This window comes from Heptranchias perlo, chromosome 32 (genome assembly GCF_035084215.1).
Source record: "Heptranchias perlo isolate sHepPer1 chromosome 32, sHepPer1.hap1, whole genome shotgun sequence".
NCBI lineage: Eukaryota > Metazoa > Chordata > Chondrichthyes > Hexanchiformes > Hexanchidae > Heptranchias > Heptranchias perlo.
Genome location: NC_090356.1, coordinates 16934508 through 17073815, shown reverse-complemented (window position 1 = coordinate 17073815; position 139308 = coordinate 16934508). Strand labels below are relative to the sequence as shown.

General features: G+C 41.6%; 5 protein-coding genes across 11 annotated transcripts; all 5 read left to right on the top strand.

The window, feature by feature from the left end:
- The first annotated feature begins 15913 nt into the window (after positions 1-15913).
- On the top strand, positions 15914-21663 carry LOC137300789 (ankyrin repeat domain-containing protein 65-like). The gene is made up of 3 exons (XM_067970049.1): positions 15914-16095; positions 19047-19596; positions 21235-21663. The coding sequence occupies exons 1-3, from the start codon at positions 15914-15916 to the stop codon at positions 21661-21663; spliced, it is 1161 nt and encodes a 386-aa protein (XP_067826150.1).
- A 3103-nt stretch (positions 21664-24766) lies between these two features.
- Positions 24767-29765, top strand: mrpl20 (mitochondrial ribosomal protein L20). The gene is made up of 4 exons (XM_067970493.1): positions 24767-25108; positions 25312-25422; positions 27716-27793; positions 29332-29765. The coding sequence occupies exons 1-4, from the start codon at positions 25022-25024 to the stop codon at positions 29503-29505; spliced, it is 450 nt and encodes a 149-aa protein (XP_067826594.1). The 5' UTR covers positions 24767-25021; the 3' UTR covers positions 29506-29765.
- A 4037-nt stretch (positions 29766-33802) lies between these two features.
- On the top strand, positions 33803-59491 carry ube2j2 (ubiquitin-conjugating enzyme E2, J2 (UBC6 homolog, yeast)). 2 transcript variants are annotated; one of them, XM_067970492.1, is made up of 8 exons: positions 33803-34008; positions 39125-39202; positions 43753-43883; positions 47683-47723; positions 49516-49618; positions 53008-53146; positions 57656-57736; positions 58822-59491. In XM_067970492.1, the coding sequence occupies exons 3-8, from the start codon at positions 43753-43755 to the stop codon at positions 59098-59100; spliced, it is 774 nt and encodes a 257-aa protein (XP_067826593.1). In that variant the 5' UTR covers positions 33803-34008; positions 39125-39202; the 3' UTR covers positions 59101-59491. The 2 variants fall into 2 exon arrangements, with proteins under 2 accessions (XP_067826593.1, XP_067826592.1); XM_067970491.1 differs by lacking the exon at positions 39125-39202.
- A 10394-nt stretch (positions 59492-69885) lies between these two features.
- On the top strand, positions 69886-92403 carry lactbl1b (lactamase, beta-like 1b). Of its 2 annotated transcripts, none has more exons than XM_067970490.1 (7): positions 69886-70300; positions 73776-73920; positions 75308-75417; positions 78308-78465; positions 83263-83510; positions 84253-84358; positions 86788-92403. In XM_067970490.1, exons 2-7 carry the CDS (start codon positions 73815-73817, stop codon positions 87758-87760), a joined length of 1701 nt encoding a protein of 566 aa, XP_067826591.1. In that variant the 5' UTR covers positions 69886-70300; positions 73776-73814; the 3' UTR covers positions 87761-92403. The 2 variants fall into 2 exon arrangements, with proteins under 2 accessions (XP_067826591.1, XP_067826590.1); XM_067970489.1 differs by having other exon boundaries at positions 69886-70343.
- A 2649-nt stretch (positions 92404-95052) lies between these two features.
- c1qtnf12 (C1q and TNF related 12) lies at positions 95053-139085 on the top strand. Of its 5 annotated transcripts, none has more exons than XR_010958225.1 (10): positions 95053-96117; positions 107237-107374; positions 110503-110619; positions 111465-111576; positions 114602-114783; positions 123412-123520; positions 128476-128566; positions 131913-131991; positions 133874-134001; positions 135338-135442. XR_010958225.1 is itself a non-coding variant. In XM_067970486.1 (10 exons), exons 2-10 carry the CDS (start codon positions 95977-95979, stop codon positions 138646-138648), a joined length of 1068 nt encoding a protein of 355 aa, XP_067826587.1. In that variant the 5' UTR covers positions 95058-95730; positions 95849-95976; the 3' UTR covers positions 138649-139085. The 5 variants fall into 5 exon arrangements, 4 of the variants coding, with proteins under 4 accessions (XP_067826588.1, XP_067826587.1, XP_067826586.1 ...); XM_067970486.1 differs by lacking the exons at positions 133874-134001; positions 135338-135442 and adding an exon at positions 138550-139085 and having other exon boundaries at positions 95058-95730; positions 95849-96117; XM_067970487.1 differs by lacking the exons at positions 133874-134001; positions 135338-135442 and adding an exon at positions 138550-139085 and having other exon boundaries at positions 95057-96117; positions 110503-110613.
- The last annotated feature ends 223 nt before the right edge of the window (positions 139086-139308 follow it).

Below are 139308 nucleotides of genomic sequence, written 5' to 3'. Positions count from 1 at the left end.
AATAATAAGTTCAAAAATAAAAGCAATACATTAACATAATACTGTCCCTGTCATCTGGGACAGATAAAAACCTAGGCAAAACCTAATTCTCCAGCATGCTTGAGCTCTTTGGATGCTTTGCAGTGTAATTACAATAAAACACAACATAAAATTTAAAGGGGTGTTTACGACTGGAATGGAAAAAAATAACATGGAATTGAGCTGCAAAGTGGTACAAACACTGTTAACTCTAACCTTGCCGATCAGCATCAAGCTCGACCAAATACAAAAATAAATTAGAGTTTTGACAATTGCCGCAGCTGCTCCTCCTGATAACACATCACTGCATCGCAACAAATTCAGAGCAGCCGCTAAAACCTCGATAACATCAATCAATCCACCCGATTCTTTCATGCCCTCTATCAGCATGTGTGCCTTATTGTCCACTTGGCACTTGAAGCTCGAAGCTTGTTTAAGTTACCCTATAAGCCAGTGGGGCTCAGCTCTTCTGTGCAGAAGAGGTAAGCCATGGTGGGCTGACTTCAAGGAGCTTGAGATCAACTGTTTTCCAGCACACACAGCAGATGGAAAATCTGACTGTCCACGTGAAAAGTGGCTGCGTGGCATGTATACATACCCCCCTTATTTTGTTCGTTCATGGGATGTGGGCGATGCTGGCAAGGCCAGCATTTATTGCCCATCCCTAATTGCCCTTGAGAAGGTGGTGGTGAGCCGCCTTCTTGAACCACTGCAGTCCGTGTGGTGAAGGTTCTCCCACAGTGCTGTTAGGTAGGGAGTTCCAGGATTTTGACCCAGCGACGATGAAGGAACAGCGATATATTTCCAAGTCGGGATGGTGTGTGACTTGGAGGGGAACGTGCAGGTGGTGTTGTTCCCATGTGCCTGCTGCCCTTGTCCTTCTAGGTGGTAGAGGTCACGGGTTTGGGAGGTGCTGTTGAAGAAGCCTTGGCGAGTTGCTGCAGTGCATCCTGTGGATGGTACACACTGCAGCCACTGTGCGCCGGTGGTGAAGGGAGTGAATGTTTAGGGTGGTGGATGGGGTGCCATTCAAACAGGCTGCTTTGTCCTGGATGGTGTCGAGCTTCTTGAGTGTTGGAGCTACACTCATCCAGGCAAGTGGAGAGTATTCCATCACACTCCTGACTTGTGCCTTGTAGATGGTGGAAAGGCTTTGGGGAGTCAGAAGGTGAGTCACTCGCCGCAGAATACCCAGCTTCTGACCTGCTGTAGCCATAGTATTTATGTGGCTGGTCCAGTTAAGTTTCTGGTCAATGGTGACCCTCAGGATGTTGATGGTGGGGGATTCGGTGATGGTAATGCCGTTGAATGTCAAGGAGAAGTGGTTAGACTCTAATATGGTATCATCAGCAAACCTTGATGTCATTCCCTTTGTACCGATGACCACACCATTTACATAAATGAGAAAGGTCACCCAGCACACATCCCTGGGGCACACCATACCCATATCCTGCCAATCCGATAAACATCCTTTTACCCCTACTCTCTGCTTTCTTTCCCCAGTCACCCCTCTATCCACGATATCACAGGTTGCTGTTGCAAATATGTGGATACTTCAGCCTGTTCCAGATTATTTTTTTGTTTAAAAAGGTAAGATAGAAAGTCTTGTCAGAAATGATAGTTTATTATTGTAGTAAAATCAAGGAAAGAGTCTGTGGGCTGGAACAACAGTGCTTCAAATGCAAGAGGAAAGCTAGCCAGTGGCATCAGATGCAATTCTAGGTATGGCACAGTTTTTGGTTTTACCTTATTTTCTTGTAAGATTTTACTACTAAACTGGTAAAATATCAATTTGCATTTTAATTTGTGTTGACATTTGAAGTGATGAACTGAATTTATGAAGAAAATTCAGCTGCGTGCTCATAAACACTGAATAAGAATTTGATTTTATTTCCTTACTCTTATCTATCATTTTGTCAAGTACCATTAGAAGCAACTTCAGAGTGAGCCCAGCTGTTCCTATGGTTACTATCCCAAAAAAAAGAGAGAAAATACATTTGTCCCTGGGCCTTATGAACTGACTTAAGAGGCCTGTTGCTCTTTAAATACTTAATATTTATTGACCCCATAAATCCTTGGCCATCCCAACATATTCCCTCTGTAACTTCAACATAAGTATGGTTATGTTGCAAGTGTGTTGGAACTGCTGGCTGCAAGGCTGGGACCCAGATATGGGTGGCCGCGATCCCAGTGTAAATGCTGGGCTCACTGGCCCGCCTCAGGGAACGTGCAAAGTTAACACTTTATCAAAATTAACCTGCCATAACTATTATCACCTGTTACCACAACAATTACCATAGGGTAGAAATTATGATTGACAATGTTCTTGCATAACAAGCTCCTTTCAAATTCCTTTATGCACCATTTTAATGGGGGGCATTATTATTAACTATTACTGATTGTTACGGTAACTAACTAATCATTTATCACAAAATATCAAAACTGTTAGTATAATTATTACCAACTGTTACCATAATTTAACTGTTACCACCACATTGGAATTCAGCACCTCAAACAGTTGCAAAGAAATGTCCATCACTTAGAACCATAGAGGTTTACAGCATAGGATGAGGCTATTTAGCCCATGTTTGTGCTGGCTCTTGCCAGAGCAACCCAAAAGAAATCCCATTGCCCCACTTTCTTCCCATTGGTCTGTATCTTCCTCTGCTTCAAATATTCACCTGGATGGGTGCAGTTGCAACAACACTGAAGAAACTCAACATCATCCGGGACAGAGCTGTTCACTTGATTGGTGCCTGTTGTGGGAAATTCAACAGTCCAAAATCCACACTAACAGTGCCCCACCACAGGACTCAAAATCCACCCCATCCACCACCAGTACACTTTGCCTGCAGTACGTACATCTTCCTCCCTTGCCATCTCTACCACCAAGAAGGACATGAGCAGCAATGTGTGGGAACACCATCACTTCCAAGTTCCCCATCAAGTCACGTACCATCCTGACTTGGACATATAATGCTGTTCCTTCATCATTGCTGGGCCAGAATCCTAGTATTCCATACCCAACACCATTGTGAGAGCACTATCATCACACGGACTACAGCAGTTCAAGGAGAAAGCCCATCGCCACCTTCTCAGCACAACTAGGAATGGGCAATAAATGTGGCCTTGCCAGCATCGTCCACATCCCAAGAACAAATAATAAAAGAACAGAAGCAATGCTGTCTGCCTCAACCGCTCGCTGTGGTAATGCATTCCATGCTTCAACAACCTGCTGCGTAAAGACATTTTTCTTAACCTTTCTCCTCCCTCTCTAAGTGACAGTTTCAAATGATGAGCCTTGTGGCTGACTCCCCAACCAGAGGAAATAGTCTTTCCCTATCAAAACCCTTTATAATTTTAAAAACCTCTATTAAATATCCTCTTATCCTTCTCTGCTTCAGTGGAAATGGTCCCAGTAACTCAAGTCTCTCCTTGTATCTAGAGTTTCTCACTCATGGCATCATTCTGGTGAACTAGCTGGACTACAACTCTCTATGGCTTTATTGTGCTTTCTATATGGTGCCCAAAACTGCATTTACTATTCTAACTGTGGCCTGTGGCCTCTTGTACAAATTTATCATTATGCTATTTTAAGTGAGGTACTAGTCCATTTAAAATAAGCACTAAAATAGCATTAGGGGATCGGGAGCCAATGAAGGTCAGCGAGGACAGGGATGATGGGCAGGCAGGACTTGGTGCAGGGTAGGATACGGGCAGCAGAGTTTTGGATGAGATGAAGTTTGCGGAGGGTGGAGGATGGGAGGCCAGCAAGGAGCACATCCACAATACTTGGGAAGATACAAGGAAATATTGTCTGATTTAAAGAAAAGTTGCAAAGTAAGAAGAATAACTGACTATAATCTCAGACTGGCCTGATTTGCAATGCTAGAAAGCTATATATGGTTATTGCACATTTTTGTCTTACATTGATATCAATGGCAATCCAAGGAATCATCTGTGGTTTAATGATTAGTTTCAGTATTGACAGTATTCTTAACCTGACTTCATCCTCTAACAAGGTGCAGCATCGAAGGCAGGTAATAAGGATACTACACACACTTGAGTGTTCCTAAGCTCTCTAATAGGGTGCATCCCTATAGATAGAGACCGTGCATTTGGTATCAGACAAACAGAAATCCTACATGTCTGGATTTCCAAACAGAGACTCTTAAACAATGGTAATGGGTTTCCATACATGCTTAACATGTCAAATCAGTGAGCAGCAGCAATAAATAAAGGAAATTAAATTATAAAATCATAATATGTTTCAACACAGAAATTGTAGCTGACCGCAGCTTCATCCCTAACTATCTGAAAGTAATCAATCTGTAACTGGCGAGATAGTTCACTATATAATTCACAACTTAATTACAAATGAGGAAGGCATCTTAGTTCAATTTCCTGGAACTAGCTGTATATACAATATGGTGCAGCATTCACTGTATAACTCCCTATTCCTAGCTGTATATACAATGTGGTGTAGCATTCACTGTATAATTACCTATTCCTAGCTATATAGACAATCAGGTGGCCATGGTTTTTCTCTGTAACATTTCTGCTTCTTTGCAGAAAAAGGTGGAATTGAACACCTGGTATCAACTGTTGGGGTTTGTGAAACATGAAACGTCTCACTCCTGATGTGGATGCCATAATGTAGGTAATCAGGTGGGAGATATTACGCGACCTGGGTTTGTGCCCTAACATTTAGGGTTTGTTCTATGTTAATTACATATATTAATTGTGTTAATGGTTCTCACTTGAATCATTCCAAATCGACTGGAAACCATTAAGATTAGATTACCAGAACTTCAAAGTAAAACTTGGTTGAGGATAAGCAATTAGTTGGAGGAAAGAAACATTGGCCAATGTTAGGGGGATGGTGTTAAAGGAAATGCTGAAAGGGTCTCTACTATTTTTAATCAACTATCTTGGATGACTAGGATTCAGAAACCAAATGCAAATTGGTTAAATTTGCAGATGATAATGAACTGGGAGCAGTTAGGACTGAGGAAGCAGCCAGGGGCCTATAAAAGGGGTAAGATATAATCTGTATACGAGCAGAACTGTGCCGTATAAAATGAATTGCAGACAAGTGCAAGATACTGCACTTTGGAAGGAAAAGTAGTGTGAGACGCATCTACGTTAGGAGTGAGAAGTTTCATGTTTCACAAACCCCAACAGTTGATACCAGGTGTTCGATGCTACCTTTTTCTGCAAAGAAGCAGAAATGTTACAGAGAAAAACCATGGCCACCTGATTGTCTATATAGCTGGGGATAGGTAATTATACAGTAATGGCTACACCACATTGTATATATGGTGGAGAAACAATGAAAGGTGAAGTGGAAAGCAAGCTGGAGTGACAGGAGACTCATTTCCCTCTAAGGTTTCTGTTCCTTTTTGGTATTAAAAGGTATTGTCCGTGGCAGACTAGGTAATCCGCTACCTGATTCAGGCAGGTTGGCAGTACTCCAGGGCACTGTTGGTGATTATTTGCCAGCCTGGCTCACTAATGGAACCTGAAGGGGTTGATCTGTCAGTGAGGTTAGGATTCTTCCCTATAAGCTCCAGATAACCATACACACCAATGCCCTAATAGCTGGGGTGGTCCTACCTGGATGAACAATGGCAAGCTTACCAATGTTCTGCACTGGTAAATTGCAGGACTTTATCTGGTTAAACCCTAGCAGTACCCACTTGCGAATCCATTGCCTCTACCAACCAGCACCTAAGTTCTCTAATGGGGTATATCCCCATAGAGTGAGAGTCTGCACTTAGTATCGGGCAAACAGCAACAACTTGCATTTATATAGCGCCTGTAACGTAGGAAAACATCCCAAGGCTCTTCACAGGGGCGTAATAAGAAATAAAAAGCAGAAGTTCCGCACGTGTGGAATTCTCAGCTACTTCAGCCAGGGACAATAAACATGGTTATGGGTTTCCATACATGTTAGATACCCTGCTGACAAAACAATAGTAGAGTTGACTCTTAACATCACATCGGTGAGGAGCAACAATAAATAAAACAAATAGAATTATAAAATCAAAGAATGTCCCAGCACAGAAGCAGACCATTTGGCCCATCAGGTCCGTGCCAGTGTTTTTCTCCACATGAGCCACCTGGTCTGAGGCCACTCTCATTCTCACTTCCATATCCTTTAATATTACAGCTTTTCAAGCATCTATCTAATTCCTTTTTAAAAGAATTTATGGACTCTGCTTCAACAGTGGTTTGTGACAGAGAGAATTCCATCATCTAACCACCCTCTATGTAAAGAAATCGATACTAATCTCCCCTCTAATTCTTTTTATGATTCTTTAAAATTTGTGTCCTTTGTTACTATCTTACTAACCAATGGAAATAATCTATGCAATTTACCCTATCAGAACCCATCATAAGTTTGAAGACTTCTATCAAGTCACCTTTTAAACTTCTCAGTTCTAATGAAAATAGCTCTAGATTCTCAAGTCTCTCTTCATAACTGTAACTCATCATCCTTGATAACGTTCCAGTGAATCCACACTGCACCTTTTTGCATTGCTTCTATATCCTTTCCAATACTTCAATGCTCCACATATGGCCTAAGGTTTTGTACAGGTTCAACATTATCTTCTATGCCTTTCTATGCCTTTAGACACAAACCAAGGATTCCATTTGCCTTTTGTTAAAGCCCTTAACTATTTGCACTGCCCCATTTGATGACCTGGGTCTCTGCACACTAAGATCCCTCTGCCCCTTGACTCCACTTAAAATCTTACCACTTTTAAGATATTAGAATTCTGAATTATATTGCTGCATCATTATTAATCACAGGGGGTTTTGGCTTTTGAGGGGAGAACTGAGGAGGGAAATTGTCCTGGAAGCCGTTCCACCAGCTTCCTGCTGGAACCCACCATTACCAGGAGTTTCCTTCGGCTTACGCCGGCCCAAATTTGGGCGTGTATATTGAAACACCATGTAAATGGAGGAGGTACGTTATCCAACGAGGTTTCCCTCATTTAGGCCCTGCCATCACTAGGCAGTTGGAACGATGTTGCGTTCTGGTGTCCAGTGCTACTAAGGAGACGGTGGAGGGAGTTTCAATGTATTCACTTTAAGCGGCCCCTGAGCACTCAGCTAACTTGCTGGAAATCCCACTGACAGCCCACCCAACAATATTTAAATTAGCTTACCCAAGGAAAATCAGTTTTAGTCACTAATATGTGAGGGAAACTTTCAAGCCATGGAGGTGTTGCAGAGAGGATTACGAGGCTGATCCATCGTGCAAGGATTGAGTGACAAGGAAAAATTGGAGAAATTGGGCTATTCATCCTTGAAAGGAGATGAGGGGACCTATAGAGATATACAAAATATTAAATGGGATGGATAAGATAAACCCAGAGCACTATGAATGAGAAAACAATTTAGGAGAGATGTGGGGAAGAATTTCTTCAGACAAAGAATGGTCAACACTTGGAATAATTTCTGGGTAGGATAGTGCAGGAAAAAACCTTAAGGTTCATTCCAGGTCTGGTTAGATGACATGATAGGAGGAGGGTGGGGGGTAGCTGCAATTTTTGGGGGCTGAAGAAGTTAAAATGGGCTGAATGACCTATAGTGCAAAATCTCACCGGACACAGGCTGGCAGTTGGAGATTGATAAAATACCATTGTGCAGATGCTCTGATTGTGATGCTTTGCCAGGTGGAATGTTACAAGATTACCTGTAGTGTTATTACAAAAAACAGTTTCAAAATACCCATAAAGTTAATTACAGAAGAGCAAGAAAGCCTGCAAGCTCAACCCTGAGGAGTACAACCTGCACCATCGTTCAGCGCATCACCCACTTTACTTGAAGCTTTGCCCGGAAACAGACACATTTCAACAGTGATTGATGAGCTTGAGGAGGGCACACAGGGTAAGTCACTGATTACACGCGAGAAACCAGAAGAGGTGGTGGTGTAGAAGGGCAGATTCTTGCGGAGTGGAGGTTAATTATGACTTTGGGCTCCCCCCCCAACCCAGAGTCACTCTTCTGATTCAGTCCTCACATGAAACATATGTTATTCCATTAGTAAGAGCAACTGAACCAGTCTCTTGCTTCTATGCAAGCTGGGATGGAAAGAGTTCAGGATTGTACCATACAGGTGGCCAATTCAGCTCAGTAAGTTATCTGCTTTGCAAACAATCATTGAACAGCTGGCACCATCTGCAGGGGAGACTTGGCTACGAAAGTGTAAGAGCAGCATCTTTCAGGAATATTCTCACTGAGACATAGGCTCAACCATTGATAAAATGGTGATAGGGACACCCCGGAGGCAGGACCCAAAAACATGTCCCATCCACACACATTGTAGAACAATGGTCCCTCCAACACATGCCTTTGCTTAATCTTGAACAAACTGTTATCTGATTCAGTGGTTCTTAAATTTTTTGGGGGCTGGGTCCCACCATAGAACTCTCAAATTTCACACCCCTCCAAGTAAGGATGCTATTAATGGTAAATCTGAGAAAAATAATCTTCCTCCATTTCTGTCTCAATCTCCTTCTTCAGCTCTCTTTATAATCTCCCTCTCTCCTCCTTCATTACTTTGTTCTTTCTTCTTCACTTCAGTTTTATCTTTGTTCTCTACATGTGTTTCTTGCTTTCTCCCTCACTTTCATCTCTCTCTCCACTTTCATTATTCCCTCCCTCAATTTTGTCTGTCTCCTCCCTCGTGTCTCTTTTTCTCTCCTTCAGTTTTCTTCTTTTTTGCCGCTTACTTTCTTGTTTATCTTTTTATCCTCTTCCGCCTTTTTGCTTCTTTATCGGTGTTCTTTTCACTCTAAGTCCTACAGCATTGGAGTCACCGTGTGGGGAACAGCACGGGGGGAGATGAGGAAGCCTGGTGGATCTCTCAATCAGCCAAGGAGTGCGGTTCAAAAAGAGCAGGGAGACAAGATTTGAAAAATAGTATCGGTGGTGGGACTTTTTTTAAAAAAGCAAGCAGAGCGCAGATTTTAATAAAGCAGAGGGAGGAGGATATTAGAATAAGCAGGGTTTCCAAAACACATGGGGAAAACAGGCTTAAAAAAAAACTGGGGGAATGGGACCTCAAAAAAAGGTGGGGGGGGGGGGAAGTGGGGCTTCAAAAACACTGGGGAGCAGGAATTGACAAGCCAGTTTCTGCTAAATGTTAGTCAGGGTTGTCCCAAACACTCTAGGCGTTGGTTGCGCCAGTGTATTGAGGCCCACTCTCCATGCCACAGTCACCTGAGCCTTGAGAGGGTCTAAGAGACCTGACAAATAAATCAGTCTATGCTCTCATAAACCAGTGGGCAACCCCCATCAGTGGCACGCACTGAAACACAGTAACAGGCAGGTACCTTTGAGTCCTTTACCAGCACCTACACCTGGATAAAGGACAGAAGAAGCAGCAGCAAGCAATGCAGGCCTCCGTGGTCAGGAGAAAAGGCTCATAGGCAGTAGCTGGGCAGTGGAATTGTAACCACGGTTTTGAAACGACTCTCAGGAATCCACTACCCCCACTCCTTCCATCAGAAGGTCACATGGAAATAGAGCAGCAAACACAACCAAGGGACATAGTACAGATGATGATTTACACAGCTGAGAACAGACTGCTAAATGGTCAGCAGTGCCACCTGTTGCCATTTAGTGGTACTGCAGCTGTATGTGATTTGAACACAATTAATCTCGGTTCCAGATTTTAAAAAAACGCATCTCAAGTTGTCTGTAATAATTGTCTGGCTTCTTCGACAGCACCTCTCAAACCCATGACCTCTACCACCTAGAAGGACAAGGGCAGCAGGCACATGGGAACAACACCACCTGCACGTTCCCCTCCAAGTCACACACCATCCCGACTTGGAAATATATATCGCTGTTCCTTCATCGTCACTGGGTCAAATTCCTGGAACTCCCTACCTAACAGCACTGTGTGAGAACCTTCACCACACGGACTGCAGTGGTTCAAGAAGGCGGCTCACCACCACCTTCTCAAGGGCAATTAGGGATGGGCAATAAATGCCGGCCTTGCCAGCGACGCCCACATCCCATGAACGAATAAAAAAAATCTATTAAACAGGTAACTACAGTGTACATACAACACACATTTTTTAAAAATTAATTCTTGAGATATGGGCATCGCTGGCAAGGCCGGCATTTAATGCCCATCCCTAGTTGTCCTTGAGAAGGTGGTGGTGGGCCTTCTTCTTGAAACCGCTGCAGTCCATGTGGTGAAGGTTCTCCCACAGTGCTGTTTGGTAGGGAATTCCAGGATTTTGACATACAAGATACATTAAAATAAAAGTCATATTTCCAGTCAGTGTAAGAGAGATCATTGACGTGAGCATTGCATGCGTTTACTATGGGAACTGTACAGTATTTTAACAGAAGTTGTACACTGGGTAATTATAGTGTTGTTATATAAGTCTATTATAAATTCGGGGGTGAGTTTTCCTGGGGTTTCTGGCGTAACTTTTCAGGAATAATTGTGGAGACCACAGAACAATGATATAAACGCCGTTTACGCCAGTTTTCTAGAGTTTCCATGCCTCTTCTGTCACGGTTATGGTAGACAAGTGGGAGAACCCCTCAGAAATTCACCCCTTAAATATCCCTGATCTTTGAGAAGGAAAAATCATACAGGGTTCCCACTTCTGATTTCTATTCAGTAGCTCCTACTGGACAGTATGCAGGTGGACATTGGATGAGAACAGGATCGGGTTCACTGTGATGCCAACCAAGGTGGAATAGCCTGGCAACACACTGCCTAGGCTCACTCATGAAGAGTGGTTACTTGGGTGACGAATCAGAGGACGCTAACAGTGAGAGTCAGCACCTTCAGGAGAGGAGGGCATAAAATTGAAAAGATAAGAAACGGAGGGCATTTTGTTATTATAGCAAGTAGAACAGGGTGCTTACTTTGGGGTGGTGCAGTTGTTGGATTTGGTCACTGAATTGTGTTTCTGGATGTTACCAGGGATGGCCTCCTCCTGTGGTGTATCATTCTATGATTCTATGAGGAGCTACAGTTCTGAAGAGAGACTAGAGCTGAGAGGTTAAAGGGCGACCTAATAGAGGTGTTCAAGATTATGAAGGGTTATGATAGGGTGATTAAAGATGGATTGTTTCCATTGGTCGGTGAGACAGTAACGAGAGGGAATCAGACCAAAGAGGATAGCCCCAAGTGAAGGTGGAGCCTTCATCAACTTCCTTATCAAATTACTTGGTTGCACTATCCTTAAAAACCTGGTGCTGCCTCCTGATAGCTAAGTTAGGAGCTGTTGAGCAAAGATGGTTGGCACAACTACTTGTCTTTGATTTAATGCTTAGAACCACCCAGGTGTGGCAATGCTGTGGGGGCAACCCGTTGACAGAGACTGAGGTTACAGACAGTGATGAGGACTGTATGGCCATCTGCCTGGTTGAGGTACACGTCTTGCACCAGTACCTCTGGGAATTGATAGCACCTTTCTTATACTGCCTGTCAGATACAGAGCTCAAAGGAAAGGGTCGAGCTGTTTGAAACCAAGGAACCAGTAGCACAGACCCCGCCAACTCCAACTCGAAAGAGGGACGCCTGCAGGAATGGCTCCTGAGTTATGGAGTCCTTAAATGGCTCCACTTTGATCAGGATCAGGAAGTCCAGGATGGTTCCTTATCATGGCGAAGGAAATGGACAGTGCGAGAAGTTTAATAGAACCACCCAAGACTTCTCCCAGACATGACCTCTAAAAGAGGCGGTGCTCTGAGTGTGTCCTGGAATGCTTAGAACCACCCAAATGTGGCAATGCTATGGTGGCACAGCTTACAATGTCACCTCTCATTCAGCTACAGGGTTTGCCCTTGTTCTTTCTATTATTTGGGCAAAGTCCTTGTCTACCTATAGGTGCCCTTTTCAATGCAAAGAACAGACAAGGAGCGAGTCAAATCAGTGAGTGGCTCTAGGCCCATCAAAAACAGTCTACAAGGGCATCAACTTTGGGGAGAGGAGAGTGTGGTCAGTTGGGAGCAGGAGCGAGGGATGTTTTCTACTGGTTCATGCAGTTGCTGAATTTGGCCACTGGATGATGCATACCCTGATCTAGTTGGGTTTCCTTATTTCCTGCCGAGAGAGAGATGAACTGGAGGCCATTTGTAGCTGTGCCAGAAAGCCCATTACAGGAATCTTAGGCCAACCCAGAAGGCCACCACCACCCTCTTTTCCTATTTGATTTGTTTGTTTAAATCTTAATAAAAACAGGACGTTCAAGCTTAAGCACACGTGGGAAATATTACTTTGGTAAAAAAAGTGGGCACACAGCCCAGTTATTAAAGTACTAAAGTATTAAAAGCAAAGGCCCCTGATGGGATGAGACTGGAGAAATCACTGTGGGAAAGGCTGCAGTTTCTGGCTGCTGGCCAGCCCCATTTTATTGCTGCGATGGCTCGACCATTTAATGCCCCATTACATGTTACATAGAATTTTACAGCACGGAAAAGGCCATTCGGCCCAACGGGTCTATGGCTGGTGTTTATGCTCCACAGAAGCCTCCTCCCACCTTACTTCATCTCAGTCTACCAGCACGAGATCTCTGTCTCATGACCCAGATAGCTATTTAAGGAGAAATCGCTGGGCCATTGCAGCTTCATTTATAATCTCAGTTCACATTGTTATTTCTCTATTTAGGTCCCGAAAGCTAATTTGTTTTAATATCATTATTAAAGAAAATGGAAAGGTTGAAAATACAAAATTGAAACAAAATAATCTTGAAAAGGAAGTGCTATTTTAAGCCTGCTACAAATAAATTGCACTTGTTACTAAATTAAGAAAATGCAATTTTGGGATATTTTCAAATCGATATATAATGTGCCAACTGAAGCAAAAAGAGAAGGATGGAAGTTAATTCTGTAACAATTAGTTGAGCTATTTGGAGATGATTCAATATGTAGCCAAACGAGGAGTAGATTTTCATCTTCACCACCTGGGCAGTAATCTGGCTGAGCAGAATGGCCGCCCTTTATAGAGCTCACCTGATTTTTGTTCCAGGTGTAATTTAGCAGAAACAAGGGTCAATGAGTTGCTGGCATACAGCTCTGGCTGTAGCTGGTGTTGCAGACCTCCCACTGCTGATGCATCCTCCGGCCCACTGGCTGACGGTCCTCTTCATCAGTCGCCAACAGTAGCTCTCCCCATTGCAGGGCAACGTAATGCAGGAGGCAGAACACCACCACTATCCTCGACACTCTGACTGGGCTGGATTGGAGGAAATTCCCAGACCAGTCAAGGCAGCGGAACCTTAGTATCAGACCTCCTATGGACTGCTTGATGACTGCTCTTATTTGGCCATGTCTGCTGATGGATCTGATCCTCCATTGGCATCCTTGGGTTTGGAGTGAGTCTATCAGGCAAGACTGCAGAGGATAGCCCTCATCTCCCGGCAACTAGCCAAAGGGAGGGAGAATGTTGGACAGCTGCAGGATGTAGGCATCTCCAGAGCTGCCTGGAAAGCAGACATACGCCTGCATGAACCAATGCCAGTGGTCACGGACCAGCTGGACATTAGTGGAGAGAAAGCCTTTGTGGTTCATGAGGTGCCAGGCTCGTTGGCAGGAACATTGATGGCTACACGTGTGCAGTCGATGGTACCCTGCACTTGTTGGAATCCTGCTGGTTCCTGGGGTGCATGAGGAAGGTGATGAAATGATTAGTGCCGGCAAACAGCGCATCTGTAACCTTCTTTATGGAGGAATGCACGGCAGTCTGACTGATGTCCCCTGTGACTCCAGCTGCAGCCTGAAATGACCCTGATCGATGCAAATTCAGGGCTGCGATGCCAAAGGCAATGCTGTACCAGGTGTGGTAAGTGGGCTGCAGCATTCTGCGGATATCTGCAATGACCCATCACGAGAAGACCAACCTCCTTCTACGCTGCTCCTCACCATGGTTCAAACAGCTCAGTCTGGGCCTGTAGACCCAATGTGCAGGGTAGACCGCCTGCAAGCAGCTCTCCTCCATCCTGGATTCCTTGCACGGCCATGCGCGACTCCCTGAAGCTCCCTCACATGTTGCTGCTGCTCCTGTTCCTCCTCTCCCTGTAGCCAATAAATGGTGACCAACATCATTCCCGTTTTAAAATGAGATCTGAATTGTGTCTGCACATAATTATTCCCCGCTCTCTAACTACTTTACCTAAAGACTACACATGGCCTTGACTCCCCTAGTACAACTAATTATAGATCAACTAATTATAAATTAAATTTTCTTTATCGTACACTTTTCAGTTCTACTTTATGAACTCCCTCTTTAATGGTTTTTGCAGATACGGTGAGGACGGATAGAGGTGTACCGTTTGAAAGTTGAATAGATGCTGAAAGAGTTAACAGTATCCAGTAAGCTCATAATGATCCGATCACGGACACATGTAGTAATTATAGGGTATCATTTTACAGAGACTCTCAGCAAGTTTCTACTTGTCGGGATTATGCGACAATGGAACTACACAATTGCCCCTTTGTTCGAGCATCACAGGAAAAGTTTCCGCGACCGCACCCGGCCACTTCAAACAAACTGAACTATTTACACACTCGCACAATAATGCAGCCAAAACATCAGTGATGGCTGTTCTACCAGATGATGGAAACGGAATAAATTGTTGACGTTTTTATATCCTTCACCAGGTATTGTTCTTACTTTAAACACATTTAATGATTTTATTCTAAAACTATGTGTTAAAGTTATGTAACTTTCTTTAAAAATGTGTCACAATAAGGAAAAGAGGATCACTTTTTACTTTGTTTCCTTGCATTTACCGGTTGAAACTCATTTGTTTTAGCAACTTTCACATTCACTTCACTCACACCAGATTGGAACCAATCATCGATTAACAGTATGGTGCCTTAATCAATAAATAATCCAATATTTACCCGTATCTTTCAGTATTAAAAAATGGCATAGACAGTTTTATTTCAGACCAATGCTCAGGACTGGAGATGAAACAATGACAGGGTAGATATAGGGGAGATTTTCCACCAGCAGCACATTACAGGTGTGGAGATGAAAGCGGGGAGCAGACTTGTGCCTGGTACTTTGCTGAGGTGTGTGAACCTCATTAAAGGGTCAAAAATGATGCAAATTAAGGTGGGCTTCTCTCTTACGTGTTTTGCTGATTTTCTCTTCCAACGCGACATGAAATAGCCGCACTTGCAAACGGACTTTCTGGCCTTTAGTCCCTAAAGCTGCAGGCTGGGATTTTCTGCGGTGTAGCTGCCAACCCTCTCGTCCGTTAAAATGAACGGTGTAAACGGCGAGCTGGTGAGTGCACACAAGGAAAACCCCCGCTCTAATGCCCCCTGCTTTTTGCAAGTGACAGTGAAGAAGTAGGTTTTTTTTGGACTTGTTGGATAGTTCCCGCTGCCTTTTTGTAGGTTTAACTGTTTCTTAAGCAATGTAACCGTTTTACTGGCAGTGGGGCCCAGTCGCAGTATTGGAGAGCATAGATTTGTGAAACTTTAAAAGAATTGCTACATTTCTAAGCCCCGCTCTTATAATTTTGAAATCCACTAATAGCCTTCGCAATGCAGGTCAGGGACTCACAGGCATCCCTTGCGCACGGTGTTGCTAGGGAAAAAATGGGGGGAATTATGTTGCATTATGCACCTGTCCCAAATTCGTTCAAAAACGTTGAGGTGCAAAAAGGACAGGGACCTGCCAAAACCAGATCTCACCCAATTTCCACCTGCTCAAATTCTGCTCCCTTTACAGCCTTAGGGTCGTGGAAATGTGATTTCATACAGTCCTTTATAAAAATACATTTTCATAATCAAACAAAAATTACCCCACAAAACACTCAAAGGGTTATTTTTAAGTTTTCAAGTTTTTATGGGTTTTTTTTAAGCTCACTGACTCTGGACACATGAAGAAGTAGCCAGAATGACAGCAGAGTCGTTGTGGAGACTGGTGGCTATCGGTGAAGAGGTCACTGAGGTGGAACATTACACAGCAGGAGGTGGCCTCCAGGTTGGCAAATGGACTGACCTTCATCAGGCAGCTTGTAATGGCAACATCCACCTAGTGAAGACACTGCTACAGCATGGTGCGTCCATAGATACCAGGTAAGAAGCTGTTATTGGCAGAAACAGCATTCAGCTGGAGCAGCAACATGAAATAACAGGACTTACACACCATACAAGTCAGTAGAATAGGATTATTCATAGAAGAGTTTGCAGACCGTTGTCTGGGCAAGAGGAATAACCCATCAAGCAAAATTGCTTCTTCTTCAAATCCTCCTGTTACTTCTAGATCATCCTGGATGGCAAGCATAACCCCAAGCTACTCTTCTCCACCACTAACTGCCTTCAGCAATCCCCTTCCACTTTCTCCTCCATCCTCTTTTTTGATGGCGGGTGTGAGGAACTCATGAATTTTCTTGTCTCCAAAATTTAGGCTATCCACTTGGTTGCCTCATCTTCTGAACTCAAGAGATGATGTTGCATCACATAAGCAAAAAGCATTAAATAACACCATTTAATAAACCATGGGAGGGGCTAAGTGATGCAATGACCTAACACACTGCCTTTCATCTCTGATCTCTGAACTCCATTCAAGGCCATATTAATGGGATGAAAGCCAACTATTAGCTGTAGTGGATACAGCATAAACCCTTTAGTGATATGTGTGAGCCCACAGGAGAAAACTGCTCAGTTTTGCCCAAATTAGAACTTAGGGGAAAAGATTCTGCTTCTGTTGTCTCAGCACATGCCAGAAGTGTGGATCGCAAAATTGTGCACAACATACTCCTAAACTGGCAATTATTAGTCAGTGAGGCACAGGATCATCAGTGTGGAAAATGAAAAACTCACACCTGGGCAGTAGGGGGCACCATGTCAGCTATTCTGGTCATGTGTATTTGTGTGCGTGTGTGTTGGGGGAGGGTCGGGTTACCCCTTCCGGCTGTGCAAGTACGTCCCATTGTTGGCATCACTAGCATGAGTTACTAGTCATTACTTTGGAGTATTGATTGAGCCAATTTTTTAAAAATCACCTTCTGAACAGATATCACACAAACTGGTTAAACTTTTGTAATTTATCAGTTGTACAGTAAGAAAATGACAAATAGAATCAGACAAATATCTGGTTAGAATGGAGACTGAGAGTTCTAAGGATTCGTACAGGTAGAGATAATTGAATGCTGTCTAGAATTGGATAGGTTCTGGGTGCTGGGACAATGGAAATGTCATGCCAAAGAAGGCAACAATCAGGGATGAATAATGTAACAGGTTAGGATTAAGGATCAATATGGCTGACGTTCTAAATGGATACCTTACATCTGTTTTCACTCTGGACTAATGGTCCAGTTAGTTTGACATTGGTTGTCGGAAAGATGCGGGGAGGCATTATAAGTAATAAGTTCAATTATCACCTAGAGAGGTCAGCAGTTATTAGAGAGTCCCAGCATGATTTTAAGAAATGGAGGTGCTGCATCACTAACCCGATTGGATTCTTTGAAGAAGTGACAAGGTTAGTGGACGATGGCACTCCGGTCGATGTTATATACTTTGACTTCCAGAAAGCCTTTGGGCAAAATTTAACTGTGTAGGACTGACAGTCAGATTTTATGCTGGAAAGGAAATTGGTTGCCATCTCATAGGCAGTGGGTTGTCAACAATGGGAGTAGATCTGCATGGGCCAAGTCATGAGTGAAATCCCACAGGGATCTGTGTTGGGACCATTGCTGTTCATCATCTTCATAAATGATTTGGAGGAGGGCATTAATAGAATCGTTCACAAGTTTGCAAATTATAGAAAAATGTGTGTGGGAGTTGGGGATTTAGATTGAATAAATATGATACAGGCTGATTTGGATTTGTTAGGGGAATGGGTACATGTGTGACAGATGTCCTTCAGTGTGGATAAATGCAGTGGATTTGGGAAAGTCCAGATATGTATGTACAATGCAGGGGTACCTGCTAAAGGTTGCAGAGTAGGAGAGGGAGCTGGGTGTCACAGCAGCTAATATTGAAGGTCCACATACAGCGTGAGGGGGACATTGGGAAAACAAATAGGACTCTGGGCGCCATTGCTGGCACAGTGCAATATAAAACTAAGAATATTATAATTAGGTTATACAAGGCTTTAGAACATTGGCAATAGGAGTATTGTGCCCACTTTTGGTCCCCAAAGTTTGGAGAAGATACAGAGGAGGGCAACAATAAAAACAATTTATATTTATATAGCGCCTTTAACATAGTAAAACGTCCCAGGGCGCTTCACAGGAGCGTTATCAAACAAAATTTGACACCGATCCACATGAGGAGAGATAAAGACAGGCAACCAAAATGATACCCTGTTTTGAAGCTCTTAGCTATCAAGATAAGCTCAAGGAAGTGTTTCTTGAAAAAGAAATGCAGGCTTAGATTAAGGTTTTCAAAATGAAGAAGGGATTACATTCCGTTCAGTTGGATAAGTTATTTGAAATAGATAGGGATGGGAAAATTAGTGGACATGAGTATGAACAACAGCAAGGAGTTAGGTTAGATGTTAGGAAGGAATTTTTTTCACACAAAGTCATCACCCTCTGGAACACATTGCCAAACCATGCTACGAATATGGATTCCCTACAGTCAAGAGGGAGTGGGATAAGTTCCCGAGAGAGGAGGACATTTCAAATTACAAAAGGTAGGTTTTGGGATAGATGGAAGTAATTACTATGGCCTCCTGCAGCTTGTTTGAAAGGATGTAGGAGAGTTTTTTCCCTAAATTTGCAATGGGTTGTTTTTGTCTCTTTCAGGAGATTATGTGACCTGTGGGAGTGGATCGCCGGTGTAGGGCCTGGCTTTTTTGAGCAGATGGTCTTTTCCTGTCCTTTCTTGAATGTTCGTGTGTTAGAGAGAGATTCTAGAATTTTACATGATTTACTTTTGGGTAATAGAGGAAAGGAATTTTGAAGAACCTTACCTCAGAAAATTAAATGTGTTGAGTAGAATCCATGACAGAGCACATTGCATAGTGTGTGGGAGGAGTCAGGCGTTTGGCCATTCTTACATTGTTATTTTATTATTTGCAGGGATGAATATGGCTGGACCGCACTGCATCATGCAGCATTTAATGGCTGTCACCTGCTCGTTAAACTTCTTGCTCACCGTGGGGCACCAATCGATGCCACAGACAAACATGGCTGGACTGCTCTCCATCGAGCCGCATGGAACGGACACACCCAGACTACTGAGTTTTTACTGTGTCGTGGAGCTTCAATTATTGCTTGTACTAGATGTGGGATGACAACATTGCACTGTGCGGCTGCACGTGGGCACACGCTAACCGTGCAGCAGCTTCTGAGCTACGGTGCAAGCACAGATGTGACCGATACAAGATGCTGGACACCACTGCACTGGGCAGCTGTGAGTGACCAGCCACATATAATAGAACTCTTACTCTCTAAAGGAGCTTCAATTCAGTGTACTACACGTGGCAACATGACACCCTTGCATTTAGCTGTGGAGGTTGGAAACAGAGAGGTAATTCAAATACTACTGGAAAACGGAGCCTGGGTCAATGCTGCAGATGATGTGGGAAGGACGGCATTATCAATTGCTGCGGCTAATGGCCACGAAGAGGTATGTCTGGATAATGAATTCCAGTTATAACATTTACATGAAGGTTACGTTAGACTAGGCTTGTATTCCTTTGAATATAGAAGTTTAAGGGATGATCCATTTGAAGTGTTTAAGATGATTATAGGAGTTGATAGGGTAGATAGAGAGAAACTATTTCCTCTGATGGGAGAGGCCAGAACAAAGGGGCATAACCTTAAAATTAGAGCTAGGTCGTTCAAAGGTGATGTTAGAAAGTCCTTCTTCACACAAAGGATTGTGGAAATCTGGAACTCTCTCCCCCAAAAAGCTGTTGAGGCTAGGTGAATTGAAAATTTCAAAACTGTGATTGATAGATTTTTGTCAGGCAAGGGTATTAAGGGTTATGTTTCCAAGGCAGGTAGATGGAGTTCAGATGCAGATAAGCCATGATCTAATTGAATGGTGGAACAGGTGCTAGAGGCTGAATGCCCTACTCATGTTCCTATGATGGCCGTGATACACTGGAACAGACAGACTGCATACAGGCTTGTCCTCCTTCGGTATGATGTGCCAGAACTTCAAGCTCACAGAGCAGCCTGTTTAAAATACCACAGCCAAGCTCACCAATAATTTGTACATAAGTAAGGAGCTAGAATGTGCTAAATATAAAACTCTAGCCCACTTAGATCACATGAACAAAGACTGCTTTTGAAAGTTGGGAATGGGCATGTGTTACAAATTCAGGCCTGCCATAGATACCTTTAAGGGTTCAGTGGATTCATTCACTCCTGGAAGAGGTCTGTGCATCTTACATTTATGGGAATTGACTCACGCTGCCCTTGTGAGAATACAGTCCAGAGATGTAACAATAGCATCTTCTTGTAATCTGGATTGGATACTCGTGTTATTTGCATGTGTGTTTCTTCAAACTCTACAAAGGTGGATTGAGTTAACATGAGATGAAGTGAAGTTTGGTTCAAATGATGAGCTGTTTTATTTCACAGTAAGCTGAAACTTATAGAGCATTACGTATCATCAGAGTCACTTAATTCATTTGATATAACTTATATTCACAAAAGAGTGTAAAATAAAGAACTCACAATGCTACCCCCACTTCAGTAGGGCGTCTTACTTAAACAAGAGGTTTTTTATCAAATTCTCCAACATTTCTGACCACCTCACCTCAGTGAAGGCCCTCACAGCATCTTCCTTAACAAAAGACTGACTGCCATTGTAACCCTGCTATTTCAAGAACTAGACTGTCTTTTTGGTGTCTTTATTTCACTTTTTAAAAGCCTGACTCCAGTAACAGATTTTAGTCAAAACTAATGTTACTCTTTTATCTGTCAATATATCTTGCAGATATCATATAATAAATACACAGACAGTCAACATGTTCTTTTTCCACTTTGGAGAGAACAGGAATATATGGTGGACATCCCATACATCTTTCCAGTGTGTCACTGAAGAAGAATATTTGTTAATCCTCTGGCACATTAACCCATTCACTCCAAGCATCAGATGTTTACGTTTCAGTTTTTTGGACGGCTGCCTATGGAAACTGCCTTGTTGCTATAAACACAAATAGAGTATTGGGAAAAGGCCAAAATGTAACACATCTCAATAAAGTATAGCGGAGACGCTGTGTAAAATTAATGTTTTGTTTTTTGTTTCCTACAGGTAGTGACAAATTTACTTGCTCGTGGGGCTGAGGACAGTAACAGAGCTTCTGCTATTCAGGCTGCAGCAACAATAGGCCATATCAGAATAATGGAGCTTCTGATACAACGAGGGACCAGTGTGGACATCAGAGATAGCTTGAACATGACTGCACTTCATCGAGCAGCAGAGAGAGGAGACACAGGAGTTGCAGAATACTTAATAGACCATGGAGCTGACATAGAGGCAAGAGGCTGGCTCAAGAAAACTCCACTCCACCTAGCCGTGGAGAAGGGCCATGAGCAGACCATCCACTTACTGCTGAACAAAGGTGCAAATGTATACGCCACGACCCAGTGGGATGAAACGCCTCTCGACATAGCATCAGCACGAGCCTTTGAAAATGCTTTTTGCTTATTTGAGAAAAACCTTTCTGAAATACAGAAATGACTCTACTTTCTGGCTTTAAACTGAAAACAATACTGCACCCTGTACAGCACCATAAATCATACACCACTGTACTTTGTACAGCACCATATCTTGTACAGCATCATGTGTACAGTACTGTACATTGTACAGTAGCATACCTTGCACACCAATATATCTTGTATAATACTATACCATGTACAGCAACATACCTTGAACACCACTGGACCTTATATCACATTTACCTTGGACAACACCATATCTCATCCTAAATACCCCAACCCTAGAACGTGGGCTGGGGTCAGAAATACAAAAAGAAAGAGGCAGTGGAAATCCCACTCCAAAGCAACCTGCTGCCATTGTGGCAGAGAGGAAATGGCTGACAAGCTCATCTCAAGAAGCAGGGCAATGGGATTAGTTTTGGATTGAACAAGGAGAGACTTGGCACAGTCACAATGGACCAAACAACCTCCTCCTGTGTTGTAAACTTCCATAGCTCAATGATCCTTACCCACTAACTAGCAACAGGAGCACTCCATGGTTACCCAGTGTCACTGTACTATTGCATTTCCTAACTTCCTTGATGGCAACCTGCAAGTTCCTGCACCTCTTCTGCTCCCACCACTTGCTTCTCCTCAGCTGTGCCCCACGACTCACCCAGTGCTACTTCCTCAAACTCATTAGCAACATCCTCTGAGCTATGTGGAGATGTGCTGATGCTTGGTTAGAGAGGGTGCATTGAGTTTCTGTCTTGCCCTGCCTCACTGGTAATGCTGGAAGGCTGCTGCTCCAGCCCTCCCACAACAGAAAAATCACTAAGCTTATAATTATATAATTTCTCAGAGGGTGGTGAACCTGTGGAATTCCCTACCACAGAAGGCAGTGGAGGCTAAGTCATTAAATATATTCAAGAAGGGGATAGATATATTTCTTAATGCTAAAGGGATATGGGGAAAAAGCGGGAACAGGGTACTGAGTTAGACGATCAGCCATGATCATTTTGAATGACGGAGGAGGCCCGAAGGGCCGAATGGCCTACTCTTGTTCCTATTTTCTATGTTTATAACCCATAGCTTGAGGGAGACTTGCAGTTTCACCTTCTCTGTGGGACCTTGGTGTGTGCAAATTGACAGCTTTGGGATGACCCTCCTCCGATTCACCACCTTTGTATTAGGTGGTGTTTTTACAAGCAGAAACGTGGTCTTGACATGTTGTAAGTTGAAGGAGCATATGGACAGTGACAGACATGTGCTGAAGCTTCAGCCCGTCATGAGTGTTATTAAGCAATCATGTATCATGAAGCGCAGTTGTTTTCCAGCATTTTGATATGTGAAATCCTTTCAAGGTGTTTAGTGTGCCAAGGCTTCTGATTTTAAATTAGTTATTCTGTAATATGTGCCCAATGGATATGCATGGCCAACAATAAAAAAGCTAAACGTTTGTGTGGTATAGGCTAGCAGTAAATGTTCAACGGACTGCCCGGCAACACTTTGTGGCTTGCCTAGGTGGGCCATGAACCTAGTAAATTTGACTGCCAGGTATTCTTACCTTGACCACTTTGTTATGGTATGCCATCTTCTTCCATGTTTTTTCTTAGTTCTGGTGGGTGCTAACAGCATTGAGCTTGGAGCCACCTCCTGTCAGTTTTGCTGCCCTGGTATCCTCTGGAAAGAGAGTCCTGGAGTGGCAAACAAAGCAATCCTTATCGCATCCACCTCCACTGTGCCAGCCATCAAATGGGGAACTCAAAAGCTGTGTTACTCCATCACATGCCTTCAGACTCAATTTCCTACTCCACATTTATTGTGTTAGACAGAGTTGTGCCAGCCACTTTTTGCACCAAACAGCCTATGGAAAGGCTGAAATATCTATTTAATATAATTGCAGCCTTTTAAAGGCTAATAGCAGTTTTTAAAGGGCTGCTCATATGATTTTCCCTCCCCCCCCCACCCCCAGTGACAAACAGGAGCCCAGAAGTTGCCTGTATAAATTAATATAAGAAAAATCATCCCATGAAGTTCACTTGTGAACAAAGTAATGAGCATAAACCTGACACACTCTGGTCTTACAGCTTTAGCATCGGAAACAGACAATTTACACTACGTAGAGTAATCAGAGGTGATACAATAATATGGAGATAATACTGTGGTTACTATGCATGTGTTTTTTGATTGGACAGCCCATTTTTTTGTGGCAGGCTGTTTTTAAATGTAAATTGGGAAGCAAAATTCCAATTTTTGTATATTTTCTAGGTCATATGGCTGTTTCAGGGTTTACAACTGGAACTCCTCCAGAGAATGAAGCACTAAATTCTTACTGTTACACTGGTTAATGACCTACTGAATAAAGTGTGAAACTCTTTCTTGGGTTCGACTGTGTTAATATACGAGAGATAAGATTTATTCGCATGTTTGGCCTTGCCAGTTGAGCCCCACCAGAGGTCCCTAGAATTTGAATCGTTTTCACTATTGTTCTTGCACTACTAAAGTAAATGCTCAGATTTTGTTAAACTAAGAAACTTTCTCACCTTGACTGTACCTTTGCAGTTGAAATATAATTGGAAAAGTAAAGCACTTCTATACCGCTAATCGTAAAGGAAACTTAGTAGAAACTTTAAGGCAGAATATTGTTTAAAACTGAAAGGAAAAGTTAAAATAGGAAATCAAAGCCTGATTTGTGTGCTTTAGATAGTGTAAAGGGTCCAGTGAATGTAGATTTGATTATATACATCAATGATTTTTACATAAACAGAATGCTTGCTTGATAGTTGTAGCTGATAGTGCTGGTCTGGCCTTAACGAAACCACCTCCATGCTAAATAAAAAGTTTTAACTGTACCTGGCTGACTTTCCGCCTAATTGTATGTGCGAGAGATAGACCTGACTGTCTACTTTTAAGACACCTGCCTGTACACTAAAAAAAAGTTCAAATAGCTACCTGTGCGCTAAAAAAATATTCAATGTGGAATCTCGTTGTAAAACTCTCGCCCGTCGCTTAAACTGTAGCAATAAACAGGCAGGAATTCCCAAAAAAATACACCACGTTCCAAATTCCATTTCGAACCCTCATACACCCTTAATTTGATACATTGATACAGTCCAGGCCCCGCCCACCTCGGGAGAGTGCAGTGCGCATGCGTCACCTGGGACTTGGCGCTCCAGAGTAGGGATAGAGGACAGCCTGGGTAGCGGGCATCGCCTGCTTCTCACGCCGCTGGTAACACGTAGCATCCCGGACTGGGCTTGTGATATACTCGGAAAGAACCCCCCCCCCCCCCCCCCCCAAGGGCCGAGCCTGTAACACGCCCCCAGTATCGAATATCGCCCGGAGGCGGGCCGGGCCTCCGACACACGCGGCGGGGATCGGAGCGCAATTCTACGCTGATGGTTTTCCTCTCGCTGTCCCACTGGATCCGGAGCCGCGGACCCGACCGCTACTGGCGGGTCCGGGAAATACTGCAACACGCACGGGTGAGAGGTGGGGGTTGAGACTTAAGGCCGGCGTGACCTTCACTGGCCGGAGCCTAGTATTGTGGGGTGGAGTGAGGAGAATCCGCGTTTAGTTAATGGGAGCGGATGAACTCCAGGCCTGTCCGCAGTCGGATCCCCGGGCTCGGTTGGGCCGCTCCCTGTGAGCAGGTTAATTCTCATTTGATTCTTTCTCGTTTTCGCAGCATTTTCGAGGGAGGAAGAACCGATGCTACAGCCTGGCGGTGCGGTCCGTGCGGAGAGCGTTCCTCTACTCCACCAAAGCCAAGAAAACCAAGAAGCGCAACATGAGGACGGTAAAAAAGGAACAACACCCCGACCGAACAGGATATCCCAACAGTAGCTGGGGTTATAAAGCGACGCGACCTAGACAGGATATCTAGTAATAGCTGGGGGTTATAGAGTGGCACAGACCAGGCAGGATACACAGCAATAGCTGGGGGTGAGAGTGGCACAGAGCAGGCAGGATACACAGCAATAGCTGGGGGTGAGAGTGGCACAGAGCAGGCAGGATACACAGCAATAGCTGGGGGTGAGAGTGGCACAGAGCAGGCAGGATACACAGCAATAGCTGGGGGTGAGAGTGGCACAGAGCAGGCAGGATACACAGCAATAGCTGGGGGTGAGAGTGGCACAGAGCAGGCAGGATACACAGCAATAGCTGGGGGTTATAGAGTAATGTGAGTTAGGCAGGATATTGAGCGGTAACTGCAAGCTTATAAAATGGTGCGAGTCGGGTAGGATATCCAGCAGTCGAGCTGAAAAGGAGGTCTAACGATTGTCAAGGTCGTGGAGTGAGGGAGGTAGACCGAGCAGCACACCCAGTGATTGTGGGGGCTGTAGGTTTATGGAGTGGTGCAACAGAGCAGGATATCCAATAATAGCCAAGGGTTATGGTGCAGTGTAGACTGGGTAGGAAAACCAGCAATAGGCTGTAGAATGGCATGGGCTAACCATTGTAATCCAACAATGGTGGTTGTTCTAGAGAGGGATAGCCAGTCAGGATAGCCAGGGATTGTTAAGCAACTGCAGAAAACAAAATGTTTAAACAGTAAAATGGGGCATCTTAATGAAAATGAGATTTTGTGCACATGTATTTTCTTTGTGATTTTAAGATGAAATGTGGCCAAAAATATAGGGTTGGTGCTCATGTAGTTAGTCCTTCAGGTTAGTGTTGTATATGTTCCCTGGAACTATACACACTACTGAAATACTGTTCATAAAATAACCAATACAAAAACAGTCGACTGATTGAAATTAGTGCTCCACGGTTGACATTTTTCCTAACCAAGTAGCTGTTAAACAGAGTTTCTGGTTATTCTGTCTGTTTCGAGAGTGCAGGTGATTTTGTGTCCTGGTGGTGGCAGTCAGCTGTGCCACTACTTAATGGCTAAGAAGATAAAGTGTCTTCTTTCAGTAACCACTGTCAGAAGATGTGGAGACAGTCCTGGAATGACTCCGCCATTCATTATTGTGCCTTAATTACCCTGGTATATGTATAATCTACTCTACATCTTCCGAGAGTGTTCAAGCAAGTTTTGTGTATCTCCTCAATCTGTGACACAAGGTGGCCTCATTAATCGCTTTATTCTGCATAAATATGTAGTAAATTCTGTATGTAACTGTCCAATTCTAACTTGTTTACTTTGGTGTTTACCAACCTGAACCACAAAATACCGACCCTGTATGAACCCAACCCCACATTAAGGATACACTGCATCTTAAATCATAAAGACAAGTACAGATGAGGGAGGTGATTCAACACACATCCTTCCATAGAAATCTACTTGCCCTAAACAGCCTGTGATTATAATAAAGGTCATGGTTGAAAGAAAAGGGGTACAGGAACGGAGAGATCTGGGGGTATTTGTGCACAAATCGTTGAAGGTGGCAGGGCAGGTTGAGAAAGCGGTTAAAAAAGCATACGAGATCCAGGGCTTTATAAATAGAGGCATAGAGTACAAAAGTATGGAAGTCGCGATGAACCTTTATAAAACACTGGTTTGGCCACAACTGGAGTATTGTGTCCAGTTCTGGGCACCGCACTTTAGAAAAGATGTGAAGGCCTTAGAGAGGGTGCAGAAGAGATTTACTAGAATGATTCCAGGGATGAGGGATTTTAGTTACGTGGATAGACTGGAGAAGCTGGGGTTGTTCTCCTTGGAACAGAGACGGTTGCGACGAGATTTGATAGAGGTATTCAAAATCATGAAGGATCTAGATAGAGAGAAACTGTTCCCATTTGCGGAAGGGTCAAGAACCAGAAAACATAGATTTAAGGTGATTGGCAAAAGAACCAAAGGTGACATGAGGAAAAACTTTTTTACACAGCGAGTGGTTAGGATCTGGAATGCACTGCCCGAGGGGTTGGTGGAGGCAGATTCAATCATGGCCTTCAAAAGGGAACTGGACAAATACTTGAAAGGAAAAAAATTTGCAGGGCTATGGGGATAGGGCGGGGGAGCGGGACTAGCTGGATTGCTCTCGCATAGAGCCGGCACGGACTCAATGGGCCGAATGGCCTCTTTCCGTGCTGTAACCTTTCTATGATTCTGTGAAAAACATGAAGAATGTTTTGTTTTGTTTCAGCTCTGGATAAGCAGGATAGCAGCCGCCTCCCGTGAGCATGGAATGAAGTATCCCATGCTGATCAGTAACCTGGTTAAGGTGAGGGTGCAATGTATAAATATTTCAATGGACTTGACTGCCTTTGTCAAATTAAATTACTGTCCAAAGAGCAAACTATTTTAGAGTTCACTATGTTGTGAGAGTTTCTCTCGGCCCGTGCGTTAAGTTTGGCTTAGTTGTCAGCGCTCTCCTCCGAGGCAGAAGGTGGTGGATTCAAGTCCCAATTCAGAACTTGAGCACGTAATTTAGGCTAACACTTGATTGAGGGAGTGTCAGAGGTGCTGTCTTACAGATGAGATGTTAAACTGAGGCCCCATCTGCCTGTACTGGCAGACATAAAAGATCCCATGACACTATCTGAAGAAGAACATGAGAGTTCTCCCAGTGTCCTAGCCAACATCCACCCTTCATACAACCCTGCTAAAACAGATAACTGGTCGTTTATCTAATTTGCTGTTTTGGGACCTTCCTTTTTGCAAATTGACTGCAATGGTTGCGTACATAACAGAGACTGCACTTCAAAAAAAGAAGTAATTATTTGGTCTGTGAAGTGCTTCAGGATGTATAGGCACTATGTAAATACAATGTCTGTTCCTAGTAGTTCATCTTCCTGTCACCTAGAATCAACAGGATGTAGGAAAATGAAAACTTTAAACTACAGATCAGGGAACCATCGCTTATTTTGTTTAGTCTTGTTTATTTCTGTAATAACCAAGGTCGCACTGGGCGCCATCAATGTTACAGATTTATAAAACCTGGTGCCGTAGAGGATGTGCGTATGAGAAATTCCCAGTCTCCGTTTTGAAATCAAGATTAAGATCTGGTCCACAGATGAATTATTTCAGCTCCCTCTCAGGCAGGTTATAGATGGCCTATTGCTAAAGCAATAAAAGTCAGAAGATCTAATACAGCACAAATTATAACAAAAAAGGGTAGACACAAATCAAAGAAAAATAAAATTAATGCAGCAATATAAAAGCATATAAAAAAAAAATCAATGGAATATTGAGCAGATGGGCTAACAGCCCTGTTGGGTGGGATATGCTGTGTGGCTTGTGGGGAGGAGGGAGGCTACAGATGAGTTAATGTAGGTGAATATAGATATATTAAGTTGCCTATGACATAGCCCACATAAAGTCCCGTGGAGGCCCAAAATGCAGCAAGCCATCTCCAGGTAATGTGAAGCTCATAGAAATCTTCAGTTGGGCGAGCTCTGGGACTCCAAGCGCCATTGGCAGCTTGGCTAGATTACGAGCAGGGTGGGAGTTGGGCTTTGACCATGCTTGACGTAGAAGTTTTCTATGCCTGTTTCGATAGATTGTAAACAATTTTACAACACCAAGTTATAGTCCAGCAAGCTTTCGGAGGCTTCCTCCTTCCTCAGATGAACGATGTCGAATGTTACAACCCACTCAACATGTTTATATATTAACTAATATCTTCCATTTTTTCTTTGACTGGAGGGCATATGAATCTCCATTTTAACAACATTTACGCCCTGAGACGAAAGTAAAAATTAGTTTTGGAAATTGTATTATGCTTTTTGTTTATTAAAAATGCTTGTTTGTATTTGATAGAGTCAAGTGGTGCTAAACAGGAAGGTTCTTGCAGATTTGGCTATTTACGAACCAAAGACATTCAAGTCCCTGGCAGCGCTAGCAAAGCGAAGGAGAGAAGAAGGCGTGCTGGATGCACTGGGTGATGGCAGAGAACCCACTGGAGTATTTTCACGCATCGTGCATTACGACTAAAGGAACGAACATAAATAATTGCTGTAAATAATTCTCATCTGTCTTGTAACTGACTGACTTCGCTGCCATTTTAACAAAAGGTTTACAACAAACCTTTTTTTTCAAGTCAGTTCATGAAAAGATTTTGGCACTGCTCTGTGTGGATTATGTCCCTGACATTTTATTTGACAAGACTTTTTCGTTATTGTGCATGCTTGACTCCTATGAAAGATATTGTGTGTGAAATTCTTCAATAAAGTTTTTGTAGTGAAATGCAATAACTTGCAAAATCTAGTACTGAGCAGCGGAGAGGAGGTTAGGGAGGAGCATCACTGGCTGGAGAAGTGTGTATATTTGGTGTCCCCCTAGGAACCTGGTCCATTCTCAGTAAATGGGGTTGAGCATGTGATTGATTTTCTTGTACTGTAGAAGAATTGATGAATATATTTCATCACATTTAAAAGGAACCATAATCGGTTCCACTCTATCACAAAAATAGCACAAAAGGGAATTATAGTTTCCTGCAAAGGGCAGCATAGCAACCATAGTACAGTAGAGTAGGGATTTAATGCGAAGCCGGTTTGTAAAATTACAGGTATCCGTGCCCAAGTCCTCACTACTGTTTACAGCTTAATGGACCAAAACTATCACTCGTACCTCACTAAGTATTTTCCCATGTATGATATGTCCTTTGGAAAACCACATTGTGTTAGATAGACCATGATATCTGTCGCACAATGCAATTGTTCGTCAGCTAAAACACTTCAGCAATGTGACGATGTTTGTGGTGATGGTGCACCATTATAGTTGGGGCTTTTCAAACTTGTTCAAATTACATAGAATGTACAGCACAGAAACAGGGCCAGGTCTATGCCGGAGTTGCTGTTCCACACGAGCTTCCTCCCACCCCTCTTCTAACCCTATCAGCATAACCTATTCCTTTCTCCCTCATACTTATCCAGCTTCCCCTTAAATGCATCTATTCTATATGCCTCAGCTACTCCTTGTGGTAGTGAGTTCCACATTCTAATCACTCTGGGTAAAGAAGTTTCATCTGAATTCTCTATTGGATTTATTAGTGACTATCTTATATTTATGGCTCCTACTTTTGGCATCCCCCACAAGTGGAAACATCTTCTCTACGTCTACCCTATCAAACCCTTCCATAATTTTAAAGACCTCTATCAGGTCACCCCTCAGCCTTCTCTCTTTCCAGAGATAAGGGCCCTAGTCTGTTCAATCTTTCCTGATACTTATAACCTCTCAGTTCTGGTATCATCCTTATAAATCTTTTTTGCACCTTCTCCAGTGCCTCTATATCTTTTTTACAATATGGAAAGAGCTTGGCAATAGTTTCTGTGAGGGAGCCATGATCCTTGCAATCTCAAGTAGTTCACTTTCTGCTGAACAGAGATAACTCAGCATAGCTCTAACAATTATCCATGATGGTGCTAACTTAATTACTGGAATTTGCAGAGATTGAAAACAGGAATCCTGTCAGATGGCTAAAAGTGTTGTACATTCTAAAACATCTCATACTCTTTCCTCTTCCTTCAAACACTCCCACCACTGGTGGGGATACTTGCTCTCTATCTCCCTTCATGGTCATGTGCGTCTTCTGTCCACCCAGAGTCCCACCCCTTGCGCTCGTGTGCATGCGCTCCTCTGTGTCTGCCTGCTGTTGCTGTTCTCTGTCGCTCCCCATCCGTGTCCCTTTCTCTCCCTTGGCCCTTTTTATTCCATTGTCCTCCTGCCTTGTCCCTTTTGTCCCTCCTCCTCTGCCTCTTTCTCCCCTCTTCTGTCCACCTTTTTTCCTCACTTTCTTCTGCACTCTTCTCGTTCCTTTCTCTTCACTCGCTCTTTCTGTCTTCCCCCCGCCATGGGATGTGCACCTGTTTGGAAATCCTCTTTCCCTCTGAGATCTGGAGGACAGGGAGGATTTCCAGACGATTCAACAGCGAAACAGCTGCCTGTACCTGAGGTAGGTGTGATGGACCCATCCTTGCTCAAAATAAGCTGATTTACTGATCCCTCGGGGCCTTAGGCATATCACAGGAGACTTGGAGGCTGCTTTTTTGGCTGAAGGTGGCATCTGGTTATCGTAGTTGCAAAGTTGTCTTGAGGTTGGAAGTTGAAGAAGCACATGTACAATGAATGACATGCACAACCTGTACATCATCCTGGGTGTTAGTAAGTGGCTGTGCAGCATACAGCTAGGTTGTTCTAAAGTGACATGAGATGTGAGTGGTGAAGTTCCTGATTCCACATTGCAGATTGAAGGTGTGACATCCTGAGGTACAGGTTGTCATGAGATGCAGAGAACAAATGTAAGGTTGGGTGAGGGCTTGGCATTGGTGAGACGTAGCAAGCAACATTTGGGCTGTCCATGGTATTGTTGGATAATGTTTACGTGTCAGATTCCTTTGGGTTCTGACATCTGGTCCCAGGTTCTGCAGGCAATGTGTGCATGACGTTGAGCCTGCTGCTGCTCTGGTGCCAAATTGGGTAACCCTCCCCTCGCTCACTGCATGTTCGTTTAGCTGTCTCTGAAATGCTCATTAATTTGCCCACTGAATCAGTTTGTGCCTCCACAGTAGGTTTCCTTTCAGTTTATCTATGTCACTTCTTCCCCTTTCTCATCCTCACCTTGGCCAAAGTTCACATGTGACACTGATTTTGAACCTTGATAATGCCAAAATAAATATTTGTCAGCATATGCAGGCACTTACCTTTAAGTGCATATTCCCATTGATTTGAACTTGACCAGAAATTCCACTTACATCATTGGGTTGGTTCACTGCACATGGAAAAAGCTGCATTGGCAGCTATGCATAATTAGTGCAACAAGCTAGAGTGCAAATTCCAGGGCAGTCAGTGCACTTTTGCATTGGAAATGCAACACAAAAGACTTACCTTGATTGGGACTGCTCTTCCAGCCCCTAAACCATCTCATTTCTGAATTAGGAGCTGGCACTGCTCCCTGTTGCTTGTATTCTGTTCCCTGTTGTATCCATTTAATTCCCCTCCACAGTACCTGTTCTGTTATGCTTTTCATTATAAACAGGAGGGAACAGTGTTTTGGCAGATGTAGCTTCTGAGTACACAATGTGATGTTTGCACACGTTCGAGTACATACACCAAAACCTCTGGACTTGCTGCTTAATTTATTGTCAAGGTGCAGTGCTCAATTTGCTTACCGAGTTTCATCTAAAGTGCCCAGAATATGGGCAGGTGAATTGAAATGCTATACAAATGTCAGATGGTTTTTCCATCATTTGCATCAGTGCAACGCTGGAGGCAAGGATGCCTCTGTCCCTGGTGCAATGCGTTACTGCAGGTAGTAGAAGGGCCTTTAAAATTTAAATGAGCAAAAAGCTGCAATCGGTCACAGATTATAAAAGGTTTAAGCACATTTTTTTAAAAGATCAACTTTCTAATAAAATATGAAGACAGCACAGGCCTCTGTCTATGCTACACATCCTTGGCCAATCTCCACCTGCTCCCCCGGTGGATTCTCCCTGATTAAGGGCCCAGGTGAATAACTTGAGAGTTGTGGTCAGTGTTATTTGTCCATCTATCAGAGATCTGGAGAGCATGAGGTATCTCCTACTACATTCAGTGAGCATATCGAGAGCACAAAAAGTTTATTGTATGCTACATTATTAGATACTTTGTGCATATGGTTACCCTTCAGTTCATTGGAAGCAAGGGCTTACCTATGGAAGCTGATTCTTGCATTCAGCATAAGGAAGTAACTGGAGAATTCCCGAATCAACAACAAAAACTTGCATTTATACAGCGCCTTTAATGTAGTAAAATGTCCCAAGGCGCTTCACCAGAGCATTATCGGGCAAAATTTGACACCGAGCCACATAAGGAGATATTAGGACAGGTGACCAAATGCTTGGTCAAAGAGGTAGGTTTTAAGGAGAGTCTTAAAAGAGAGAGAGGTGGAGAGGTTTAGGAAGGGAATTCCAGAGCTAAGGGCCGAGAGAGCTGAAGGCACGGCCGCCAATGGTGGGGGTGAAGGAAATTCTAGCTCGCAGCGTCCCATTCCCCCATCGACCCTGTGCTCGCCGACCCACATTGGCGAAGGGGATGCACAAGAGGCCAGAATTGAAGGAACGCAGAGATGTTGTAGGATCTGGAGGAGGTTACAGAGATAGGGAGGGGCGAGGCCATGGAGAACACAAGGATGAGAACTGTAGATGGGAGGTACAGCTGGCCAGATTGAGAGGCGCCTGGTACAGTTGCCGTCATCTGGGGAGTGACTGAGCTGCTGGTGATAAGCTGGGAGCTGCCGCCAGAGGGAGCCGGTGAGCGCCGAGCCGGAAGTATTTGAGCGCTGCACCAGCTCGGCCCGCGGCCGCCATATTAGCGCCGCTTTGCTTCGCCGCCGTACCGGGTCTCGGTTCATTCACTCGGGGAGAGAGCGGTGGGGAAATCCCGGTGGGAACGTGGTTCAGCTGCTCATCCAGGATCCGGGGTCCCGTTCGGAAGGCGTTGGACGGGTTTCATGTCGAGGTAAATGCCGCGACCTCCCCGGGACTCGCTCGGTGACCGCGGAGCAGCGCCCGGGGCGCGGGGCTCAGGCCCTTGGGTTGCAGCCGGCCGGGCACTGGCTCCAGCCGCGCTTCTTAGCGGCCTTGGCCGGCGGCCCCGCTAAGCCGCGGGAGACGCTGTGAAAGGACCTGGGAGGGCGGGACTCTCGGGGAAGGAGTCCGGGTCAGGCTTTGGGGCCCCGGCCTCTGGGCGCTGAGGGTTCGGTCCTGGAAGGTGCTGAGAGACGAGGAATGTGCTGATGGGAGATCAGAGACTCGGGGAGCTCCCACTGGATTGGAAACAAGGCAACCTGGCACTTATTTTCAAGGAAGGGACAAAACAAACCCGGGCAATCACAGACCCATTAGCCTTACATCAGCAGCTGGCGACATTATGGGAGTGTTGACTGGGAACGAACTTCTGCAATTTATACACAATAACCCTGTAAGTGGCAGCCAGCCCTGAAGGGGCAAATCCTGACATCCCAACCCCCATGATCGTTTTGAGCAAGTGATGTCCCAAGTGGGTGTTGGAAAGCTCTTTGACATAGTGTTCCTAGACTGATTGATAGCCTTTGATAAAGTCCCACATTAACGATTGCTACACCAGCTTAAAACACTGAAATCCTAGGGTAACTTAGGTGTAGATAAGTTATTGGAAGCAGCAGCTACTAGTTAAGGGAGTGATGTTGGGCTGGAGCACTGAATGGAGTGCCTCAGGGATTGGTGCTGGGGCTCCTATGTTTCTGGTGTACATAACGTGGATTCAGAAACACAATGTATGTTAGGCCAATATGTAAATACCAAACTTGTGGGTGTTGAGGGAGGGGCTGGGCAGGCAGGAGAGCGAGCTTGGGATTTTAGGGGAAGACCTTGTTAAACCATCAGTGCAATGCGCTGCAGTGGTGATGAGGGCAAGTAGCGTTGTAGGATGTATAAAGAGAGAGAGGGCACAAGTCCAGGAAATGGAAATTTGCACACAGCACTGGTTCTCCTCCATGTTAAGTGTGCATTTCTGGGCACCATACCACAGACAAGGAGGAAGTACAAAGAAGGGCAACTAAGTTCATAAGTTGTGTCTGAGATATGAGAAAAACAAGGTGCTGCATTCATTGAAGAAAAGGTGGCTTAGGGATGATCATGAGATATTTAACATCTTAAAAGAGAATAAATAAATGTTTAAAGGTTGGTGTACAGAGTAAGTAAATAATTGCAAGTAATGCAGGTTGCTAGAGCTCGGTGACAGTTTTAACACCCCTAACTCATCTGATTGATTACCAAATTAAACAACCTGGTCTGTTTACCCAGACAAAACTGTCTCCAGCATTATCTTGTAAATAATAGTGTGATGCTTCTATCTGAGATTGCTGGTTCACAGTCATGCAGTTTTCTCAAATGTAAGGATGTGCATTTCACTCTTCCTCATAAAGGCACCTCATGCTGCAGTGGTGATAAAGGAAAACAGCTAACTCCCTCTCAGCAAGCAATTGCACAAAATCACTTTTAGTTTGTCCACTTAGATTGAGTTAAAATTTTAGATAAACGCACATGTCGGGTGACAGTGGCTGAAAACTTTTGTACTCTATGCCTCTTTATAAAACCTAGGATCCCATATGCCCTTCTTATACGCTTATCAAGTTGTCCACCTACTTTTAAAGATTTGTGTATCTGAACCCCTTAGTCTCTTTACCATTTAGTGCATGGGTCCATTATCTTCCCTCCAAATTGTATTACCTCACGTTCTCTGCATTAAATTTCAACCACCATCTATCTCCTCAATCTACTAACCTATCTATTTCCTTCTGAAATTGCTTACAGTCCTCTCTACAGTTAACTATGCTCCCTGTTTGAGTTGACTGTAAATATTGGTATTGTGGCCCCTGCACTGAGTCCAGATAATTTTTTGAGAGAAGAGCAGTGGCCCCAACATTGACCTTGGAGGCACACCACTGTTTACATCCCTCCTGCCTGAAAAACATGCATAAACCATACTCTGCATTTCCTTTATCAGTACACTATTATTTCTTCATATAACCTTATTAAATTTGTCAGACATGACTTGCCGTTTACAAATCCATACTGCTGTCCTTAACTGTTTTTCTTGATGAATATTAATTTTAAGCTTACTCACTACCAATGTTAAGCTGACTGATCTATAGTTATCTAATTTATCTCTTTCTTCGTTTTTGACTTAAGTGTTACATGTGCAACCCTCCAGTCCTGTGGCACAACTTCCATATCGAACGATGTTTGAGATATTGTGATGTGGAGATGCCAGTGATGGACTGGGGTTGACAATTGTAAACAATTTTACAACACCAAGTTATAGTCCAGCAATTTTATTTGAAATTTACAAGCTTTCGGAGGCTTCCTCCTTCCTCAGGTAAATGTCAGGAACTCCTCGAAGCCTACGCATTTATAAATCACAGAACAATACATGGTGATTACAGACAGTCTTTGCAACTGCCCGTTGCCAAGGCAATCACCGTGTTCAGACAGAGAGGTGTTACCTACAGAACCCCCGAATATACATTCAACAAAAAAAACAAACAAACAGGAAAAAAAAACAGAGAGAGAGGTGCAGAAACATCCGGAAGGCAGAGAAAGCCAGCAAATGACCCGTTATATTAAAAACAGATAGCTTTTGTTCGCTGGTGGGCTTACGTGTAGCGTGACATGAACCCAAGATCCCGGTTGAGGCCGTCCTCGTGGGTGCGGAACTTGGCTATCAATTTCTGCTCGACGATTTTGCGTTGTCGTGTGTCTCGAAGGCCGCCTTGGAGTACGCTTACCCGAAGGTCGGTGGCTGAATGTCCCTGACTGCTGAAGTGTTCCCCGACTGGGAGGGAACCCTCCTGTCTAGCGATTGTTGCGCGGTGTCCGTTCATCCGTTGTCGCAGTGTCTGCATGGTCTCGCCAATGTACCATGCTCTGGGGCATCCTTTCCTGCAACGTATGAGGTAGACAACGTTGGCCGAGTCACAGGAGTATGAACCATGCACCTGGAGATATTGTGGTCAGAGTCTCTAACTTCCCTCAGCATTCTAAGATGCATGCTATCAGGACTGGTGCCGTTTCCTTGTTTTTGAGTTACCCCAATTTTTTTTCAGTGCTGCTTCCTTATCGGTAGTTATCCTGTATGATTGTTCCAGCTTCTCCACTTGGACCCTTTAATTCCCACTGTCACACTGCTATGTGCAAACCAATAAACTACTTATTTTGTATCTCCACCAATCCTTCGTGCTCAATAAGATGCTTTCTTTGACTCTTATTTTACTTATCTGTTTTTGCAAAATCAATTGCCATTTCCTTTTATGTTCCCTGCCAGAATTTCTTCATATCTTCTCTTTGCCTTTCTAATCTTTTTTGCCTCCCCTCTATATTCTGGATTTTCTTTCATGTTAGCCCCAGATTTGTTGTCATATGCATTTTTAATTTGAATTTCTTTCCTCATCCAAGGAACTACCAGTTTTTGTTGCACCACCTTTACTTCTTGTGGGAATATGTCTTAATTGTCTCCCATTTGAAAATTTCGTATTCTTTGTACAAAGTCTTATCTGTTAACTTTCCAATTTATCTGTGGTTTTTATCTAATTGAAATTAGAATTTTTCCAGTCAAGTACCATTATCTTTGACTCTTTCCTTTTCAGTTTTTTTTTGTCCACTTTTATTAAATTCTGGTAGCTGTTTCCAGATGACTGCTACCCTTACGTTACTGACTGGCTCCATGTAATTTCCTAGAACTGGATCCAGCACAGTCACCTTCATTGTTGGACTAAAAAATAACTGATCTCGAAAGCAGTCCTGGATACAATGTAGAAACCCCTCTCTTATTTTGCCCTTTTCATTACTTTTACCTCACTCTGTCTTTAAATAATTAAAGTCACTTATTATTATGGCCCTGTTATTTCTGCTTTTTTCTCTAATTTGTCTAAGTATCTCCTGCTCTATTGCATTCGGCAGAATATAATAAACTCTCAATAGTGTAAGAATTCCCTTCATATTCCTTAAGTAACCAAATAGATTCAGGTTTTTCATTATCCTTATGCTCTAATACTGTAATGGAATCCTTAATTAATATTGCTGTCCCTTCTCTCTTTCCTACTGTAACCCTCCTAAATATTTTCTAACCAGGAATGTTTAGCTTCCTGTCCTGCCTTAGCTTAAGCCGCAGCTCTGTTAATGCTGTTGAGTGATTTTAAGTGTCCCAGATAGACTGGCATAAAAGTAATGCATGTGGTCAAAGTGGGGAATACTTTTTAGTATGTATCCAAGACCACTTCCTAGATCAGGATGTTTCTCGTCCAACAAGGATAGAAGCATTGTTTAATTTAATTGTGGGAAATGAAGTAAGGTAGGAGAGTAATTGGGAAATAATCACAACATTGGATGAAGTGTAAAACAGAAAAAGGACAATGAAGCCAGAGATAAAGTTGCTGGGTTGAAAAAGGCAAAGTTCGGTGATGTAAAATGGGATCTGTTTCAAATTAAGTGGCTAGAAAAGTTAGCGAACAGGATGTCTTGGGAAATCTTCAAATAAGAGACAGACCGATTCTTATAAGACAAATACATCAAAGAGTGGAGTTCAGTGGATAACTAAATTAAAAATAAACTGAAACTTAAAAGGTAAGTACGTGATAAAATTAGGGCTAACTATTAAAGAAAACGATAAGGAATATAGAAAGGGGAAGAGAAAGGAGAGATTAGAAGGGCTGAGAAGGAATATGAAAAAGACTAGCAGGTAACAGCAAAATAATGAGGGCTGTTATAAGCATGTTTAAAAGTAAAAGAACAGTTAGTGAAAGGACAGCAGCACTCAAGGATGAAGAGGGAAATCCAGTTTTGAAGATTGAAAGTATGGCAGAGCTGTTAAATATTTGGTGTCAGTTTTTACAAAGTAGAAATGAGATTGTCGATGTACCAGAGGAGGATGTGGAACAAATCTTAAGATAACCGCAGAAAAGGAATTGCTTCTGAAGAAGTTGGCAGACCTCAATGTGGACAAGTCACTGGGCACTGATAGCATGCCGCCAAGGCTGATGGAGGAGTCGGAGAGGCGATAGCAGAGGTTCTGACCACAATTTTTCGATCTTCCTTAGATATGCAAATTGTGCCGGTGGACTGAAGGGTAGCCAATATAACACCTCTGTTCAAGAAGGGAGAGGAGGATAAACCAGGTAATTATAGACCAGTTAGTCTAACGTTGGTTGTGGGCAAACTCTTTAGAATCCATAATTCAAAATAAAATTAGTGAGTGTTTAGAAATGTATGGGTTAATCAAGAGCAGCCAGCACGGATTTGTTAAAGCAAGTCATGTTTGACAAATTTAATAGTTTTCTGAAGACCTGATCGATTGGATTGATATAGGGAATGTAGTAGATGCAGTGTCTGGATTTTCAGAAGACATTTGATCAGGTTTCTCAGGTTTCAGGAGTATGGTATAAGAGAAGATGACAGACAATAAACAAAGGGTTAGTGTTAAGGGTATTGCTTGGATTGGAGAAGGGTTGGAAGTGGTGTACGCCAGGGGTCCGGTGCTGGGTGCCTTTTTGTTCCCTGTCTATATATAGATGATTGGGACTTGCGTATAGGGAAAATATTGAAATTTGGTGGTGACCCAAAGTAGCAGGTTTACAAACAGTGAGGAGGATTATAAAAGGTTTCAGGAGGAGGACACAGGCAGGTTAGCGGAATACACAGACTTGTAGCAGATATAATTTTAATGCAGATAAATGCGAGGTATATTTTGAGAGTTAAAAGAAGGAATGAAAATATACACTTAATGGAAAGATGCTGAAGGGTGTGGATGAACAGGGAGACCTAGGGGTTCAAATATATAATTACCTGAAAATGTGACTGCAGGTAGATAACACTTTTTTTAAAAAAAAGGCCAGTAGCATTTTTGGTTTTATAAAAGGAAATGTAGAGTACAAGGTTGAAGAAGTAATAAAGTTGTACAAGACAGTGGTTTGACTACAGTTAGCCTTGTGTACAGTTTTGGGCCTGCCATTATGGAAAGGATATTAAAGCCATAGAAAGCATACAATGTAGAGTTACCAGGATAACACCAGGGATGGAAAACTATAGTTATGAGGAGAGGCGTCAGATATTGGGACCACTTCCATTTAATCAGAGAAGGCCAAGAGGAGATTTAAGAGTTGTTTTAAAAATTATGAATGGTTTTGCTAGGGTGAATAAGGAAAGACTTCCTTCTGGTTGGGGAGTCATCAATTTGAACTGTCAGTGAGGAGCAGAGTTTGGAGAAATTTTAAATGTCAACCTGGCTTAGTGGTAGCACTCATGCCTGAGTCAGGAGGTCATGGGTTCAAGCCCCACTCAAAGGACCTGAGGTCAAAATCTAGGCTGACATTTCCTACAAAATAAGTGACAATACTTCAAAAGTAATTCATTGACTTTGAAGCACTTTGGGATGCCCTGTGGATGTGAAAGGCCCCATGCAAATATAAGTTCTTTTTCTTTACCCGCATGGAATGTTTTGCCACGGGGAGTGATTGAGGTAGAAATAATTGCACCTTTTTAAAGGAAAAGTGGATAAATATTTGAAGCAGAGCAAGATACTGGGCTTTGGGGAGAGTGCGGGGCGGTTTTGGATTGCTGTAGCAAAGAGTCGATACAGGCACAATGGGCTGAATACTTACATGGTTCCATTATGTCATGGTCCCCATAGCACTTTGTGCCTCCAGCTCACCAGTTTTATTCAAATACTTTTTCTTTTACATACATACAATTCAAACCTGTCTCTTTAGCCAACATTTTTAAAGATCCTTTTAATTCTTCTTTCCTCTGACCTGTTCTTTATTTCTCTCTCTTTCTCTCTCTACTGCACCCCTTGCAACTTTTGCTTTAATCTCTGCTCTTTGTCTTTTTGTTCCTTTCCCCTTGCAATATTAGTTTAAACCCTTCCCACAGAACTGGTTACTCCCTTAGGGAAGGCATTGCCCCCAGCCCCCACCTCCCAAACCCGTGACCTCTACCACCTAGAAAGACAAGAACAGCAGGCACATGGGAACAACACCACCTGCACGTTCCCCTCCAAGTCACATACCATCCCGACTTGGAAATATATCGCCGTTCCTTCATCGTCGCTGGGTCAAAATCCTGGAACACCCTTCCTAACAGCACTGTGGGAGAATCTTCACCACACGGACTGCAGCGGTTCAAGAAGGCGGCTCACCACCACCTTCTCAAGGGCAATTAGGGATGGGCAATAAATGCCAGCCTCGCCAGCGACGCCCACATTCCATGAACGAATAAAAAAAAAAGCTGTGTTCAGGTGGAGCCTATCCTTCCTGTACAGGCCACGCATGCCCCAGAACTGGTCCCAAATGTCTCCAAAATCTGAACGTGTCTCTGGTTGTGAGCCTGAGATTACTACCCTGGAGGTCCTGGTATTTACCCTATTTCCTAATTGCTGAAACCCCCTTTGCAGGACCCCAGTTCTACTTCTTCCAATGTCCTTGGTTCCAACCTGAGCCGTGACTTCTGGATGTTCTTCTTCCCGTTCCAAAATCTTTTGGACATGCTCAGTGATGTCCCTTTTCTTGGCACCTGGGTGGCAACATACCATTCAGGACCCTCAGTTGCGACTGCAAAAGTACCATTCTATTTCCTCTAACTATGGAATTCCCTACTTTATCCGTGGCAATTTCAACACCATTCACTGAGTATGTGTGTCACCCATTTCTCCTTCCTAGATGCAGTACTTTCCACTTTTCCACATTAAATTTTATCTACCATTGTTCTGCTTACCTACATATTTTGTCCATCCCATTCTATAATTTATAAGCTCCCTCAACTAAATCCACTTTCCTGCCTAATTTGACCAATTTACATGGAGTTTCTAAATTCCATTCATTGCTGTTAATCAGAAACGGTAGTGGTCCCAACATTGATCTCTGGGGCACCCTGCTCAATGTTTCCCTCTCTTCCCCCACCTTGACATAACTCCTCTTAACAATTACCTGTTGCTTTCTACCCGTCAGCCAGTTTCGTACCCTGAATCCTCACAGCTTTGAGCTTAACTAATAACCTTTTATGTGGAACTTCCATTTATTGGCTGCTGGTAATGAAACTCCAACCAACCACAAGGAAATGATCACATGTGGGAAGTGTCTCCAACTGCTTACACTTGAACTCGAAGTCTCTGAGTTTAAGGAGCAGCTGAGGGCACTTGCAACATTTGGGAGGCTGAAGGGTTCGTCAAGTGCACGTTCCTGATTTGTCACTGTGTAAGCACTGGAAAGGAAGTGGCTAACCATCCATCGGGATAGGAAGAAGAAACGAGAGGCATTGCAGGGATAAAAAGGTGACAGTGGCAACTATGAGCAATGCTGTGGCACTGGGGAGAGTAAAGTGCGAGATGCAGTAGTAATAGGGTCATTCCATGTCTGGGGAATACGTGGGTGCTTTAATAGTCACAACCAAAAATCCTGATTGTGTATTGCAACCTGGCTGCCAGGGTAAGGATATAACTGCGCTCGTGCACAAGAATTTGGATAGCGAAGAGAAACAGCAAAAAGGTGTGGTTCACATTGGAACCAGTAACGTAGGAAGGAATAGAATTGAGGTTCCGCAAAAGGGATTTTCAAGAATTGGGAGTTAGCTTAAAGAACAGGACCTCAACGATAGTAATCACCAGATTACTCGTGCAGATACTAGAAAGAAGGAACTTTAATTTATTTAATGCCATTTATATAGCACTTTATCATGTCCTCAAGAAATCTGTGTTTCACATCCAATTAATTTTTGAACTGTAGCTAATTGACATATGGAACTTACTGTTGTCTTCAGTCTGATCAATTCTTATGAAGACTATCACAGTCACCTTGTTTGGAACTGACCTTGTGTATATTCCTTAGAGAAACAGCCTGTGCAATCCTGTTTTAATCCCTCATGTGCTGATTCTAACAATACAAGATATGTTTAAAAAATTAAGCACAGACAAAAAAGTACATTTTTGTCACAACTGCAGTCATTAGTATAATTGAGACCTGTGCTGCTGCTGCGGGCAATGCATACTGCCAAGAGGTGCTTACAGCTGGTCATGATGTGGAGATGTACAGCTGGTGTGGCCGATAGTAACACAAAGTATCTTGCTGCTGGCAAGGTGAATGGCTAATGTAGTTTTGCAATCACTGTAGAGAATCAGCTGCTAAATAGTCTCAAAAAGCAACTTTAAAGTCACTGCAAGTGCAGAGTTTAAAGTGGAATCAGCTGCTGTAGAAGTTTCTGCGCAGTACAAGCAGCACTGTGAGCTGGGGTGTTGATAAGTCTTGGGAATGATTTCGCAGTCAGTTTAGTAGAGACACATATATTGGGAATGTTCAAAGTGAGGTTTAGTTGACTGAATTTTATCATTGCTGATGTATGTTATATTCTTGGGTATGAATGCGCTATTAGTTCTGCTTATCCGTTATTCAAACGTGGTAGTAGGTGAATAGCCCTTAGATTTTGTGTTAATCTTTTAACCATTTCTCACCAGTTTTTCCATCAGTTTTGCAACTGCATGTCTTGTTTAATTTTTAATTTTTTTACAGTATTTCTGGCTAGTTCTCATGATTTGATTTTAATTTTTGGTCCTACTTTTCATCATATATTTTTATATACCCATTTACTCTAAAAGACTGGCCAATTGATTTTGGCAGTAAGAGTACATCCCAACACCTTTTAAACTGCTTGATGAGAAAAGAAAATGTTACTTCCTTAGATGAGCAACAACAGTAACAAGCGAGCTCCAACAACAGCAACGCAGCGACTGAAACAGGACTATCTTCGAATAAAGAAAGATCCAGTGCCTTATATCTGCGCAGAACCTCTCCCATCTAATATTCTTGAATGGTAAGTATATTTAGCTTCAAAAGATTACTTAAACAATTGTGTGTGTATATAATCTCAATCACAGTGATTACAGATAAGGAAGCCCATTCAACCAATTTTAGTTCATCCGTCCAGAATGACCCTGAAATCCCTGCCCGTTGCAGCATCCAATTGGTTCGTAATTCATTCCTAGGTTTTTGCCTCCACTATTCTATCTGGGAGTCTATTCCATGTATTGAACACTTATGTGAAGTAATTCCAATACTAAATTTTCCATTTACTAATTTGAACGTGGGCTCCAAGTCCAACTGTTACAATGTAATTTAAAATATTTTTCCAGGTTTACCTTTTCATACCGGTTACTATCTTGTGAGTCTCCAAGATAACCTCCTTTCAAAGCTGGAAAGCACAAGTTTCTCCAGTCATTTCTAACACCAGGGATCAGCCATGTAGCTCTCCTCTTATTGCCTCCCTTGTGTCTTTGGGCACCAGAACAGGGCACAGTACTTGAGGTGCGGTCTGACTTCAGTACTATACAGTTTGCTGATGCTACCTCTAGACTTGAGGAAGTCAACAGCATGGATGAGGGTTACAGCAGCAGATGAGCTGAGGCACAGAACCGTATACCACCACAATCTGTAACCTCATGACTCACCGCATCCCTTACTCCTCCATCATCACCAAGCCGAGACACAAACCTGGTTGAATGAAGAGCGAAGAAGGGCAAGCCAGGAGTGGTGTCAGGCAGAACAAAAAACATTAAAAAAAAAATCTAGGCCAACAGCTTTATTTTGAACCTCAGATATTTAAATTGCTGCTCTGCATTGGCTAGACATACTGAGTGCCGAATCTAATGAGCTTTTTGGGTCTTTTTCAACTTCATCCTTAGCTAATTTAACTCCTTTTGTGGTTTCTTTAAGTTTGCACCCAAGTCAATTCCCTTTTGATACTTCATGAAAATGGTACATCTAGTGCAGTTTCTGTCATGCTGATGCCAACACACTGTCTATATGTGGATTTCTGTGACACACTTTCACTTGCTTTGCTCCAATTTTATACAAAGTAGTGAAAAATCAGAGCTCTGTAACCATGAGCACTGAGCAAAATCAACCACTAAGGAAAAATAAACCGAACCAATCATATAGCTTAAAAAAAACAATCCTTTTGGCTGCAATAGATCAGAACTGTAACTGAGAAGTGCTGAAATTCTATCAAACAAAAATAGATCCTGAACTGATCAAATTGCACAAAATGCCTTTTCAAAAACCTAACATCTGCCCCTTTCTCACATTTAAATATGAGGTTCAAAATAAAGCTGTTGGCCTAGTTTTTTAAAAATGTTTTTTGTTCTGCCTGACGCCACTCCTGGCTTGCCCTTCTTCGCTCTTCATTCAACCAGGTTTGTGTCTCGGCTTGGTGATGATGGAGGAGTAAGGGATGCGGTGAGTCATGAGGTCACGGATTGTGGTGATATACAGTTCTGTGCCTCAGCTCATCTGCTGCTGTAACCCTCATCCATGCCGTTGTTACCTTTAGACTTGACTATTCCAGTGCTCTCCTGGCCGGCCTCCCATCTTCCACCCTCCATAAACTTGAGCTCATCCAAAACTCTGGTGCCCGTATCCTAACTTGCACCAAGTCCAGTTCACCCATCACCCTTGTGCTCTCTGACCTATGTTGCCTCCTGGTCTGGGAACGCCTCAATTTTAAAATTCTCATCCTTGTTTTCAAATCCCTTCGCTGCCTTGCCCCTCCCTATCTCTGTAGCCTCCTACAACCTTCCGAGATCTCTGCGCTCCTCCAATTCTGGCCTCTTGCGCATCCCTGATTTTAATTGTTCCACCATTGGCGGCCATGCCTTCAGCTGCCTAGGTCCTAAGCTCTGAAATTCTCTGCCGAAAGCTCGCTGCCTCTCTACCTCCCTCGCCTCCTTTAAGATGCTCCTTTAAAACCTACCTCTTTGACCAAGCTTTTGGTCACGTATCCTAATATCTCCTTATGTGGCTCGGTGTCAAGTTTTGTTTGATAATTGCTCCTGTGAAGTGCCTTGGGACATTTAAGTTTGTTAATGGCGCTATATAAATGAAAGTAGTTGTTGCTGTTGATAAACCACAGTGCCTCATGGGTGCCCAGTTTTGGGCTGCTAGATTACAAAATTTACCCTCATTTATCGGAATGACACCTACCCAGCCTCCTACAGATCTTTGGCCTAAGAATGAGGGGTAAACTGCACACTTCTAATTATTGTGAACTAGAATGTCTACTGGAATCACTGTTTGGAATCAGACAATGTGCTTAACCCCATTGGGATTCTGCGGGATTTTCCACATGAATATTTTGTGAATTCATGCGGATGTGAGGGGCAGGCTAATGTGTGTTATGATGAGCTAATGGAAATGAAAAAGTCCCAATGATGAGAGACAACTCCCATGCCACAATCCCATTTTTAACCAGATGCAAAGGATATTAACATTCTGCCTACTTAGCCATCTGCAAAGATACTGCTTCTACATTAAAAGGGATCCAGTGTAAAAGTATTAGGTCAGTGATCATTTGTTATGGCCATGTGCTATTGTACATTTAGATGTACACAAAGCTCCTTAAACAGTGCTTATGTATTTATACCAGCGACTGTCTTTCAGGAGCAGCTGGAAGAACAACCAAATCTTTTAAACAATTCGCCCAGTTGTATGCAATATAAATTTCCAATTGTACTGTACAGTATTTCGCCCATGTTTCTATTTCTGTGAATCATTTTAATCATTAATCAGTATGTTACATCAGCGTGTACAAAGCAGTCTAGTATTGTGAATGTTTTCTGCCTTGCGGATCGACAGAAGGAACAGTGAGGATCCTGCGTCACTATAAGCAATTTGTTTAGTTTGAGGTCAATTGCTTTACCTAGGCCAGTGTTGTCCAATAGAAATGGCTGACTGGCACAAGCATGAATACATCGACACAGGATTAGCCACGTGCACAAATTCTAGTAGAAAGTGACGTACTCACATTACAGGTAAATGTGCTTCATGTGTATATTTACTCAACAAACAAGATTAAAGTGTACATGCTGTGCAAATATGAGTATTGAGATCACATGCCCAACAATGGAGTCTGTTACTCACTTTTTATTTACTGATAAAAATGCAATTAGCCACATGTGGCTAGTGGCTAACATATTGGACAACACCGACCAAGGCTCACTAACTCACTGCGGCAAAATGTAAAAGCTACACCTTTCAGTTTGTAAATGACATTGGTTTGACCGCAGTTTCCAGAAACAGACAATTACAAGAGGGAAAAAAATGTTGGAAAAAGTCACAACTATAAAACGGTGACAGTAATTTGTGACCCTTGATTTTGTGTAAAATAACTGACAGCATCCCATGTCATATCTGGCAAAGTTCTACGACTTGCAGCCAAGTCCTTCAATTTTCAGGAAAAATGCCAGTTTCTTAGTAGATCTAAACAATAATTGCTTGCTGTATTCCCCCCGCCCCCAATCCACTGGGGTAAAATTACTATAACAATGCTCCTTAAGAAGTTTTGCTCTTGTGTGATTTTATTCCCCACCATCACTATCGATTTCTTGTAATTTTATGTTAGGGTATAAAAATGTTAGTCAATGGTTGAAAAATGACAGTATTTCAAAGTTATAAAGGCTTCCCAAACACCATGGCATTGGACCAGAGTACAGCAAAATTATTATATTACTAGATTGCAAATGACCATTTCCTTGCAAAATTTAAGCACAGAACAGCCTTATTCAGGAAGCAGAAAATGGAAAATGTTGGTTTCCTTAACATTTACCTTCTCTTGCTAGGCATTACGTGGTACGAGGTCCTGAGAAAACACCTTACGAGGGTATGTATTAGCATTCCTGTAAATTCTGATTTGATAATTGATGGCTAGTGTATTAATGTCATTCTCCCTGATTTATCACATTCTTTAGTCGTGTTTATCGTTCCATAATAAATTGGTTGCTGCACAACATGTTAAATATATACCTTTCTGACTGACGTGCAGTTTTGACATTCCACAGTTGGGCAGTAATGGCAGAATTTAAATTTATATTTCTTAATGGTACTGCGTCAAAGTTTAAGTATTGTCATTTAATCATTCATCCTCTGAATATCAAATGCAATGTACAAGTTGTGTGATGTGCAATTTTCCATCAATAACATTTTACTGCACATTAAGATATAGACGAAGAACATTCTCAAGGTAACAATGCATTTTAATTTCCAATAGTGAATGGATTCATTGTTAAAAAGGAGTTTCATAAGTTCAAAATCTTGACTTCAGTTGAAAGTTTAATGGCAAAGTTACGTTGCCATCCTGCTGGATATAGATGAGGTAATGTGAGCTGATTGGCTTCTCCCAAGTTAAGGAGCAGAGGTTAGACAGTGAGTGGGAGCACAAGGTGGAAGCGGACAGGAAGCAAGTGGCAGGCAAGAGCAAAAGCCTGTCTCAAAATGTGAAACGTGGGGAGGGTGAATGCCCTGAGGGGAGAGTCGCAGGTTGGGAAGGTGGAGGGGCTGCCAGCGAGAGAGCAGTAAGGGCAGCTGCGGAGGTAAGTTAGGAATTTGAATTACCCTTTATTTATCTTTGCTGGGCTGTAAGCCGGGACCTGTCGTAGAGACTGAAAGGCAGCTAATTTTTTTTGTTAATGTCTGGTTATTTTTCACAGTAGGAGCAGTGAACCAATCAGAAAACTGGGACATGAGGCTTCATCACAAAAAAAAATAGACATACGATATAGAATTTACATTTTGAGTGATGTCTGATTTGAAATTAAACCTTTCTGGGGAATTTATTATTTGTAGACTAACTGCAGGAGCGACTTAACACTGTCACTATTAATTGATATTACTGGAGGCAAGGTAGATCCATAGGATAAGATAGATAGATATATATATCTATCGGTGGACTGACCAAATAAAGAGTTGGTCCTGATCGTGGTCCATGCTATGAATGTGATGTAATTTTTATCTCAAGTCTTCATAATGTATTCTTTTTATAGCATATTCAATTGTGAAGAAAGTGCTTCTAATATTCAAGAGTTCATGTGGAACTACATGCCTGCTTGCAGGTGGATACCAGTGAAAAAGCTATGCTTGTGGATAAATTTAAAGAGAGCACGAGTGGTAATTAGTTTGCTGCTGATATAGATTGAGGATGTTAACCTTAATGAATGTTCAAAAGGAAAGAATATTTAGAATATAGTTTGGTTTCTCCATTGAATATTTGGGATGGGGAGAAGAATGGGGTTGATGAGAGAGGAAACATGAGATTTGCTTCACAGCTTTTTTAAAAAAAAAGTTATTTTCAAAAGCTGCCACAATATAAACCAAGATTTACATTTGCAAACATTTTCTGAACTATTTACTCGAATTTCTAAACTAATTCTATAATGAGAAACTAATTCTATAATAAGAAATAAACAACAGTGTTCAAAATGTGAAAGTATTGCAGTGTTGACTCTGCCAGTCGTTTGCTTATTGTGCAATTTGCTGTCGCTTAAGTTAAAACTGTTACTGGTCCATTTTTCACATGATCAAAGGCTTTGTGCAATAAAGAATGGTATGTTTTAAATGTTTGCTAAATATATAAAAGTGAAATATATACATATTCTGATAGTGCTCTTGTTTTCTAGGTGGTCTTTATCATGGGAAGTTAGTTTTCCCCAGAGAATTCCCCTTCAAACCCCCTAGTATTTATATGATTACACCAAATGGAAGATTCAAATGCAATACCCGGTAAGAGGTTTTGTTTTTGATGTAAGGTTTTCATTAGTCACGTGAAAGTACAAAGCATAAGGATCTGCTGTCATCAGTTCTTCCCTTCCTACAGACTTCACAGGTTATTCACACTGATTATAGCATTTACATTTGCTGTGTTTATGCCAAAAGGAATCTAATGTTTCCAATTTCTGACACATACCTGTCCTCAAACCCTTCAAAATTGTGTGCGACAATTCAAATAATGGTTTCAAATTGGTACAAGTTCAAAAGCTCCGTCGGCTAAACTGCTTAACTGTCCCTAACCAATGATGCTAGAAATATATGCAAATTTTTTAACATTCTTTTGAATGACTAGAAGGTTATATAACACTTTTTGCCATGGCTCGCAATGAGCATGAAGAAGCCTTGCAAAAAAAAATTGTTTTCACTCATCATCAGCCACACAGTGTTACAATTCAGGCATTTTCCTGGCGCTCTATCCCCACCCTCAACACAAAAAGCCACTCCCATAAGCAAGCCCTCACTTCAAATGAACAGACGTTTCCTTACGTCGGAAGTATCTGATAATATAGCATGTTCGTGGTGACGAAAAACTCCTTTTGCTGCTGATAGGCTGACTGGAAATACTGCAAGATGCCTTATATTCTCCTGATCGTTCAGACTGACAAATAAATCTCTGGTGGACCATATTTCCTGGGCTATAAACTATAAATCAGGTTTATGAAGAAGTAAAATCAAGCCAGACGGAGCAAGAGCAAACAGCAGATTTTACTAGATCACAGTAAAATAACTTCGCTCTAGTACTGCAAGTATATTTCAAATTGTTAAATGTTTCACAACGTTAATAATGCTCATAAGTTAGAACACACATCTGTAACGAAATATACAATGTTCCACTAGCCCCGGCTTGTCAATGTTTGGCAAAGCAGAAATTCATTAAACAAACCTTGATTTGGGACCTGAAATAAGCCATCTCTTTATTTGGAAGTCTGAATTAAACCAAAGATCAATTGTCTTTCACAGTCAAACATGGATGTCAAATCACAAGTAGGTTTTAAAGCCACGCAGTTTGTCTGATGGGTTTTCCTAATAATGTGTACCTCATGAAACAAATCAAGTCTCCTACAGGGAGTGATAGTTTTTTCCTCAGTCAGCCAGCAATCTTGTAAACGATTAGCTGTCTGCTTCTCACAGCCGGTTGAACAATATTAACTGTTTCTAGCACCTTTGTCTACCATTCATTAGTCAGTTTATCTAGCCAGAGGTGACTCATTTGTCTCAAGTGATTTTCCAGCCAGCAATGTGAATTAATTATGCTTATAGACAAGCTGATCCCAACAAGCAGTAACCCAATTTAAAGTAGTCATCAGCTGGCTAGCTAAAATCCCATAAAGAACATTTTAAAAATCCTTTATTATTTGAAACCAGGTGGCTTTCCGATCTGTGATTGAACCCCAGTTGAGTCCTAACATAGGCCATTCCTAATCTCAGTTAAGTTATTGAGAGGTGCAGAGTGTAAATAAAGCTGTTTCCTTCCAGCTGGAGAGGACATGGGAGGGAAAGTCATCCCAAGGTGCTGTTGTGTAGATCACCTCCCAGTGGCAGAAATGCCAGGCCTGGGCTTGGGTTCATTGCTTCACTTTGGCTGGTGATAGGTGTGTGGATTAGGGGAGAGGCAGCTAAAAGTAGGGGAGAAAATATATTGGAAATAGGAAGAAGAAAGTAGAGAAGTGAAACAAGCTATAGAATTTGTTATGCTTTTCCACAATTGATGAGCTGGGGCCTGTGGAATGCACTGAATATCTGAGTTGACACAAGTTTTTCCTCACCGGTGTGAGTTCCAACTTATACGCATTATTAAAGTTTTGATCCATTTATCATTTTGAAATAGATTTGCAAAGAGGAAAGGTTTTTACACCCAACTGTGTTGTATCAGTTTGACTTTTTCAACATACTGAGTTTGCTTAAAAATTTGAACATCATAATTAGTGAGCAAATGTTTACACATTTTGTAATTGCTTTAATCAAGATTATAAGTTGCTTTCATTTTTGATCGATGCAAACAGAAATTATTATTCATGTGCTAATGTAAGAATGTTACCTGTTGTGAGTAGCATGTTGTATGCTGCTCTTTTTTAAAACAAAAACATAACCAAATAGTGGCAGACTTTCTGCTGTGAACTCTGATTGGTATACTTTGTGTTTTTTACAGTTATAATGCCATTTTCCAACAAAAAAAATTACAAGGCTCATTAGGTGGTTTATTTTGCAGATCCACTGGTTATTCATAAAATTCCTTGATCCACATTTGCATGTCCAGTGGAATCTTAATATTTTAAAGTCTTTTTGCCAGCCACTTAAACTTTGATATATTGAAATTCCATTGTTTCCCATTTTCCTCTTGTACCCATATCCATTCAGACACAATTTCTCTTGCTATTTTTGGAACATCTCTTGTAAATAGCTTGTTACAGAAATGGTAATTTATAATGTGATTGTTGATGCCTTTCGTCAGCAATTTGGTAATTCGTTTCCAGCCACTGAACTTTTGCAAAAATATTGTAAAACAATAACTAATAAGCTGAGATGGCACATATACTGTATGTCTTTGGACAGTCATCTGTATAACTGTTATATGTGTAAGTAGTGATTGTATGCGAGAGATGCACCGTAAATTTATAATCTGGAGTTCTACCTATTTTGCAAAGCATGCGTGAATTTAAGTATTTTCTCCTGAGCTCCCAGAAACAACACCAACATGAAATTTACCAAAACCTACACGTTGCTTAAAATCGTTTAATTAAAACTCCTATCCAAGTGCCTTTGTACAGTGTAAGAATCTTTAATGTGTTTATTTTGAGCTGACCTACTGGAAGTCTTAAATGAAGAATTTCTGTTGTGGCACAAGGAATTTCTAAAAGTTCCATCCATTATAATGTTACATTATTTATTTTCCATAGTTTTAGTTCCTATATCTTCCATTCTTTTCCTCCTCAAAATCCAGTACACCTTTCCTCAATCTAAGAGCTTTATAGTTGACCTTCCAGAACTTTGCTCCGTAACTGGTCACTAGGAGTTGCTGAAGGGATGTTCTCTTGCCCCCCTGTCCAGAGTTGCATCACTGCCTCTTTGAAGCCCTGCTTGAGATCAGGATCTCACTATGTGAGATATCATAGGCTGACATCCAGTCACTTTAAGTATTGCCTTAAAAATAATACCTTTTTAAATTGTAGAGATCGAGAGTCCCAAAGGAAAATACATTTTTGATAAATTGCCTAAAAGGAGTGAGAATGCTATTTACCAGTTCATTGATGTGGGATATCTGTGAGCTAAGTGATTTGAGGAGTTGCATAAACCTCATCGAATAAAGAACCATAATTTTAGTAAAGACCTTTTCCTTGCAGGTTATGTCTTTCAATCACTGATTTCCATCCAGATACCTGGAACCCAGCCTGGTCTGTCTCTACAATCCTGACGGGTCTCCTTAGCTTCATGGTAGAGAAAGGGCCTACATTGGGCAGTATTGAAACTTCAGAATATACAGTGAGTTCTTTCCATTCATTACTAAAGACAAGGCTTTCATTATCATCATGTTGTGGGTTTTTTGAGGTTTGAACTGAATGATGTAGCGTGCCCTTCAAATTGTATTTTTATCCTCTTCCACTTCACTTTTCTTTTCTTATAGTCTCCCATTCTCCTAAATCAGGAAGTTAGGTTGTCTGTCTAATTTCTCTTTGTCTGTATTGATCATAACTCTCCCCAGCCAGTGGGAGGTGCAGTTCAATTGGAGTGCCTTTTTTTGGTGATTTGGGCAAAAACTGACAACTCACTGTGAGTGAGTTTAGCTAACGGGCACTTCTGGAACTCTACCGTACTATTTTCTGATTTGAAAACACTAAAGTTAGTGCCCCTTGAAACCTTTTTTGTACGGAGCGAAGAAGGGTAAATAACGACGTCTCTTTCACTCCTTATTTTCCAGGTCTGTGTAATCTTTGTCATTTTTTTTATGCTCAAGGAACTTTGTTAAAAGGTGTGGTAATGCTTCTAAAATCATTTGATATCTTGTTTTGTATTAATTTTGATTCTTCCTTATTAATCAGTCTCAATTTACTGGGCTGATATGTAAGTGGGGGGAGGTACCCTAGGTGCTATTTTGAGTTTGGTACCATACAGGAGTTGTGTTGACCACATTGCCATGTTTTACTTCTGTATTTAGGGCCTCATTTTGAAAATGTAAATTCTTTGTCACTGGGAGCAGTTTGTTCTATTATCAGTACACTGGGAAAACAAGCTAATCTTCAGTGTTTGTATCTTAACACATTTGGTCATTTTAGTAGCCTTTACTTTTTGCAGTTTAATTGTAAAGGTTAACATTTTTCAATTTTCTGGTTTCAGAATATTTTATATCCATATTTAAGTTCATTAGTTGTGCTTTGTTTTGCTTCAGTTGATGTCGATGCTTGCTTTTAAAATCAGTTCATCTTGCCACATAGCCTTTCCAAAAATGTTGTCTGCCAACAGCACATGATCTGTATATGTGTGCAACATGTTTCAAGTTTTGCAGCAAGGCATATTGTGATCATTGAATGTGCTGGAAAGAGATCCTGCTAGCTTGGATGATTTCATTTAATAGATTCAGAGATGCTTCTGTCATTAGCTTGTCAAAGAAGTAGACCTCCAAATCATACAGAAAAATGGGTCCCAAGAATGCTCCAAAGTTGAGTTGTGTTCTGTATCAACTCAAAGCCAGGGAGGAGGCATTGGAGGTCCCCTCGGAGTTGGATAACCTGCTCCAATTCAAGCACTGAATTACGGTAACAAGTGTTGAAATTGATAAACTCTTGTTTCAAGAACATTGGCTGACTATCAGTCTCACTAGCTGTACTCTAGTGCTAGTTGATACTGAACCATTGGTAGAGTTTGAATATATTTCTTTCTCGCTTGCTGGAACAGTGAGTTTTCAGAATGCTATTCCCATAAGTGCCTGTTGATGACACAGTATCCTTCCTTGTGAAGTTTCTTAAATTTAAAGTTTTGACTCTCTTTCCACAGCTTTGCAAGATCTTTTTTGCTGCTGTTGGTACTGATGCAGATCAAGTCTTTAGCAAGGCAGTGGTCAGTGTTTCAACTGTTCAAACAGCATCATTAAAGTATCCTATTGTCACCAGGTACCAGCATTGATTGAGTGCACTAAGCCAAGGTCCAGTTATGTTAGTAAAAGCAGATGGCAGTTATGAATCAGAAATTTTTGAGGAAAGATATAAGTTTTTAGTTGGACAGCATGGGGAAATGTCCCGTTCCCTAGGTTCTTGGATCTTGTTGCATTTTAGTTGATGTTTAGATCTGCTCCCAAGTGTGTGTCTTTCTGTTCAAGAAGCTTTATCACAAGTGAGGACTCCACTCCTGGGCTTAGTGGATTTATCAACTAATTTTTGTTGTCTGGCCGCCAATGTAGACATACACTAAAAACTGTTTGGGAAAGCATATGTGCCATTGTATATGAAGTAGTCCCCAAACCACTCTACACACACTATTGTGTAAGGATATTGAATAAATAGAAGCTAGCAAATACCTTGATAGTCTTGAGACCAATATACTGAATAGATTGTAGCTACAAGCTCTTCCATGGTAACTAATGCTTGGACTAATGTACCACATTCAAGAAACGTTTATCCAAATGTGCATGTAAAAGGACACTGGTCTGGGCAGACAGCACTACTTGAGTGGTTTGTGTTGGACATGTCTCAACATCATGCAAAGGTGGCACTAATTATTAGCATACAACCATCTTCTTGCACAAAGCCTTGAGGGCTCAATGTCATAGCTGATAACCTGTACAGGACTATGGTCCAACCGTACAAGTGCACCATTTATCTGGAGACACCCCAGGTTATCTTTGAAACTTGGAGTTATCTATTGCAAGTTTTCAAAATAAGCGAATGCAGGCATCAAGATATTTATTGCGTGGAGAAATTCCCTTCTGCTGTGCTAGTTTTTCCTTTGCTGCCCATGATTAGTCACAAGATTCAAGCCGACCAAGCCATTACAGTAACTCCATCCACACTTATTGGTAGTATTTATAAACTCATTGTCTATCACCTGGCTTGTTAAAAGTTTATGTAACAGCCATTGCAGCATTTTACCCACCTCTGGTAGTGCATTTAGTTGGTGAACATTCACTGGTATCTAGTTACCTGAAAGCTATCAGGGACATAAAATTCCTGAGCCAGTAATGCCTACCTGGGGTCTGAATCATGTTTTCTACGTATGTGTCAAACCAATTTGAACCTAGGCTTCTCAACATCTTATAGCAGTTTTATCTTTAGTTGGGGTCTGTGTCTCAGGAGAGTGACATACATGCGCTGCTGCCCTGTGTTTACCAAATTAGCTAATTCTGACTTCTGTGTAGGGCAGATACGTAGTTCCCCTTTGCATCATGGCATCATGGCATCATGGTGGGAGATTAGGGGACCAGCTAAAAGGTAGACCTCTAGCCATTGGTCATGTAGAGGCAAGTAAGTTTATACTTGACTGTCATTGACTGCAGGAGACCTGAGCGCTGGGAATTGATGTCATCGCAGTAATGTAAGAGCACCTTTAGTTTCTTTTAAGTAAGTAGGGTAAGCTAATGCCCTTGAAACTGGGCACTAAACTGTATCTTTGTCTATTCGCTAGTTGTGATTCACCAGGAATAGAAAAAGCTTGTTCTACTCATGCTGTGGCACGTTTAGGGTCAATATATGAAAATGTCTCCATGCACTTTCTGCAAGGCTGCTGTATGGTGAAATTTCCATACTTTTACAAAACATTCACTTTTTCACCAGAGTATCCTCTTGGTTTTAATAATTTGAGTTAAAAGTCTAATTGTTGTAATATGCTCCAAACTGCCCTCTTACTCAGCTTTCCAGCTCTTTTTCTGTACTACTTCAGCATGACACATTTGTTTATGGAGTTTGAATGAGGAGAAATGTTGAATTACTTACTACAAGTATTGTCCTCCTAATTCTTTGGATGCAGTTCAGCTGCCATGTGCAACGCTCCCTCCCTACTTGCCTCTTTTTTTTAAACCTTGATGTACTTGGTGCTTTGTTTATTTGAGAAACCAGCTTCCATTACATGTTCTAAAATATCCCCAAAAACCTAATGTTGAATATTATATAAACATTAGGTGCACATAGGTAGTCAAGACCAAATTGAACTTTTCAGGTCAAAAAGGGTTAGAGGGGATGAGGAGGAGGCATGTCGGAAGGGAAGAGGGTAAGGAGGAGGGAGAAGACAGTGGCAGAGGACGGTGTTATGGGCCAAGATCTTGCTTAGTGGGGGCAATGGGATTTGAGGGTCACGGGGAGGGGGGGTGCAGGCTGAAAACAGATAGCTGCCGGAAGTAAGGGCTTAATATGCGCCCCGTGGTGGTGGGATATTGGAGGCTGAAATCTGGATCAATTTGTTGGGGGGGGGGGTTTGAGGGTCAAAATTTTGCTCAATGTTTGGAGGGAAATGAGAGCCAAAATTTTGCTGAGTGGGGGTTGTGGGCTGAAAACATGGACATTGGGTAGGTGGTTGAAGGGGAGAAAACTTGTCCAATGGGAGGGGTGGGGTTGAAGGCTAAAATTTGGCTCGGTGTGGGGGGACAGTTTTTATTCAAGAGATTGATTGTTCTGACTTCTGTTTGACTTTTCATTTGGGTGAGGGGCCATCACATGACATTAGGTTCAACCCTGTTGTAATCAATTGGTCATGGTTTGTTTTTGCTTGCACTGCCATCCACTGGGGCAATACCATTAGAATCTTGAGACCGCACATCATTTTTAATATTTAATAGATAATAGCTTGTGCTTAATAGTACATTCCAGAAGAAAAATTAACTTTTGATGTAAAGATTTTACTGCAATCTTTGAAAGGTTACTTGTGAATCTGTTTTAATAATAAATGTTGAAGTGTTTTCTTTTAATTGGCAAAATAATTCATAAAAATGAGTCTTGTGGAAGTTTGTACTGGTCCTTGAATGAACCAAAAGTAATGCTAATATTTTGAATCTTTACCTCTTGGCAGAAAAGACAACTTGCTGCCCAAAGCAGTGCTTTTAATCTAAAGGATAAAGTATTTTGTGAGCTCTTCCCAGATTTAGTGGAGGTAAGTGTTCATAAACATTCAGGATTAACAACATATTGAATGTATTGTCAATCTTGGGCACTTGCTATTTTATTTTCTAATGTATGAAAATGATCTGGCCAATTGTATTGTAAGCAAAATCTTGTGTCTGTAGATATCAAAATAGACAGCGGAAACAATGAAGCCAGATTCATTATTATTTAGATCCTTTAGTTGACTGGGCAAGTAGGAGCATGTTTCATTTACTGTGAATGGGTACAAAAGAATTTTTAGAATGGAAGTAAAAATCAGAAGAGAGAGTAGCTATTTAATAGACCATGTTGATCAGGAAAGAGATCTGGAGATCATCGTAGATGAATCTATGGAATCATCATCACAATGCTTGGCTTCAGTAAATAAAGGCAAATAAACGACAGGGTCGCTTTAATAGAAGGATAGAGCACACGTCATAAGAAATTATGTTGCTGTATATGATGTTGGTTAGTCCTGCATCGAGTTCCAGGGGGAAGTTCTGGTCACATAATTATACGAAGGGTATCATTGGGGAGGGTGAGCAGCTTTATCCAGTTTTCTACTGACCCTTATAAGGTTGGCATTGGTGAGCTGGCTCCTAATGTCTACGTTACTAAATGTGTTGTCCTTACCTCAGTGGCAGAATCGTAGACCTGTTTTTCTGCAGGCTATGATTCTGCCACCAGGATAAAGGAGTCAGATTTAGTAATGTAAATGCCAGGAGGTAACTCATGAATGCTGCACTCTTGGAATGTAATCTATGCAGGTGACAGTACAAAAGTGGTTAAAGGTGATTCCAAGTATGAGGAAATTAAGATGTCCTTAAGGGTTGAGGGCAGTCAGCAACATTGAAATCTTCAAATGCTCTTGAGCAGGAGTTTTATGTTAAAAGCAGAGTTCAGTTTGTTTTTGCATATCTTGCAACCAAAAGTTAGCACTTGCGTTCTGTGGCAATATTTTTCTGGGTTGAAGATTCATGATACATTTGAGAGTTTGGGATTGAAAGAACAGAATATAAGGGAAAGAAGAAGAAATTAGGAGGTTCCAAATTAAATAGATTTAATTACATTAGTTTTATTCTCTTATGCCTCTAGGAAATAAAAGAAAAGCAACGAGCTCAAGAAGAACTAAGTAACAGAGCTCAGGCCCTGCCTCTACCGGATGTTATCCCTGATGGTGAAGTGCACCAGAATGGTATGCCGCTTCTTAATGGCCATGCAATGCTACCGGCTGCCAACCACCAAGGCCTTCAACAGGCCAACCGAAACCATGGACTCCTAGGGGGAGCTTTAGCAAACTTGTTCGTCATTGTTGGTTTTGCAGCCTTTGCCTACACAGTGAAGTATGTGTTACGAAGCATAGCACAAGAATAAAACTGCTGGAGAGACCAAATCATTGCAACCTTGCAAACAAATCGGACTCCTTTTGGGGAAACGGTGCAGAAGGGGAAGAGTAAGACAGTGCGCTGGAGTGATGTAATTAAAATTACATTTGTATATGTACAAAAAGTGACCAACTAGAGCCTATGGTTTTCTTTCACAGATGTATGGATCAACGGAGCTAACAAATAGTTCAAGAATAGGCAGAAGGTTCAGATTTACTGTGCTGGTCATGCATATTTTACAGTGGGTGGCCAATATTATGCCTCTTAATTACGGTGAATCTGAAACTATTGCTATTTCTAAAAGGGGTGTGTTTTGCAGCAGCATTTTCAGATTTTAATTGTTTACTTCAGAATGATTAAAAATCTATACCCCAACAAAATGACTTTTTAATGTATTTATATTACTATTGTATTTCAAATATATTGGAAGCATTTCTGGAATAAAAATAAAAAACAAAAATTAAATGCTAAAGCAGGATAAAACTGGGTGTGGACTTAAAATAACTTTTAAAAAAAAAATACTTTTTATTTTAGCAAAATTGGGAAAAGTGAGACTGTCACATTGGTTGTCCAGTGTAAAATAAGTGACCGTATGAGAGATCAAGACCTTGTGCACATTCCTACAAACTAATTACAGGCTTTTCCTCAATAGGTTTTATGGGTAACCCTTTGGCAAAACAGTTACAGAAACCATAATTTATAAATGAGTTTTTTTGTAATTGATCTCCAAAAAGAAAAGATGCTCAAAATGCACCACTTGTATCGCTGGAAACAATACTTTAATGGATAATAATTTGCTGCTTAATCAGTTATTTCTGGAAGATGGTTATGTTTGTCTTTCCTCTTACACAATATCTTTAGAATTTTGCAATACATTTTTCCAAAAAAAACAACCTGTATAAAATTTTGATGGGCTTCGCAGTTAACACAATTGCAAACTGTTAATTTAACAGGAAGATCTTTGCAATGCATCATCCTTGTTTTATGGGTGGCATTCAATGTTAAAATAGGATATTTGGAATACTGTTAAATGTCATTTCTAACAAGCAATATAGTTAGATTAGATTTTCACTTGACTGAAGAACATATAGTCCCATTTTGCCATATTAAAGTAATTCCCTGAATACAGTTATACCTGTCCCACTCAGCTGTAAATCTGAAATGAGCATGTTGTGCGTAATAGCAATGACTGCTTTGTAAATTGACTACCAATAAAATTTACAGGATATATTAGTAATATCATCGCCTGTCTTTAACGTCATTGAAAAAAAACTAAAGATCTTCCAGAATATGTTGTTACTTATTTTCCATGAAGAGACTGCTGTTAAACATAAGCGTAAAGTCCACAATTTTATTCTGAAAGTATTGAGTAGGGAAATGTTTGTGGTTCATTAAGTTTCTACAGTTCTACTTTATAATGTACAAAATATTTGTCTAGCCTTTAGAAAGTGTGTTTCTTGAAAGCTGCATTGGAATTGAGAAATTGTTGGTGACTTTGTATTTTGGAATTATTGAAAACTGAACAGTGGAAAAACAATGCAAATTCATTAAACTGACTAGCATAAAAGTTATTGCTTTGTAAGGCCTCTCCACATCATCCACAAGATTATTAAAATTAAAGAATTTGTTTTTTTTCCTATTTATTAAAGTATGAGTAAAATCACAAACCTCAACGTAAATGATATAATCTGGAAACCATTAATGAATTTTTCCCGGAAAGACCTATTTTGAACTTTTAAAAAAAAAGTTGACTTCAATACAATATGTTTTGATCTGTGTTTCAGTTTTTAAAATTAATAAATTCTTTATCACACATGAAACTAGAAATGTAGCTGATCCTATTTGTACCAGATTTTCCTCCAATCTTTCCCCTCCTCATATCATCATTACCCTTTTTGAGGTTATGATGATGGTAGTGACAGGAAGCAGAGAGTAGGGATAGTTGAATGATATTTGAATTGGTGGAATGTGGGTAGTGGTGTTCCCCTGGGATCTGTGCTGCGAGCTCTTTTGTTTGCTATTTACATAAATAATTTGAACATGGGCACAAGAAGAATGAATTTGAAGTTTGCTGATGAAACCAAATTAGGAATATGGCAAATTGTGAGGAAGAATGAGTGAGATTGCAGGAGAAGATATGTCAAGTTAGTGTGGGCAGATTCAATAATTCAGTACAGAGAAATATATAGTAGAACATTTTGGAAGGGGAAAAACAGTAAAAATAAAGAAATATACCCTAACTGCTAAGATCTTTGAGAGTGGAGGAACAGAGGCTTTTTAAGGTTGGGAGTACAAGTAGAAAAGGTCATAAAACCCAAAATCCCATTTAGCTTTTTATGTTAAATTTGTAAAAATATTTAGGTCACAATCACTATTCTTAAGCAAGGATATTTGAGCCACGGAAACAGTACTGTGAATGTTCAGTACTGCGATTTTAGGTATGATGGTATCTGAAAAATTTGGACTTTTTCCCTGGAATACAGAAGGTTGAGAGGATCTAAAAGGCAATCAAAATAGTGAAAGATTGTTTTTTTAACTGTTTAGTGAATTTTGTTTCTCAGTTGTATCTGTGCAGGTTTCTCAGTCTGTCCCTAAGGAAGATTGCTGTACATGGTTGTGTCTCAGTCCCTTCTTCAGAGAGACATCTGTATGCCAAGTTAGTAATTCACAAGTAATTTTCATCTACTTTTATATTGTCCCAGGTCAGGTACAGCACAGATTAGGTGCCGAGTAAAGCTTGATCTGCATGTCCCTTCAAGCTTGTTGCTGTTTCTGTTGTTCCAGTTACTCACCTGTTTCGCCTTGTAGTCATGCTGTGTTTCTGGAGTGACTATAAATGAGCCGTTTCCTTTGCCGTCTCCTTGATCTTGGTTTCCTGTTTCTAGGGAGAACACCGTCTCGGGGGGAGCAAAATGTCAGCAGTAATTCTCACCTACACTGACACTGGTCAAGTACTGTAGGTTATTGTAGAGTAAAGCTCGCACTACACTGCCCCATCAAGCTCCAAGCTAAGCTTGTGTGCTTAGCCATGGTTCAGTGGTAGCAGTCTTGCCTCTGCATCAGAAGGTTGTGAGTTCAAGTCTCACTCCAGAGATTTGAGCACAAAATCTAGGCTGACACTCCAATGCAGTACTGAGGGAGTGCAGCCCTGTTGGAGGTGTTGTCTTTCAGATGAAACATTAAACCGAGGCTGCCTCAGCCCTCTTAGGTGGATGTAAAAGATCTCATAGTACTATTTCGAAGAAGAGCAAAGGTGTCCCTCAACCAACATCACTAAAAAAATAGAATATCTGGTCAATATCGCATTACTGTTTGTGGGACCTTGCTGTGTGCAAATTGGCTGTCACGTTTCCTATATTATAACACTGACCACACTTCAAACGTACTTCATCGGCTGTAAAAAGCTTTGGGACGTCCTACGGTCATGAAAAACCCTATATAAATGCAAATCTATCTTCAGGTCAGGTACAGCAGTTAGATACACGGTAAACTCCATCAACTTTGCTGCCCATGTACTCTCAAATGCTTTCAATCTCAGCCTTCTCACATGCTCTTGATTGCCACACTCGTATTCCTTAGATTTGCTGATGTCTCGCATGTGCTTTTCATTGCTTCCCTCACAGGTACTTGATTGCCACATTTGTACACACTTACTTGCTGCCCTCTCATACTTTCCATTGCCACTGGACCCATTCCTGTGCCATTTTTTTTCTTGCATTGCAGATTCTTCATCCTTATTAGTTCTTTTGGATGAGACGTTAAACCAAGGCCCTGGCTGCACTTTCAGGCGGATGTAAAAGATCCCATGCCACTATTTGAAGAGCAGGGACGTTCTCCTGGTGTCTTGGCCAATATTAATCATTAATTGCACATTATTAAGAGAAATTATTTGGTCATTTATCTCATTGCTGTTTGTTGGACCTTTCTGTGTGCAAATTGGCTACTGTTTGCCTACATTACAACAGTGACTGTAATTGGAAATCAATTCATTGGCTGTAAAGTGCTTTGGGATATCCTGAGGTCATGAAAGGTCCTATAGAAATGCAAGTTCTTCACTCTTCGTTTTGCTCATTTACTGATTCCTGTAATGGCAAGAATGCCATCGGGGCATTGTAAATAGGGTCAGGCACATGGGAGGGTGGGAGCTGATCCCAATCCTGTCCTTTATTTGACTTTCACACATGTGCACTTTCCAGCAGAAGTCACTGGAAGGTGACCAGGAGCATGTGTCCTGGCTGATTTTTGCCTTCTCCTTAACCCAGTGACACTGAAGCCACTTGTAGCACCCCTACTCTCACGCTACTGGAATCAACTGATAGCACAAACTGGGAACTGCAACTGAGACCTTCCTGGTCTGCATGGTTCAAAGCACCACACTGGGCGGTGCAGTTAGCAACTGGGTCTTGGTTTGGGCATGGGAGAGGGGGCTCAAAGGGGAAAAACAGTAAAAGTAAGTATACCCTAACTTTCATAAACTTTTCTGCAATGACAATGGCCCCTTTAAATACATAAAAATTAATTGGGCACATATTTCATCAAATTTTCATGTGAAGCTTGTTCCTCTTGGAAACCATTATAGTGCCTATTATGCCTGTAGGTGGCACTGTAATAGAAGCTTTCAATGTTAAGGGTGTTGACAATTTCATTCAATGGCGTCTCACAGTAGGTGCTATTTTATAGGGATTGTATGGTAAAAATACATTATCATATTAAAGTCGCTGAATGGTGCTAACATTCTACTTGTATTGTACCTATAATGTGGAGTGTCAAATCCACTATTCATCATAGCTACTCCAACACCACACTTGTATTGTGTGGGGGTGTAGGGTACTTTGTGAGGCTACATGCTGATGTGTGAGATGTCAGGACAGTGTGTGTGATTATGTACATGCTTTATGTGGTGTTCAGTAGCTGTGTGTGGTTCTATGCATAGGAGAGGACAGTATGATAATCAGCCAAAGGTCAAGCAAGAAATGGAATCACAATAGGAAGCTGAATATAGTAATCTTTGAACCTTATTTATAAAGAGCAAGCCACAGCAAAGTTCTTAGCTTGGTACAATATTTATTAAAGTATGTAATGAAAGAACATGTTTATATAGCACCTTTCATGTCCTCATGGCAGCCACTTTTTTATGCAAACATGGCAACCAATTTGCACAGAGCAAGGTCCCACAAACAGTGAAATCAATGGTAGTGTTGATCAAGCGATACTAGAAGAACTCCTTCAAATAGCATCATGGGATCTTTTACACCAACCTGAACAGGGGCGTTGGTTAAACATCTCACCCAGAGGACACCTCCAACAATAAGGAAATCTCTCAGTATTGCACTGCAGTGTCATCCTAGATTATATCCCTGGAATGGGAGTTGATTCCACCATCTCTGACTTTTAGATGAGCGTGGTACCACTGAGCCACATTAATAGTTAAAATCCATGACCTAATATGGCCTGCTATTTCTTTTTTCTGCATGCCTGAGAGAGAATATTGCCATTTATTGCAGTTTTCACAAGCAGATGTGGTTAGAGATAAGCTTGGATCAGGAGGTTGATGTTACCAGGATTAGTACATCAGCAACCAAAAATCATCAATATTAGTCGTAGGCCCAAAGCAAACATTGAGCATGTTGGTAAGGAACCGGATTTAAGAACTGGTTTACGATTTCCAAATTCTTATTTTTTAATTGTTCATAAAAATTTATGTTGAATTTCCTGGAGTAGGCAAGACTGGGCAGGTGATTTGTATAATTTACAAGGATATCCCATGGAAATATTTTGAGAGATGCTGTATTTTTATGGATGCAGTACAAGGATGGTAACCTTTTGTAAATGTACAGGATTAATCCAATTGATTTCATTGATATAGAATGAAATAAACCAAAGGCAGTCAGTGGAAAGTGATTGCTTTGTTAGATAGAGATTTTTCTTGCTAGGGATGGTACATTTTTCTAAGTTAACTTTCTCTTAATGGCAGACATCCCTAACTAATTAAAGCTCAAAAATGTTGTTAGGCTGTTGTGGCAAATTGGAATCATAGACAGTACCTCCAGAACCCAAATAAAGGATTACTAATTGGTCCCAAATAACACAAATGCAACCTCTTTGAACAGGCTCCACGTGGGTCTGAAGTAAAAATATCCCTCAAGTTTCTAATGCCAATATCCCAAGCCAGTGTTCTCATCAACTGCAATTCAGTTCTCTGTTTCAATCATGTCACTGGAAAGACAAGTTACCAATAGAAAAAATACTCGAGCCAGAGACATGTAGTTGTTGCATATCTGAACTGGAATTTTTGTCATCACAACTCTACAAAGCATGTTGCAATTCACATTGGTTCCTGTGCCTAATTGTACCTTGTGCAATTCAAGATAATATCACAAAGTATCTTAGTATTGCCACTAGCAGTGATGGTGTTAGTAACAAAAAATATTGAATTTTGTTAATCTCTTATTGCTGGGATTATTGCAATTGTTGGAAATTCATACATAACGTTTAATAAAAATTTGTTGAATTTTTGTTGTCAATTCTCTCCAACAAATACCTGTGCCATGGTTACTGGTGTGTGTTCAGGTGTTAAAACCTGATATGTAATGACAGTAGCTGGTATTACCTGTGACTGGTCAACACTGAGTACCATGTGGCTTTTAGCTAACCTGGCCACCTCCATAAAGTGCCAGCGGCTTCGGGCAGTTGAGTGCCTGGAGGAGGAAATCCCATCAAAAGGTAGATGAACGAACCCTTGAATTAGCGAACAGCATCCTCAAACTGCAAGCTGTGATGCTGCTGCAGTACATAATATATCAATGAAAGAGCCACCCTGGACAGTCCGAAACACAACCAAGTTGATAGGAAAGATATAAAGAAATCATTTCCTCTTGTCGGGGGGATAACCTTGAAATTAGAACTAGGCCATTCAGGGGTGATGGCAGGAAGCACTTCTTCACACCAAGGGTAGTGGAAATCTGGAACTTTCTTCCCCAGCAGGAAGAGGTAATTAATTCTAGAAGAGATCAATTACCTTGATCAGAAGTGCCGCTGGCTCCATTAGGAGCCAAAGGGAATAAAAATTACCTTTCACCGTTGGGTACTTCTCAGGTCTTCCACTTTTGGAACAGCATGGTGCTGCTCTAATTTTCTGGGGCTCCATCATGGTGCGCACCGCCGATACTCGCTTGCAGGCGTTGGTGGCCTACCCCAACTATACTAATGACCACATCTCCGCCATTTCGGGCAGTGTATCCAGCTTTGGGGATCAGCAAATCCAGGACCTGCTCCAACACACTTCTCACCGGTGGACCAGGCCAATTGGTATTTTGACCTCATAAACTTTGCCTCAATTGCCATTTATGGCAAAATATCCCATGTTCTAATAACCTTCTGTCTGAAGTAATTCTTAAAATTTCCCTCTTCATTCTTCTAGTAAACATTGAGTTTATTCCCTCTTTACAGTTAAATAACAATTTACCAACCAGTGGCAATATTTTACTCTTCACCTTCTTAAAAACCTGGTGCTACTGCTCAGAGACCACATTATTAGTCCCAGTATAACTGGATTGGAAGTTCACATCATCCAAGTACAACTTACTGTAATGAAAGACAATCTAAGAGTTCTGTCACTTATTGATCTGTGCAAAAACTATGTTCCATAAAGAGTATTTTAACCCCTTGTCAGATTCTACGTTTTTACTGTTTTTAATATTCTACTTTAAATAGCTGTCCTTTGCTGCTTCTATATATTCTATTTGTAAATAAATATGATTATTGGTTATGCCTATATATTTTAGTCAGTCAATGTGATATTTTTCGCCTATTGAGAAATCAGGAGAGCATGGTATGTATCCCATGGGATCTCCACTGCATTATAAACCAGAATTAGGAGTTAGTTATTAATCCTGTGACACACTATTTGACCTATGGCTTGCATAAAGGTACATGTTTTGGTTCATAGGAGACATGATGCTGGATTTTGCTCCTGGAATGTGCCTGTTCCCAGACAGTCCCATAGGGTTCAGAGGAAAATGGAGTAGGAAGGCCTAACTTTGAATCCCTGCTGACAATACTTCCTTTTCCCTCATCTCACTGGCATCAATGTTGACTGCCTGCCCCACAGCATGTAAATGATGGTGAGGGGCAGGCATAAGGACTCCCTCAATCCCTTCCTCTATACTGTTGATAGAGGGGAAGGTGCAACAAAAGAGTGGGGGGAGGAACTATGGCAATGGAAGATGGTTACCTCTCCCAATCTCAACCCCACCAAATGCCTGTTGCATGGCTGCTAGGTTCATTTAGCAATTCAAAATTGAATGCCAGTACATTCAGGAGACTTCTCCTTTAAATAGGTTTTGCCATTTCAGCTGTTGCAATGAAATGGTGCTGCAGCACCATGACTTTTTGATCCCTAGCACTGGCAGCCACCCTCTGAAGAGTGAAGATATGGCTGGGATTGCACCCCGAAAATAGGGCAGGGTCATGGCGGGGTCAAACTGGCAGGTGGATATCCTTCCCAACCCACCATCATCTCGCTGGTGGTGATACAGCCCTTAAGGAAAATGCCCCCCCATATCTGCTTATGAAGACACAAAGGTTATACTTATCCACATTGAGATGCACCTAGTGGATCTAAATCTTTCTAAATTTGATAGCATTACTTTGCCTTACCACCTATTTTCACATCAGCTAAAATCTTTTTACCAAAATAGAATGATTTTCCTTACAGGACCATGTCCTCATAATTAATATATATATTTTACTGCGTTTGTAGTTACTGTCTGACTGGGGTTCTGTTTGGCCTTTATTGATTGGTTCTGTCATGATTATAAAAGAGGCAAACAGAATCCTTCATTTTGAATCTAGAGGCATAGTTTACAAAAGAAGGGAGTGTTGAACTTGTATTTAAGCAATTTTTTTTTCTCTTGGATTGGGCTGCTCCAAACTGTTGAATTGCAATTGGCTTCATAGTTTTTTGCATTGATTCGGTAGGGCCAATTTCCTGATTTTGGCTCCAAGTGACCAACACTTCTGGGTGCACCCGCTTATTAATGAGGCTTCTCAATCCTACTGGATTATGCAGGGTCTGGTCATCTGTGTCAGCCTGAGTTGGATGGGGGGTGGCGGGGGGGGGGGGGGGCACGTGGAATTGGGAAGGTAGTAACTCTTAAAGGGCTGCTGCAGTTCTTAAAGCTGTTTTTGGGCGGAGGCTAAGTGATACTGCACAACATAGCTGGAGGGGCCCCCTGGAACTGCAGTCTTGACAGAGGATAGAGCGTAGGTTTTATGGGAGGAGATGGCCCTGAGGAAAGTGGCATATTTTTTGGGGCATAGAGAAAGCCTCCAATTAGAGTCAGTGTAGAGCACACATGGCAGGAGGTGATCAGTCATGTGAAGGCTATGCTCTGTGCCACACAAATGAGGAAAAGACTCTCTGGACAGAGGAAGAGCATCAAGTCAGGGAAGCCTAAAAGGTTCCCACTCAAAGCAAAGGGGTTGGCTGTACTAAGCATGCATCAAATGCTTAGCCCCGAGTATACAGGCATATCTGCAATGCCCTCTGCAAAGCATTGGCCTCATCTCTAACCTATTAGACCTCCTAAATACCATCTCTGAAGCTACATCTTCAACTTAGAGGCTTTCAAAAGGAAAGACTTTCTTTGACTCACACAACTCCAGCATGTTTTTGCATCAACTCACTATATGGCTTCTAGAACTATTTGCACATTATCTGCTCATTATTTCACACCAGTTTGTATTCACACTGCTCATTGGGTTGTTCCTTTTTTGACCTATTGCTGAAATAATCCTTCTGTTATGTTTTCAAAGGTGAAGGCTGTGCACCTCAGGAGCAGAGAGCCCGCACTGGTGGCCGAACCATCCTGCGACGCCTTATATACTATGAGAAGCAGACCCTCATAATTATTAGTTTGGAGACCATGAAGGGAATGGGTATGAGACAGCTTGGTGGCCTGTTGCCAGCCCATAAAGTAAGTCTTGTCTTTGGCTTCTTTTCACATAGGAACAGGGGTAGGCCATTCGGCCCTCGAGCCTGTTCCGCCAATCAATTAGATCATGGCTAATCTGTGCCGCAACTCCATTTACCCGCCTTTGTTCTATATCGCTTGAAACCATTACGCAACAAAAATATATCGACCTGAGTCTTGAAAATTTCAATTAACTCAGCAGCCACGGCCTTAAGGGGAGGTTTTCGTCACCCCTTAAGATCAGTCACTAATTAACAGGCACCCTACTGGCCATGCTACTGTGTGTGACCCCTTTTGACACATACACCATGCTAACACATCTTCCTTTCCTCTTTATGCAGGAGGCTCCCAAGATATCGTGGCTCGAACAAAGGAGGAGCAGGAAGATGGACCCTCGCACCAATACCCATCTGGTGTTTGTTCTTTAAATCTTCTTTAAATCCCACTCTGTTATTTGTTCTTTAAATCCCATTCTGGTATCTGTTTTTTAAATCTCACTCTGGTGTTTTTTTCCAAACTGTGCTCTGCTTTTATGTCAATATTTTATCCCCACTCTTGTGTTTTTTAAGGTACACTCTGGTGTCTGAGTGTTTTAAATCTTGCTCTGATGCTTGTTTCACTGTCACCACTTTTCCAAAAGTCCTCCTGCCCCTTCTCCTTTTTGAAGTCCCACTACCCCTGGTATCTTATAAAATTCTAAAACTTGCATGTTCTGTAAACGATAACTCTTAAAAGAAATTGAAATTTTGCAGCATTATGATGTTCAAAATGTGATGTTCTTGCACTGTGCAGACAGATTTGTGTCGCATGTATAGTTAGGAAGACACTAGGATTATCTATTCGTTTCTAGTATTAATTGGGGAGCCACAGGCAAAATGCATGATTTCACAAAACACTGAAAAGTATTATAATAAATGAAACATTAATATAATAATAGTAAACCAGTATATTACAGAGTTTTTTTTCTCTTGAGTGATATCTACTCAGGCAGAAGTAAATTAAATGGGATGATTAGAAACTTTGCTTCCCACTTGCAGGTTAAAGACATAAACCCAGGGATTATGACGTCAGGAAAGGAGAAATTGAGTTGAGAGCAGAGCTCTTTGGTAATTCGCCATGATCTGAATCTGCCAGAGCCAAATGCACTTACAACCTTTCATTACAAATAGCCTGTGATCTGAACCTCGAGGTGGATTCTACTACATCTTATTGAAGGTACATTCGCCTTATGTCACCGACGAGTAAAACACGACTTTGGGTGAGTTTCCTGTTGATAATGACAGGGAAAATTTGAAAAATAAAAGTTATTTTCTTATAGCAAGTTAATACTCTAAAAATTCAGCTGTTTGCCATGTCAGAAACTTCAGTCATTTGCATCTGAGCATTAAAAATATGGTAATACTTTGATGAGAAATGTAATTACAAAGCTAATAATATGCGATTAAACAGTGAGTTATGGAACTTACAAAATAACAGCAGGTTATAGGTTGGGTGAACAGCTGATGAACGTTAAGGCAAATTCTTTGGTGCTGCGCACATGATATTCACATGATTCATGAATTAAAAGCACAGCTTGTCCTGCTGTCCGGTATCAGCTCCTGTGCAGTTGGGGTGGAGGAGAGAAATAAATCCTACCCATTTTACAACACATGTGTAAGCCACTGACCTGTACATGAGCCATATGGTGGCAGATGTGAGTGGATGCTTAGTTTTTATCCAATGTATATAATAGGTTTATTTATAGTGCTAATGTTTGTAATACATTTTAAAACTGCTTCCTGACTTACCTCATATTGCCTTTACTCAGTGACCTGCGCAGTGGGCCTTCACTCTGCATCTTGGCTTCTCAATAATAAAAATAATATCTAGGTCGCAAGAAAAGTATTACTGCTAATTGATGTTGTATCTGCTACTGCAGCTGGTTAACATAAGCAGATGGAAATTTAATGGTGGTGCTTGGTCTAGTGTATTGTCTTGCAGTGCACTTTACTATATTTGGAACTAGGTTTGATGAAATCTGTTCTTAGCATCCATCTAGCAGTGTTCAGCTGAAGTTAATTGAATGGAAGATGGTGGGTGATAGTGAGGCTTTGAGAAGGATGCAGAGGAGGGCCACAAGATTAATTCCCAGTTTGAAGCATCTTGGCAATCAAGATAGGCTAAAAGAACTGGGACTCTATACCACCTACAGCATAAACTTAGGGGTGATTTGAACAAGGTTTATATGATGATGGAGGGAATAGTTTTTTCCAACTAAATAGGTTAAGGAGGACCAAGGGTCACCATCTCAAGTTATATAAGGCCAAAACCAGGTTAGATGTCAGGAGGTGGTTCTTTTCCCAGAGAATAGTGGATCTCTGGAACAGGCCACCAGCTCTTGTGGTGGACAGCGATTCACTGAATTCCTTCAAGCGAGAGCTGGACCTGTTTCTGGCTGGGGCCGAGATCACCTCGTACAAAAGGTAGGAGCTGCATGACATTAATCAGGGTCTGAGCGATCTTCTGGACTAGTTTCGATCGCCTAAGGAGGTCGGAGAGGAATTTCTTAGATTTTCTTTCCCCCAAGTCGGCCCGGGTTTTTATCTGTTTTCTTGCCTCTCCCGGGAGATCACATGGTTTTTGGGTGGGGTAGGGAGTGTATATATTGTGATGCACAAGGCATCGCAGTTGTGTGGGACAGGATGGATGGAAAAGAGTATCTTTTCCTGTCTGTTATTGTTCATACGTTCTCCACAGATGCTGTTACACGCAGCATAGGACAGCTAAATCAGGCTACTTGCTGGAAGGTAGGTCTTGTCATTGTGACTCAGAAGAGGGGACCCTTTATCACTGGTGCAATAATGTCCTCACAACAAGCAGTTATGTGCTCATATAAGTCGAACTAACCAAACAAAGGCATTACAGAACTTTGCAGTATATCAGATCCCTCAATTCACCTCACCAGCCACCTTAATAGATTGCGTTTTCACAGTAGATAAAGGAGTGTACGGTTTCCTGCCCAATATCTATGTCAACGACATTGAGACCCAAGGATCGTATCAGAGATCTCTTACATTCTAATAGCTGATGTACAAAGTATCACATGCCACCAAATGATTCTTCTCTCTTCGAAAGCAGATAGGATACATGCTATTACCAAACTGGGTCTTTGAACAGGTGGTTTTATTTTCATGAGACAGATGAGTGAACAGTAAATAAATAGTATAACACAATAAAATTTATATTTCTCTACCCTCCTTAATAAATTAAATAATGAAGACAACACACACTTTCTCTCTAAACATAGACCTTAAACAGAAATGTACTTACCATAGCCTCTATCTAAACTAATTCTCTTTCTAACGGCACAGAATTTTATAAAACATGTAGCTTTGTAGCTGTTGGCCGCAAGACTCAAAGACAAGCTGAGACTGACTAAAATAATTCTGTAATAGGAGATCTCTGACCACTGCATTACTCATCAAAGAGAACTCCAGCCAATCAATGATCCTGTCCCCTTCTGACAGGTCTCAAACCCAGTACCCCAGGCTGGAGTCTTTTCTTTGATCTTTATCAAAGTGGCTTGGGATTACCCCCATCCCCAGCTATCCTCAAACTAAAGCAGTAGTTCTCATTATATTAGATCAAACAGCTATTCATCAATACTGAATGCAGGCAATCATTGACAATGGCAAAAATGCTTGTGATTCAATGCAATGGGCCTGGGTTCACAGTACACTTCCAAATGCAGTAAAATGCATCAAAAATGTGCCAAAAATGAAACTTCTGAGGGCATGCTCTCAGAACCCCCAGGAAATAAAATTTGCACCTTCTAAGTCCACTCCTGCAAAAATTACACTTTTATGTACTTCAGTTTTCCCTATAATATAGATAATTGAGTATAGCTGCAGCTCAAGTCATGACAAGTTCATGATCCCACTGCACTCCCATTGTAACTACTTATTTTCCTATGTCATGCGTGAGGTCATTGAATTTGTTTTCACAGAAAAACAATTTGAATTGTGGAATGTGAAAACACTAATAAAAGTCGTGAAATCCAATGTAATAAAAAGGGATTTAACTTTTTCAGTCACCTTGAAATAGTGGCCTTTATTCAGGGATGTTTTTCATCTGTACATTGTTTTTTGAGTTGTCAGCTTTTTGGGGTGTGCAAATTGTTTTGAAGCTGTTCGTCAGCTTTTCCGAGTTTGTGGGTTGGCCTATATGAATCAATATTATTACTGGACACAGCCGAGCTTCAGCCTCCTGTTCATTGGTTTTGTGGGAATTCTTCATTTGCATAAGAATTGTACGCAGCTGTGCAATGTGCCAAATATGTGTACACTTGTCCAAATCAAAGAGAGGCTGACTTGACTGTTATTGATCATACACTGATTCAATAGCATGTCAATGGCATATAACATATTGACCCTTGCTAAACTGTGGATTCTTTATTTCTGCTACACAGCAATCTCAGCCAGCCTCTGCAGTTTCAACCAGCTTGTTCTGCGTATTAAGTGAAGCTAAAGACTGCTGTGACTTTTTGAACTCGTCAGTAGCAAGGAGTTCTGGAAAGCAAGTGCACATCCAGATCCTATAGGAGTTTTCTTTAGAATTTAGAAATAATAGGAATTTCATCATCTTAATGTAGTAGTTAGTGATGGAGGACACAATAGGACACATGTGTATAATCTGTGTTCTTGTTTTGCAGCAATGCGCTGATGGGCAAGGTGTGAGGAAAGCCCTCATTATGGATTTGAAATGGCCATATCTTGGAATGGCTTTCTTCGTAATCGTCTCTATCACCATGACCTGCTGCTTTGTGTGGCAGTACAAACTTCCAAAGAAAGGCACGAGTAAGTGAAAGGAGGTTTGTCATTTACTTGGAGCTGAGGTTTAGTATCGTCATTAGTGCCGTTATAAGCGTACAGTTAATAATCGAATTTTGTTACAGAAGCTGCATCCTGTTTGATGGTGCACTATTATAGTGGAGCTCCATTGTCCACCTTCCCAACTACTTGTCATAATTCTTTTGCGGGGCAAGAATGAGACAGAGAGACCATAGCCGGATGTAGGGCCGAAGAGAATTTGAATGAGGCGGGGTCAGTGGGAGTTGGGGCTGAATAGTATTCGGGTTGGGAGTGATGTCAGGATGGAAAGGAGGCATGATTCTGACATTTTTTGCTTATCGAGGAAAAAGGGGCGGAGAATTGGTGGGACACGGTCCCACCCCAAATTCCTTCCCCACTGGTGAAAGCTCCAGTATCAAACTGTCAGGCCCAGGGATTTTGGGGCCCATCTACCTACCTATCTATATATATCTTATTAAAAATCTTGGGGGAGAATTTAAATTCTCCAGATCTTCCTCTGTAACTCTGGCGGAAACCTTATAGAATCTATGTAATCAGCTGTTTATTCTGTTTCTCCAGGGTTTCCTCCAATCTTCTGTCGAAGTTACGGCAGGAGATTGAGAGAATGCTCATGAAAATTTTTAGGCCTTATGTCTGCGTGCATTTCCTGTCCAGGAAAATCTTACTTCCTGTTGTCATGCTTTTGTCACACTTCTTGTGTCAATTTTTTTCCATTATAAATTCCTATATCCAAATTTATAATGGAAATTGCCTATGTAAACTTGTCACTCTGTAGCACCTCAGTTTTGACTCTCCGAGCTCCTCAGTGTGTACTGCAGAGAAATTCGAAAGCTCCAACCAAATGCCACAAGTTTTGCTACTTAACTATAAATAACAAGATAGTTTGGGCTATAGGTAAAGGCTAATTCCCGATAGGTGCATAAAGGCTAAACCCACCGCCTTTTCAACTCCTTCAGATCTGGGACATTTAAAGAGATGAGGCTGGGCAGAAGTAAAAATAGCTTTGTACACAAGCATGCAAAATGAAAGGAACCAACAGGGCTTTATGGCCCGATAAAAGGACCTGTGGGTTTGATTTTGCCTGTTTGGACATCCCAACAATTTCCTGCCCACAGTTGTCTCAGACAGAAAGCCTGGGTAACTGCTGGGTGTCTTCCTTGATGCTACCTTCATTTGCTCCTCTTCGCTTGTGATCTGTCCTCCACCACTGCTCCGTCCTCCAGCTCAATACTTAAATGAATGAAATATTATGTTCACTGCTCAGTTAACAATGGTATTTTCTGGGAATGTGAGTCCTCCAAAGGAAAAGATTATTATGAATTTTGTCTAAAATTAAATCTTCTTAGCTCTGTTATTTTTCTGTTTATTTCAGGTGAATTTACTTTGTCTGAAGAGCCCAAACCAGTCCAAATGTGCCCCAGGCATCCCATACCTGTGCCACTGGTGCATCCCATGCCGATTCTAAAAGAAGCCCTAGAAAAGGTCAGTAAATTTTTAAAAAATAGTGCGGCTGGCATTAAAAGAAATTGGAAAATCTAGAATTAAGGGCAAGATTCTGGTCAACTTACTATTTTGCTCTAACTGCTCAGCTTTGGAAGGGTGCTAGTTTTTTTTTGGCAGAATAACACGAAATTGAAGGAATTGCCAGGAAGAAGCAAAAATAAAAATAGAATGAAAAATATGAGTACAATAACAGAACCAAATCTGACATTTTCCAATGGAAAACTAAAAATTCAATTTTAATTAGATGGGGATTTGTTAAACGTGGTAAGAGGTGACTTGAGCTTATGAATTTTTTTTTCTTACGCAAAACCTCAGAATTATAAAAAAAGACAGTAGGACCTGTTGCTTTGGCAATTGGCATCTTGTCAATTACTTTGTAGATTTATGTGTGGCTTGGATTAGAACTACAGTATTGCAGTGAATGTGGGGGCCACTGTTACTGATGTGACTCAGCACGCCCTACTGTTCTGCAATTGGAGCTAGTGGGCGGACTTTATTTTTTTATTTATTTGTTCTTAGGATGTGGGCCACACCAGCAAGGCAGCATTTCTGGCTCATCCCTAGTTGCCCTGAGGGCATCAAGATTCAACCACATAATGTAGGCCAGACCGGGGAAAGGTGGGTGTGCAGGTTCCCTACCCTGAAGGAAATGAATCAGGTTGGGCTTTCACAACAATCCAGCAGCTTTCATGATCATTTTCTTTCTGGTGTTAACTCACAAATTACAAAATTTATTGAATTCAATTTAACAATTTGCTACAATGGGATTGCTAGTCCAGAATCATGACCACTATGCCATCGTCCCTATAGAAGGCACTGTTCAATGAAGTTTGTATATGAAATTCCTAAGTCTATCTGCTCCTCTACTTTCAAAGTTTTACCGTTAAGTGTACATTTCTTCTTAATATTCCACCCAAAGTATATTAACTCACATTTTTCCACATTAAATTTAATCCAACATCTATCTGCCCAGTCAACGTACCCATTTATGTCTTCCAAAAGTCACATAAAATCCTCTTCTCAGTCAACCATGCCTTTTGTTTTTGTGTCTTCTGTAAATTTTGATATCCTATACCCAAGCCTAGACCATTTGTTTACACAGTGAGAAGAGCAACTGTGCCAATATTGATGTTTGGGGGACATCGCTGTTCACCGCCCTCCAGTCCATAAAGCATTCATTAACCACTACTCTCTATTTACTGTCCCTTAAAATTCCCATCCATGGTGTCACATTCCTCTTCATACTGTCTGTCTTAATTTTATCAAAAGCGCTCTTATGGAGCATCTTATAAAACGCCTTTCGAAAATCTATATACACATCAACTGCATTTCCTTCATCAGTACACTCTACCATTTCCACAAAGGGCTCCATTACATTTATCAGACACAACAAATGTATCCAATAAGTGACAGAGATCTTGTTTGCAAGGGGCAACATCACTTTCCCTGCGGAAAGGATGCACCAGAAGAACAGGGCACAGAACTTTCCCTGGGTAACGGAGTTCCCAAGAATGAAGAGCATTGTAGACAGCAGCCATGTATTATACCTACTGTTACATCTGGCCACTGCCTACTGCCAGACTATGTTGCACTGCTGTCCTATGGGGTGGCTGCCCTGCATTTCCAAACAGGGTAACCCTTCCCACCCCCACTACAAGCAGCAGCACCTCCATTTTGCCAGCCTTAAAACAGGAGGCCACGTTCATCACTTGCCCATAGACTTCATTTCATACCTACATATTGGGCTTCCTTCCCTTCATTTTAGCCTGGTATTTCTTCCCCTGTTTCCCCCCCCCCACCCCGCCAACCCCTTGTCATACAACCTTGGCAAGGCTGAGGAATATTTCAAACCCATTTTGTAGCTTTATAAAGACTAATACAATATTTGGCTGCCTATTAAGTCTTTAAGTGGGCACCTCCCATTAAATTTGAGTTGCTAGCCAGATTTACTGCCTGTTCATTAGGTTAGTTGCTGCTGCAAAGAGCTTATTCCAATTATTCAAATGACTTTAACCCACAAAATTACATGCAGTCAGCACAGTGTGCTGTGTGCTAGCGTTGCCATGGCACAGATTTTGTTGGGAGCACAAGATTGGGATTAATATTTGTGAATGAAAGGGAACTGTAATAATGCTGTTAAATTTGCCAATGACATGAAGCTATGTGAGTAGATAACAAATAAAACACAAGATTTATTATGTAGATGGTTGAGATACAGCAAATGGACTTTAATCTGGATAATACAGATAAAAGCAAATATAAGTAGAATATGAAAGGGTCCTGTTTTTAGTTAGGTTAATGGAACTTTGTGATTGAGATAATATGAAAAAGTCTGTACTGGCAAAGGCTGATAAATAAAAGGATTGGGGAATGTTTGTGACTCATCACTTGAAGCATTTAGTCAGTGTGAAGCAATCACTAAGGTAAATCGGGTGCAGAGTTACACCTGGAGAGTCAGAACAAGTTATACTGACCTTGTACAGATCAATACTGAGATGATTTCTGGGCATGACATGTAGTTTTGGTCATCCTATCTGTAAAAGGATTTATTAGAAAGAATTCAGAGAAAGGTGACCAGGAGGAAAGAAGTCTAAGGGGAGTTATGATATAAGCCTTTAAAATAATGAAAGGTAAACACTTGGCTGAGAACTTGCTTATATTTACGCTTTGACTTCAATGGAAATAAAAATTGGAAGAGATGCGAAATGGGCTGCCGACCCACTATCACCCGTTTTACACCATCGCACAAAGTCAAAATCTACCCCGTTCGCTCATGATTTATTACATTTTTCATAACATGTTATTACCAAAATTATATTTCTCTTTGTCTTTGAATATAAGTTAGGCAATATTGACTCTCTTTTTTCAGGTTGACTTTCTTTTACGTCATCAAATACATGCAATGAGTCTGCCATCCATTTCAGCTATTATAATATATAATGATACTGTGTTGTGGACTGGAAACTTTGGGAAAAGAAATGCATCAGACGAGTTTTCACCTCCACCAAATGAATATACTGCTTACAGGTAACTTTACACATCCAGCTGTGCCATCTGACACCTTAAGACCAATCTTACTTTCCATGACACATGATTCAGTGAAGAATTCTATATTGCTTATTTAAGGCACTTTTACCTGCAGCTGCGCCATAAGTGTAACATTTCATTTATTTACAAAAGGTTTTGTTATTTCACAAATCACTAGATAGTTTTGGATGAAGGAGGCCCTTCAGCCCATTGATCTCCAAGAACCCTACCATCTTCCCTCTGTAACACCAGCTGTTTCTTAAATGAAGACAATGAGATAGTCTAAACCATCCTTCGTGACAGTCCCTTGCAGCTGTTGATCACTCACTATGCAAAGAAATACTTCTTGACATTTATGCTAAACATGCCTTTCAGAATCCTGAACCTGTGCCCCCTTATCCTACCGCCTTGTCGAAGCTGAAAGTATTGTCCTGGGTTCACTGTCTCTGTTTGGTCAATTATCTGATATACAGTGTTCTGACCAGGACTCAAGTACAGCCTCACTATATTGTCCCCTTGGCGCCATTTCTTTTCGAGGCAAAACAGCCTTTATCTCATCAAGTCATTGTATTCGGTTCTGTTTTGTTTGTCTTTCCTCACATCGCTTGGAGGCAGTGATTGATAATCCCCCCGCACCTCCCCCCCCTCACCCCCCCCAGCCTTGACCCCCTGCCACATTCCACCTTTGCTTCAAATTTCCCATGGCAGGTTCTTTTCCACCCAAGGAGTCCACGTACTTTCCGTTTTTATATCGAAATGTATTGAACTTAATTTGCCATTGATCGGCTGAAGTTCGTACCCTGTGGAGCTCTGTTTAAGATCTTGGATTTTAGCTGCCTCCTTTGAGTCCACAATGCACCCTAGCTTGGTGTCATCTATGAATGTAATTAGCTTGAAGTGAAACATCACATCCAGGTCATTTCAGTATATGAGAGAGAGAAAATCATAGCAAAAGTCCCTGGGGAATCTCACTCAATATCTCCTTCCATTTCGACCCCCCCCCCCCCTCCCCTTACAAATACCCTCTGCTTCCTTTTCTTTAGGCAATTACCAATCTGCATCCATGTATTGCTGTTGATATCTGTGGTAAGTAATTTGTGAAGACATGTCATGTGGTGAAACTTTGCTTTTCCCTTCTTTTTTTTTCTACTTTGGGTTCCTTTTACCGCTCCCTCTGTGGCCAGGACCTGTTTTCTCCTCTAGGTGCATTCTCAGACTATTATGCACTGTGACTCATGTAGAAATTAGCAATATTATTCCCTGAGGTGCTGTAATTGCCATTCACATAACACTTATTACACTAAGTACAGTATCATTGTTTCCTGCGTGGTAATTTACTGCTGGTAAATGAAGATGAAAAATCTGAAAATGTTTGCAACAATTGTATTAATCATTCTAAAAAATTACTGTGGGGTAATTCTTGATGTTACAGTTGAAGATAAAATGGTTAACTGAAGCCATAGTATAACTGCTGAACTTGCATCGATTTGAAAGGAATAAGGACTTGGAGCTGTAAAACCTCCATATTTCTCAAAAGCACCTCAAAACATTTCACATATAATCAATTACTTTGAAGTGCAGTGACTGTTAAAAGAAAATTGTAAACAATTTTACAACACCAAGTTATAGTCCAACAATTTTATTTGAAATTCACAAGCTTTCAGAGGCTTCCTCCTTCCTCAGGTGAATGTTGTGGAAATGAAATCCTCGAACCCTTCGCATTTATAAATCACAGAACAATACCTGGTGATTACAGATAGTCTTTCCAACTGCCCGTTGCCAAGGCAATCACAGTGTGCAGACAGAGAGGTGTTACCTACAAGTCCACCGAATATACAAACCACCAAAAAAAAACAGAGAGAGAGGCAGAAACATAGAAAAGACAACAAATGACCCATTATATTAAAAACAGATAACATTTGTTCGCTGGTGGGGTTGCGTGTAGCGTGACGTGAACCCAAGATCCCGGTTGAGGCCGTCCTCATGGGTGCGGAACTTGGCTATCAATTTCTGCTCGACGATTTTGCGTTGTCGTGTGTCTCGAAGGCCGCCTTGGAGTATGCTTACCCGAAGGTCGGTGGCTGAATGTCCTTGACTGCTGAAGTGTTCCCCGACTGGTTGGGTGGCTGTTTAAAGGCGAGTAGTGGAGGTGTGGGGATGGCCATAGCGAGGTGTTCGTCGTCATTGATGACATGTTAAAGGCTGCGGAGAACATGGCGTAGTTTCTCCGCTCCGGGGAAGTACTGGACGACGAAGGGTACTCTGTTGGTTGCGTCCCGTGTTAGTCTTCGATGCGGTGGTCTATGCGATTTTTCTCTGTGGCCCGTCGGAACTGTCGATCGATGAGTCGAGCGTCATATCCCATTCTTACACCTCCACTACTCGCCTTTAAACAGCCACCCAACCTCAAACAGACCATCGTTCGCAGCAAATTACACAGCTTTCAGGAGAACAGCGTCCACGACACCACACAACCCTGCCACGGTAACCTTTGCAAGACATGCCAGATCATCGACACAGATACCACCATCACACGAGAGGACACCACCCACCAGGTGCATGGTTCATACTCCTGTGACTCGGCCAACGTTGTCTACCTCATACGTTGCAGGAAAGGATGCCCCAGAGCATGGTACATTGGCGAGACCATGCAGACACTGCGACAACGGATGAACGGACACCGCGCAACAATCACCAGACAGGAGGGTTCCCTCCCAGTCGGGGAACACTTCAGCAGTCAAGGACATTCAGCCACCGACCTTCGGGTAAGCATACTCCAAGGCGGCCTTCGAGACACACGACAACGCAAAATCGTCGAGCAGAAATTGATAGCCAAGTTCCGCACCCATGAGGACGGCCTCAACCGGGATCTTGGGTTCATGTCACGCTACACGTAACCCCACCAGCGAACAAATGTTATCTGTTTTTAATATAACGGGTCATTTGCTGTCTTTTCCATGTTTCTGCCTCTCTCTCTCTCTGTTTTTTTTTGGTGGATTGTATATTCGGTGGACTTGTAGGTAACACCTCTCTGTCTGCACACAGTGATTGCCTTGGCAACGGGCAGTTGGAAAGACTATCTGTAATCACCAGGTATTGTTCTGTGATTTATAAATGCAAAGGGTTCGAGGATTTCATTTCCACAACATTCACCTGAGGAAGGAGGAAGCCTCCGAAAGCTTGTGAATTTCAAATAAAATTGTTGGACTATAACTTGGTGTTGTTAAATTGTTTACAATTGTCAACCCCAGTCCATCACCGGCATCTCCACATCATGTTAAAAGAAAGAAAGAACTTTCATTTACATACAATAGCACTTTTCACAACCTCAGGCCATCCAAAAGTCAATGAAGTACTTTTGAAGTGTAGGTCACTGTTGTAATGTAAACGTAGCAGCCAATTTGCGCACACCAAGTCCTCAAACAGCAGTAAGATAAATGACCAGATCATCTGGGATTTTTTAGGTGTTGGTTGAGGGATAAATATTGGCCAGGACACTGGGAGATCTCCCCTGTTCATTTTTGAATAGGGCCGTGGCACCTTTTACATCCACTGGGAGGGCAGACATGGCCTCTGGCAGTACAGTACTCCCTCAGTACTGCACCGGAGTGCTAGTTTGGATTATGTGCTCAAGTCTCTGGAATGGGGTTTGAAGTCACGATCTGACTTACAGGCGTGAGTGCTGACACCTTAATTTAACTGTTCTATAATCCCATTCTATACTTTGCTGTATTTGGGAAGAAGGGAGTACGTCCAACAGGACAAGCCAATGGTAGAAGCTGACAACAAAATCCACAACATCTTTAGTACAATTTCCACTTGTAAGGGAATTTCTGGGCTTGAAGATATTTGGAAATGTGACTAGAATAAGAATATGTAACTGATCATGATAGTCTTAGGCAAGTAATGTTAAGGGATCAATTTCTGGAAGTGATTCCAGAAAGTCTATGGATATGATTGCTTGACCAGGAGCATAAGACTCTGAAGCAATTAGGTGAATGAACAGACCATTATGCCACATCAAAAGTATTGGGGTCCCAGCAACTGGATAGGAGACAGTTGGTTGCCCCAAAATCCAGGAGGTGCACCTGAGTAAGAACCCATGGGGTAAGATCTCAGGTACTCCAGCTGTTGTGTAATATGGCACAGTATGAACAATTGCTGGTCTAGGTGTTGGGCCAGATTCCAGTTAGGAAGGATGACTAACATCTAGAGAGTAGGCTGGCTCATGCTTGTGGTCTCATTGGGTCAGTTGGCCAAGGACTAATCAGAATACCATTCGTGATTGGGAATGAATGTAGGAGCATCTACACCTGTCCCAGTTGTAATTCTGCTGGGTACTGATTTGAATGATGGGCATGTTGTGGCTAATTTGGTTATAGAAGAGAAAGCTTGAGTGGTGACTTGGAGTCAGGCAAAGGCTATGGAGTCAGTACAGTGTGATCTCACGGGTTCCTTGCTTGCCAAGAGTCATTTAGGGAACAGTACATATTAACCATGATAGACTACACATCTGGGTATCCAGATGCAGTAGCTCTTGTGCCTATGGACGCAGATGCCATTTCTGATGCATTGCTAGAGATGTTTGCTTGTCTAAAGTCCAAATTAGGAGCGAATCCTTGTCCTCCTCATCGGAAGAAAAAGATGAAAAAAACAAAAGTTAATTCGAGTTCTTTTGCACACTTTCATTTTCAAAATATGTACTTACGATGAGATTCCTTCTCAAAACCAGTAAATGTGAAAAGTTTTGTGGTGTTGAATTCAGTGAAAGTCTTAATCAATTTCCTCTTGTTTCAGGATTGCAAGCATTTCCAAGATATTCCCTACTATAATGCTGTACAAACTGTGGCAGGAAGGAAAAATTACATCACTGGATGACCCACTAACAAAATATGTCAAAAACTTTACAGTTAAAAACCCACTGGGAAACTCAAAAGAATTAGAACGTACATATGAAGCAGATAGCCTGGTATTTCTTGGAAGAGGGAAATCCGCTGCCAAAGTATCATCCGTGACATTGAAAAGAATGGCCAGTCAGCTGTCAGGTGAGGAAAGTATTTTATACAATATATTCTTGAACAAAACATAGATTGAACTGACGCAGTAAATATTGTCTAGTTAATAATTTTAGAAAGTAACAATGTTATGTCAAGAAATACAATTAGCATGGAGTAAGCCAAAGAAAGAGGATGTGCACACCTGAGGTGATTATGAGTAGATTGTGTGGAATTTTACAAGCCAGGAGCATATATCAGGAATTCCCAGAATATCTTCCGTCCTGTGAAGCCCGCTGACCTATGGGCCCAAATTTGCTGTATGCTCTCTCAGTGAACTAAATACTAAACAAAGAATTTAGATAGTGTCACAAAACATTAAATTTTGTAACCCTCGTCTGCATACATGCCAACCCACAAACTTCAGAAAAGCCAACAAATAGCTTCAAAAAAGCTGACACAACCCCAGAAAGATGGCAATTCACAAACAACCCTCAATAAAAGCCTATGACCAAGGCCACTGTTCCAAGATGACCCGATGTATCCAGCGGGAGACAGTGAAACAGCCAAGTAAATTCGGCCCCATAATATTTAATCAATGTGAAGAAATCAAGTTTTTTTAAATAAAATTAGTTTCTTTGACCCGTCGCCTTTTCACATTCTCCAACTTCCCAATCATGCTTTAGTGTACCGTAAGGTTTTGATGGCTTTCAGTTTGAGATCATTCCCAAGGACTCGCGGTTGTTGGCTTTGGTTGGAGAAATATTTAAACGTTGTATGAAATAATTTGCAGGGTTACCCAGACGACTCAGGTCAACAAGTCTGCTTTGGAAAGGAAATACTGAGATGGCACTGAAGCTTCTGCAGGATGATTTACTTGTTGCTGACCCTGGCACAAGGTTTGAGTTCAGCTTTTATATCATTCTCCAATGCTGACAAAAAGTAGCATGGAATTTCAAACTTTTTAAAGAATTGCTGACCAATTAGAACTTCTATCTGTTCCTTGATTTTTTAATTTATATGTAATGGAACATGCTTACCCAGTTAAATATTCCAATATTTCTTTATTCTATACAAATAGTTGATGAAACCTTTCGTTAGAGTAGCACAAGGGGTCTGGCTCGAACCCACCCTAAACAGAACGGTGGGAAGATCTCTCATCTCACTGCAATAACAAGTATTGGGTAAAAGGGCAGTTTTAATCTGGTTTCCATCCCAAGCAGCAGTACAAAGACTGCCTCAAAATATATTTGATCAGTGTTTAACTGCCATTATAACTAATCTGCAAGGCTCCAGCATGATTATACTGACAAACAAATGTCTAGAGAGTGTGAGGCAGAGCGGGTATAATGCTTCTACAGTAGGGGTTGGATCTTTGATGGGATTTACGGAGCACCTTTAGATTAATAGTGCAACTAACCTACATCCGAGACAAATTGAGTGAAAGCAGAAGTACATTTTCCATTATCTGTGCTATTAGTCCTCTTTGTCATAAGAATTTTTCTAAGCATTCCTGGCAGCTATCGTGCATTATTCAGCATAATGTACAATGACTCATCTTACTGTAACAGAGCAACACCCAAGAAATGTTGTGAGGCCATGCTCGCAGCTCGAGGCCTCGCCATTGGCGGAAGCAGGTGGGGAAATCGGGAACAGAATTTTGTGCATCTGTTACTTAGCAGGTCCGATTTTATAATGTGCATTTGGGGGCTTGAAAATGAGGCTGTGCTACCAGCATGTGCAGGCTTCATTACCAGTGTTGTCCTTACCCATTAAAACTGGGCACTTAACTGCTCAGCAGGTAAGACCTGTCTAGTCAAGCTTCTTAAAGGGAGGCTGTGCTATTGCATTTAAAGTTTCATTTTTTGGGCTGGGAATACTTTGGTATATCTGCATAGTGCTGCCTTTTTGTTCAAGTCTTAGTTTTGCTGTGCTACACTCACGTTTACAGTGCCCCAATCCTGCTGCAGTACAAGTGATGCCTAAGAAGGTTGGGAGTATAGGACTCACTATATCAACGCCCATACTGTTCCATGATTTGGAGGAGGAGGACCGCTTCATGAAGGGACATTATCTGCAGGTGTAAAGACTCCCCAGGCAACATGAGGACTATCTAAGGTTGCAGTGAGATCTTGCAAACCCTGAGCGATGGTTCTTGGAAGTCACTCACCATCTTCTCTTCAAACGATCCCCCAAGAGCTGATGCCCTGTCGTCATTGCGTCCATGTTGGTGGCAGTAACCAGTCTCTGTATTAGGGGAGCAGATGAAAATGTTCCTGGAGCTGCCACTCATTCTACATGGATGAGAAGCCTTCCCTGATCGTGTCACAGAGGATGGCATTCGATTCCACCATGACCCCAGCCATCTGCTGTGCATCCTGCGAGAGTCTGCGCAGTCAAGCCGCATATGTGTGACGCTTGGCCAACGTTCTTGTTTTCATGGCAGGACCCCCGAAATCTAATCAGCAAGCTCCTAAACCTGTGCTCAGCACCGTTAGGCTATATTTCCATTGCTGCCTTTGCTGACTTCCTTGTGCTCTGTGTATCACCAGTACAAAGCCTCCATCTAAATTGTCTATTTACCTCTGGGAGGGTCTCTCTGGGCTGGTGGTTGAGAGAGAGAGGGTGAATGATGAAGTGGGTGATGATGTTGCGGTGTATCCAGAAGTTGAGGGACCTGCAATTTCTTCTTCCTTCTCCTCGTTCTCCTCCTCCTTCTCCTTCTCCTCCACTGCTTCCCGCTATCTTGCATCTAGAAGAAAAGTACAGGACAAGAAGTCAGAAAATGCGGTGGACAAAGTAGGAAAATGTCAGTCGCAGAGAAACGGATAACAGGAGCCACCTTGTAAGAGGTCTGGCTGTGTCATAGAGCAGAGTAAAGCAGCAGAAGGTACAAGACACAGGGCCTCTCATTTCTCCAACAGTCACAGTATGGGAGTGACTCCCCAGGAGTGATGGGGTCTCTTCCTCATGAAGAGTCTAGACTCAAATGTTGGCCCTCGCCCATGCCCTGCCTTACCCTGGAATTTTGGGCATTTAACAGTGTTAGGAAAACCTGGTGGCCAGATTATATAATCAGTGACAAATTTACATAGGCAACTCCCATTATAAATGTGGATCTAAGTCTTTATAATGGCAAAAAATTGGCACAAAATAAATCACAACAGGAAATGCATGCAAACATATATTTTTTAATACATTATAGATAAATAGATGCTGCATAATTTAGGCTCAGTTTAACGTGTTTATGTAAGGAAGCATATGTGCAAAGTCAATCATAAGAAGTGTTCTGATAACTGAATGACACTTACTATTCTGTCTTTCTTAGGTGCCATTACAGTAATTTGGCATTTTCCCTCCTGGCTCACATCCTGGCCAATAATGTTGTTGGATCAGACTATCAGCGCTGGATTACCGAGAATATTTTAGCTAAAATAGGAATGGAGCACACTGGATTTGAGTTTACACTATCAGTCCGTTCTCAGTTGGCTGTCGGTGTTTACAGCAATGGTCAACCTGCACAGCTTTACGACCTTGGTTGGTACCGACCCTCTGGCCAAATGTATTCAACTGCTGCGGATCTGACTAAATTGGCTATGGTGTTTTTGGGAGCTATTCACAAACATCTTCTGGAGCCTGACGCCATAAAAATGATGCTTACACCAGCGTTCAGGTGTTCTGAGGACTACTTTGCCAGCAAAACAGGAACACCATGGGAAATCAATGAACTATTTGGTTATGATATAATTAAAAAAGATGGTGACTTGGATGGTTATTCAGCTACATTTTCCCTTGTTCCTAAGCTCAAACTCGGATTCGTTATTTTGATGTCAGGTTCCCGACCACAAGAGAAGGACTTGACTACAGGAGTTTATAATTATCTAATACCTGTGATGGAGTCTGCATTTCGACAAAGCAATAGGGTTCTTTCTCCGCCTCCTCACACTAAGCCTTATGTTGGTTACTATACATATGCAAATCTGACCTTTTATGAGATAAAGAAAGATGAGAATGGAGTTTTAGTGATGCAGCAGTTTGGCCCTCATATTGAAAACCTGATACCTGAAAGATATAGGACTATCAAGCTATGTTATTTGGAAGAGAGGGTATTTCAAATTGTATTTGAAAAAGAATACCCATGTATCTTGAAATTTAGCACAGCTTCAGTGTCACTTGAAGCTCAAGATGGACAGCTGTTTAATTTTTATCAGTTCAATAGAAAAGGCCTGTCTACTGGTTTTGATGCTCCAGGTCTTAACACATATAATATCCTTCGAATAAGTCGTAAACCAAGATTTTAAGATTTGACAACAGATTGTAGAGCTATTTTAGGAACATTTGAAAAGCCATTTTATTTATAGAGTTAGGAACATAAGAAAGCCTGGAACAAGAAAAGGGCCATTTGGCCCATCAAGCCTTCTCCATGCAGAGACCGTTTATGATTACTCTCTCATGGGCTGCCACCACCTGTTGATCCCCCACTTTACGGAACACCATGGCTGGGAATTTTCTTGGAGCTGCTCCCGTTTCCATGACGTAACTTCTGGTGAAGTTATAACGGTGGAACAGGAGCAAGTCTGAGGTAATTCCCAGCCTGTAATTCTTCCACTACCTCCTCAAAAAAATCAGGCAGTGCTGTTAAAATCTCTATAACCTTCAAGCATCCTTCTCTACAGATATCAATCTGGCTGTCTTTTGAAGGCGTCAATTGGTCCTCAATCAACTAACATCTCTGGGAGTCAGTTATAAGTAGACATCAAATGAACACTTCCAATGGGCATAAGCTTTCTTTTTGCACTTGTATTTTAATGTCATTTTTATCTGCAAGGTATACATACCTCGTTAAGTTGTGATACGTAGTAAAGTAGTGAAGTTCGGTTTTACATACTGCTGCTTGTAATATACCTTTGGCTAAATGGATCAAATCCATTCCCATTGTGCTGGTGCTCTCACTTGTAATGATAAACACATTTTCATTGTAAGCATCAAGATTAAAAGTAATTTTCTTCAATACATCACAGGCAGGAAGCAACTCCACACTTTGCTGTGCATATCTTAGCTACACAGTAACATGGTAATGTTTTGGGCAGGAGAAGACTATTGTCTACCGATCTAGCCGACCCTTTCAAACCTCCCATCAAATTTCTTACTGTGATTCTATAACTAATTACCCTCATTCTTAATTGTTAACGGGAATTCATCCAGTTCTTTTTAAAACCTGCTATGGATTTCTGTTCAACTCTGCTGGTAATCTAGTCCACATTTCTACTACCATTCTACTAAAAAAAATTGTTGCCTAATTTCCTTTGACACTCTTAACTTTAAATTTGTTCCCTAATCCTTAAATTCTGTGCCAGACAGAAGTTGTTTCTGGATCTAATTTCTCTATCCCTGAAAATTTTAAGGACATTATCAAGGTCCCGCTCATTCTTCTCTTAAGAGAGTAAAGTCCCAGGGTAGACAATCTTTCCTCATAAACCAGCTCTCTAAGTTCAGGAATCAGCCTCGGGCCCCCCTCTGGATTTTCTCTAATAGATACTTATCTTTTCAGTGATGTGGAGACCAAAGCTGAACAAAGAACTTCAGATGAAATCTCACCAAGGCCTGATAAAACTTCAAAATCGCCTCCGGGCTATGCATCCCAACATTTTATTTGCTTTCTTAACTGCCTGCGAGCACAGAACTGGCAATTTTAATGACCTAAATGAAAGAATGAACTTGTATTTATATAGCGTCTTTCAAGTCCTCGAGACATCCCAAAGTACTTCACAGCCAGTGAAGTATTTAGATGTGTGGCCGTTGTTATAATGTAAGCACCAGACCACCAAAACTCCCAGATCTGGTGGTTTCCTGCTCTCTCACCTCAAAAACGGTAGCATTTAATATGTAGTCCACACTCATGATATTTTTTACTTACAACAACAATTTGCATTTATATAGTGCCTCTAAAGTAGTAAAACGTCCCAAGGCGCTTCACAGAAGCATATTCAGACAAAAATTGACACCGAGCCACGTAAGGAGATGATAGGACAGGTGACCAAAAGAGCTAGATTTAAGGAGTGTCTTAAAGGAGGAGAGAGAGGTGGAGAGGTTTAGGGAAGGAATTCCAGAGCTTAGGACCTAAGCAGCTGAAGGTACGGCCACCAATGGTGGAGCGACTAAAATCAGGGATGCACAAGAGGCGCAGAGATCTCGGAGGGTTGTAGGGCTGGAGGAGGTTAGTCATGACTTTTCACTTGTCTCTGTTGAACTCCATCTGCCACCTCTTCTGTCCATTGATTCATCTTCTCCAACTCCCTTTTATTATCAAACATTGGTTTGCATCATTGGCCACTGCACACAGTTCGGTGTTGTTTGCATTCTTAGATGCCTTGGGCAATGTTCTCATTTCCAAGTCACTTATATAAAAGTTACAAATAGCAACGATCCCTATGAAAATCTCACTACCTCGCTACGCACCACCATTCCGTTGTCCACCTTCCAGTCACACACCAATCCAGTCTATTAATTTGCCAGTTAACCCATGGGCTGGCACCTTGTCTGTTATGTGCAACGCTGCCCAATAGCTGCAGGTAAAGAATTTAACAGCTCGTGGGAAAGTGAATTAGAACCGCATTCACCCGCCGTAGCAATAAAAAGTTCTGTGGAGGGTCTTTCTGTTCTCCTGAACAGCACATTTTGCATAGCGTTCTTTGCTGATTTAAAATGCTTGATGAAACCCCTCTGTGTTGCCCTTGCAAAGCAAAGTGGAGATTTTGCAGGAAGTTGAGATAGTGCCAAAAACTAGTCAAAGAGATCTGGTGAAACATTTTAAAATCTCGTAGTCCACATTGCCCAGCCTGATAAACAACATGGTATAAAGTTATGAATGACTGGCTGACCAACTAGAACCCAGACTCGATGGTGAAGATCCAGATGTTGATTTCACACTACTGCGCTGGACATAGAATGTCACTTTAGACACTTTGGACGTTTAACACCTTTGTCTCATTCTCTTATGTGTTTATGTTTTCTCTAGTGTTTGTAGCACTGTACTGATGTTCGCCAGTAAATAAAATTGATTAAAACTTGTGATCAACTGGATGTAACGATCAAACTGAGGGCTGCCCAAATCAATCATTGTAACTACATTCCACTGTATTATAAGGATTAATGGGAGTTAAAGATAATGGTCCAGAAAACATGTGGGCCTGTGATCTCGGCAATTATGCTGAGATTGCGCCTGGCAGTGACCTCCTCTGTTGACCAGAATACGTGCGGTCAGGAGGTGGTCACCTAATTGAAATGTTCCTGGCAGACACCCTGGCCATTATGGGCGTCTGAGGTTGGAAACTGTGGTATATAGTCAGTTGTAAGGGATCTGATAGAAAAAAAAATCAACTATTTCTTTGAGGGTTCTGGCCACAATCCTTTGTCTGAAATTCCAAGGCGGGCCCCAAAATGGCCATTCAACAGGCTGTTCACTCTGGGAGTAACCAGCTGCCAAATCTGCCCTTATCTCCCCCTATGCTGGGGAAACAGGAACTTCCAATGCAGGAAGTCCCTGCCCTGGGCCCAGCCCCCTTTGACACCACTGGCCTTGCATGGGGTGGGCAGAGGAGAGGCTTTTCCCTATGGGAGCTCTGAGGTTAGGCTGGTAGCCAGCTTACCCAGTCCCAGCCTAATTTCTGGCCCTCCTGGCACCAATAAGTTAGCAGCCTGGGATGGGCCATGCCCCAAAATATTGACAGAGGTTAGTAATGAAATGACAGAGCTGCTGACCATTATTTACCAATTTTTGTTTAGAAATAGGAATTGTACCAAAGGACTGGAATGTACTGAATATTAAACAGCTATTCAAAAAAGGAGAAAGGGGTAAGTCAGTTAGACCAGTTAATAGTAGGAAACCTGTTGGAGCCCAAAAAAGGAAAATATTAGCGAACACTTTGAAAGGCATTCACTAATGAGGGTCAGTCAACACCGATTTGTAAAGAGCTGGTCTTGCTTGACTAAGTTAATCGAATTCTTTCAGGAAATCACCAGATGTATAGACAAAGGGAATGTAGTGGATGTGGTATATTTGGATTTTCAAAACATATTTGATAAAGTGGCACAGAAGAAATTGCAAAAAGGACTAAGGCCCATGGAATTAAAGGTAAAGTGGCAGAAGAAACTTGACCCTTTCAGCCTGGAACGAAGGCATGAGAAGTGATCTTATAGAGGGATGTAAGATAGTTAAATTAAATTTCAAGAGTAGAACAAGAGGACACAGGTTCAAACTAGTAAAAGATAATTTTAGGAAATATATTAGGAAATCCTTCACACAAAGAGTGATCAACATGTGGAATAGCAGTCCATATAGAGTAGAATCATAGAATCATAGATTCATACAGCACACAGGAGGCCATTCGGCCCATCATGCCTGTGCAGGCTTTTTGAAAGAGCTATCCAATTAGTCCCATTCCCCTGCTCTTTCACCATAGCCCTGCAAATTTTTCCATTTCAGGTATACTGTATATCCAATTACTAAATCTGCCCCCACCATGCATTCAGGCAGTGCATTCCAGATCATAACAACTCAGTAAAAGAAATCCTCACCTTTCCCTGGTTCTTTTGCCAATTTTCTTAAATCTAGTGTCCTCTGGTTAGCTACCCTCTTGCCAGTGGAAACAGTTTCTCCCTATTTTCTTGCATTTCAAGATTTGATTAGCATAAATTCAACGCAGATTGTTAATACTCTCCCTCTTAATTAATTGCTTTGTAATGTGATAAAATAGATGGCTATACGTTTAGTTGTATGTGCCCTGTACACTAGGTTGTATGTGCCCTGTACACTTGGTTGTATGTGCCCTGTACACTAGGTTGTATGTGCCCTGTACACTTGGTTGTATGTGCCCTGTACACTTGGTTGTATATACATTATAGCCAGTAGATGGTACTGTTTGTTAAAATTTCTCTCTTCCCACCTCGTGGCTGTCTGTTGGTTTTTATTTGTTTCCGAAGGAATGCCTGCACTTTGCTACACGCAGTCAACATTCTTCGGAATGATAAAACTAAGGTTTAAATCGATAAACAGTCTTCAGTACCAAGTAATGAAAAATACATAAACCACGTCCCCCTCCCCCCCCCCCGCCCAAATCGCGTAACATTTAACTGCATACATCGGCAAGTGCCAGTGATGGGAACCGTGCCGTCTACAGCTATCAGAGGACGGGAGAAAGTTCCTAAACGTACAGTTGTTCATCGTTATCGAATGGCTTTCATCACCCGTTTTATAAATAAGCTACAGTGACCCAATCCCTCGAGAATCGCCACCCGCACCAAAAACACACAAATCGGTGCCACAAGATATATTTTTGAAACGTTTCAATGAATTTCAATTCTGCCAACTTTTCATTGCCTATAAAACGGAGCGCTGGGTTCCCGTGTGATTCATAAACCATGTAAAATACTGAAGAGAACTTAGGGGAAAGAAATATATTCCACCGTTGTGCCTACTGTTACTGTGTCGCTGATTTCGATTTCAATGGCGAGAGTTTCCATTCGGGTGGAATAATTGAGGGGATGTCAGATGCACTGATTCCCATTTTTACTTTTACTGTTTTACATATTAACATGCTGGTTTTGAATCTTGTAAAATGTGCTCATCATAAACGTTCTCAAATATATTGGCAATTTAATGTTCCTTCCGGTCATGCAGAGTAAAATATTTTTTTGTTAGGGATTTTTTGTTCTTTTAGTGTTAAACGACAACCTAACAGCAGGTCTTGGACCTGAAACATAACAAGTTGCATTTATAAATACGCCTTTGATGTAGGAAAACATCCCAATGGGCTTTTGTCTGGTTTAATGAGGACTTATTTGGATGGCTGGTTGTTCTCGGATAACTTTCGGTCATCCCTCAAGACAAAAAAAAGGAAAACAACAATACCACAACCTTCTCCACCCAAGTTTGAATGCATCAAATCAAGTAAAGAATCAAACAACAACAACTTGCATTTATATAGCGCCTTTAACATAGCAAAACGTCCTAAGGTGCTTCACAGGAGCTTATCAAACAAAATTTGACACTGAGCCACATAAGAAGATATTAGGACAGGTGCCTCGGTCAAAGAGGTAGGTTTTAAGGAGCATCCTAAAGGAGGAGAGAGAGGTAGAGCGGCTGTGAGGTTTAGGGAGGGAATTCCAGAGCTTAGGACCTAGGTAGCTGAAGGCACGGCCACACCCAATGGTGGAGCGATTAAAATCGAGGCTGCGCAAGAGGCAAGAATTGGAGGAGCGCAGAGATCTCGCAGGGTTGTAGGTCTGGAGGAGGTTACAGGGAAAGGGAGGGGTGAGGCCATGGAGGGATTTGAAAGCAATGACGAGAATTTTAAAATCAAGGCGTTCCCAGACAGCGAGTCAATGTAGGTCAGCAAGCACAGGGTGATGGGTGAACGGGACTTGGTGCAAGTTAGGATGCAGGCAGCAGAGTTTTGGATGAGCTCAAGTTGATGGAGGGTGAAAGATGGGAGGCCAGCCAGGAGAGCATTGTAATAGTCAAGTCTAGAGGTAACAAAGGCATGGATGAGGGTTTCAGCAGCAGATGAACTGAGGCAGGGGTGGAGATGGGCAATGTTACAGAGGTGGAAGTAGGTGGTCTTGGTGATGGAGTGGATATTTGGTCGGAAGCTCATCTCAGGGTGCCAAAGTTGTGAACGGTCTAGACAGTGGCCAGGGAGAGAGATGGAGTCGGTGGCTAGGGAACAGAGTTTTTGGTGGCTTTGGTCTTCCCAATATTTAGTCCACACACATCGTCCAACCTAATGCAATTATTCTTGACCAGATTTTTAAAATTGCTTTATACCGTGATGAACTAGATGACTACACACTTAATTGTATGTGCTCTATACTTAGTTGAATGTTCCCTGTACACTTAGTTGTATATACTCTACACATTTGGTTTCAGGTACCCTATACTTTTGATTAATGTACCCTACACACTTGGCTATATTTACGGGGCACACGTTTTGTGAACATTACACACTTGATTTCATGTACTCACAGATTAAACGAGGACTCTGCCTCAGTTTATGAGTCTAATTATCGGCCTATCTGCATAACCAATACTTACAGAAATGATCAAGAATAATTTATGAACAGTCATTTGAAAAATCATTATATTCTACATAAATGTTAAGAATTAAAAGCACGAACTTACGTTGCATGTCATATTTTAAAGCATTTATTAAAATGACGTCGGAGAATATTAAACAGCTTATATTACATTTTATGCAACGTATTTAACCGAGGTCTTGATTCTAAGTATTTTTTAAATGATTTGTAATTTGAAAATCTCTAGCTGATGTTGTAAAAGGATAAACCCGCTCTCAAAGTCGGTTTTATCATCAACATTAATACAATAGTGAACTTTGCAAACGTTTGGAAAAATACTTCGCTACTTGGCGTCTTTTTTTTTGGTGTGTGTGTTAAAAAAGTTAGAGACACATAATATTTATCCGTGCCGGTAACGGAGAGCGGCGATGAGTGATTTGCTAATTCACTGATGGTCAAGGGAGATAGAAAAATCGCACGCCATAAAAATCCCCAGGGACCGTGGTGAAAAGCAGAGGATGGCTGAGGAACTGTCACAAGCCCACAGCTCGGGGTTTGGAGAGGAGCCGAGGGGGGCTTTCATCTTTTCCCGCGGCGTCCCATTAAAACTCGAACGGACTGCTGCTGCTCCTGTTGATGGATTAAACAGGCTGCAGACACGGTGGGCGTTAGTTCGCTTCGCCCCCCTTTAAAGAAGCGAGCGATCGATCGATCGAGGCATGTGAGAAATTCCTAACCACCCTCTTAGGAGTTGACGTGTTTTAAGTGACTCTAAGCGTTCCTGTCATCCCGATCTTGAGTTTATTTGGATCCGATTCTTGACATTTAATGGTCAATTTCCTTTGAAAGGAGGATTAATGTTCGGAGGCAGGATTATTATTTTAAGTATCTTCCCCCTCCCCAGCCCTCCTTTTTTATTTAAGGTCGTGAACCAAGACTGAAAGGTGCAAGAGAATTAAAGGCACCGACTGCCTCCAGCCATTGGACTCGGTGATTTTACCGGGTGAATCGATCGTTGAAAGTAGGGGGGAATGTTCCCAATGGGTTAACTGGATGCCGACAGTCAGCAGAAGCAGGGACATCTCCACATTACTGGCGACACTGTTACTGGCGGGAGACTGACCAGCTCCACGGCAATGCTGCCGCTCACCGTTTGGACAACTTACATCTAACCGGGGCCTTTTAAAAAAAATTACTTGTGAGAAATCCGTCAAGAGTTCAGTTTTACATACATATTATTTTAAAAACTTCCAACGTTTTCTCAAGTTTCCTCCAACGCAACAACACGTTTTTTTTTTGTCGTTCGTTTTTACAAGGTCGAGCTGGTGATTTCCAAGGGAGCCATCTGATGCCTCTCATTCACCCACGTGTAAGGACGGCTCATCGCTGAACAGTTTTTTCTTTACCCTTTTAGCGTTTGTTTTCAAAGCCGATTGCGTTGACGATGAAAGGCTGGAGAGTGGCGATCGTCACCACCATCCTGTGGCAGCAGCTAGCCCTCTACAGGCAGGCGACAGCCAAGAAACCCCTGCGAATAAACCAGCACACCGAGCCCTACAACACCACACTGACCAACAGCGAAGAGGTGAGTTCAAAGTGCTACCTCTTGACTGGTTGTGATTTTTTTTTTTTTTGCCTGTCTCTTTACCAGGTGTACCCGCTGCTTTCATTCATCTGTAACTGTTTCTTAAAAATACGAGTGTCTAGCCCAGTATTCCGAATCAATTCACGCAATGTGAATTGGAGAATGTGCAAGTTACTGTCATATTTTAGTGTTTTTTTATATATAAAGTCGCCTGTAAAGGTCAAGTAAATAAGCGTCAGGTTGGTTCAGTTGGAAGTAAACCTCCCTGAGTCTGAAGGTTATGGGTTTCATTACTGGAGGGATGTAATAGCCTTGGAGAAAGTGGAATGCAAACTGACCAGGGTACTGCCTGGGATGAAGGGGGTCTGAGCTATGAGGAACAGCTAGAGCTGTATCCTCTCCAACTGAGGGGGCGATTTGATCGAGCAGTTCAAATAATAAAAGGAATAAACAAGGTGAACCTAGATTATTTCCATTGGTAGGTGAATTGAAGACGAGAGGCCATGATCTCAAGATAAGGACTGGATACATAAAGGGGGCGATTAGAATAAAGGTTTTTGTGCAGTTATCGGAATGTGGATGCTTTTCCACAAGTGGCGATGGACGGTAAATTGATTTGCAGCATTCCGAAAGGTAGTGGATAATGACTTCAAGACTATAATAAGGTATGGGGAGAAAGCAGTAAAATGGCATGATGCAAAATCAGTCTCTGAGAGCGGTCTAAATTCAGTAAAGACACCAATGCCTCCTGCTATGTTGACGTCTCTGTGTTACATAATAGAATGTAGGAGTGTCCTGATTTGCGGGACTCAAGAGGATTAATACCTCCCACAAAATTTAGTTATTGTCAAAGGATTCTAAAATGTATTGATTTTTTAAAAAATCACTTCTAATTTTGCACATAAGTTTACTTTAGGATTTTATTTTAAAGAAAGAACTTGGATTTATATAGCGCCTTTCATGACCTCAGGACATCCCAAAGCACTTTACAGCCAATGAAGTATTTTTGAAGTGTAGTCACTATTGTAATGTAGGAAACGCGGCAGCCAATTTGCGCTCAGCAAGCTTCCACAAATGACTATGTAATAATGACCAGATAATCTGTTTTAGTGTATTGATTGAGGAATAAATATTGGCCAGGACAATCACAGTCTGTAGGAAGCAATCATTTGTATGTGACAGTAGAGTAACAACCAACCATAGCTATGCTGTATGGTCGACATATGTCCATTTGGAAAAAGGATGACAAGTTTCTGATACTGGAAATAGTTTGCCAAAGTTACTGGAGAAATACTAATTAAAAGTGTTGACTGGGGTTGATTGGAGGGTGACACTTCAGAAGCATGTAGACTTGTCACCTATAAATCCAGCTCAGAGATGGTAGTGAGAGGACAAAGCCTTTATCAAAACTAGTAAAAGCACATGGATTGTCCTCTTCCACTGGATGTCTTTATCCTGCCAGCTGAGGAGTAAGATAACTGAGAGAGCACACAAATCTTCACCATGACTCTCAGATGAAGACACTATCCTATAGAAAAGAGCTATAGGACCAGAATGTTTAATCATTTACTGGATCATTCTAGTTTCTGGGGTCATTAACATTTCTACAGAGTTGCAGAGCAACAGATGCAGAGGTAGCAATAATTTTGTGTAATTTTAGATCATGCGTATCATCAACATTGAGGTGGTCTGTGAAGCATAGAAAAATATCCAATACACCATTCCCAGGATCAACAGATGACTCCTTCACCATCAGCAACTCTTGTATGACTACAGCTCTGATTGCAGGCCACCTTGTTTCCTGTGTTGCTCAGTTCCAGGGGCAATGAGGTTTCTATTTCAGCTACCCTCTGTAATGATGTCCACTTTATTCTGGACTGCATGCTAATTTAGCATATTATGAATGTCAGAGATTACGTTATTCATCTGTGAGATGGAGCTATTTGTATCTGTGCTGGATGTCTTCATCCCACTCAGCCTGTCATCCATTTAAGCAAATTAATTTACAAAATCAGGTAATGTTTTTCGTGACCATTGATTTTTGTGACCATTGTCCCTGAGGAACACTCATTCCCTGATTGTCAAGCATAGGAAAAAGGGGGTATTGACCTGTTTCACTGGGTTGTTGCCCCGGGATTCCAGAGAATTCGTCCCCCGTGGTACAGAGCCAGCATGTTCATGGGAATGAAGCAGGAGGAGGCTTAGCCCCCAATATCCTGTTTGTGCAGTCCAGGGTCATCCAGCCACAGTGGGGGCTTATGCTGGGAACCCCTTCCTCAGATCGGAAGGTCTGATGGGCCTTGGCATCAAACCGAAGACAGAACCAAAAGTAATTTGGCCATTTTTTTAACTTGCTGGTTAATTCTTGGGTCTGGTGATCTTATGGCTTCGTTCTTCAACAGCAGCCGAAAGGCCTTCAGGCCAGTGAGCAGGCCTACTCCTCTTTCTGGCTTTGATTCCCAGTGTAAAGCCTTGTCAGGCATGCAAGGAGTGTGTGACTGGGCCACGTTGATGGCACAGCCCACCAAAATTGGGTGCAGCTTGACCTAGAGCGGGTGCAGTGCACTTTGGACATGCTCTGCCTGGCCAGTGTTGGGGCAAAGAGTCGCCAAGAAAACTGGCCCCATAAAATACAGCAAATCAAACTAATACTGGCATGCAAGAAAACTGGGATTTATAACGTACAGTTCATTAGAACTCTCACCAAACCTTCTCCACTGTTAAATTGGTCTCTTGGAATTAAAACAATCTCTTGGTGGAGGGTGGGGGAGGATGACAAAGTACTGAGAACTGGCACTGTGAATGTTAATAGTCCAGTCTTCTCATGTCCTTCAGTAACAGAATGCTGTTTTGAGCCGTATCATTAAGGAATTCGCATGAAATATGAGTCACATGTTCGCGGAGCTCTTTTGTTTGAGTGAGCTTCACAGTCCAGCAAGAACAGAAAAATCTACAGATAGATACTATTTTTATCGACTTAATTTTTTTTGACAAAGGGAAGCAGACATTTTAAAGGTCTATTGCCAAACAAAAATGCAATTAAATAAAACTAATAACTTTAGGACCATCCAGAGCAACATTCATGCACGCTAGCCATTTTCAACACGCAACCACAACTAGACCACATTTGAGTTTGGCATTGCATAATGATAATTCATATAAACAATTGCAGATTCTGAATTGAATGGCTATGAGTAATATACATGAACACCTTTAAATGCAAGACCTGGCATTCATATCTAGTACTTTAGACTAACTAAGCTAATTTCCCTGGAATGAACACACTATCACTCCATCTGTTCTTGGCTTTGGGTCTAAGATGTCTGCCTACTACTCATTAGCTTGTCGAAATCCCGTTCAGCTAGTAGCGCTTCTCCCCCACCTCTGTTTGGTGAATGATCCTGTGCTGCTGGCTCAATAACTTGCTTGGGTAGTTCTGTATCTGGGCTGGTGCCTGGTGGTTGACTATCTTTTGGTTTGGCATAGTATGCCATTTGTGGCTTGACCTAGGTCGCTCATTGGGTGGATAAGACACTTTGGTAAACATCTCTTCTATGCGATCCTCCCATATGTTTCTAGCTGCTTACAAAAGTGATTCAATAAGATTATTCATCTGGTTCCTTATTTTCCTCGTGTTTGGTTTATTGGTTGAGAGTGGATGCTTCCTTCTCCATCTATTCCATGCTTACGCCTCTTTGGATGTCACACTTGTGGAGCACACTGTGCTGATCTTGGAGACCTTGGTGTGAGTGTATATTGTAGACTGCCCTCTGATCTGTCCAGGTATTTGCAGTGCTGCTTCAAGATGCCCATAGTGAATTCAGTGATTATCCTGATGGTTGCATGCGCCTCATTGTACCTGCACTATGTTGATGTTCCTGGCTGTTAGAAGCTTCATGAGCCAAGGCTCAAGAGTGTGGCCTTGGTCTTCTAGGTGCCAACCTTGTAGTTTTCTTTCTTGCTAGAATAATCCTGGAACCATGTAATGAAGGTGTCATGATTGGAAAGCAAGCATTCATCTGGCATTGATAAAGTAAAACAGGAAAGACTATTTCCACCAATTGGGGAGTCAGTAACTAGAGGGCATAAATTTAAGATCATCACCAAAATTTGGTACGTGGCCAACTGTTGAGTACTTTATATTCCTTCCTGGAAACATCCTGTGATTCTTTGAAATACACTTTTTTTGTATCATGTGCTAATGTCACTTTAAAGGAGGGTAAATCACCTCCTTTTAGGTGAACCGCCTAATTTATGTTAATTGCCACGTCCACATAGATGACAAAAACAGTTAATGACATGGCTGTGAGAACAAGAACTTGATCATTTTTGATTGTCAGTCCATTGAGGGGAAATCTAACCTTGTTCTTTCTGAGAGTTGCTTTGTCTCATAGATGTAAACATTGTTCCAGGCAATCCTGCTAGGCCAAATCAAATATTCTTTTATTGTAATCTGTTGAAATCTGTGTTTTCTGTTGCTTCTGTTTAATGTTACTTAATAAATGAGTGTGTCAGTATGAGATAGGTTAGTCAGTACGAGTTGGGTGTGTCACTACGAGATGAGTCTGTCTCTATGAGATGGGTGTGCCTGTATTAGATGGATGTGTCACTACGAGGTGGGTGTGTCAGTACAAGATGGATGTGTCACTATGAGATGGGTGTGCCTATATTAGATGGGGTGTGTCAGTATGCAATGGGTCTGTCAGTACGAGATGGGTCTGTCAGTACAAGATGGATATGTCACCATGAGATGGTGTGCCTGTATTAGATGGGTGTGTCAGTACGAGATGGGTCTGTCAGTACAAATTGGGTGTGTCACTATGCGGTGGGTATGTCAGTATGAGATGGGTGTGTCACCACGAGATGGGTGTGTCACTACGAGATGGGTGTGCCTGTATTAGATGGGGTGTGTCAGTATGCGATGGGTCTGTCAGTACGAGATGGGTCTGTCAGTACAAATTGGGTGTGTCACTATGAGATGGGTGTGCCTGTATTAGATGGGTGTGTCACTACGAGATGGATGTGCCTGTATTAGATGGGGTGTGTCAGTATGCGATGGATTTGTCAGTACAAATTTGGTATGTAACTATGAGATGGGTGTGTCAGTATGAGGTGGGTCTGATAGTACGAGATGGGTGTGTCAGTACGAGGTGTCTCTTACTATTTCCACTATATCCCAAATTAATTCGCAAATAAAGTCATGTTTTGGGTTATAGACTTGGTTGTAAAAGAAGTCATTTGCATTGGTCAGGTGAAAAAGTATCTAGAGTGCTGAATCGCAATGCTCGCCACTTATAACCTTTTTAAAAATCTCTCCGTATTCCCTTGAAGTCTACACTTTTAAAGCCAATTTTTTTTTGCATAAGCATTTCAGTTTTTTGAATTAAAAGGAGACAAAGCTACATTATTTTAAAAAGACGGAAAAGTTACATTAATACACATCCTGTAACATCACCCGTCTCCTCCCCTGCCTCAGCTCATTTGCTGTTGAAACCCTCATCCATGCCTTTGTTACTGCTAGACTTGCTCTCCTGGTTGGCCTCCCATCCTCCACCCTCCATAAACTTGAGCTCATCCAAAACTCTGCTGCCCATACCCTAACTCGCGCCAAATCCCGTTCATCCATTACCCCTGTGCTCGCTGACCTACATTGGCTCCTGGTCCAGCAAGGCCTCGATATTAAAGTTCTCATCCTTGTTTTTAAATCCCTCCATGGCCTCACCCCTCCCTATCTCTGGAACCTTCTCCTGCCCTACAACCCTCCGAGATCTCTGTGCTCCTCCAGTTCTGGGAATTGTAATTATCTGAGAAATTGCAAATGAAGCTTAACACTGTGCAATTATCAGTGAACAGCCCCACTTCCGATGCTGCTCTGAGGAACTCCTGCAGCGATGTCCTGGGATTGTGATGATTGTCCTCAAATAACTACAACCATCTTCCTTTGTGCCAGGTATGACTGCAGCCACTGGAGAGCCTTCCCCCTGGTCTCCGTTGACTTCAGTTTTACTACGGCTCCTTGGTACTTGGTACCACTCGTTCAAATGCTGCCTTGATGTCAAGGACAGTCACTCTCATCTCATCATGTAATTCAGCTCTTTTGTCCAATTTTGGACCAAGGCTGTGACGAGGTCTGGAGCCAAGTGGTCCTGGCGGAACCCAAACTGAGCATTGGTGAGCAGGTTATTGGTTAAGTGCCACTTGATAGCACTGTTGACGACTCTTCCCATCACTTTGCTGATGATTGAGAGTAGGTTGATAGGACAGTAATAGGCTGGGTTGGATTTGTCCTGCTTTTTGTGGACTGGGCATAACTGGATAATTTTCCACATTGTCAGGTAGATGCCAGTATTGTAGCTGTACTGGAACAACAGTGGGCATGGCTAGTTCTGGAGCACAGGTCTTCAGCACTGCAGCTGGGATGTTGTCGGGACCCGTAGCCTTTGCTGTGTGCAGTGCACTCAGCCTTTTCTTGATATAATGTTGAATGCATCGAATTGGCTGAAGACGGGTATCTGTGATAGTGGGGACCTTAAGAGGAGGCTGAGAAGGATCATCCACTTGGCACTTCTGGCTGAAGATGGTTTTGAACGCTTCAGCACAGTGCCCAATTTTCCAGCCAATCTTTTACACCATCCTAAAGTGCTCTTACATAAAATGTTTTAAGTGCTTCATTTTATGTAAATAGAGACATCCATTTCTTCTTCAAATGCTGTCCACTTCAATCTTTCACAATCCTCATCACAATGTGCCATACCCCAAGTTTTGGAAGCATTTGTGTGTGTACATGTATATATATATATATATGTGTGTGTGGATTTGGGAATGGGGGTAAAATGTCAAAATTTGCAGATGATACAAAATTAGGGGGCATGGCTCACTGTGAAGAAAACTGTAATTGACTCCAGCAGGACATAGACAAGCTAGTACGTTGGGCAAATAAATACCAGAAGAAATTTAGAGAAATGAAATACATTTTTGGAGGAAGAATAAGGAGAGGACATATACATTATATGGTGAAGCTTTAAGAGGAGCAGAGAGACTCAATGGCTTAAAAAACGGATCTTTAAAAGTGGTAAGAACAGTTAAGAAAGATGCTTGCAACTATAATCCCGCTGATACCTAGATTCAAATGGACAAGTGTGGACAAGTTCTTTAGCCAAGATGAAAAGCGAAGGGGACAAGGGTACTTAGAACAGTTCAATGAAGAAGACGCAACCCCATTAGTGATTGCAGAAGAAAGAGGCCATGAGTAAAGCATGGATACCCATCTGGCTGGTTTCCAGTATCACATCAAGAAAAGGCTGCTCAACTTTATCAAAAGCCTTTTGGGAGAGAAGCACACTGAATTTGTTAAATGAATGGGATATACGGCATCATACAAAGTCCTTAAACCAATGAACTCCATCTGATCAAGATATGGGCTAGTTTGGAGTAGAGGCTAATGCAGGGTGGGAGGCAAGATCTTGGCAAAGATCCTTTTATCACAGTTTAAAAGGATAATAGGCTATTGGGGCACAATTTCCCTTTCTAAGAATAAGTGAGATGGCATCTGGTATAAAACACTTAACACAAGAAAAGCCAAATCATGGTCTAGTGTCTTGTAAAAGTTGGCTGGTGCCTGATGCCTTGCATGTCCAAAGAGATCATGTCCATGAGCATCTGACCTATGATTCTGGCTATATCCAGGGCAGCGCTCTCTGTACGATCCAGACTGGATTGTGGCAGACCATCGAGATACTCGCACATCGATTTCAGGAGAGGTCATTGCCTCAGCCTTGTAGAGGTCCAAGTAAAATTGGCAAAACTCCCAGTTAATATCTTCATGAAGATTACAGTTTAACCAATTATGGCTTTGATAGCTCTGCTGCTTACTCAGAACATAACCTGGCTTGCCACCCCACGCATAAAAATGAGCACCAGTCAAATTATTTTATCAAATAGTATTTATTACTTAGAAAAACAGCACCACAAGTGGAAGTCAGGTCACAAATGGCATATTTCTTCGCAATCAATATTCCCATATTTTGTGTTTATAGTTCTAATTTCTCTTCAGAGCAATGCCTCAGTGACGCATATACCCTGTGCATTGTACAGAATTTGTTTACGGCCCCTTTTCAATGTAGATATCTGCCGATGATATGATTTATTAGCAGCTTATTTAATTCTAGTTCCATGGAATAAAAATTTCGTATGGTAATACCCCAAATAATAATTGTAATAAGTCTTTCAGCAATGTGCAGACTGCCTCAAGCACGGTAATTCTGTTTCTGTGGTGACAGACTTTAAACTACAACACCAACATGATTGGAATGCATGTTGCACCTTTTCTGTACAGGAAGGAACATGTGCTGTGAGTTTCAAGCCATGCTGTTTTCCTGCTTACAGTGTAACATGGATTGCTTACATTAAAGTACTGTAATAAAGGGGATTATGTAAAATGTTCACATGGCATGTGTTTTCTATTTAGCTGTGAGTCTGCAATCACCCTAGAGCTAATGACCCACTGTCTGAGTTCACAAATAAGAGTGTATGTATGTGCGTGTGGAGGGTGATCTTAGCTGTCTTGTGGATTGTGATCATTTAATTCCATCCTATTACAGTATAATTGGAGGGGGTCAACTTTACAGGGAATATATAAACACACTGGCAGAAACAGAGGCAGGAAAGGCTGTTGCTTCTATTGAATATTCCTTCCAGTTTAATTTTTATTATTACTACAGGCCTTCATTCAGCTTAAACAAATGTAACAGTTTAGTAAAGCAAATTGATAAAAGGAATAATATTGTATAATCTGTAAATTAACATGAAATAATAAACATATAGCCACATAGTGAATAATGTACTAGGAATAAGTGTTGAAGAGCTTTACTAGGTCTTAAAATTCAGATATTCATGAATGAAACTGGGCCTCCATTAAAAACATTTATTAGGGCTGGACCGCCAATGTCAAACAATGTTAGTCCGAAGTAATGCTTTTTAGGTTTTATCTTTCTGGCTAACCCAAGATAAGTTTTCTTTAATGTTGATCCCCAATTTTTAATACACTAATCGGAACCTGTCTGGTAATTAAGTGCAGAACACACTGCAGCATAAGTCTACCATCTATTGTCTTGGTGTAGTCAGTGTGACAAAAATGAAGCATTTTTTCTAGAATGTATCATGGTAGCTCTTTCTTTCTTTCTTTCTTTCTTTCTTTCCTTCATTTTGTTTCTTAAACAACTTGGCTCACTGCAATATCTGAGACTGGTGGTTCTTCAAGGCATCAAATTGAACCCCAAATTACCCCTTCCGTTGGAATGTTATTGTTTGAAATCTGGCAAAGGAAAAAAAACGAGCTTTTTAGCCAAGAGGGAAGGAAGCCCATTAGGAGACCCAGGTCCAGTGGGAGGATGTGGTCTTGGCAGTGAGTTCCAAATCCAGCAACCTCACGTGGCTACTCAATGCCAGAAGAAGTTCGCTCTCCTTTCCAGGGCAGCCAAGGTTACAGGTAGCAGTCATACTTTACAACTATGCATTGTAATAAGCACGATTCCCATTTCTAGCCACCTTGCCCTACTGCATTGTTCACCGTCTATTCCTTACCATTAATATGCAGAAAGTACAGTACCACAACATCCCTCAAAACCCCTTCCTTCCCCTGTACTGTTTCTTCAATCAGAGATGAACATGCAAAGTGAAGCAGCAGAAAACTTGATATGTAATATCTGGTTTCCTCACCTCTGTGACCACCCCCTTTCAAGGAATACTTTCTCTCACCTGGGTTACATCCATATGAAGGCCCATCTTTCTACAAGGTAAACTGCCCACAGGCAACAAAAAGGAATCTTCACCTCCGACCCCGAACGCTCCTGCTGGAAAGCATCAGCCAGCCACCTCAGAACCTTGTGCCACCGAGGAGAAGCAGGAGGTTGGGATCAAAAGGGACACACCGTTTGCAGGCACCCAGGGGAGTTATGGTGGTTTTAAAAAAAACACACAGCATGAAGGCACACGGATTTGTTTTCCTTCAAGTGATTTTTGCACTGACGGGATATGTGTGGCAAGGTGGGGGAATGCCTGCGGAAAAGAGTGACAATACTTTCTAGATGGCACCTTTGGTAGTTGTGAAGTGGAGCTACATGTCAGCAAATGAATGAGTTGATTTAGTTGCCAAAGAGGACCATGATGACAGGGCTGATTTTTGCAGTGGATGCAAAGTTATTTAGGTCAGGAAGGACAATCTCGCCCTGTGGTCAGGAGTTTGAGGGAATGGGGCCTATCTATTCAATTCATTACAAACACCTTTGTGGGTTTTGTTTGATGAGCAGCTCTATTTGAATTTGAGATGTATTTAAATTTTCTTTGTTTCAGTCAAATTTTGAAAAGTATTTCTGAGCCTGTCCCATTCAAGTTGTCTGAAGCCATCAGAGAGAGATTGATAGGTCAGCGACAGTCCATGGGGAGTCAGCAACAAACTTCCATTTAAAAGCTAATATACAAGGATCTTGAATCCGGAGCAGTTTACATTGCAGTTTAACACAGCAGATGGGACTTTTTTTTTACTATCTTCCAAAGGAAGGATAATTAAGTCAGTAACTACTGTAAATCTACAGCGTGTCATTACTTCCGTTTCCTTACACATTTACTGCTTTTAATACATTTTTTTGGCAGTCTATAGTCTAAGCCTTTCAAAATACAGTTGGCCCCATTTCCACGAGGATGAGCTCCTGGAATATTATGTAAGCCAGCTTCATAATGGCTGTGGAACTGGCGGGAATTCTGGCAGATGATGCAATCCTGACTCTTTCAGTGATATCAGGACTGAAGGGGGCAGCAGTGCCCCCACTGTCGGCAGTAACACAGGGCACACAGAGCAGAGACCCTGCGGATATGGGCTGCTTCCCATTTTTGTTTGAACCCTCGCACCCTTTGTTCATTGCAAATAATGTGTCCTTACGCCGACTTGCATGCAGATTTTCAGGGTCCTTAATGTTCAGCCCTGAAACGAGGCCTTTTGAGGAGTTTCAAATGTATATGAAATGAATGTTGGCTCTGAAAATGGAAACGCCCCTTTATACTGGCAGTTGAATTTTTTTTTCATTTTCCAATTTATTCCTTTTTTTTATTTATCCATCTCAAGGGTTCTTCCCTCCAGACCTCCTCCTCCAGCCCGGAGGGTGGAAGAACGGGGCGTAGACTTCTTCATGACTTCCGACGCCAGTGCCAATCCATGGTCAGCCAACAGGTGGCACCCTTGTTGCAGGGTGAGACGACCCATGTGAGTTTTTCCTCTTCACCAGGTGCATGAGGTGCCATCCCCCACCATGGCGGCCTGGCAACAACACAGCTGGTGGATTTGAGCTTCGAGTTCCTAGAAAGAACAGGCCTGGGTTTTCTACATAAATCAGAATTTGGACCTCTCTGCCCCTTCTTCCTCCTACACTGTTCTAGTCACATTTTTACCATATTGGGGCTAGATCCGACAGCATCTCTGTGACTTTTAAAAATCATTTTTGATTCCAATTTTGTTAAATTATTTTGTAACAATATTCTGTAACTCATTGCCCCCACAAAAGAAAAAATCTCATGCACTTGAAAATGATTTTTAGAAGAAGGTAGTTTCCCAACAAGGACAGTTTGGCTCATTTATCAATGTCTTACTAAAAATCTTGCAGCTGTATACACTTCCTGTCTACAAAAGCTTGCTTCTTGTTGTCACTTTTTCCCTCATACTTTCCTATGTCAACATTTTTTAATGATAACATTTTAAATCTTTTTCTTTTTCTGTCTCTTTCTTTCTCTCCCTTAATCCAATCTTTCTTTCCCTCTGTTTCTGTACCTGATTTGCCTCTCATTCACCCTCCTCCTCCATCGTTTCTGTTTTTTTCTCAATCCTTAAATGTCATTGGTTAAGGATCTCCACATTTACAAGAGTTCATTGCAGTTCAAACAGTCGTTCACAGGTTTTCAATCCAGCTAGCCAAGTTTCACGTCAGATTCAAACCTCAGGCAGCAGGGAATATAATCAGATTGAATATAATGAAACAGTCTCTGGGTCACAAGACTTTGTGAAGGCATAAAATACTGCTACACCATCAACTTATGGATCTCAACTTTCTTTTCATTCCTGATGTAGTGGAACTCATCATTGAAAACAAGATCTGGTTTTAAAAGGGTTTCCACTTTGTTGCTAGTACAGTGAAATCATCCTTAGGACTGAAGGAAACTGGTTGTTTAAAGCATTTGGCTATCAGATCTGGATGAAATATTATGCACCAAGTTGAACTATAGTAGCAACAATAGCACTGTCGGATGAGACATTAAACTAAGGCCCTGTCTGCTCTCCCAGTGGACGTAACAGATCCCATGGTACTATGCGAAGAAGAACAGAGGGTTCTCCCGGTGTCCTGGTCAATATTTATCCCTCAACCAACATCACTAAAACAGATAATCTGGCCATTATGTCATTGCTGTTTGTGGAATCTTGCTATGTGTAAATTGACTGCTTTATTTCCCTACACTTTGAAAGTACTTTATTGGCTGTAAAGCGCTTTGGGACATCCTGAAGTGGTGAAAGTTGCTATATAAATGGAAGTTCTTTCTTTCTTTTGCCCACAACTGCCACAACCTGTTGGGCCAAATGGCCTGTTTCTGTACTGTAAAATCTATGTAATTCTATATAATTAGCTTGGCAGGTGGTTGATCCATTTTACAATATATTAAAAATCTTATGCTATGTGTACTTACCATCCAGAAAACCTTACTTCCTGTTGTCACAGTGTGTTTTTGTCACACTTCTGTGTCAACTTTCCCATTATAAATTCCATTTATAATGGAACTACCTATGTAAACTTGTACTGCTGTAAATACACCATCCTGCCAATGGTGGCACTGTAGCACCTTAGTTTTGCATCTCCCAGCTCCTCAGCCTGTGCTGCAATGATACTCCTGCACTCCAACCAACTCTGCTTCCCAAACTACCATGAGCTTTGTTGTCTGAATATAAATAATATACTTCCATTTTATATAAAAATAAGGACAGACTGTATTACTTTAAATTGGGATTGAATATCTATTATTAAAAATCTTAAATATGCATACCTTGGTCTAATTATCCCCTGCTCCCAGTCCTGCTTTACCTGGTCTTGACTCCATGTATACAACACCACAGAATTTTGACTAATCAGCAATAAACATATTGAAAGAAAGAGTTGCATTTATTTTGCGCTTTTCATGACCTCAGGACGTCCCAAAGCTCTTTACAGCCAATGAAGTATTTTTTTGGAGTGTAGTCACTGTTTTAATGTAGGAAACGTGGCAGCCAATTTGCACACAGCGAGGTCCCACAAACAGGAATTTGATGATGACCAGATAATCTGTTTTTTTAGTGAAGTTGACTGAGGGATGAATATTGGCCAGGACATTGGTAATATTTGATTCCCAAATAAAAGAAATGGCAGTTTAAAACCTGTGATATTTGGTGAAAGAAACCACAACATGTAATCCTTTAAAGTGTAATATATTTTGCTCATGGCAAAAAATGAAATTTGTTGTAACAAAGAGTTTTAATAGATGGAAAATGGCACCCAGTTTCGCTCCCAGAATGCGCTAATCCAGGCCCATGGCCTTAATCGTTAAATCTGCCCTATGGAGTTTTTGACTTGCAAGACACAATTACAAGAACTTACAGCCCTTTATCACTAATAGAGAGCAACTTTTGCTTTAGATGGGAAATAAAAGGTGATAAGCTTTCCTTAAATTCCATAATATTTCTTGATACTGGGGCCCCATGATGGCTTAATGGGTAAACGCATTGCATGCTACGATGCAGAGTCAGAAAGGCCAAGAAGGTAATTAAGCTGAGTTATGGCGTGAGGGGCATTACAATTGGCTATAGCCCCTGGACCAGGAAGAGCTGCTGGTCCTGATTGCCATCCAGTGATCCCTGCTGAAAAATGTATCTTGGACAATGGGTGAGGACAATGATGATCTTATGGTCAGTAGCTTATTGACATTCACTGTTTAGGCTCAATCATGAAGAATGACCTTGGTTAAGGTAGTAGAAGGCTGCCAGTGCCTGTGGAATCATACCTCAGTACGAACTGTTGCTTTCATGGGGGGGGCGAATGGGGAACAATACACTAGATGACACGTGAGTGTAAAAGTGTACCAAACTGTGGATATAAACTGCATTTATGAACAGTATCTTGAGAGATTTAGTGACATTGTTAATACATATGGATCAACGGCTTGTAGTTTCCAGTTTTGATTACTTCACAATGTTTTTAGCGAACAGCAAAATTTTCTAGTATGGCAACAACTGAGAAAATGGCAGACGGCATTGTGGCAGACAGGCTACCCTAAACCCTACATCCCTGGAGAAATAATTTGTTTGTTTATTCCTAGCTCCCGGAAAATCGAGAGCATCGTACAGTGGACCCACATTCATCCTGGATAAAATTTGTACAACGAGATGGAGTCAGGAAAAGCAAGAAATGCAAGTCCAACCGGAAGAAAGTATTGGTATTTTTAATGCTTTTTCTTTCTTTATACCAGTTTCTTTCATCCTCCTCCTCCCCAGACATTGACTCCCTACTGGGATATGGTTCCATGAGCACCAGTCACATTCTGGTACCTCATCCAATCAGATATTCATGTATGAGCTATGACAGTGAATGTTGGCACAGTATCACAGCTTGACCCGATCCTGTCCTTGCCCATGTCCACATGCACGAACATTCAGAAGGGGTAGTTGGGTTGCACTTGAGAGTTGGAACCCTGGCCGATTCTTTTCTTTCTTTTTTCTCCCCCTCCTTAACCCAGGGGTGCTGTGACCAATTATCAGACCTCTAGCTATCAGAGATGAGCGAATGCAGCACTGATCAAATTTGGGATCTTTTAGTCTCTTGCATGTTGCTTTTATCAAATCAGCAATCAAGAGAGCTCATTGTTATGTTAATAGATGCATCTATCTTACCAGTTTCCTAATCTTGTAAAGATGAACAAAATAAATTGCAGTTTATGAAGATGACGATAAAGTGATTATGATTTTGAATTGTGTGGGGAATATTAACCTAATTCCCCCGTCAGGAAACTTACGGGATCGGGTGCAACACTGGTTTTACACCTTGCCCAATATTACTCTCTATTGACTTCAGTGGCGAGTAAAATCGGAACAGGTGTAAAACCAACGTTCCACCCAATCCCATGGGTTTGCCGCCCGGCGAGTTAGGTTAAAATCACTAAACAGACATTGCAGTTGCTTTGCTTTTGCTAATGGTTATTTGTTTTTTGACTTGATTAAAAACATTTTCCACGCTCTGAGTCAGTATTATTGTACAATGACGTTTCTACTTGTTTTTCCTAAGCCTAGCCTTTCCGGCCCACCAGGCCCTCCAGGACCACCTGGACCACCTGGGCCTGCCGGAGCCGAAGTCACTCAAGAAATACTGCTGCGTGAGTTTAAAGATATGATAAGGGGTAAGCTGCGAATGTGTCCACCATGGGTAGTGTTATTGCTACAAAACTAATAAAGCTGTGGGGGAGAGAAATCCGTCATGGGCGAGAGCGCATGGGCCGCCTGTTTTACACCCGGCCCGATATTCGGTCCCAGTGAAGTCAACAGAATTGAATATTGAGCTGGGCATAAAACAAGCAGCTGATGTGATACAGCCCGTTTTGCGCTACCCGCCCGAGACGAATTTCTCCCCCTTGGTTTGACACATAAAGGATGCAAGATACAAATTTACAACAAGGGCTGGAGTTAAAGAATCTGTATTATTTTGTGATCCTTGAATAGCAATTGTGGAATTGTATAGTGGCAGAGGGCTTACTTCAAAACAAAGGGGTGAATCTACCATTCCTGTGCCCCCAGTGGTTGGGACTTAAATCTCCACTTCTCTGATAAACCGCATGAAAGTACATAATTGTGATTTTAATCAATCCCTCTGCCATCCCAGATTGTTCATCATAGAAAATCCTGCACAAATGAAACGCTAAAGCTGTTTTACAGAAAATATACAGGAGTGGATTTTAACTCGGGTTTCCAGCGGGGAATGGCTCTGGCAAGTTAGTTTCCTGCCCGCCAGAGGCAGCAGGAGGCCATGGCGATTCTATCCGCCGGGCCTCATTTAAATGCTCCTGGGAGGGGAGAGGGTGCAGGGCGGCTGTGGGCAAGGAAAGATCCAGTGGCCCTTGGTTGTCTGTGGGCTTCCAGATAAGCGGTGAGGAGAGGGTTTCTGGATGGTACTGCGGGGGAGTCTGGGGCAGGGGACTTTCCCCCTGACCCCACAAAGAAAAGTTTTGTTGACTTACCTGGATGGCCTCTTCTTCCTTCCCACCAGCTGCCAACCTACTTCAGCGTGGCATGAAAGCCATGGTGACTTCCCTACTCTGGCCCCGGTTAAAATGCCACCGGGGAGGTATTGACATCATAGGACCCCAATTTGCATAAATTCATGAGACTTCCGCCTGTTTCAGGCAGTTGCCTGATCAGCTTGCAGATCCCTGCATGTTAATACCCTCAATGCAACTAATTATCTAACAACATAGATCAGAGATCAATTCTGGGCCCCTTCTGACCTGTGTTGCTCACTAGCAGGTATCATTGCAGTACATTGATCCAATGACCTGTCAGGGAAACTCTTAACACCAGTCTTAATAATTATACTGTTTCCTTAATCCACATGGGTTTAATAATTATGTTACTACCTGTATATTAGGTGGACAGTCTTTACTATGTTTTCTATTCCAGTTATGAGGGAATCTATGTATAATAAAATGTTAAAGATGTTGTGTTGTTTTCTACTATGAGCACAATGTTCTCCCAGCTCGAGTGACTCACTCTTCCCATCTGAAAGGAAGCCACAAGCTTCATACTTGGCACCCCTACAACTGAAATCAAGACCTGGCCACAAGGAGTTATAGGTTTGAACCCACATCCCACTGCTCCGTAGCATGTGGCAAGGTTTTTTTTAAAGTGGTCTGGAGTGCCTAATACTCAAGGGTAACATCCAAATTCAAGCCATGGTCTCAAGCGATGTTCAAATACTTATCCTGAGATGAGCCATGAGATGGAGAATTTCACATTGATAAAGCCCTTGATGTTGGAGAAGGGAAGGAAGAAAGAATCTGAACCTCCACTCAGACAAGTCACAAAGAGGAACTCCTGACAGCTGTGTAGAAATTCTTAAGACCCAATCACCTTGCCTTCCTGAATAGAAGAGTTGTAAACAATTTTACAACACCAAGTTATAGTCCAGCAATTTTATTTTAAATTCACAAGCTTTCGGAGATTTTCTCCTTCCTCAGGCAAATGTTTCAAGAATAGAAGAATAGAAGAATAGAAGAGAACAGGTGGAGAGGCTCTGAGGTTAATGGGACTAACAGTCGAAAAGTCACTGGGCCCAAATGCTCTATGTCCCAGGATTCCAAAGAAGGTTTGGGAGGCCATAGTGGAGGCACTGACTTTTAAAAAAAATCTTTGGAAGCAGGAATTGTGCCAAAGCTCAGGAGGGTGGCAAATATTAAACCGTCTACAACAAAGAGAAAGGGGATAAGCCAGGAAATTATAGGAGAGGTAGTTTTGCCTCGATTGTAGGTAAGCGTTGAGTCCATAAAGATGGGATGAAATTAATGAATGCTTTAAAGGAATAAGCCAATCGGGAACACCCAGGGTGGATTTGTAAAGGGCAGTTTGTGCTGGACTAATTGAATTGAATTTTTTGAGGAAATCACAGGTAAAGGGAATGTCGTGGATGTGTGTGTGTATGGATTTTCAGAAGGCATTTGCTTTGTGTACATAAGAGAATCATTGGGCCCGAAATTCCGATTGGGCCCTGGGCATATCTAGGATGGAAAAAACGCAGCTGGAGACTAGAAAATGGAGGCAACCAGATTACGCCTGGATTCAACCCTGCATTTTTGGTCCAGCCATTTTCTGATGGGGGAGCCACGAGCAGATCTGTGTGTGTATATATATATATGTGTATAATGTAAAAAAATGTTTCACAAACTCCAAATTGAGCTATATTTTATACTTTTCTACACGCAGCTGTTACGCACTAGTTATGGAAAGTCCTGGTTTGCACTCCTTTGGGCCCCACAAGGAAAATCTTCCAAAAAAAAAACAATTAGCCAGTTACTCCCAAAACAAGTCAACATACCTTTAAGAAAACTCACTCTCAAAGGGCAGGAAGTAAGGTTTTACTTGGAATCAGCACGGATGTTACTCCTCTGGGCTATATAAAATGATGGATAGAGAAGCCCCGCCCTTTTCAGAATTCTGGAGCCTCTAATTAGCTTGTGCTGTGATTGAAGGCCTCCAGTGGTGGAAATGCAACCCAATTGCAAAAAGCCAGCCTGCACGGTCCCTGGGATGAGTAGGTGAAGATCTAATCCTGCCATTTTATGACCTGCCCATATCAGTTGTTTACATTTTCAGTTGGCTCATTGCTACATTTCCCTTAGACTTTCATTTTTCAGTATTTTCCCTTGCCTTTCTCAGAAGCAGCAGAGAGACGGGCAACTGTGCTGACAGAGGTACATGCAAGTTTGAGTCCACCACCACCTCTCTCGTTTGATGACATCCGTCCATATAGAAGAGTAGAGGAAGCTTTTCACTGCAAACTGAAGGGGATGGTTATTGTGGACAAAAGGACTCTCTTAGAGCTTCAGAACTTCCAGACGGTAAGAAAGCCTAAAGACCTTTATTTAGATATCACACACCTGCAATCAAAGAATCAGAAGGGTTAAATAGCATGGAAGTCCAAATAAAATCCTACGGATCAAGAAACTATTAAGATATATATGAAGAGTTAAGAGAATTTGAACTGGGAAAAACAGAAATCAAAATGGAATTCTATGTTGGTGAATTGAACTTTTCTGAGCAACTGAATTTTGGCTTTTGTGGGCCAGTTTAGATTCTGATTCTATCTCATAGCTTGTTCCCAGCTAGAAGTGCAACACCGTGGGAGTCCCTAGGCAACTGAGACAAAATAATTACCTGCCCAGCTCATGGGTGCAGTTTCATACCCAATAGAAATAATATGGAGAGAGATGTAAAACGGACTACCGACTCGCTATCACCCATTTTACACTATCGCACAAAGTCAAGATCTACCCAATAAGTTTTTAAAGTTCTGTCACAGATTGGAAAGAAAATAAAGCAAACTATATAAAGCTAAATTTTATCCTGTTAAATTTGCCAGCCACAATATTACATCGAATTACATAGAATATACAGCACAAGAACGGGCCATTCGGCCCAACGGGTTTATGCTCCGCACCCTTCTTCATCTAATCCCCATCAACATATCCTTCTATTCCTTTCTCCCTCGTGTTTATCTAGCTTCCCCTTAAATGCCCCTAAGCTTGTTGCCTGAACCATGTGGTAGCGAGTTCCACATCCTAACCATTCTCTGGGTGAAGAAATTTCTCCTAAAAGCTTTGGATTTATTAGTGACTAGCTTATATTATCTTATTATCTTAACTAGGTTTGTAAAAACATTGGGGAAAAAGTTGAAACAGAATTTGAAGTCGATAGATCTACTGCAGAGGTAAACTAAGGAAATGAGAGAGACTTGTAGAAATTTTGCAGAATATATAGGTGTGATGAAATTAAGGGATTAAGGCTACAATTCAGGTTATTCCCATGGTAATGAATGAAGTTAATGATAGGACATTCACACCACTACATAAGAAAGGATTTAGCTGCGTTTGCAAATTCAAGTTTGTTGTGTAACTAACTTGTTGTCACTTGGAGAAGTCATCACATTGAAGAGGAACTTTTGTGATATAAATCAAGGTGAATTCTAAAGATATGATGAATATTAAATGGTTTCATGTTTTGAAGTTGTTAATGAGCGGATTATGAAATAAAATGGTATGATAATAACTGGGTTTCACTCTATCGTATTGCACTTTATTGTGAAAGGAAACTCAGATTAATTACACTGTGATGGTCAAGGTAATGAGATCTGCTGGAAGTCTGGTACAAACCTGCTTTCTATTGTCCCCAAGAGCTGACATGATGATCTCCAGCAGTTAGTAAATAGTACAGAAATGTGTTATGGCAATTACGGTTTCTGGAAAATTATACCATTCTGATACCATGCACATGTAACCTAAAACGATTTTTGTAAAGCAGTGTGTAATTTTCTTCCCACACTCCAATTGGATGCTTAGAAAGACACTGCAGGCTTGACCCAACAAGAATGAGCACATTTACAAACAGCTTGCTTTCACTGGTCAATAATGATTTAGGTAAACCTTACTTGCATTGTACATTTTTAGAGTTAGGCCATTAAGGCAGACCTGTTGGAGGATTTTTGTTTCTTTACGTCCAATGAGTCCACTAAGGCATGTAGGTGAGGTGTCGGAGAGGCCCCAACCGCAGACTGCAGCATCTAGGCTGCTGCCAGAGCAGTCTGGCCCAGTTGGCTTTCTGGCACCAGGGCAAGTATTGGTTGAGGGAGCAGACGTGCTGTTATCCTGAGAGAGGGCAACATATGCCGCTCCCTTTGCACCATTGCCACTGCCATAGGGTTCCACTGATCTAGCGGGAGCAGACTGCAGGAGAACTGTGATGCACTGAAACCCCTATCCATGCGGTCCCCCAGCCTATTCAAGGCGGAGAAGATAGTGGAGCCCAGAGCCTGCATGGCACCAGCATGAGTGTCCGTGAGAGATGCTACTACTGGTGCCAGAGATTACTACAAAGAGGGCCCAAATGCAGCGTCCATTGAGGTGACCACACTCGATGGTTGACTTCAGGGTGTTGATGTCATGTGCAAGAACCCCACGCAAGTTGGTTAGTGGACCCCTCCACACTCCGACATGCTGCAGAAGCTGCCTGGCAGGCATTCCACACATTGAGCAATTGCTGGTGCACAGAAAGCATTTTCCTATTAAAGGCAGGAACTCTAAATCCTGCACCTGTGTCCTCTTCAGCAGAGCTAGGACGTGAGCTTGTCCTCTGGTGACCCGTTTCCTGGGCTGTCTTGTACACCTGCATCTGCTCCTGCTTACTTGTGCTCAGTGCATCACTCAGTGCACACCCCTCTAACTCATTATCCGTGCCAGGCGGGGTGAGACTTATGTCCTGGTACTTGGAAGAGTGAAAGCGGGTGATGATGCATCTTCGGGAGATTTTTCCTCCCTTAGCCTGTCTGCCTGTCAGGTCTTAGTTGTCTGAAGGACCTAGAAGAAGGGCAGATGGACAATTGTTAGCACGTAATGGTAAAGGTACGGAGTAGCAGATAAGTGGCAGTGCAATGCCGCACCAGGTTGCCATGCGTGTGATTGTTTGAGGAAAGAGAAAAGAGAAGGGAAATAGCCAAACACCTTGCTTCACATCGCCTCCAGCCTCGTCATCTCCGACCCTTTGCCCATTATGTCCATGGCAGCTTCTCCCAGTGGAGTGAGGGCTTGGATGTTGGCTGCACCTCCCACGAGTTCTGGCCCTCTCCTGCAAGACAAGCTAACAAGCAACAACGTGGAGAGTGGGAGTGAGTTAGGGTGTAGCCCTTGAAAGGGTTGTGCAGATCCGTGAGGCGGCTTTAGATAGTGTGCATGCTGGGAGGGAGAAGCTGCTAGTTGTGAGCAAGAGGTGGTCGTGTGAAAGAAAATGTCACCAGCGTGAAAGCAGTTAGAGCCGTGAAATGTATTCCAGTTATAACCAGCTAACAGAGTGTAGTTTGTGCCATTTCTGAGGGCAGTAGCAAGTGGTGAGTGTGTGATTGTATGCAGAAGGAGTGGTGCATTGTTGCATTGTGATTGGAGGAGAAGCATGTGCAGTGGGGGATTGAAGAATTGGGAGTGCTTGGGGAGAGAGTATGGTGTTTCAAGGCTTCATTCAGACAAAAAGACAGATAAAGAACATTTTTTACCTTTGCTGTCTGGGTAAGGTCATTGAATTTTTTTGTGGCCACTTTTATAGATTAGTAGGATTCTCCCAGGTACAGGATGTCATTGGGATGTACTCATGGCATTGAGGCCACCGTATCAGAACTGCCACCCTCTTCAATGTTTTTAACAGGAAGGGGTTTTGTTCTATTAATGTGCAGCCAGTCCGTGAGGCCAATCACACAATTTTGCATGTGAATGCTTACTACCCAAGAAGCTGCATGACTCCTTCGTTCGTCAGCAATCAACCATACCTGCATTGTTAAGGCTGAGCACTGTAATGGGTTGGTTGATTGGAGACCATGGAAACCTTCTGCAGCCCAGGCTGGTGACACCTCTCTGGAATCCAGGTGCAGCAGTAGAGAACAAGTATAATGAGCCCCTTGGAATATCTCGAATTCTTATGGAGCAGATGATCAGAATTTTGAAGTCTCATTTGGCACCCAGGAACAAGCCCTCCATCACCCAACTGTGGGGTGGTTGGCCATGAAGGAAATGAGGTTATTCAGGAGAAGGTGCTACCAGCAGCTTGAGACCAACAAATGAACAACTGTTTTAAATAAATTGTACATATAGTGTACATATAAGACTTTTATTCCCCTGGATGAGCCCCCTCGATTGCTTAATACTGTGCACTGTTCTCCAGAGCTCAAAAACCTTTTACTGTGATGGATGGATTTCTCCCTAAAAGAATCAATCATGAAGAACAGCGATCCACATACTCCAACAGATAATACCACAGGCACAAACTGTGATGGACAATTTTCCATTTTACTGGTATCATAATTTCAGAACTAGCTACTTCCATTTACCATTTGTCTCTACCTCTTGAGCCTAAAACCTTGCTTACTCATACTCATTACTTGGTGCTCCCTGACTGTCATAAAGTTGAGAGGTGGGTGGCTGGGTCTTTTTACGCTGGAGCTTTAGAAAACTGAGATGGCACTCCTCACAGTGAACCTGATGTCGTTGAAGGACCTGCTCCCAGCTTCTCTCCAGGTGAATTCTTTACCCAGAGAGAGAGGTTAGAATGTGGAACTTGCTACCACATGGAGTAGTTGAGGCAAATAGCATAGATTCTTTTAAGGGGAAGCTAGATAAACACATGAGGGAGAGAAGAATAGAAGGATATGCAGATAGGTTAAATGAAGTAAACATAGAAACATAGAAAATAGGAGCAGGAGTAGGCCATTCGGCCCTTCGAGCCTGCTCCGCCATTCAATATGATCACGGCTGATCCTCTATCTCAATACCATATTCTCACTCTCTCCCCATATCTCTTGATGTTTTCTGTGTCTAGAAATCTATCTATCTCCTTCTTAAATATATTCAGTGACTTGGCCTCCACAGCTTTCTGTGGTAGAGAATTCCACAGGTTCACCACCCTCTGAGTGAAGAAATTTCTCCTCATCTCAGTCCTAAATGTCCTACCCCGTATCCTGAGACTGTGTCCCCTCGTTCTGGACCTCCCAGCCAGGGGAAACATCCTCCCTGCATCCAGTCTGTCTAGGCCTGTCAGAATTTTATACGTTTCAATGAGATCTCCTCTCATTCTTCTAAACTCTAGTGAATACAGGCCGAGTTGACCCAATCTCTCCTCATACGACAGTCCTGCCATCCCAGGAATCAGACTGGTGAACCTTCGCTGCACTCCCTCTATTGGCAAGTATATCCTTTCTTAGGTAAGGAGACCAAAACTGCACACAATACTCCAGGGGTGTTCTCACCAAGGCCCTTTATATAACTGGGTAAGTAGGTGGAAGGAGACTCATGTGGTGCATAAACACCGGCACAGATCAGTTGGGCCGAATGGCCTGTTTCAGTGCTGTTAATTCTATATAATAACCTCGCCCACTGGCAGCGCATGTTGAAAATTCAGGTGAGTGTGCGGGATTTTGAACCACTAATTTAAATGATTGGAAAATATTCCGCCACCACATGCCTGTATATTCGATGTACGCTCCCAGGTGGTGAGATTCCCTGCCATGACCCCATTTTGTTTTCTATATATATGTAAAGCTATGGTAGGGTTAATCTTAACATGGCTGACTGGAACTAGTTCATCTGGTCGTCAGATGTTTATAAAGCTGGTTCAATTGTTAATTGAGCCAGGAAGACCTGATTTTGGAGGTGTAAACAACAATTTATCCTGTGAATCATTCAATTTGGAACCAAGACTGTCAGAGACAATTAGACCATCCAGATAGTGATGGGGAAGAAAAGACTGCATTTTCTGGCTGCATTGAATTCATTGTGAGCTACTAGCAAATCAAAGACATTTAAAGCTCCTTGCAAAGAGACTGCAAGAGAGAAGTAAGTCTAGACTGTGTTTTCTCAGCAATGCTAGTGATAGCTTACACTGGCAGAAGAAGTAGATTGTGGTGTAAAGAGACTTTCTACATTCACAGCTCAAGGAATAGAGCGTAACTTCAAAAGGCCTGACATTTTAGTGCAGGCAGTGTATAGAATTATTCTGTTCTATGTGTGATTTACTTGCTAATATCACTGTAAACAAATCTAGTAACTCCCGTTGGAGACTTAAGTGAACTGAAGAGAGGTGTATCAAGACTTCCATCTTCTAGAGTGACTTGGAGCAGAGTACACATACAGCGAGCACTGGATCCCATATGCTTTTTTAACATCCTTATCAACTTGTCCTGCCACCTTCAATGATTTGTGTATGTGAACACCCAGGTCTCTCTGTTCCTGCAACCCCTTTAAAATTGTACCATTTAGGTTATATTACCTCTCCTAATTTTTCCTTCCAAAATGCACCACTTCACACTTCTCTGCTTTCATTTTCATCTGCCATGTGTCTGCCCATTTCACCACTCTGCCTATGTCCTCCTGAAGTCTGCTACTATCCTCCTCACTGTCTACTACAATTCCAAGCTTGTTTTTTAATGCGTTTTGAAGAAAACTTTGTTGCCATTTTTGTCTCAGTAACAGCAATTTCTAATGCCCAAAATAAGAGTTGAAATGGAAACAATAAATTCATAAAATTACATAAGTGAATTATGCTACATCACACACTATCCTGACTGGACATATACTGTTGCAGCTTCATTGTTGCTGGAATTCCCTACCTAACATCATTGTGGGAACACCATCCGCACAAGGACTGCAGCGATTCAAGGTATAGACTCATCACGACCCTTCTCATGGCAACTAGTGATGGAAATGCAGCCTTGCCACATCCTGAGAAAAAAAATCTTTCCATTTACCTTGGTAGAAATTTCAAAGCTCCAGCTTCAGCCTGTTCCAAAAGCTTGGGCTTCGACTGGATATTTTTGCCTCACAATAGTTGTTCACCGCTTTGTATCACACCTGTGCATTCTGAGCACGTGGAGTTTGCTGAATTTCCTAACATGCAATCAGTGCATCAGCATGACTTGAAAGTTAGACGGGTCTGTCCCTTCATCCTGTGAGAAATTGAGAACCTGGAGATAAAATTCTTGAAGTTTTATTTCAGTCGAATCTGGCATTTATTAACAAATGCTGTTTTTTTTTTCTACTATGGACTGTTCAGAGACAGGAAGTGCTTGTGATCAGCAGCGTCTGTGATTGTTAAGGGTTGGAAAAGGAAATAAAGAGGTTGTTTATAGAGAATGGATTTTTTTTAAGTCACCTGTTTATTATCATTAAAGGTTAAAAAAAATCTTTCTTCAGAAACATTTTTTGAGGCTTAAGACAATTATATCTTATAAAAATTTAAAACTGCATAAATAATGAACTCTTGAGTGCTTTATGAGGTAATTTTTGTTTATTAAAAGCTGTATAAATTGGCAATCTGACTGCACTAAAGGGTATTTGGTTCATTCTGTGCTGTTGGCACATGCCAGGAATACATATTAGGAAATTGTGCACCCCTAGCCCATGAATTTCTGTCTGTTTAATTTTAAGAAGCAGAAAGTTTACCCCTAAATGCTTTAAGATGGGAATGTGAAGATGGACTCAAAATTGGGGGTATAAATGGGGCTGTGAATGGGTTGGGAAGCAGATTGATGAGTGGAAACATGTTGGGTGGGGGGATAGGACCTAATAGTTTGAAAGTGGCAAAGGCAGATTGTGTACCATTCTTCTGGCTCCATCACCCCAAGGCTACTTAGATCCTGCTCCCCCTCAGTACTTCCAGAACTCAGCATTCCCCATTACTGCTAGACTCTGCCCCCAAAATACTCCAAAACCTCCTCCCCAGGCCTGCTGGATGCCAGAACCCTCCTCTCTAGACGTCACCCTTCATCCTCACATGAGTGCTCCCAAACTCTTAGACAACATGCCAAATCCTCCCAAATCCTAGGACTCACCTCCCAGTGGTCATAGAACCCCCTCGCCAGTCTTCCTGGAACCCCAGGATTTCCCTCGCAGTGCTCCCAGACTCTGGTACTCCCTTCAAATCATGGTTCACCCTGATATTCCATCTCAGTACCACTTCAAATGCATGAAAACAGGTGTTGGTGTTTATCCTTCACATGAGCTATAGTCCTAATCTCAAATGCCACTCCGGAATGTCCTATGTTCTAATGAAAACAGCCCCATATTTGTACTTCCTCATACAAAGCACTCTTAACTTACTTACTACTGAATCGATGCTGTACCCTCTCTATTGCCTCGACACCCTTTCTATAGTGTGGAGCCCAAAACTGCACACACTGCTCAGCAGCGCAACCCAGTGTTGGGAGGACTGAAAGGTAAGTTGCAGTTAAAAGTAATACCCAGACTTTGCACGCAGGCGTGACAAAATTATGACATAGGAATCGAGTGTGATAAGCTCAATACAACATTTTTAATATCGATAGACAGATGGTGGATATTGCAATTCACCAGGGCACCTCATGGGCTCGGCAAATGTAGGTTTAGTGATGAATTTTGCTTGAAGAGGTTCTGTAATAAAAAAGAGGAGAGGAATGTTTTTTTTTGAGTCTGGTAGCCCCGGCAGACTGCTAAACAAGTCTGAGATAGGATCATTTCAGTCCTCTTCTTAAAGCAGAATTGTATATTTTGATATTATTTACATAATTAGTGCTTATCTAAAAACAAGAAAATATTAAGTGTACAGGGATGATAAAATATCTTGATTAGGTTACAAATTGATAAAATATGTTCTGTGCTTAGATGCAAATGAAATACAGTGTCAAAAAAAGTAACACAAAGGCTTAGAAATTACTGTTGGCAAATTTAGAAACCGCTACATAATTTCTTACGACATTTTTTTGCCTGCTATAATAGAGCCACTAACCTATTTTAAAACAAATCTGTCGATGCCTCATTAAAATACCAGACAGAGGAACTTCATAAGAAGGTGCCAAGCGTTTGTTGCTAGTATTGCCTACTGTAATTTATAGACAATGCTGTTTAGCATTGGTTTCACTAAACATCCTTACAAATCCAGGCTGTTTTGTTTTTCTGTAGCCTCTTGCAAAAGGTGCATTCCTGAGAGGATCTGGCATGAATCTGTCGACTGGGCGATTTACAGCACCAATAACTGGCATCTACCAGTTTTCTGCCAATGTACACATCGGTAAGTGCCCATTCAGAGATCAGCATTTTTATAATAGATGTTTGTTTAATAGGGAAATAGTAATAAATGTCCCCTAAATTGTGGATTTGTCCATGTAGCAACGGTTACTCCACTTCAAGAGTAATTCATTTGTTGTGAAGTGCTTTGGAAAATTCTGAAGACACAATAATGTGCTATATAAATGCAAGTTGGTTCTTTATTGATTGTATGTGTGGCATTATGAAAGAAGGAGCTTTAGACTTGCACGATTCAACACCTGGCTATGATAAAGAATTAAAGCCTGAGATTACTGCTGTCTGACAATATTCTATCAATGTAGTGTATAGATTACATGTTAAAGCACCATACAAATTTAATCCTGATAAATGGGTAAACACTTCGCCAGGAAATGTAATGTTTCGATCAGAATTGTCAAGGCCGACATTCCTCTCCTGGCGCTCCATGGGAGCAACCTGAGTACAGTGGACCGGAAGTGGGCCGCGACATGGCTGTATTCTCAGCATCTGACCTTTCTGTTGGGCCTATATTGCGTTGCTCAGATGCACACCAGGCGCACTTGGGGACACTCTGTTGGCCACAGAAAGGCAGTTAAGAGGGAGTCGGGTTGTTGCCTGGACCTTAAGGGCAGCAGCAATCTTAAAGGGGAATATCAAGTGAAAGCCACATGAGAGAACCAGAAGGTCTTTGAATTAAAACGGTAATTGGAGCAGGATATTCCTCTGGACAGCTTCTGGGGACTCAGTGGTAAGTTTTGAAATCCATTTATGCCTGCTAGAAGTTATGATTTATGTGTTGGTGGAATTAACACTCATTTAAAGGTGCCATCCCCTATAAATAAGTGTGTGCTGCTGTGCTGGGATTATAGCAGAACCCTAAGCAGGAGTAGGGGCATCCTTGGAAGGAGTTGGTAAAAGGATAACATCCTGGTGCCAAGCAGTAGGTGGAGGAACAGGGAAAACATGCATGGAAGGCCGATGGTGTGGGAATAGAAGGAGGGTGCTGGTTTGACTGTGAGACTTCTCTTTTATTTCAAGTGGATGGAGTAGTTGTATGGTCAAGGCTAGGGGTGTCTTGCACTGTGGTAGGGAATAATTATGAATGGCTCAAGAGTGAGCCAGGTGAATAACTTCAGCAGCTGTCAAGGGGATTTGTTGTTGTTTCCCCGCATCTGCCTCCAAATAAGCCATATTGCAAAAGGGTGTGGCCTGATCTAGTATTAAACAATGCCTCCATTACTAAGCGTAAAAAACTAACAGCATTCTGCAACAAGTACTGAAGCGGCAAAACCATTTTTAAAGGAAGACAAAGTACCAGGCCCTTGCGGACTTTATGCAAAGGTATTTAAAGAAGTGGCTACCAAATATTGGTCACACGTATGTTTCTCTGCTTAGTTGCTAGACGGTCTTCTTGGGTTAAAGTCACCACCCACCCCCTTAAGTAGACTTCATATCCTCCACAAAGTTAAAGTGTGTCATTACCTGTCCTGTCAAAGCAACAAAGACACTTCTCCTGAGCTAACCCCTAATATAAACTTGATCCCTGAACACCATTGTTCATTTCTTACACGATGAAACACAACCACAGACCTCTTACATAGCCCTCAATCTCTGCTGGCTGCAGATTGACTACAGACTGGGAAAAGATCAGCCTCAGATATCTCATTTTAAATCCTTTGAACTGTATCTCCCAGATACTGAGAAGCATAGAGGAACAGAGGGATCTTGGAGTGCATGTCCACAGATCTCTGAAGGTAGCAGGGCAGGTAGATAAGGTGGTTAAGGTGATTAAGACGGCATAAGGGATACTTTCCATTATTAGCCGAGGCATAGAATATAAGAGCAGGGAGGTTATGCCAGAATTGTATAAAACACCAGTTAGGCCACAGCTAGAGTACTGTGTACAGTTCTGGTCACCACATTACAGGAAAGATGTGATTGCACTAGAGAGGACACAGAGGAGATTTACGAGGATGTTGACAGGACTGGAGAATTTTGGATATGAGGAAAGATTGGATAGGCTGGGGTTGTCTTCTTTGGAACAGAGGAAGCTGAGTGGAGATTTAATTGAGGTATATAAAATTATGAAGGACCTAGATAGAGTGGATAGGAAGGACCTATTTCCCTTAGCAGAGAGGTAAATAACCAGGGGGCATAGATTTAAAGTGATTGGTAGAAGGATTAGAGGGGAGTTGAGGAGAAATTTTTTGAAAAGGTGGTAGAGGCAGAAACCCTTATCACATTTAAAATAGTATTTGGTTATGTACTTGAAGTGCCCTAACCTACAAGGCTACAGACCAAGAGCTGGAAAGTGGGATTAGGCTGGATGGCTCTTGTTCGGCCGGTGCAGAGATAATGGGCCGAATGGCCTCCTTCTGTGCCACAAATTTCTATGATTCTATGAAAACTACATTAAGTGGTCAGCCAGTAATACTTTGAAAAGGCCTGATAGTTTGAAATTTCTGGAAGGGCAACTGTGTGTATTTAAAAGTAATTTATAGTTCTTTACAGTTGTAATCTTTTTATTATTTTATCTACTTGAGATAGATAAGACTTTTAATTTTAATCTAACTATATCACTATTAGATTATTCACTTTTTTATTATTTGTGTAATAAAGTTGTTTTGTATTTTAAACTCAAACCCATTGATATGCAATGACTGATGGAGACAAAAGATAGTCCTCTACCTGAAAATAATGACCAAACATTACTTGCTGTTCATTTACTTGAGTGTGTTATTGAAAACTTACCTAGATCACAAGGCAAGGATAGACACACTCAAAGTGTGGAGTTGGGACTCACATATGAGAGTGATTTAAGATATGAAGAGCTGAAGTAATCTAGCGTAAGAACATCAGAAAACACCCCAGAAAATTGAGGTCTTGCCTAATAATTTACTGGAATTCTCTGAGGACGATGGGCCTTGTTGACAACAAATTCTGTGCTTCTAAGATTTCGGCAAGGATTTTGATGCCATGTTATACAAGTGATTAGTCTACAAGGGAGGAAAGTGTGACAAGCTTCTGAATCGGATTGAAAATTGGCTAAACCACGAAAGCAAAGAGTGGTTGTGAATGAAGTTGCGTTCCTATGACAAGGGGTCACCAGTAGGTTACCACGGGAATCAGTTCTGGGGCCATCATTGTTTACTGTGTCAATACATGGTTTGGAGCTGAGGACAAAAGCAAAGCTAAGTTTGCAGTTGACATGAAATGGTGGGGGGGGGGTCAAACAATTGAGAACAGGTAAACCAATTGCAAAAGGATCTTGGGAAGTTGGGCTGATGAAGGGTAAGTGGCATTTAATGAGGACAATTGCAAAGTAATTAGAGTAGGGAAAGAAAGTAAAACAGTTGCAATATAAATTACATAGCTCGACAGCTGTCCAACAAAACTCCCAGATTGGTGGATAGCTCATTGAAGCCAACAGCACAGTGTGAGGCAGTAGTAAGGAAAGGTAACCAGATCTTGGGATTTATAACTAGAGGGATAGAGCACAAATCCCAGGAGGTGATAGAGTGTGTATAAGTATTTGTATGGTCACACCTGGAGTATTGTATAATATTCTAGTCAGTGTAGTACAGCAAGGACATCCAGGATTGGAAACAGTGCAGAAAAGGGCAACAATATTGAAGCCTCACTTAAGATATCTGAGCTATGAGGAGAGGTTGCAGAACCTGCGATTGTTTACTCTGGAAATGAAAAGCTCATGGGAGTTATTGGGATGAATTTCCTCGCCACTTTTACCGTATTCAGATTAGGTGGGGGTGCCTTCATTTTTCTGCTTGTCTGATTGTCCAGCCCACTTTGGGGGGAGCATGCAATTATATGAAGGGAGGTACACAGGCAGTTTAAGCTTAACTACTTAATGCAGAGGGTGCTGAATACGTGGAATGGACTGCTCAGGAAGGCAGAGCCATTGATTGCACTGTGGAAACTTGCCTCTCAAAAGTCAACAATGATGATCAATTGTTCTTTCTTTGAGAGGCCAGTTTCCATAGTGCAACCCACTGCTCTGCTAACTGTTCCTTTAAATTTCTTTGAGCTGGTACCGCTGGAAATGGGATCCTGCTGCAGGTTGGCTGAGGTGGGTGCCCCAGTTACACAGTTAAAGTCACAGGCACCCACTCGTTGCATGCGATTGTCTTGACCCTGGAAAGAGGGACAAGGAAACTCGGCCCCTTTATTCAAATATTCCAGATTCTTAAGAGAACAAAGAAATCGAAACCAGATTCATGCATGTGAGATTGCTTCAAACTCTAGAACAAGGGAACCACTGGGTCAAATATTAGAAGAGGGAAGGTGCAGAAACAGTTTAGATTTAACTACTTTACACAGGTGTGGAATGGACATCCAGGGAGGCAGATAGTGTGGGAAAACATAAGGGTGAGTTAGATAGATATTTGAGAGAGTGGGTGATTGAGAGGTATTTGTTTCTGGGACTAGGAACAATGCATGAGTAAGATGACGCATGAGTAAGTTTCTTTAGGGCTGCAGCTGTCTGGCTCTCAGGAGCAGGTACCAGGCAAAGACAAGGCACATTCCTACAAGGAAAGAGAAAATCAGAGGGTGAGTCCCTCCCCCACATTGCTTTCATTATCCCCTAACATTGAGGAACATTGATAGAGATCTTGGAGCAGACTGCTAGTCTACGTTATGGAGACACTGTCTTACAGAATCTCGTAGACAATGTTAATGAAAGATAATTGCAGCAGACTCGCAGTCTCCCTCCGTGAGTTTAGATCAAGCAGGGGATTTTGTTTACATCGTGTTTTCTTGCTTGCAAATCAGAAAAGTACAAGAACAATGTTCTTCAAGCTGAGCTTCTGAGCTGATTGTTCCATTTTCCTTAAAAGAAACAGAAATCAAGATATTTGTCTTATTTGTAACAATGACACAGTGTATGTAATTCAAAATGTCCTTTGTCATCTGATGGATTTTTCATTCCCTCCACCCTAGATCATAGTGAAATGAAGAGCAAAGGACCACTTCGTCCAAGAGATAATGTGCGAGTTCTCATTTGTATTGAGTCTCTCTGCCAACGGAATGCGTAAGGGCTCAAACTAATTTCGAATTTGCTCTGATGATTATTGGCTGATATGTCTTCTCAATTCTTGGGAAGATATCCATACAGACTGACCTTATGAATGAAGCTCATTCTCTTGTAGATCATCGTTGTACAGTAATGTGATGTGACTTGAAACTTAGAAAACAGGCTGAAGGGGTTATAAAACCCGAAATAGGAAAGTTCTATTTATACCAACAGGTTTTACAATGCCCTTCATGATATTGAGGTTTAATTTGCTCTGGTAGCTTGTTCGCTAATGTGTCCACAGCAAATTCCTTTGTGCACTTTTTAAAAGCGGTTGTTAACCCTGCTCATTTTCACCTTTTTGAGGATTTAATTGGTGTATACAATAAATAAATTGATTTTCTTACTTTGTAGGAACTGCAATGATTTTAGGTCTTTTCTACTCTTGTTGCTCTAGGTTTTTTTCAATGTTTGTGCTTTAGATCACTTTTTTTTTTACTGAGTCCGAACTCCTGCCTTTAAGAACATCTTCACTAGCTTTGATATCTAGGTTAAGCTATCAGTAATGTGCCCAGGATAAGGAACCGTTCCATCAGTTACTTTGACCTATTTAAGTTATCCTATGCCGCTGTAGGATCTCTCCCACTTTTGATGAGCGACATAACTTCAGATCTTTTTTTAAGTTTAAATTATTAAGCAAATTTATTTTAACAAAAGATAAACAAGGGCATAAATAAATCGCACATTAGAAATCCTTCTAACTAGCTCCTTCAACATAAAACAATAAAAGATTGCCATCTAATATTAAGCTACTCTTTTAGTGTTTCTTGTATTTCTTACCATTAAGGGAGTTTATTCTGGCTTAAGCTATTCTCCTGCAAATTCCAAGCCATTCCTGAAAGGGCACGGGATTCTCACAGAAAAACAGCGCTATGGGACCATTCCCAGGGCTACTCAGGAAATCTCCTGACTTCCCATATGGCCAATCCGCCCCAATTTTCAAGATTCAAACAGCTACAGCTCTTTAAATATTCCCCAAAACAGTTACTGGGACTTCCTGGATTTGAATAACTGATACATTCCAAAATAACTGGCTGTCATAATTGAACAAATCACACAGTTTGTGTTTGTTCAAAAATAGTTTGGTTTCTCCCTGCTTTTCAGACAGTCGAAGAAAACTTGTCACATTATCGTGTTAAGTGTGGTACGACAGTCTGGCTGCAGCTTTTCAACATCCTTATGTACTGTGACTGGATTTAAAGGTACAATGGTCAAGCCAAAATTAGACCAAAAGATCCTTCATTTTTGTTCTCAAAAGCAACAGACTTACATATTGTGGTTCCCTGTCATCTAGCTCAGTTGGTAGCCTTCTCACCTCTGAACCAGAAGATTGCGGGTTTGTGCCCTACATCTGGACTTTAATTAATAATCTAGACTGATGCCCCTGGAATAGTGAGGGAGTGTTATATTATCAGATGTGCCATCCTTTGGCTGAGATGTTAAACTTAGCTGCTTTGTTGAATGTTAAATCTCCTGTGGCAGTTTCTGAAGCTGAGCAGGGAGTCTTCTAGCCAACATTCCTCCCTCAACCATCACCACCAGAAACTGATAATTGCTTTTCATGACATTATGTTAGCTGCAAAATGGCTGCTTAGTTTGTCTTCATAACAAGTACTTCAAAGTAATTCACTGATAAGACTTTTCAGATTATTATGTAGTGTGTAATGGAATGTCAGTGCCCGCTATGTCTCCTTCTGTTCCTTCTGACCTTCGAAAATGGCTAGGAAAGATAGATTTGATGCTATTCCCACACTATCATGTTCAATAAAAACCGAACAATTTGTGTAAGCTATCTCTTTCCTTTTAAGTCATCCCTCGAATTCTGCCAGCTCCTTCTGATGCTTTTAAAGAAAAAGAAAGAGCTTGTATTTATATATCACTTCCATGACCTCAGGATATCCCAAAGCACTTCATAGCCAACACAAGTCACTGTTGTAATGTAGGGAAACGCAGCAGCCATTTTGCGCACAGCAAGGTCCCACAATCAACAATGAGATAAATGATCTCTCCTATGCCACTTGCCAAGCACTCTTTAACTGCCAGCCTTGCCCTCATTTACCTATCTGTGTACTTATCACTGCGCTCTAGCTTACTGAAATATATCATGTGCTGGCACATGATCTCCTCACCCTCAGTAGGCAGGAGAATATACATTCCATTAGTCTGTTGCTCAACCTATGAACCATTAGACAAATTTATTGAACATTAAACAGGAAATCAACTGTACTAAATACATGCAGATATATTTATAATAATTACAAACTTCACTGATCTCAAAATGTCAAAAACAACAAAGACATTTCTCCATCATTAATCTGACCCTTGAAACACTGTTTCTTACATCTTACACGGCTATTCGCTACCACTTAGACCTCTGACTTGCCATATACCCTTGATGACTCCAGACTGCCTATTGTTTGGTTGCAGTACAGCCAAGATATGGCTCCAGATTTCTTCAAAGATGTCCCAGAACAAAAGGAATTAAAAACTTGCATTTTTCTTAAATATGTCAGACGATCAGCCATGCACAGGATTCAAAACGGTGTTTGCCCCAGAAATACAGCCGTTAAACAAAGATGTTTTTACTTGAATTGAATGGTTTCATTGGATCAATGGATCTGTTCCAAACACTTTGAATGACCCGTTAGATGAGCCTCCATCCAAATAGTACAAAGCATTAGTCAGTCTGGGATGTGTATTTTTTGCTGCCTTCAGAAACAGCTAGCAGTAACATTTTAGCCCTATGTTTGCTGTGACCAACAAGAAAGAGTCCAAAAATAATCCATCATAGACGAAACTGCTTTGTTTTTGCTACACTTACCTATAGGGTAATCATATAAAACTCGCGTTTTTGTATTTTATAAGGAGCAATCCTGAAACCAGCCATGCCAATTAAAAATGTAAATTGATCTTTTATCGTTTTTTTTATTCTGAACATCAAAAGCTTAGCATATAATTGTACAGGAATCTGACCTTTACCGTCTCTGTAGAAGCTGGCATTTTGTATTAAGTACTAGGGATAATATCTGAACAGTGAAGTTAGTTCACACAGCCACTTTCCCTTTTATTTTCTCTCTCAATCTTATTCCCATTATTACTCCCTTCTCAGATTTTCCTCCATTCTTTAGATTTCCCCACATATGGGAAATACTTTATTCTCAACAAGACTCCAGTAACAATACATTTGTTTATTTTTTAAGTCAATTGGTGTTATAATTGCAAGCCTAGCGATTGCTTCATTCTATTTTCATCTTGTTTTAATAACATATTGAGGTGATCTTTTACCTTTTTCTCCCCACTTCAGCTCCCTTGAAGTTATAGTTGGACTGGAGAGCAACAGCAAAATATTCACAGTCTATGTGCACGGGCTACTTCAGCTACAGGTCAGTACTCACCAGTAATATAAGATCATCTGTACAAACTTCACAGAGTGGACTAAATATGTAACAATCCTGTGATTCCATTCCTGGAAGCTAGGTTCAGATCCACACCAGACAAATGGAATACAACATTTTTCCCTTTGACGATTGTTATGCGTCTCAAGAAAAATTAGTTTCTTAACTATTAGAGCACGACAAGCAAGTTACTTCAGCCATGAGAGATTGGACTGGAAATACTTTGGACAAGAGTGCTGGACTAATGGTAAAACCCAGTATGACATGAAAAATCAAGCATTGTAGGCCTGGGATTTCCAAACCAGCACTCTCTGCAAGTGTCACTCCTCACTGTGGGGGGGAGCCAAAGTGGATCTCATTATTTACATAGTTGCATCTATGTGACTATCAATTCCAGAGTAAGGAGTAGCATCTAGAAAGCTTAGGAAAAAATGCAAGTGATCTAATAAAAATAAATATAGAGTCAGGTTTATGAGATTGTTATAAAAAAGCAAATTTGAACTAACAGTAGAAGAAAGAGATACTGGGGAAGATGAAAGATTTTGGGGAGTAAGTTAATTAAGAAGAAATAAAGTGTTTGAATTTTTTTGTTGCGTGTATATTTAAATGGAACATAGGAACAGGAATAGGCCATTCAGCCCCTTGAGCCTGTTCCACCATTAAGTTAGATCATGGCTGATCTGTACTTCAACTCCATTTACCCGCCTTTGATCCATATCCGTTGATACCCTTACCTCATAAAAATTTGTTCATCTCGGTCTTGAGAATTTCAATTGATCCCCAGCACCCACAGCCTTTTGGGGGAGAGAATTCCAGATTTCCGTTACTCTTGGTGTGAAAAAGTGCTTCCTGATTTCATTCCTGAATGGCCTAGCTCTAATTTTAAGATTGTATTCCCCTTGTTCTGGATCCTCCCACCACAGGAAATAACTTCTCTCTATCTACCCTATTGAATCCTTTTATCATTTTAAACACCCCTATTAGATCACCCCTCAACCTTCTAAACTCGAGGGAATACAAACCAAGTTTATACAACCTGCCCTCATAATTTAACTCTTTAAGCCCTGGTATCATTCTGGTGAATCTGTGCTGTACCCCTTCCAAGACTAATATATCCTTCCTGAGGTGCAGTACCCAAAACTGGATGCAGTAGTTCAGATGAGATCTGACCAAGCCACTGTACAACTGAAGTATAAATTCCTCCCCTTTGTATTCCAGTCCCCTTGAGATAAAAGCCAACATTCCATCAATGTTTTCGGTTACTCTTTGCACCTGCTTTTAGTGATTTGTTTACATGGACACCCAAATCCCTTTGCTCCTCCACAGCTTCCAGTCTCTTGCCATTAACAAAATATTCCAATTTTTCCTTTTTGGGTCCAAGTTGATTGTTTTAGCTGCACTGAGTTGAAATTACACTAATAAAGCGACTTCATAAATTTGATTTTGCATAGCTCTATTACTGTTATGTTAGTATTTACTTCACTATCTTGTGAATGGGTTAAAGATTTTTTTTTTAAATGGCTGGCCCAGGGAGACTGAAATTTCAGAAGAGACATACTAGGAAATAACAAGTCAGGTAGACAGAGTTTTAAAAAAAGCATAAACAAACAAAATTAAGGTAGAAGAAAGTTTGCAATGTGGATGAATCTTGTAATTGGAGGCTGCAGGGCAGGCAATGTAGAGTGCAAAATGGATGTCAAATTCGATATATCCCAGAGTTCATTTGCTCCAGATATGTGTTGTTGAAAGATATACATTGATGTGTCTGAATTTAAAAATCAGTTAAAAAGATTTGAAGCCCTGCAGAAGAAACCGTTTGAGGCTGCAACAGCAAATCCACCTTTAATCTGCTTTGCCGTGGATCCTTTAGCAGATACACAGTATTGGATTCGTTATGCATGAGGAATCTGTCAATCAAGCATCAACAAACCAAATATCAACATAACGTTACTTTGAAACATGACAATATTAACCGAAGACCCCATAGAACGCTTATGAGTAAGTAAATGCACGTTGTCTGAATCAGTTTTCTATGTCCCATCACCCATATGATGATCGGGGTACAACGCCTCAGTCATAACCAAAGTTATGTTATCGGCATTGACTATTAACCCTGTAAACTAGCACTTGTCAGGATGGATCCCATCGGCTGCTGCAACAGTGGCTGGTGCATTTTCATCCTGAAGGGTATGCCCTGAAACACGTGCAACCTTGATAGAATGTAGCTGGGCTTCGGTGCTTAAAGGGACTTGCCAATTACCTTAGGTGAGATCAAGAGTTATAAGTTACTTAGTATTCCTTATCATTCCCTAAGGATCTCTTCTGTGCAACATATGAGTTGCGTATTAGTTTTGCATTCAGTTTTAGTAATTCATACAGAACCATGTTTTTCCAGTAAGCCAATAGTTTGTTTTGCTTCACTTGCAATAGGCCTATCGAATACTCCCAGGGTCTAGTATTGCAGTCACACCAGGTTTTCTGATAACTTTGCATAATCACAGGAATTTACTACATGTGATTTGCTAACTTGGTTAAGACGTTCCTTAACTTGAGCACATATTCTACTATTTTTTATCTCTATCACTTAAAGGTAAGTGGGGCTTTATATGGGGATAAAAGTGTTAGTAGCGACTACAAAGGCTGCTATTATTTTCAGTGTATATTTTGGCCTTCGCAAAGGTTATTTGGGTAACAAAAATGTCAGACAAAACCAAACCACCACAGCCACTGGCAGTGCTAGCCCTGTGGTGCATGTTACCTCATGTGTCCTTACAGCATCCACTAAGTCTCCGCCATGGATTTTCGAGGCCATGAATTTAAATCCCCAAAGCACTGGTAAAAATCCCCGAATATCATGTAATGAAAATGAAATTTGACTTATTCACTCCTGTATATCAAGGACCCTCATAGTACAGGATGTTACATAACATAACACCCCATTGTCATAAACAGGGTATCCTCTGCACAATGCCAATGGGATGTCAGTTAGTGTATTGTTATTAATGGTGCAATAGTGCACACATCTGTCAGGTCACACTTTATATATCACATTTTGGCCATTATTTTACTCTGCTGCACATTACCACCACAAATTACAACTCTGTAATCAACAGTACTTTAAAAAAAAATCTAGCAATCACACAAAAGATACTTAACCAATTAAATTACTCAAAATAATTATGAATGCTTTTGTCTGCATTTTTCTCCCAAGCTAGCCAATTTTTGGCTCAAAATAAGGTTTCTAACATTAATTTTTTTAACATTGCTTATTTAAAAATCAGATCTTACAAAGAGTCTGCACCAGAAACATTAATTTGTCTTCTCCTCTTTACAGATGCTGATGGACCCGCTGTGTGTAACCAGCATTTTCAGTTTTTATTTATTTTTAGGAATTATAGTTTTTTTTAAAATTACATAATACACAATAATAAAGTAATTAAAATAACCTTTGTGTCCTTGAGTAAGTTTTTTCCTTAGAGGTCTCAGCCTCTTTCAAACACTTGAACTTGAAGCTGATATATTTCCTAAAGCTGTCACTCTGTCAGCTGAAGAAAATGACCAGCTACACCTCTGCATGCAATTTCCAGGATGCCACGGTATCAGTATGTACAGTACACAACATTTCCCCGCATGTACCGGTATGGTTCAGTGTACAACTTCAAGCATATCTTTCTTTATACTGTGACAGGATTTCTGAGATTCTTTATTTTCCCAAGTGATTTGAAAACAAGATGGCAGATGAGATTTTTTGAGTAAAATTTTCATGGCAAAAATTATTTTCGACTACTTACAATTTTACTTAAGAGGATATCGCTTAGAGAGAGACAAATGTGGATGAATTAAGGAATTATAGAAATTACAGCACAGAAGGCGAGTATTCGGCCCGCTGAGCTTGCATCGGTGCTATCTCTTCCACTGGAGCTATCTATCTGAAACCAGTTTCCTTGCTCTCTCCTTTTATCCTTTTATGTTCTATTTCAAAGAGGTATCCAATTCCCTTTTAATGATGTTTTAGCTTCTGCCTCAGTAGCCACTTGTGGCAAAACATTCCATGCTCTAATAACCTTATGTGAAAATATTAGGGGAGATTTTGGGGCTTCCTGCCCAGTGGAAACAAGGTGGTAACACCCTGAAAATCATGGGGAAGAACGTACCATCCTCCTCCCACCATTGCTGTTTTGCTGAGGTCCTCGGAAAAGGTGGCTGAAGCAAGTGTGCAGCTAATTGAGGTATTTAAATTGGGGTCCTATGATGTCAATACCATTTTAGGTTTCATTTGGTGGTCTAGCCAAAGAAGAACGCAAAGGTAAGTACTTTTGGTGGGGCCAAGAGGAGCAGGAGTGCTCCTCAGAATGTCACAAAAATAGCCTGGGCCACTGCCGCACTGGGTCTCCCCCTGCCAATCTACCTCTATCTGGGCCCAGAGGCCGGCCAGACTGCCCGATATTGCGGTGGCCCAGAGCTGATGGGTTGCCCTGGGCACTTGTGTTTGTTCGCAGCCTATCATCCCTGTGTTAATGAGGCCCAGTTTTCAAAACGGACCTGACCTCCCATCACCACAATTGGCCATTCTGTCAGCCGGCCACCCGAAGATTGCACTCAGGGAAAATTTACCTTATTTCTTCTAACTCTGTGCAATGCTCCCTTGTTACCAAATTCACCAACCAGCGGAAACAATCTTTCACTATTCACTCGCTCAAAAACTTTCATAGTTTTGAAAACCATGATTTGATCCGTTATAAATTTCTCTGTTTCAGCGGGAAAGAAATCTAATTTGCTGAGCCTTTTGTTCATAAATATAACCTTTCATTCTTGATAACATTATCGTGATTTTCACTGGGCCATTTCCACAGCTCTAATCAATATCTTTCCTATAATCAGAAGTCCAGCTGTGACCTAACTAATGTCTTGTATAAATTCAACATCACATCCTTGACTTATTTTCAATATCTCTATGCATAAAACCCAGAATCCTATTTGCATTTTTATTGGCCTTTTCTACCTATATCCCAACCGTTAAAAATATATGATTCTGCAGCCCTTGATCTCCCTGTTTCTCCACTCTATTAATAATATGACTTTTTAAGGCATACTTTGCTTCACTATTCCTGTTTGCCCACAATTAACTACTTCACATTTCTCTGCATTGAACTGCATCTACCTAGCTGCCCATTCCACTGAACTGTTTAAATCTTTCTGCAATTTTTTGCATTCTTCTCTACAGTTTGCTGTTCACTCGAATTTGGTATCATCAACAAACTTTGATATCATTCCTCTTGTGCCTATTATGTATGAAGAGACAACAAAAAAAAAGTCCCAGCACAAATCCATGGGGAATCCCACAATCCGAATAATATTCATTTACCTCTGGGGTTTGGGGTCATGAAAGCAGGAGTGTCACTGCATTCCTGGCTGCTGGTAGCAGGGCCTCTGGCTGTTGGTATCGGGGCCTTTGGCTGAGTTGAGTTCCTAAATCTTGACAATTCCACTTCGGTTGGTAAATTAAAAAAATGAGTAAGATTCAACCATAAGGCTGGAAATGACTGTTGATTTTGCTATTCGTGGACATGCTACTTGTGTGTTGGGGGTTCAGTAATTTCATGAGGGTTGTACAATGCATTTTTACCCAACTGTAAAACCATTGCCAGCGTCAAGTGGCTGGTCAGAGTTATAGTGTTGAATCCATGTGGAGCTTGTTAGTGTCAGCACATTGAATATAATTGGGAATGACTGAAGAGCAGAGGTTAAGCTGGAAGGCTGTGACAGTGATATGTCATCTGGGAAATGGTAGGCTGAATTTATTATCAGTATGCCTTCAAGTTGTTTCTGGCACGCACTGGTGACATTCGCATCGTGAGCCAACTTGCAGATCCACAAGGTGGTGACTGATGCCTTATTCTGCCTTATTTTTCAATGGACCAAGCACCACTAGGAGAGGTCTAGTGGCTTTACAAGAGCTCAGGAATTCATTGACTGCATGTATGTTGTGATGCCCTTTATGAACTGCCAGGGTTTTCACTACATCAACGCGCAACAGCTTTGCGAACACCAATGCAGAAATATAACCTAAATACCTGCTTCCTGAGAGCTTGCATGATGTCTTCAAAGCAATTGTCTGTGCCACCATTATTTTAAAGAGAAAAAAGATTGATTGCTAGGAGACTAAGAGAACCTTTTTCAGCCATGTCTCATGGCCCCTGTGTGTGAATCACCAACAGAAGTTGAATGCAGCTGCAAATAAGCTCATGCAACTACCAAGGTAATTATTGAATGTACAATTGAGGTCCTTAAGGGCCTAGATTTCCCTCTGTGGCTGGTTTACCACTGAAATGTGCCATGACTGCACTTCTGCTGGTCTGACACCTTTCCTCAGTCAACCTCATTTTAATTGGAAATCTCCCTTAACTGAGGTTTGACTAATTTGATCTGTGACTCAAATATCAATGGAAAAATACTTTTTTTTGTTCAGAAAAAGATTATTTCTGCTTGCACCTGGGGGAAACTGTGCCATAGCTCAGCTTAATGTATTTTTTCTGTGTTTTCCAGGCAGGACAATATACCTCCATATTCGTGGACAACAGTGCTGGGGCATCAATATCCATCCAGAGTGGATCAGATTTTATGGGCATACTTGCTGGTGTATAGCAAGTCGTATCCTGTTAAGAAGAAACCAACTTTAACTTTATTAGAATCTCAATCCTTTTTTAAAAAAAAATCAGAAATGGAATTATTCCATCTAACTGTTGATGTGAAGAAAAACTGGTGGGATTTTACCTTCAACAATTGCTACCCATGTACCTTTGCCATCTATTCTTTTCATCAGCTTTAAGAAATCCATATTTCGTTAGAACTGTTTTACTTCAGAAACATACACAATGCCCTTAATGGCAAGTTTTCATCTGCAACACTGGACTGCGATATGCTAAAGTGATTGTACCTAACTTTCATTCAGACATTACAGCAGAAAGGCTAAACGAGAGATGCACATTCAAGCTGTCATTACCTTGCTATTGGTATTAAAAAGTTCCTCACAACAACAAAAACATTAATTTTATTGATTAAATATCATTGTAATATTGGAATGTTGATTCTGCGTTATTGTATACTCAATGGTATAGTATCTTGTGGCTTTACTTTAACTCATAGATGCCCAACAATTTTGAGATGCTTCAGTGGACAGTAGGTTCTCAAATGTCGTTGGTATGGCCTTTGGACTAACTAGCCTGCCTAGGAATTGTACAGGAACTCTAAACAGAAGAAAACATTGCACTGGGAGTACAAGAGAAAAAAACGTACATTACATAC

Excerpts from the sequence above, each read along its gene's own strand:
- ube2j2 (XM_067970491.1), top strand. The coding sequence starts at position 43,753 with ATGAGCAACAACAGTAACAAGCGAGCTCCAACAACAGCAACGCAGCGA. Across the intron at positions 43,884-47,682 it reads CCATCTAATATTCTTGAATG|GCATTACGTGGTACGAGGTC; the intron begins GTAAGTATATTT and ends TTCTCTTGCTAG. Across the intron at positions 49,619-53,007 it reads AGATTCAAATGCAATACCCG|GTTATGTCTTTCAATCACTG; the intron begins GTAAGAGGTTTT and ends TTTTCCTTGCAG.
- LOC137300789 (XM_067970049.1), top strand. The coding sequence starts at position 15,914 with ATGACAGCAGAGTCGTTGTGGAGACTGGTGGCTATCGGTGAAGAGGTC. Across the intron at positions 16,096-19,046 it reads GGTGCGTCCATAGATACCAG|GGATGAATATGGCTGGACCG; the intron begins GTAAGAAGCTGT and ends TATTATTTGCAG. Across the intron at positions 19,597-21,234 it reads CGGCTAATGGCCACGAAGAG|GTAGTGACAAATTTACTTGC; the intron begins GTATGTCTGGAT and ends TGTTTCCTACAG.
- mrpl20 (XM_067970493.1), top strand. The coding sequence starts at position 25,022 with ATGGTTTTCCTCTCGCTGTCCCACTGGATCCGGAGCCGCGGACCCGAC. Across the intron at positions 25,109-25,311 it reads AAATACTGCAACACGCACGG|CATTTTCGAGGGAGGAAGAA; the intron begins GTGAGAGGTGGG and ends TCGTTTTCGCAG. Across the intron at positions 25,423-27,715 it reads AGAAGCGCAACATGAGGACG|CTCTGGATAAGCAGGATAGC; the intron begins GTAAAAAAGGAA and ends GTTTTGTTTCAG.
- lactbl1b (XM_067970489.1), top strand. The coding sequence starts at position 70,314 with ATGTCACCGACGAGTAAAACACGACTTTGG. Across the intron at positions 70,344-73,775 it reads CGAGTAAAACACGACTTTGG|CAATGCGCTGATGGGCAAGG; the intron begins GTGAGTTTCCTG and ends CTTGTTTTGCAG. Across the intron at positions 75,418-78,307 it reads TAAAAGAAGCCCTAGAAAAG|GTTGACTTTCTTTTACGTCA; the intron begins GTCAGTAAATTT and ends CTCTTTTTTCAG.
- c1qtnf12 (XM_067970486.1), top strand. The coding sequence starts at position 95,977 with ATGAAAGGCTGGAGAGTGGCGATCGTCACCACCATCCTGTGGCAGCAG. Across the intron at positions 96,118-107,236 it reads CACTGACCAACAGCGAAGAG|GGTTCTTCCCTCCAGACCTC; the intron begins GTGAGTTCAAAG and ends ATCCATCTCAAG. Across the intron at positions 107,375-110,502 it reads TGCAGGGTGAGACGACCCAT|CTCCCGGAAAATCGAGAGCA; the intron begins GTGAGTTTTTCC and ends GTTTATTCCTAG.